The sequence below is a fragment of the Gadus morhua genome, chromosome 3 (genome assembly GCF_902167405.1).
Source record: "Gadus morhua chromosome 3, gadMor3.0, whole genome shotgun sequence".
NCBI lineage: Eukaryota > Metazoa > Chordata > Actinopteri > Gadiformes > Gadidae > Gadus > Gadus morhua.
The window spans coordinates 4,963,424-5,107,602 of record NC_044050.1 but is presented as its reverse complement, the minus strand read 5'-3'; the positions used below and the strand labels follow the sequence as shown (position 1 = coordinate 5,107,602).

The window sequence follows — 144,179 nt, the reverse complement described above, 5'->3', positions numbered from 1 at the left end:
TCCCCGTTGCCATGGGAACGTTATGAAGTGACGTATTACGCGACGTGAACGTCATCGAAAAGCCGCATTTTTCGCAATTTCCCACCTTTTTTCGCAAGTTCCCGCAATTTCTGCAAGTTCCCGCAATTTCATCGCATAAAATTGCATAAATATATAGCATTTTTTAAGAAAACGTGCCGCATTTGGCTGCAACAATCACAAAAAAACGCAGCATTTTTCTGGAGGGACTGCTTAATATGTCCATGGTTTCATCGAGGATGCATCGGCAGTGTGGAAAAAAAATAAAGATAGGCCCCCCGATCGGCATAGGCCCTGGGGCTTCAGCCCAGGCAAGCCCGTGCATTAAGGCGGCCTTGTGCATCGGAAGTGACTTGTGTGTAGGCCTACTTGGGGTCGTTAAATATTCCAGGATGCATTTCGCATTTCTGTTTTAAAATATGTTGTATGTTACAAATTTCTCCTACGGGGGATTAATAAAGTTGTATCTTATCTTATCTTATGTTGTATGTTAGCTTAAAATAGGCTATATAGGGACATTTTAAAAGTATAACAAAGATGGAGGCCTATTCATTCAAAATATTGACATACTATTATTTTAAAATGAAAGAGGGTTTTTTTTTTATGTAATGTCGCTGATAGAGGAAACCCATCGCAACGGCAACGGAAATCCCGGTCGGATCCATCTGATCGTTTGTGTGTGTGTGTTTCTATTCTATTCTCGTTCGTTCGTAATTCTCATATCAATAGCCTACCCTCCAATAATATAATAATAGGCTATATAGAAACATTGAGAAACGGCAATCTCATGCAATCTTTTTCAAGCCACTGATTGTTTAAATGCAGGGTACAGCTGGCTTTCCGTGTGAATACGCATAACTTTTCATTTATATTCATTAAAAATATGAACATACTATTTTGAAACTAAAGAGGCTGGTGTTTTGTTTTATATAATTTGTTCATATTGTTCAGTAGTTATATGCCCACATGAGGCCGTAGCACAGTTAACAGATGAGCTGAGGTGGTGACGTCATCGAGTCCACTGATGCTGTTCCAATTGCAGGTTGTACTCCCGTCCTCGGAAGTGTGTACTTGCCAAGTGCGAACTTCGAAAACTTAAACAAATGTAGTACATGGCATAAAGATAATTATGAGCCTTTGATTTATATCCAGTCATTTTTTGTGGAGACACATTCCTGTACGGTTCCGTGTAGAGCCGTAAAGCAATTCGGTGCTTCGCGAGACACGCGACTCCCGCGAGAGTGGGCGGCGGGTCGCCAGCAGAAACTTGCATATTTCCTTTTCCGCCAAGATGCGCTAGGGGGAGTCGAAACAATGACCAATCGACCCATAAAGTGTTATAGAACCATCACAATGACTCCTCCTAACCTGTTATGTTAATGTAAATTAAGCCAAAAAAGTTGCATAGTTCCCCTTTAAAGAAAGGCCTGAGTAAGGCCTAGAGAGTAAGGAAGAGCTCTTTGCTTCCTATGAATTAGCTCTCCTGAATATTGCTCTGCAATACAAATGAACAGTCAATATTCACATTGACTTTCAAATTATACTGGCTATAAATTATTTACTTATTCGGCATACTTTGAACTACAGTGGAACAGTAGGTCAAGCCAAGTGTTTTGAAGTAAATTTGAGTTCAATATATAACTTACTAAGGCACTTACTTATTTTGCACGAATAGATTTTGATAAATAAAGCACTTAGCTAAACTTTGATGTAACACAAATATGTCAGAAGCTGAGCATGCAAACTAACTGGTTATGAGTGTAATCATCCTTCTCAAGGAAACTGTTTAAGAACCAATTTCGTCTACTATATTTTTATTTTCCTTTATTTATGTGTACTTGTTATTTATGACTCGCTCGAGTCCAGGTGGGGGCGATAATGCACCATGCTGCTGGTCATGCAGGCAGCTGATCAGCGAGCAGAGGAAGAAAGCTTTCGCACAGGCTTCCGCGTTACACTTCCGGGTACCACAGATAGATCTTTCAACGGCCACAAGCCGGAGTACAAAGCAATTGTTTTTATTTCCCCGAGTTTTTTTTGTACTCGCCCTTTTTACAGAATGAATACTGCTTTGTCGAGGGCCAATTCCCTGTTCGCCTTCTCCCTGAGCGTGATGGCTGCGCTCACCTTCGGCTGCTTCATCACAACAGCCTTCAAAGACAGGCGGGTTCCCGTGAACGTCCACGTCTCCAGAGTTATGCTGTAAGAACCCTTTAAAACCCCAGTATTGTAAATCAAACCATCTCAAAAGGCATGTGGGTTCTTCATTTAGAGATGTGTTTTAAACCTGATACCGTAGTGCATTTCTTTCGTTTCAAAATGTGCGTGATTACGTTTAAAAAATCCTTCTTCAAAGACTGACTGGCCTTTCGTATTCAACACAAACCCGATCAGTATACTATACTACTGTACTATTATATTACTGGGTCTCATAGTGATCTCATTGGAAACATTGAGGCAGAATAGAAGGCATTGTTTATATTTGCACCCTGGTCCCCTGTAGTGACGGGTCATTGAAGATATGCACACTGCCTGTCGTTATCTCACCAGACCGTTATAACACCAGATGTTCCCCCTGCACTATGCTACATTAAATTAGCATGTGCTTACAAAGTCCGAAGTAACATCACTGAGAAATTATAAGTGGCTAGCTCACATGCTTTTCTAAACATCAGCCTAATTTCGTTGTTAAGCGAATTAAAACCTGACATAGGAAGTACCATCGATGCCTAGCTCCTAGTAACACGTTGGTGTCATTAGATCCTACTTTGGTGTGCAGTGCAATACATCAGGCCTGCCATGTTTGAGTGGCTGGTGGTAAGTGATTGACAGGCCCTCTGTCCTGTCTTTTAAACGAATTATTTTAAGATTTGATTATGCAAAACTTATGTTCCACCATAGAACAAGGGCTAACACAAGCACCTAAACTAAAGGTTTGGCTTATGTGTTGGTGATAACCAACACATAAGCCATAATAATAACTGCCATCAATGGAATATTTGAATATTTGTATTCTTATTCTTCTAACATCACAAGTGTGAGTGTCCAGGCATATGTGTGCTTGATAGATCAGTCTACCATTGGTTTTTCCACTCTACTATACAGCCCAGCACGGCTGGGATTTGCATTTCCATCACTGCCGGGTATCGTGCTTGAAGGTGTGTCTTTAACTTATGACGCGCTTGTCTAGAGTCTACGCCACAACACTCACACTTGTATTGCCTATTTATTTAGTTTTATTTAATATCCTACCATAATTTGGCCGATACCGATATCCGATGTTCATTTTGCTGTTATGGCTGATAACCGATATTTACCGCTATCGATATATGTTTTTAAAAGAAAAATTTTGTACAGACTGAAAATCATCCTCATCCTCATCTTCATCCGCTTATCCGGGGTCGGGTCGCGGGGGGAGCAGCTCAAGCAGGGGGCCCCAGACTTCCCTTTCCCGGGCCACATTGACCAGCTCTGACGGGGGGATCCCGAGGCGTTCCCAGGCCAGTGTTGAGATATAATCTCTCCACCTAGTCCTGGGTCTTCCCCGAGGTCTCCTCCCCACTGGACGTGCCTGAAACACCTCCCAAGGAAGGCGCCCAGTGGGCATTCTTACCAGATGCCCCTGACAGGGGTTTTTGCATGACTGAAAATCATGCAAACTGAATTTTTGATTGTCTTCCTTTATTTTCAGAACGTATTTAACTTCCAAATAAGAAGGTTACAGAGCTACCATAAAACATAAGTAACCAACCTTTACCAACCAACCTATACTCCAGGGTCTATAGCATATAATCGCGTTGTCTGATTACAGTTTAATTCATTTGACACAAATTTACCTGCTCTCGTTTCGAAGAATAATCACCGCGCCATTCGTTTCAATGGGAATCGCGACGGTCTATAATTTCAACATAAAATGTACATATTTATAATTCGAAATTCGTCCCAGCCTTTATACTACAAATAATATAGGGTCTATAGCATATAACCACGTTTTCTGATTACAATTTAATGTAACAGTTAGGACAACATCGCTTATTACCACCGCAACTGCAAATTAACCAGACGGAGATAACCATGACAATCGATCAAACAAATTTTCTTTTTGCGATCATTCTGTGTGCGCATCCGCCGTGTTGATAAACAAAAATAATCCCCCTGTACACGTAATCAAATCCCCCTCCCCCTCCACCTGCACAATGTTTCAAAGACATTTCCTATAGTGCCTTGATATTGGAAAGAAATTGATGAATATCAATATCAGCGATCTAATAGTTTGAAATATTGTCCAATGTCCAGTCTTTACAACAAGACTAATCTTAACGAAATCTGTCCTATTTCAACAATCAACCTAAACTACAATCACAATGTAATATAATATATTTGATCAGACTTATACCTTTTTAATCTTCCTAGCTCATTGTGACAAGCGAGGCCCGATTGATAGATTATCTATCAATACTATACTTACTTGGCATTTAAGCATAGCCAATGAAAGTGACAAAGCCATTAATTCTCAAGGGAAAAAGCAAGACTGAGCAATTAGGGAGACAGCATCAACAACATGAAAACAATTGAAAAGTACATTTACCACTCAGAAATGGCGAAAATGTCACGCCAACCTGGGGTATTTTTCAAAAAAAAATTACATTGCGTGCTCAATGTCATTTCATCACTTTTTTAACATATAAATATTTTTATTAGAAAATGGTTCACAAATGGTTCTTGTCATTGTTCTTATCTATGAAGAATAACATTCAGGTACTGCAGCATTAAGTCATTTTTGCATGGAATATAATTTTTTGTCTTGTGAACCATTCGCATGCATCACACATACATTTCCTGCAGTATGTAATAAAGCAGGGTGATTTCATAAAATACATCTTAGAAATTCATTTATAACATAATGCTCTATGATTAAGATGTTGTTTTAACTTTCTGTCTGTTTTTCTACCTTAATGACCTCCTTTTAACAGTAAGAATGTTGATGACTTCACCGGTCCCAGAGAGCGTAGTGACCTAGGTTTCATCAACTTCGACCTCTCTGCAAATATCCTTTTGACTAGTTATTTTTAGCCATGCCATCACATTTTGTTGTTTGTCTTAAACTTGTATCTAACTATTTAGTTTCACATATTTTGTTTTCTAAATATTGGTTGGATGTTGCTGTAAGACACTTGAGATCTGTTAAATGCCCCTTAACCATTCATACATTTGCAGCCAATTTTCGATTGGAATGTCAAGCAGCTCTTTCTTTATCTTTCTGCAGAGTACGCTACCAAGAGTAATGTAAGTTATGGTTCCCATTCAAACCTGTACCCCTGTCTGCACACAGCACTTATGTTTGCATGGAAGCAAAAAATTCAGTGTGTAGATTTGAATGGCATCGTGCGGATCAGACTTGGCAAAAATGTAATATAATATTCTTAAGTATGTTTTAATTGTGTATAATCCCATGAAAATAAGAGAAGGCATGTTACCATTACCTTAGTTGGAGTTTATATCATTCCTTTATATGTTTCGGGGTAAGAGTTGTAGTAGGGAGAAGTGCATGCTATCCCCATGGCTACGACACATTTGTGATTAAAAAAAAACAAAAACCTCACAATTGGGGGCATCCCGGTGGTTCACCGGGTAGAGGGCGAACCATTAAAGGGCAACTTCACCCATTTCACATAAGCTTTGTATTTTTAGAACCCCCCGCATATTTTTGAATGGTCTAGCATCATTTCCTTATTTTCTGGAGAGACTGGAGAGATCCGTATCGATCTCCAACACTTCCTGTTTTTTATGACGCAATATGACGATTTTTGCGTACAAGAAAATAGGAAGTGTAAGAGGGGATGATTCTCGTACGACTACAACCACTAGTCCCACTGACGCTACAGACCTATTAGAGCAGTGCCAGTGGGTGGGACTTCACCAGCAGAAACTAACATCCACAGCGTCTGAAGCTAAGATAACAGAGGCTGTTGATAAAACTGAAGTAGGCCTACATTGGCGGAGGGTACTCGATCTGACATAGAAGATGGCTCCATGCAAAAGTTCACCATTTCGAAAGAAATAGACGAGGGCTGCCGTATTTTCCGCACTATACGGCACACCGGATTATCAAGCGCACCTTCAATGAATGGCCTATTTTAGAACTGTTTTCATGTATAGGGCGCACCGGATTATAAGGCGCATAGAATAGAAGATACTGCAGTCAAACGTTTGACTGGGGTTGCGTTATGCATCGACCAGACCGAGCTGTGCTAAAGGGAATGTCAACAAAACAGTCAGATAAAGTCAAACTTTATTAAGCGTTCTGACAACTCCGGTCACTCTCATGGTAACGATGTTCAAACGTTAATGTGCATATTAACAATATCTCATCAATATCAATATCTATCAACAATAAGCTCACTTTTTCAGTTCATTCCCCGTCTACGAATCCCTCGAATTCTTGTGTGTCCGAATTAAACAGTTGGGCGAATACGGCATCCAACATGCCCGGATCCCTCTCGTCATTATCCGAGTCAGTGTCGCTGCTGTTGCCTGGCAGTTCAGTGATTATTCCTGCCTTCGTGAAAGCTTAGACCACAGTTGAGACTGTTATATCAGCCCAGGCATCCACGATCCATTGGCAGATAGTGGCGTAAGTCGCCTGGCGCTGTCTCCCCGTCTTGGTGACGTGTGTTCGCCTTCTTGGCCCCGTCCACACGAAGCCGATTTTTTGGGTGAAACCGCATAAAAAGACGCTTTTGGTGGACACGGGCTACGGCCACACCAAACGCGTGTAACGTGCTTAACTTGAAGCTTGATCATTGTGTGTCACAAAAATGGTTCAACGCGCCAACGCGCCTGTGGCTGCGCTGGATTTAGGAGTCCGAGGTAGGAAACCCAAATGCCGCCGTGTTTGGGTGCATGATAGAGTTTAGATCGGGTTAGATTAAATAATGTCGGATATAAATAACAATAATCGGGTTAAATAACTTCACATGGTGTGTCTGGTGTGTTTCCAGCATTCGTAGTGTTGATCAGCAGATAGTCCGCCAAGACGTTGAGGTTGCTTAGCAACCAGAGACGCTGTCCATGCAAGTGAATGGAGCGTTCCCTCTTCGTCATAACTATCAAACCAAACATCCTTCACATTCAACGAGCGAACATTATGAAATTAAAATGCACATTTCTCGCTAAAAATGTTTACATAAACGCATTTAATTGCGTAACTATGTTACTATTTCCACCCAGAATAAAGGAAGATGTCGGCCGTATGCTTCTGTGCAAGCGTCACTACTCTAGTGACGTCGGTTCAAGCTCCACGCTGATTTGTTCCATTAGTAGATGGAACAAGGAGGTGTCCGATAGGCGGAGATGATCAGCGGGAGTGGCCGCCAGCGAAGCTGTGCATGGTGGGAGTTGTTGTCTTCAATCCACAAGCGCCAAAAAGTCACTTTCTGCCTTTTCTCGGTCAAGACTGCACCAAAGTAGAATTTTATTTTATTATTCGACTACATATAGGACCCAATTGCAATACATATTCATGCCTCCACCGGTGAAATGCTCCTTTAAGGCCCAGTCCTGATCACAACGGGTTCGATCCCTGCCCGTGATCCTTGCTGCATGTCTTCTGCTCTATCTCCCATACCTTCCGTTCTATCGAGATGAATGATCAATGCATTTAACAGATAATTATAAGTCTATGAATGTAGTTTACCATTATGGATGTAGTAAGAAGACTTTCAGACACTTCAAATAGGCTTTTACTTCCACCATATCCGACTAAGGGTGAGATTCTGCATCCAACATCCGACATATGGCTAAATATGCATTCATAAAATAAGACATAACATTTTCATCAAATGTACACTAAATGGCCTGTACATTATTTTATTTATTTTTACCATGTGGTGAGCCTGTGGAATTTGAATACAATGATACAGAATAAAACCCTCCTTCTGTTAAAAAATTCTAACCTATATGTGCACAATATTAAGCCTGTAGTTTTTAATGTAGCATTGCACTGAAATCTAAAACCATTGTCATCCTACATCTGTATTTTACTATTGAAGCATGTCCTCTCGGTAAAGACGGTGTGTGTGTCTGTGTGTGTTTGTGTTGCAGTCTCTCAACCAGGTAGTGCTGTGGGACAAGATTGTCCTTCGAGGTGAAAACTCCAATTTGGTCCTCCGAGACATGAAGTCCAAATACTTCTTCTTCGATGATGGTAATGGACTAAGGTAAGCTGCACAACTCTCCTTATTTGCTAGGTAAGGGAGGACAAATATTTCCATTGAAGTGTAGGAACCCGATAATGGACAACTTTTGCATTTCCAAACTAGACTATCGTACAATGTGATATGAAATATGAAAAGCCTTTTTATATAAAAATATGGACAATTAGCTAAAGTGGAGGAAGTCACAATATTCTATTTCTTGATCCTAGTAATAACATTGTAAAGCAGAATCCCTTTTCTTTCATATGCCTTCTTTTTAAATAACCTGGTGAATTCACTTTAACCTTCCAAAGAAGGAGGCCTCACCTGCCTAGTCCAAATTACATAGTGTAGACCTTTTTAAAAAATCTTGACTAAGTCTGCTTTTTTGCAACTGTTCTCTTCAATGTTCTTTGCTGCTGGTATACTGTGTTAGCTAATCCATATGTGTATACTTTTTAGGGCTAACAAGAACATCACTCTGACCTTGTCTTGGAATGTAGTTCCCAACGCTGGAATACTCCCATTGGTATCTGGGACTGGCTTTGTCAGTCTCCCCTTCCCAGAAACCTATGAGACCACCAAGAGTTACTAATTGAGACCCTTAAAATGCGGGACGCAAACGCTGCCTTAATGCAGCTTGTTTGGAATGTCAGCCGTACCCATCTGCAGTTGTAAATGGTTTTCTTTTTTGTGAAAAAATAAAATCTGAATTGTGTTTCTGGATATTTTATTTTTACAGTCTAACTTGAGAATACAAATAGTATATATGGCTGGAAGTGAATTACAAGAGTTGGTTTGGACACAAATGTTATCTCTAATAATATTCTCAACCAAACATACTAAACGGTTTTGCCCTATGGCCAACTGTAGTATTGAAGCAGAATGCTTTTCCCCAAACACATAACATACAACATACATAACTAGTGGGTGCACTGTACTGTCTCCGCACACTCTGTCTGAAGCCGTTCTCTCGCTCTCTCTGTCTCCCTTCTTTGCTTCCTCTCACGTTTTGTTTAATCCAGCACGAAAATAGTCGGAGAAACACTCCCATTCAAAATGCATTGTTTTACATTTTGTTCTGTATTGTACGTAAAAGTCGATATTTCGTCGTAAGGGACGTGGTTAGTTTCAGTTTTTGAGGAGGTCTGCTGCAAAAATCGGAGTGTCCATTATACACGGCGCATACCCTTTGTTATATTTGAGGTTTTGACCTATACATAATTAGAGGGTGCACTGCACTATCTGCGCAAACCTACGCGGTTTGAAAGTTGTTCTGTGTAGCAAGAAAAAGTCGGAGAAACGCTCCAAATCCAAATGCATAGGTTCACATTTCATTCTGTTTAGCACGAAAAAGTCGGACAATCGTGCTCTGGGACACGATTCAATAGGTTAATTTTCTTGAGCATTAGCACGAAATTGCCGTTGATACCAGGTTGGGCCATAAATTAACCCACTTGTTTATTGGATTTGTGTCCAAGATGATATGGACGGTTAATTTTACTGTCATTTGAAAATTTGTCTCATTGAATTACTATTACTCGACCCGGTGAAATTATAGCCGGCTGACCAATCACAGAGCTGCATCGCATTTTCTTCCCAACCACGGCAGACTCGGCAGCATTCTGATTTAATGTAGGGTTTATTTCCTCAGAAACCGTATTTTTAGAAGTTGATTGTAAAAGAATGAATTAAGAAAATAAAATCAGAATATCTTCGGCCCTAGAGGGCCCTGACGGTTTCCCTCTGTTTTTGAAGGAGGATATACAAAAAATACTTGTATGCATGTATTCTTTGGCAAGACAGAGACAAGTCAAGTGTAAATCCCAACGAGTCCAAGAGGAGTCATAGACAATATATAAATGTCCCGAGTCCTACAGCCCTTTTGTGTTACCATTCATGAATATACCCAGGGTCAAGAACTGTTGGCAATTAATTGGAGAAAGCCACTGGCAACTAGGCCAGCTTAGCTGCATATTTATTTTACTTTTATATTGCACCACAATATAAAAAAAGGACAAGATATTTAAAACAACCTTAATTGAATGCATAAAAAATATTCACAATATATTTCTAACAGTTAGAGAATTCCGAGATGGGACCATTTAAATTGTCTGTAGGTAAGTTTTAAGGGCTATAATTTTAATTAGAAATGGAATAACCAGCCGTCAGCTATTATTGACTAAAGGGCGCTGTGAGTATATCCATCTTGAGTTGACTGTGCCTGGTGCCTTACAACGCTAATTTCTGACCAATCAGGGGATTTCTTCCGTGGCTCATTCGGGGAATCCATCTTACCTGTCCATCACCGGTGTGTGAAATGCAGCGCTTCTTATATGCGGGGAAACGCAAGGGGAGGGGATGCCTTTCAGTTTAATTTCAAAATCCTCCATTCTCTTTTCTGCTGTTTCTCACAAATCTCACCTAATGCACCTCGAATGATACGGCAAAAATTATACTCACAATCATCATCAAAATTTGCTTTCCTAATATTATCAGCTGTATACACACCAAATGTATCATTACCTACAGATCTTCACAGGTTTAAATAGTGTTGTGTGCCCATGCAACATTGACAGCTGTTTAATGAATACATATGTAACAAAGGTTCAAAAGGGTTTGGGGTAAAATAAGTTATGTACCTCAACATACTTTAACTTGTTTTGCATTTTTGTCATATGTGTACATTCTGGTGACTCGAACAACAATGATGTCTTATTTTCTGCATAATTATAGGGAGTATATAGTATATATCTTTCATTTAAATATTAGTTCATGCCTGCCTTGATAAAAAAGCTTTCCCATTTAGATAAAAGCATTCATCTTAATCATGAACTATTATGTTTGGCAGGTAGAATTATCATAATATATGTACAAATATAATTTTAAAACTGTCTATGGAACATATTATTTTCTTGAATAGCCAAAGGAGATGTTCCTTCATTAATAGAACAAGCAGAACAATATATCCTCCTTCTAAAGATAGACGGACCAGTAAACAACATTAAAAAACAGAAATGAAAAGGGGAAGAGAGCTCGTGCATAAAGATCAACCCGTTTTGCTGCGGCTGGAATCACAGGCTTGGGTGGGGGGGGTTTCTTGTTGGCTTTGCTTTTTGATTTACCAAGGGCTCCCAGCACCTCCACAGGTTTACCATAGCAGTCAAAGTTGGAAAGCTCAAAGTCTCGGGGCAAAGATCCCACAATACTGAAGTCGTTGGCGCGTAGGTCAGACTTGGAGGTGCAAACTTTCTTCCGAGTTTCTACCACCTGCCAGAAGCAAGGGAAAGAAAGATATGAGAAAAGCAAAGGAAAATATGAAATATATGGAATTGTGTTCCACAACATACATTTTGAACTAATATATTTCAATGGGGTTCACATTTAACTGATTTGTCTGGGAACCAGAGCCTTTCCCAGCTTATGTTTTATTTACTCTGGCGGGGTCTGGCTCCCCTCCTGTTCAGGCAGATTTCCAGCAGACCAGGCCGTAATAAGACTGATCACACATTTATTTAATATTGGGCCGGTTTGATATGATGACCCAGAAGACCATGACAACCTAGATGGCTGCTGCCGATGTACCACGTTTCAATGCTCTGATTGGTTCTAGGTCTACCCAATTGCATCCAGAAGCATTGTGGTCTAAACTTGTCGCAAATTGGTCAGGTGATGTCAGGATGCATTTAAGAAGTTATATTAAAGGAATCGGTTGGCTCTGGCTGATTTGGTTTTGAAATCAAGCAGAACCTTAATTCTGATGTTGAGGGAATATCATTATTTCTACATGGAGAACTACTTTATTTCACAGACCACAAAAGAAAAACTCCACCACCAAAAATAGTGATAATAATAATAATTGAGACAACAGCAAATAAAACGCTAATTACTCTCTTCAATGTGACCAGGGTTTCGGCCAACATCCGTTATATGTTCGAGTAGCCTGTTGAAATTATCCGTGGCCACATTACATGTTTTAATTTACAAAATCTTTAAGCTATCAAAACTATCAACATGTGAAAATATGTTTATTTTTTCGATGTCCTATACCCATATTTGTCTCTACATTTGTTTTCAATGTAATGACCGAAATCTCAGTTTTATTGTATCCTTCTCTGTGCAAAATTTGTATCACCAAGGGAAATAGTAGGCTTTTGACGGAAGTAAAAGTACCATCATGAACAATTAGAAAAATGCAGATGTTTCACATCATATGGTTTTTCAGCCCAATTGCAAAAATGTGTCAAGCTCCTCCCCTAAAATGGGAGGTTACGTTTTGGAATGTATATCTTTACGTCAGTATACACATATCCATATTAACCAATAGGAATATTCATGCCTGGGGCGAAGCTGTTGGTTAAAAGGTAAACAAACTCAACGAAAAAAGTAAGTAAACATTGGCCCCGAAATGCATCCAGATTGTAGAAAGAAACGATAAAGAAAATAATTTTGTTGAAAGTGTTTTTTTACCATATCTTCTGTATGTATTGAGGTAAATGTTAACATCTAGGTTATCTTTTTATTCTTTTTTATTATCCAGCTAAACTGACAAACTGACGTTTTATTTTGCCTTGATAGATCAGACCTGTTGGTATGTGTGCTAATCTCAAACCTCTCATCTCGCCTGTTACTAAATTAATAGAGGAAGTAGGCAGTTTGCGATTGACATCTTCATAGAACAGTAATCCAATATAAAATATAAAATACCGGATGGTGCACGGCCATAGTGCGCAGCCATATTTGGAATTCAATTTCTGCCCAGTCTACGACAGATTGCCCAGCCTGGGATAGATGCAAATTGTACTTTCTTGTTTATTGAAATACTTGAAATGTACCTGAAGTGTGCTGACATGTATAGGTGTGCCACCAGTGCCATTGATTGTATTCTTAGCTTTAAGGGCCATCTTTCCTTCTTTCTCAATCAAAGCTTTTTCCTTTGTTGCCATTTTTGCTTTCTCCTCCTCAATCAATTTTGGACTGTTTAACATCACCTGGGGATAGATAATTATAGACAGGAAATAGATTTTACAAGACTTACAAGGAATAATTTTGTATTTTGGTATACGTACTGAATGACCATTGTCCTGAAATGTAATACCAACACAAACTTTTGTTGCTAGTATTGATAAAGTTCAACTATAATAAACAATAATATGTTCAAGTGAAATTGTACCTGAACCACAGCGTATTCCACAAGTGAAGAAAATCCAAACAGCAGACATGTGATGAGCCAGATATCGATGGCTTTTACATAGGAAACCTTTGGGAGCTCTGATGCCAATAGCATGCTTTCACTGGACAGAGAAAGCACTGATAAAATACCTAAAAACAGAGTTGATCGATTATTTTTTTGTACAGTGTAAATTATAATTGTCCTTACATAACAAAACACAGGAAATTGATAAAAATATGTATTGGAATGAATGGAAGAAGAAGTACCCGAAGCCATAGGAGAGCATGAATGAATAATATTATCTTTGTACGGCTGAGTCTTTTATGTAGCAAGGCTCAGCAATGGTTTCACAGTTACCTTGTCCATGGTTTGATGAACTCACCATCAGAATGGATGAGTTGGATAAGCACAGTGGATGGAAGGGTAGTGGATGGCTGGATGCATGGATGGATAGATATAGATAGATAATCCCAAAGAGCCAAATAATGTTCTTTTCTCATTTTACATTCATTTAAATACCACATATGTTTTAATTTGTACATTTATGTTCCATATCTATTGCTTTCACAACCAAACCCTTTGTTCCTGAGAACCTATTGGGCATATGCAAAAGATTATGGTCCATCAAAAGATGATCACAAGCATGTTATTTAAACATGCTTATTCCATGGCCAGTGGAAATGTAGTGCTGACTGTAAGATGACTAGTAATTCATTAGACACTAGCATTTAACAATATAGCAAATATAAAGAATTCTGCTTCAATCTGAGTTATATGTGAAGCGGTCCTTAAAAGTAAAGTAACTATTGTCGGGCATTGGTTTTCTCACATTGGGGAACTCACACGATGCTGCTAGTTGAAAAGGCCTTTGAAATATGCAGACGTAGTTAATAAATATTTTGATCTGATTCAGCAAACGGAACCAAAACTTGGTGACAAAAACATTTAGCCTATATAGCATTGTATGTTTTTATTATGTTTGAGAACGCTCAATTAGTCTGCATAACAGGTCTCAAATGGGAGTATGTTTACACTGCTTTTCCATTGCCAGGTATTTACTAAGATGTTCTCCATTTACTGGAGTAGTAAGGCAATGTTTTTATTCTGTATGAATCTCATGTTAATTTGGGGCTTGATTAGCCGGACCCATATATCTCTGGTTAAGGTTAGACCTAAGAAATACTGCAAGCGACCTGTTTTTATTTGGAGACAGAATCAAAAATACGAAATATCCCCCATACATGATAATGATTTACAAGAGGCTGTGGTATAAATAGGATATCTCCCCCTAGATTTGCTACAAGAATTAATGCAATAGGGGGGGAGCCCCGCAAATGGCCTTTATTTAGATCACAGCCCACCTAGTCGTGGATTATCTCTTACTTGTGATCCTCTGTGATCATCTGTTGTATATTGGTATTTTGTGGTATTAATGATATGCATCCTTTTTTTAATTTTCTAAGAAAGTCACGACATTCCTCAGATTTTAACAAAGTTCAGGCATAAATCCATTCAAAATGTATGGTCAAACAATGCATTTTAACTTAATTAATGTATGGGGAAAATAACATGTGATGGGTATATTCTATTTTGTAATACATTTTTTATTCTGGGATCTATTTCATTGCATTGTATTCAATTACATGGCTGCTTATCTTTGATTAATTTCTTACCTAATGGGACCCTAGCGGCTGAGGCGTCAGGATTGATCCAGAATGACAACCAGGACAACACGACAATTAACAAAGTGGGAGCATAGACACCCATCAAATAAAAGCCAACTTGCCGACGCAATGTGAAGATCACCTCAACACAGGTGTAGTATCCTGTGAATATAGAGATTTGCTTTAGTAAAACATGAACATTGTGGAAACATGACGGTCCAACAGAAGATTGTAATTTTACAAATAAACAGTAAAATATTTATTTATGGTGGTCTCTTCACTCAGAATCGTGGTAAGTTAACCCTTGGGTAACCCAACATAAGAGCACTTCTACAAACAGCTCTCATTCACTATATTTGAGAGTCATTTAATATTTTGCCCAAGCCAAGGAGACATTGCTGCACCAGCCTCATGTGCAAGCAGGCCAGGAATAAAGGCTGAACCGTGGAAGTCCTTAGCCCTATTAGGCATAGACACAACCCCCAGTTGATTTTTGCCTTAGGTCTCTTCTGTGTTAATAGCTACTTAAAGCAATGGCTATGGGCATGGCATAAATCAGGTCATTAAGCTGTTTAACTTAACCCTTGTTTAAAACTTTGGTAGCTTAATTTACATAATCCATAACCATACACAGAGCAGTCATTGCAGTCCCTAATATTAAGTAGGCAGACCTGGCATCCACTGTTAGTACTTGTTAGGCTATGGGACTTGGCTCTTCCTCCATCAAAGAGGTGAACCGAAAGAAAATGGCCATGGATGTGCTTTTGATTGTTTTAAGAATAACAATGCACCAAAGTAGCAATGCTTACAATGATCACCTATATCTCCGACCCAAGTCTGACTGCCAAGGGGCAAAAATACCAATGAGAGTCTGTCACAAACATATTGTATATTTTGATAAATTTTCTCTATTTAAGGCAAACATTTTATCACAATGTTATGTATTTAAGGCATACTAAAATATAATTACTTACCTGTTCCTTTATAGAATTTTGTGCAGTTTCCATATCTAATATCTTCTTGTTTGATGTCAAACTGTGGCAATGCAATTTCATCCATCTGAACAGGATCTGACTGCCACTTGAAAACTAGATCACTTGTCGTATAACCAACTAGAAAAAGAAAACACATCATAAAATTAACCGTAGCATTTTTATTAAAATTTCCCATGAGGTTAAAGCAACAAAAACAATCAACAAAATCATTGGTTTTGTTTTAAACTTGGTATGTCTTAAAGTTTTGTCAACATGGTAGACTATTCCAGTTTGTCTCTGTTACAAACAAGTTTGTGAATGTTCCACTCTGCTCCTAATTCCTGTAGCATTCTTTTTAGAATGCTCTTCAACCTCAGAACAGAAAGAGGGACACCATAATGTAGTATACGACAGTGTGTGGGCCGTTTTAATACATCGCTCATACATGACGGTAAAAAGAAAAAGAAGAATCAAAATGGATATGATAATCAAAACCATGCGGATAAGAACTCTTAGCCCAAAAACAATGACTTTTTTTTATCGCATAGTGTTCAAAATTAAGCTGTTACAGTTAATTTAAACTTCAATCATAAATTTTGTCAGTGTGTACATTGTGTGTATTCAATTAACAGGCCCCAACTTCAACATGAGGTGTTGATGAGCCATTGTGAGCCATTTCAAAATAAAAGTTTGGGACACAATGTAGTAGTGTCTTCAGCCGTTAACCTTTTATCTATATCTGAGCGAACAAGTAGATGAATTTTGCTTGTTATGGCTCATCAATATTGAACCTGGTGGGACCCCTTGACAAAATGCTATAAACGTGGTCTCTGTTTACTCCGTCTAACATTAAGTGTTCAAGTTCAATCTATCCTAACACGGTTAATCAATACTGTCTATGAATGTAGTTTACCTGCCAAACACGGCAAATATGATAATAAAAACAAGCGGAATACTACTCAAAAACACTGCTTATGATAAATAAAAAAATATTACAACGTTCTCGGACTCATCTTCTGACGGCCAATAAAAACGGCTCATTATTCTATTATGTTTTCTTTATACCTTGCCTTGTTCTCATGATGTACAATGAGCACTTTTTGTCCTAATGCACAATCCATCAGCGAGTCCAGAATCCTGGTGAGAGAGCTGAAACATTTATCAGACCACCGTAGGAGCTGCCCAAAAACGGTGGTTTTGTACTGACCGAAAATATTAGAACATCAGCGCAGACTCATAGAGGACATTCGAAATAAGGAGCTCTCAAAAAGGCTAAAGCTCACAAAAGACCTCACTCTAGACATGGCTGGATCGAGGGTGAGAGAAGCTGAAGAGGGCGCCAGGTGGGTGGCACAGTTGCAAAGTGACCTGACAGCAATTAGGTCCTGGATTCAATCCAGAGGGGTGGACCTATCTGTGTGGACTTTGCAGATTCTACCTGTGTTAACATTGGTTTCCTCCGGGGGACCTTGTTTCCATCCACACCAGAAAAAACATGGATGTGAACACGCCTGCCCTGACCCTTATCCAGGCGAGGGTACTTCATTTGGAGATGTTTTCCTGGCGCTACCCTTGGCAGCCCACTAATCCTAGCTGGGAAGGTTAAAAGCAGATGATGAATTTCCCAAAGGAATCAATCAGTATATCATATCATGTCAGCCATCTGCAGGAAGAGAGCGTGAGCAGCGTGCAGCAGATCAGCCACCACAGAGCAGACATGGAGGGGGAAAGGGCGAGGCTAATGGCCAACACGGGTTGGACTGACCAGTTTATGAGCAAGGATCAGGGTCCTTGTGAACTTGACAGGGTAAAAGGCTGGGGGAACACTTCCACAGTGCTACACCACGGTTGTATGTGAACGTAACCATAACAGGAACGGTTTGATACTTATGAAGGGTGAGGTTTTAATGGCTAGATTAAACTTGTTGACCAACAGACATTCGTAGAGATAGATGAAAAGCTATTCCAGTTCTATAAAGTCAAATGGAGTGAGAGAGAAACTAATAGAAAAAGACCCATCTAATCATATAATTTGCTGAAAATGTTGTGTTGGGTGGAACAAAAGCTGTTCTACCAATGTATGACAGTAATTAACAGTTCATTAATGGTCTAGTTATCATTTACTAATGGTGCTCATGTGAACTATGTTAATTGTTAATCCTAATTTCTGCCCTAACTAATGTTGATTAATTAATTATTGTACCCTTATTGCAAAATGTAAGTGTAAACTGTAAGAATATACCAAATGTACACACATTTTTGGCTAGAAAAATACTTTTTAACCGTGTAGAGAGACCCCACAAACCCCAAGACATCACAGACCTATTTAATTAGCTCAGAGTTTGGCATAACCTCCAAAGATTGTTGAAATACTACTGGCCATGGCTATAGGATATACTAACAAATGCCCTTAAAAGCATTTATACAGGCATTTATCCAATCTAGTTAAGAAAGAGGGGAGCCAGCATTACGCTAAACTGTCTATTGACTAGCGTTAATGGATGATAAATATTAAGACACCATATCCCACACACCCTCAACCCTTTAAAATTCTGCATCCAAAAATAATTAAACAAAGTCTGCATCAAAATATAAACAAGATTGTGTGTAAACGGGGAAGCATTTGAGGTTTACCAAACAGGAAAGAGGAAACTAGGACAGACATGAGAGGAGATTCATGCTTTCCTAATTTGGACTTCAGCTGAGAGACTTATAGCAGCAACCCCTGGAGAGCTTGGCATACAGTGTGAACAGGCACCACTCCAAGAGCCCGATAGGATTCAGACAAGCCCTAGACAGGACTGTCCCAACCACACCCCCTACAATGTTCAACAAGAACAGAATGAATGGAGTGGAGAAGCTGTCCAACCCCGTCATCCTGAGATGACCCGTAGATTTCATAAGGGATTTAAACATTGAGCAATCTGAAAGTGGTACAGATTTTTTGAATTGAGGCCAAGAGAAGAGTTACTCAGCAAGAAGGAAAAAAAGAGACAGCACCAACTAAATGGAATCCATGGTACAACAGTGGCCATCAGTGGTGCTGCCACTCTGGATCAACCAACCGTTCCATCTCAACCCAAAACACCAGGAACATGCAATCGTGTCATTCCAATATATTGCCTTGTTCCCTTTTTAGCCTGTTGTTGATGTGTTACAACTGGGTTATCATCAAGTTGAAAAAAGACAAACAAAAATAGAGAGAAAAAGTGAGAGAGAGGGAGCTGCACCCAGCAGCCCAGCTCATAAACTCTTCAGTCCTGCAGCGTAGCGGGATGAACCGTCCACTGTGGCTGCTCCTCTGACCTGGCAGGATGATGACGAGGAGAGGACTGACATTGCCCAGGATGGCCTGCACCGCACACCACCACATTCATCTCTCCACCACATTTCCCAGTGAGTCCAACTTCCTTTTTCACCAGCTTGTCCAGCCGCAGTGTCCTTGTCTTTCATGCTGCCTCCCGAGCAGACCGCAGAATAAGAGAGGATGCTGGCCCCCACCGACTTGTAAAATATGGGCAGCATTTTACTGCACACGTCCTACAGACCTAAGCCAGCTCCTAGGAAAAAGTAGCTGGCTCTGTCCCTTTCGGTAGAGCGCATCTCTGTTCATGGACCAGTCCAGCTTGTGATCCAGATGCGCACCCAAATATGTCTTTGTATTTGGTTGGTCAGAGTAGCATACTGCGGTTAAATCCCTTTGCTTCGATAATGCTCCCATTTAGCTGGAACCGGTTAGTGTGTAAAATTGATCGGCAGGGGAGGGGGCCCAGGTCTGGGGGGCCTTGCAGCTGCAGTGATGCTGGTGCACATGCGTGTTGGAGAAGGAGTAGGGGTGCTGCAGCTGAAATGATGGGAGGGTGAAGGGCTGAGGCTAGGGCAGGGCAGACATTGGCCACCGTGTAAAGCCTGTTGTAAAACTCATTGGCCTTGTCCACATCACCTGCTGCTGTGATGCTGTGATGGTCCTCATTACCCTCAACACCACTCTGGTGTTGTGGTACTGCAGCAACCTCTCTACTTTTTATGCTTCAATGCTGCTTTAATGACCCCTTCAGCTCATGTTGCACGCAATTGAGCTTCTCTCCGCCTCCATCCCTGAAGGCCTCAATTTTCTGGTTGAGGAGTGTCTTGATGTAAGACGTAATCCAGGGTTTGTTATTGGGAGTCGGTTTAGCTCAGGAAGTAGTGGGGTGACCTGTAGCCATTGCTAGTACAGTCCTTGCTGGTAAAACCCTAGTCAACTAGTGTCCAGAGTCAACCATTCTGTCTATGTCAGTGTCCATACTGTTACCATGTGACCCTCGCAGAAAGTTCCAATCTGTGCATCCAAATAGTCCATAAACCTCTCGCTGGAGACCACCTTCTGAATGAGCAGGTCGTCGCAGACATTCGATAAACACAGGGTTTATAGCAAGACTGAATTAAGACCAGATCTGATCTGCCAAGTGGGGGTAGAGCTAAAGCACTGTGAGCCTCCTTGATATTGGTCTACATCTGCAGAATGGCTTCTTCAACTCAGCCGGGACGGGGTGTTGAAGTCCAGATCTGTTACACACTTTTTTACCCACAATTGTATTCATAACAGTGTAAAACAACCTTAATTGGCTACAAACACACAGTTTGCGTTTGTGGAGCTACAAGGACATGCTACCACTCAATGCGGTGTATCCCTACCTCAAAGTACCCAGAAATATGCTTTCTGCCTTACTACTGTAACCCTGACATGGTCACTTGCATAGGAATAATCAAATGTTGCTTCTGCGGTTTAAATTGTTGAGCTAAATTAAGATTTTAAATGTGTGTGTGTGTGTGTGTGGGGAGAGAGAGAGAGAGAGAGAGAGAGAGAGAGAGAGAGAGAGAGAGAGAGAGAGAGAGAGAGAGAGAGAGAGAGAGAGAGAGAGAGAGAGAGAGAGAGAGAAAATATACATGAATATATACTCACAACTCTCCAACTGCATTTTGCATTTCTGTGTATCCATTGGGAACAGCATTAGATCCAGAGGACAAGAGAGTGTTACAGACAACCTAGAAACACACACATTCGATTGCATCAGCATTTTCTTTAATATAGATTATATCCCCACTTTATAGACAGGATTTTAATTGATGATGCCTCGGATGTAAGTGTGCCTTAACTGCAGTGTATTCCAATGATATTTCAGTCCCTCCAGAAAAACGGGATTATGCGATCGCATAATTCAATGCATAATCAGCCAATGTCTGCATATTCATGCGGGGGCCGCATTCTTTCAAATATGCTGTACTTTCACCTCATAAATTGCCGATTTTCGAACAAAATATGCAGGGCTTTCATGATTTCATAATCCCCGCATTTTTGTTGCAAAAAAATCACATATATCTTATCAGAAAGTTTAAAAAAATTGCGTTTACATCACAAGAGCAGCACGTTATGAAGTGACGTAATTGCGCGACGTCAACGTCAGCGAAAAGCTGCATTTTTCGCAAGGTCCCGCATTTTCCCGCAAGTTCCTGCAATTTTTGGAAGTTCCCGCAATTTCATTGCATAAAATTGCATAAATATGCCGCATATTTCATCGCATTTTTTAGAAAACGTGCTGCATAATCAAGGATTTTTGGCCGTAACAACCACAAAAAAACGCCGCATTTTTCTGGAGTGACGGATATTTACTGTTTTTGTGAGTGTCTGTGTATGTTTGCTTCTGTTTTTAAGTAAATATTAACTGCACTTCCATAAATAGTTTTCTGTGTGACTTCATACCTCATACTAATCAAAACGTCTCCATTTCTGAATATGAATAGAAGTATGTTGTCCTGAGTCACATCATGGAAGTTGGCATTTTTCTCGTTGGCAAAGAAAAGATCAGGCTTCCACAAACACTGAAACATCTTGGGATCAACAGTTAAGGAGTCACTCTTGAAGTCAGTTGGAAGACGCAACCGGGGATCATTCCACCTCTGACGGAGAAATATATTCACTCTATAGTCCTAGAAATTGGAACAGACGGAGGCAAAGTTTAATAAGACAAACATTTGTGACTGATTCTGTTTGAGTGTGTGTGCAAGAAGAGAGGCTGAGATATTACCATGGTGGCTTCCTGAATTGAGCCAAAGCTGTTTATAAAGATGTTCACTCCGGATTCCACTGGGATGCCTAACAGAAATACATGAACAAACTGATGCATTCTCCTTGAACAATATAGGTTACTTTTAGTATGGAACAATATATATGGTTGGATATGAAGTTGAAAAGCCTAAAGTAGGAAGGAGTTTTAGGTGCAAGGTTTTCATTTATAAAGTTGCCTGACGGACCTTTGGAGAAAACAAAAGTAATCTGCACAGTTTGCAAGGCCGAATTTAATTACCACATAACTAATTTGTATTTGAAATATCAGCTCAAAGCCAAACACCCTATGGAAACTACTGGGCTTCACGATCACTAAATCACTGAAGTGTGGTGCTCGGCAAAACAAAACATGTAAGTGAAAAGGTAAAGTATGCTTTGGCTAACTGGAAAGCTACAAATTGCTGCATATTTAGCATAGTAGAAGACAATGGAGTGAGAGAAATCAGAGGGCAGAGGGCACTGAGGATGAACATGCTTGAGAAAGCCTAGCACGTCGCTCTCACAGTATTTTAATTTATATACTTCCTTTGTGATGATTCTAGATTAATCATCATTTTACATTTAAATATCCATTAACGGTATTAAAGCTTCAATCTTAAAAAGAAAATAAGTGATTAATCCTGATCAATCACAGCAATTGCGATTTATTAGTAAAAATGTATTCAATTGACAGTGATAATATATATATATATGTATATATATATATATATATGCATATGATTTTTTTTATCATTATTTATTGTTGCCTGTTCATTGGGCTGTAGTGGTTATTGATAACATGGTCATGTTATTCATATTACTGGGAATGCGCTATTATTTGCCAATACACAATTAATGGCTGTAATTTGACCTTTGTAGAGCACTGAGGTTACACAACATACAGCTCCCGGCAGTGGTAATCCTTAGAATAAAGTAAACAAACATTTTGCATCAAATACAAATTTCTTATTTTAAAGGTTAGGAGATTAATTGGAGACCAGCACTTAAAAATATAACGAGGTCACTGCCCTGTTAGACAAGCAGCCCACTGTTTCCAACTCCTAGCAAAGGTTTTGATAAATGCAAAGAATGAATTTCCACATAGGGATTAATTACCTTTGAAATTAGGCCTGATTCTTGGGTCGTAACTGACCATTAGGCGATTGAGGATGTTTGATGTAGAATTTGCAGGAACTCCGGCCAACTCTTCTGCGGACAGCTGTCTAAAAATCCATTAATGTGTCATTAATAATAGAAATGCCATTTAAATCACTTTACATCCTTTACCAAAAATATTGCTACACATTACCCATTACAGAGGGATGTATCCAGTACAGAACTACCAAATAAATTGTCAATCAAATTGTTTGTCCAAAAGTACTTCATATCTTCACATACATCTCTCAAAGTAAGGTCATAAACTTTTGGACTTTTAAACTGTCGTGTCCTGCTTGCTTGTCTCTTTTGTGCTCCTGTCCTGTCTTGTGCTCCTGTCTCGTGCTGTGCATGTTAGTGTCTAAATTAATGTGTTGGTGCTGTGTCTATGCTTTATGCTGCTGTATATGTTTGTGCTGCATGTCTGTGCTTTATGCTGTTAAATAAAATATGTAATCTAGCATCTTAGGCTAACTCTGGCTCACTTACAATTTGACTGTTGATTAGTGTGCAATGTCCCTGAAACAAAAAAATAAATTGGAAAGAGAGTAGGTGCATGGTCTGAATTTTCAACTGCCTTTGTATTGGATTATGATCAATTACATTCTGATTAAGAAGTAATTGCATACGTGCATGCTTCTTGTGTGTGGAGACATTTGTATATTACTCATGTGAATACTTACGCTGGGCACACAACCTGCTTCCCCTTTTTCCCTTTCTTTCCCGGTCTTGCAATGGCAAGACTCCAGCAGCACATCAGCAACCACAGCCAGAAAACAGGTCTGACCACCTGAGCCATGGTTCCTACAACACAGAGGGACACATTTCTTTAGAGCAATTTTGCATGCACATATATTAATTTTTTAACCGATGATTGTTTGACTGCAAGAATTTGAGTGTACTCTGAATGATGATAAGACTATTACAATTTGAGGGTACTGCCCATCGCCACTGCTTGACACTGCTGAAGCATTTCCCCACTCCACTATACTTTTTTCTTGTGGGAAACCTTGTGCAGACTGGCTTTAAATATGTGAACTTTAAGGTATGCAAACATGGACCGCTGGCTTAATCGTATATCTCACTTCCACCTCTACACCTGAATTGGAACCTTCTCAGTCAGAAACACTGCAACCCAAAAGGACTAACGTAAAGGCAAAACGGCAGTGGCAGTGATGTCAACGTTAACAACGTTAACAACGTTAACCCTCAGGCTCCTCATGTAACGGTAATGTTACTAAGCAGTCGAAAGGCAGGTTTCAGGTTAATTAGCACAGAAAATATCCGGGGCTCGAAATGGTGAAAATAGCTGCTCGATTAAAAAATGTTACGCTAGTAGTATCAAAAAACTGCCAGAGCAAACTCTTTGGCAGTTTCAAACAAAACAACATCTCCTAACAATGACAAATAATTACAAATAATTACTAACCGATGACCAAAACACAATTAATACCAATAATATTCCTATGCTCCTATACTGCCAAAACGGAGGCAGTAATTGCAAAGTGACGTCACAATGTACAATCCCTGTAGAAGTTTTTGGATTCAACACAAAAACTAAATAAGATCGGGCCTGTAAACTCATAATACACATCTGTCTGTATAGTCACTAATAATTATGTAGATCATGAAGATTAGAATATGTAACTATGCATTCCACATTATGATTGCAGACATGCCTTCATTCTTAGTGGCATGGGACCCTTAGTGTACACATGTATGAACAACCTTACACACACACACGCACGCACGCTCGCACGCAAACACACACACACTTTTTCTTCACTCAGCATCTATTCAATAGTAGTTTCAGATGAAAGAAAAAATAAGCAGTTATTAGGTCACATGCATACGATCCTATGCAAAGACGATGTCATGTTACCATCCATATATATATATATATATATATATATATATATATATATATAAACATTACATTAAATATATAAAAAGTACATTCATGAAATTAATGTACTGATAGTCGTTTTTTAGTACTTCTGCGCCAGATAGAGTCGTAATGTTCCTGCCAGTGTTGTTAGCGAAGAGAGCAACAGTGCCACTACCCTTCCGGGTTGGTGATAGACCAAGTGATAGAACCTAAGCCGACCCCGACTGTGATGATAGTGAAGCTGTTGAAGTCAGTGAAGCCGCTGACGCCTCTCTCCAATTGGGGAAACTAACTAGCGAGAAAAGAATGCTGCCCTTCAGAAGGTTTTAGGATGTTTTGGTGACCCACGAATTGGAGCAGGTTCAGAAGCAGGTGGCAGAGATGGAAGTGGTGGCCACATTGTCAAGGAAAGTACCAAGAAAGTAGAAAACCACCAGGTGAGATGGCTGAAGAGTCACATGGACACAGTCACTGAGACACATGGACGCAGTCACTAAGAGCACCATCGTACATTAGGCAGACCTTGGTCTTCTGGACCGCAGAGACTTCCCAGGTGGATTCCAGTTCTCTACCCAAGTCAGCCCTTTAAGAGCTCAGCAAATGCTTGATGAAATTTGATGGCAGAGCTGCAGTTTAGAAGCTGCAGGGTGAGCGTAAGAATCTGGAAGGACAGTGGGAGAGGCTGAAAAGATCAGGTGGACCTGATGGAGGTAGAGTGGCGATGATAAGTAAAAGCTGTTTATCCTTTAAAGACTTGTTTGTTGTGAACAGATACTACTGAGGTAAAACATGTTTACAGATGCGTACCAGATCATAGGTGACCGATCACTTTAATTCAATAAACACAGACAAGAAGAGAATTAAATGAGGCTAGGTTTACTGAAAGTTCAACATAGTACAATCAACTAAGCTTGTTCATGGAGCAACTCAAAAATTAAATCAAAGCACTCTCGTTTTTACTCTTCTTCTGACCCCTCCTTTGGCGGAGTTTACGCTCTTGCTCCACCTTGTGGTCCTGCGTCTGTTAAACAGCTAAATTATGACATAATTCATAAAACTCTAGCTCCATCTTATGGCCATACAACTGTTATACCACATATTTCTATCTTACATGGACATGTAAGATATCTTTCGTTCACATTCCATCTTTGTAATCTTTTCTTAGTTATCAATGAATTAAAATAGTAGCGAAATATTCTAGCTTCTTACTACGAGATTTTTTCCTACGCCGCATCATTCTTTTTTGTATTATTTCTTAGATTATACAAGCTATGATATAAATAAATGGCCAATTTTTTTTTTAATTAGTGGTTACAATCATATAGTTATTCTCATGCCCGTAGCCAGCTATGAGGCAATGAGTACCGGGCCTCTAGTTTTTTAGAGCTCAAAATAAAATTGGAAACCATAATCCGTATACAGTATCTGCGGTAGAGAACTTCCCGAGATGCGTGCATGCTTACCCAAACCCTGATAGGTGGGCATGAACCCAATCAGTTTTTGATGTGTTTGCCGCATCTTAAAAGCAGGGAAGATGATAACAAAGTAAATGAGAATTATCAGTTGAACATGGATAGTACATACTTTAAAGATCTAAAGATTTGTTTTTCAAGAGACAGAGATTATACCTCTTCAACTAAACTCTGAAATTAAAGCGCATGATCTAGCTGCCCATTTAATGTTGTCCTCATTGGGACACTGACACTCCCCCAACACCTCCTGAGAGTCTCAGGCATAGGGACCTGAAGAGTTCAAGAGAATGAGCCAAACAAGGAAGAGGAGGGATATTTGGACTCACTTTGAAGAAATCGCAGCTTCAAAGGCAAAATGCTAAATATGCAAGAGTTATTGATCTTATCTAGGAGGAAGTACATCAAATATGAGGAGACACCTTAACCTTAATCATCCAACTGTGCTATTAGCACAAATTAGAAAAACAAAGGGTGATGATGACACTTAAATAGCTCCTGCCTCAGATTTCAAGCCCTTCTCTATTGTCGAGGACAGGGTCTTTAGGAATTATTCAAAGGCATTGGACCCATCATACAATTTGTTACGTAGAAAGACACTTTCAGAAATTCTGATACCCAGGTTGTATGGTCAGCTCCGGAGTGAGCTGACCGGAGGAAGTGTGCTTCTGCTCTCTGTCTGACCAGACTGCTGGTCTGACCACAGACTGCTGGTCTGATCACAGACTGCTAGTCTGTCAACAGACTGCTGGTCTGACCACAGACTGCTGGTCTGTCAACAGATTTCTGTCATTTCATTGAGGACCTTCAACTGACCTTCCTCCCAGATTGTTTTGTTTAACAGACAGACACCCTGCTGCTTACCTTGCCAGGGAACTGACCCGGGTTACCACTGAATGGGATGTGCATTACAAAGTGGTCGTCTGCGTTACAGACAATGCCAGTAACATTGTGACGGGCCTGAGAGACCACCTCCACTGGGGCCCCATACCATGCTTTACACGTGTGCTTAATGTGATTGTGAGAGCTGCCTTCAAGGAGGTAAAACATACAAAGCAAAAGATATAAGCTGTTGTGCAATATGTCCACAGAAGCTCAGTTGCAACAGCTAAGCTAAGCAACAGATGGGGCAGGGCCAATTATGCTTAAAGCAGGATATGGCTACTAGATGGAATTCAACATTCCATATGTTGAAGAGATTTAAAGAAGTCAAAGATCCAATCATGGCTACCATGGCACTTCCACTCTCAGCACTGTCCACCGATGAATGGGAAATTTGGGGGCAACATGTGATGTTTTGAAGCCGTTCAAGGAGGTCCCCAGAGAAGTGAGTGCTGAGAGGTATGTTATTGCAAAACTTAATTGTCCTACATTTGGAAAACAGTCTATTCTATTATATTGTTATTATTTAAAAATAACAGTTTCTTTGTTATATTGCACTCTTGTAACTGTTACATGAAGCAACATTTGAATAATTGTCAAATTTCACGGGTTTTTGACTGCCTCTAAAGTCATATTGATGGCAAAGGGACTTGTTGCCCAGAAGCAAAGGAAACCATTCCAACATGAACCAGTTTGAAAACTAGTGGACAACCTGTTGGCTGAGAGAACCGAGTGAATTAGCAGGGTAGAGCAAATAGAAAAACCTGCAGATTGCTACCTGCTTGGACCAGACGTTCAAGAGGCACGCCTCTGTGAATGGCAAGGCTGCAGATGAGGAGGGGATGAGGATCACTGCAGTCGCAGCAGGAGTTCCCCCCATGCAGGCAGAGAGAGGAGGCATGGGATACTGCTGTTGCTGCAGGAGCAGGGGCCATGTTTTTGGAGGCTCTTGACCATAGGGTTGGCAAGCATGAAGCCGATCTCCCCCAGTACACAGAGTACCACATCAGAGGCCATGATTGAAACGAGGGCCTTCCTTGGGCCTACTCTCACCACATTCAGCGACACTGCGGAATGTTGTAAGAGGTCTACACCATTCTACAAAGGCCTCTCAGATGAAGTTCAGACTCTGCATTGTGGCCACATCTTGTGGTTACTAAGCACGGAGACCTCTTAAGAATAATTTGCATCTTTACCGTGGCCTGAGCACACCTCTCTGAAGTGTACTCAGGCCACGGAATTTAACTGTAATTGAGTACGGATGGTGTGCTCACACTAGCCAAACGCTCTAGACTTTAGGGGGCAAACATACTTTACGATACAGATGGCCTAGTGTGAGTGCGCCCTTAGTCTCTCCTGGTCCCAGGGCTGAGTGGCCTAAATCATTATTTGTCTGGAGGCAGTTAGTCTCTTCTGGTTAACATGTATGGGAATTGGGAACACAACAATTATCTTGTTCTTCCACCTTCTTATCACTTTCTTGCTTCTTGCTTCTTATCACTCTGTGATAAGAAGCTAAAACACTAACTTGCTTTTGAAACAGAAGGCTAGCCTTGCAGGTACAATGGTGTGTTCCTGAATCCTCGGACACCAGCATTCCGAGTTGCACGTTTCACGTCACTTCCGGTCTCGGAGCATTCATAGCGTTCCTGTTCGTCTTTGTGATTGTGCCATGAAATTGGCTAGAAAAAAATAAATCTCTTCACGGGCGCAGCCATTTTGCTGATAGCGTCATCACTGCTATCGGTCTACTCTCAGATTTTCGAAAGATGAAGACAAAAAGGGGGCGTGCCTTCGAGAAATGCCCCAATAAAGCTGTGAGATCTTCGACTTTTCGACTCGGAAGTCTGGCGAGGATTCAGGAACCCACCACCACCACCTCTGTTCTACCCATGGATAGTATATAAAATGGATGTAGCATCCGGGCAGACCTCAGTTATTCCAACTGCATCCAATTCTCTTGGTTTATGCGCATCGCCATCTTACACCGGGATTCCACCGGACGCGTACGCGCCGCAGAACGGCTGCGCCGCGGAACGGCTGCGTCCTCTGCCCTGCGTCCATTCCTACCGGGCGCGTAAGGCCCCGTGCCCACTACCTCCGCTGGTTGACTGATCCCCATTGACTTTGAATGGGGACGGACGCGCAATGCATTGTGGATCCGTCTGTTCCGTTGGAGCCTTCGGCTCCGTCAGAAAGGTGAAAAATGTTCAACTTTTTCGGCAGCGACGGATCCGTCATCCAATCAGATCGCGTATGCAAATTTAAGCACTGTGACGCGACTCGGGCTCCGACGATACTGGAAAGCGGGAAATCGGGTAATCTTGCCTCGCAACAAGCAGGAAGAAGCGGGAAGAACCCGGCAAAGCGATTTGATTGGCTGACGGATGCCTCTGCAAAGACTACTCCCCCATCAGTCAGCCACGCCTTCCCACGTCCGTTGACTGACGGTGCAGTGGGCATGTAGGGTAACGCCCCGTGCCCACTACCTCCGTCCGTTGACTGATCCCCATTGACTTTGAATGGGGACGGACGCGTAATGCATTGTGGATCCGTCCGTTCCGTTGGAGCCTTCGGCTCCGTCAAGAAGTTGAAAAATGTTCAACTTTTTCGGCAGCGACGGATCCGTCATCCAATCAGATCACGTATGCAAATTTAAGCACTGTGACGCGACTCGGGCTCCGACGATACTGGAAAGCGGGAAATCGGGTAATCCTGCCTCGCAACAAGCAGGAAGAAGCGGGAAGAACCCGGCGAAGCGATTTGATTGGCTGGATGTCGCCCTCTTTCGTTTGTGAGAAACAATTACGAGAATGGACGATGAGAGACTGGTCTTCGAGGTGGAAAAATATGTCGAATTGTATGACCAAAGTACCCGTCATTACAAAGACAACTCCAAAAAGGTCATTGCCTGGCGAGCCATAGCTCTGGAGATTGGATCTTCAGGTGAGAAATCAGCAATGGTGGACTAAGTACCCAAACCATTAACCATAATGGGAAATAGACGAAATCAAGTCACATATAATCACACCATGTAGGTAGAAACCAGATTACTTGTGATATATATTTTTTTATTTAAGGCAAGGCAACTTCATTCACATAGCACTTTTAATGCATGAAGCAGACTCAAAGTGCTTCACATAGAAACATTCTCATACAATAAAATAGATAAGTAAAAGAAAACACAGGCAAAGCTCAAAAATGCATGTATTAACTGTCTCTCTGGTATCAGATCATGTATTACGTAACTGTCTCTCTGGATTTAAGGAAAAATAACATTAAGTGTCTCGAGCACTCAAATAAAATACACTGGCTACTGAATCCAGCACAGCAATAACATCACTGTATTTATCCCGAGGGATAAAAAAAAAGTATATATATATATATGCAAAAGAGTATACCAGAGAGGGATAATAACTAGATTATAGGTCATCATATAGGCTGCACCATATGGTTCTGCCATTGCACACTTAGTCGCGAGTTGAAATATTGGCGTGCCTCTCAGGATCTGCACGGAGCTCCTGGACCAGATTGTGGCATACCCCCTGTTCTTGCCTCTGTTCATTGATGGGGTGCACCCAAACCCTTCGTCTTCTCCTTGCCTGCCTACAGCGCAGGAGAAGAAGGGCAGCCCCCCTCTGTCTGGCAACAGTTATTTATTCTGTTGAAATAAAAAAAACTCAATAAAATGTAAAAGAGCTTGCTCAATTAAAATGGATAACTACTGGCTGCATACATGTAAATGTGTGGCTATGTTAAGGCTATATAGATGGATAGATAGATAGATAGATAGATACTGTATTGGTCCCAATGGGGATCAATAAAGCCATCCAGGAGCTCAATACAATAAATACACACAATAACAATTGGCCTTAAAAGGTGACTGCACTATATACTAAAAAGGCTTAATAGAAGGTCCTGCAGTTATTGAGATTGTTGATGCAGTAGATGAATAATGGCAAAATATAAAATAAATAAGAAATGACAGTAAATAAAACGATAAAGTGCCCTTCAAACTAAGTTGATCTGATGCTTGAAAACATACTTTCACTTCGCAGATTATAAATTTTTCAAATTATTCAGCCAAAAATATGGAAAATAAATAAACTAGGCTACAATAGGCTACTCACCCATTGCGTTTCGTCTCTTTGCTGCGGTTGATTGACAGGTGACTTCCTGATTTTATACTGCATCGCGGCCGTCGCGCCGCCTCCTGTTGGTGCTAGGGGCGTGCTTTTGACGCGCGTAAAATGCGCGCCGCGCCGCTGCGGCGCCGGTGTGTGGAGGCCTTTAAGGTGCTTGCACACCGCCACGCGGCAACCGCCCTTATTACAGCCTCGCTGCCGGAGTGTTCAGCGCGGCGGTGTGAAGGGCCAGGCGTTTTCAAAAGCGGCTGCTGCTGCCGCCGCCAGTCGGCTAACACAGATGGTTTGTAAGACTAGACTTCATAACAACAAGTATGGATGCCTGCAGGGACCTCTTTGCGCTTCTTTGCTGAATCAGAAGAATCAGTTAGTAGAACTGCTTGCGATGGTTGAACATGAGCGAAATATTTGATTTTATATTAGAGGATGTTAATGGGAAAGTACAGGCAGAGAAGTTACCACGGATTCATTCAGTGAGACAATGGGTGAACAAGATTCTTACAGGGATACGTTTGAATTGTGGGTAATGAATACATAGGTAACAAAGGTGAGTATGAGTGACCATCATGGAAAGTTTAGAATTTGTGGGAGAGGCCAAGTTCAACACTATGGGGCAAGTGGACATGTCTACAAGTCTGCAAGCAAGGCTGCAACACAGTTAAAGGAATCTACACAACAAAGTCAGTCAATTGGCTTGGCCTGAGTCTTCGTGGCTCGACTGGCAATGCAAATGCCAATGATCATGGCAATGCAAATAAAAATGATCTTAATTGCTCTCAGTCAGAGAGAGGAAGGGAGGTATCTCTAGGTACAGGGAGAATGTATACAATTCCTTTAATGTGAATAGTAAATATATAAACAAGGTTGACATATTTTTAATTGCGCTCATGTTTTAAGTAAATCCCACATGTTGTATTATGGAATAATAGTGTAAGGAATGCCTTTATTTTGTAGTAACCGGATGGATGTCGGTACCGGAGGCGGGGTTAGCTGGAGTCCCGTGCATGCACACTAGTCTACTACTAATGTACAGAGTTGATAATAAAGACAGACTCTGATTACGTCGTTGTACGAGCCTCATTATAATAATAACTCAACATGGGGTCAGAACTGGGCAACTTGTAAGCGGAGAGATTAAAAAGACGAAGAAGAGGAAAGTGTATCGTTTTGGCAGATGAATGGGAGACGAGCCGGCAGCTTTGACGCAACCTACACCAACTGCTACATTCACAATACAACCTCCAGAGCCATTAGTTTATATCAAGCCCCAAGATTGGGAGCGTTGGATTAGGATATTCGACCGCTTTCGGCTTGCAAGCAACTTAAACGCGACGTTGGAAGAAAAACAGGTGAACACGTTAGTGTACTGCATAGGCGATGAAGCTGAAGATGTGCTAGAGGGGGTAATGCTAACTGAGGATGAGAGGAAGATGTACACAGATGTCAAGGCGGGCTTTGATGCATTTTTTGTGCCTAAAAAGTATGTAATCTATGAAGAGCCAAGTTCAATCAGCGTGTGCAACTGCCAGGAGAAACGGTGGATTCCTTCATCAATGCTCTATACGGATTAGCTGAACAATGCAAATATGGACAGTTACAGAATGAGCTGATCCGCGACAGGTAAGTGGTCGGGCTTAGAAACGTCTCATTGTCAGAGAAGCTACAGTGAGACAGAGACCTAACCCTGGAAACTGCTATAACGAAGACAAGGCAGTCTGAAGAAGTAAGACGACAGCAGTCTGACTTATGAGGTGAAAATGGCGGTGCTAGCAAGTGCTCTAAGTTGATACTGTGCATGCTAAAAGCTACAGAAAACTCAAATTTCCATCAAAGCCTCAGCCACAAGCACAAACACAAACATCAGGCAAAAATAAACCTAATGCATGGCCACATTCAGGCTCAAAGGCCTGTAATAGATGTGGGAAAATGCCCTCGCCTTGGAATATTGGAATACCCTGCTAAAGATGCTGTGTGTCAGAACTGTGGAATAAATGGACATCATGGCAAGGTGTGCAGAAACAGTGCAAAATCTCTGAATGCTGTTACTACAGACGAAGAGGAGAGCTTTTTCCTGGGGGCCGTGGATGCTGTAAAAGACCCGTGGACGGTGCAGCAACAAGTGAGACAAAAACAAGTGTTCTTTAAAATAGACACTGGTGCTGATGTCACCGCCATGCCAGCCGAGGTGTACCATGACATTACAGGGGGGCATGATGTGAAGCGCCTGGCAGTGTCGACACGGCCATTGTTTGGGCCAGGTGGCAATGTATTCTCTGTCATAGGTGTAGCCAGAGAAACGCTGCGCCGAGGGAAAAAGACGACCATAGAGGACATTTATGTCGTACGGCATCGCCATGGAATCGTTTAAACAACAGTATCCGAAGCTGTGTAGCGGCTTGGGTCTTGTTCAGATACTCAATTAAATTAAAGCCAGAGGCTGTGCCCTTCTCTCTCCACACACCACGCAGAGTACCTCTACCGCTTATGGGAAAAGTGAAGGAGGAGAATGGTCGTAATCACCAAGATTGAGGAGCCGACTGATTGGTGTGCCGGGATGGTGGTGGTGTCGAAAAAAGCAGGTGATGTTCGCATTTGTGTGGATTTCACAAAAATGAATGAATCAGTATGCAGAGAAAAGTTTATCCTGCCTTCTGTCAAACACACTCTGGGCATGTTAGCTGGTGCAACAGCATTCAGCAAATTAGATGCCAACATGGGTGCTAGAGAAGGCACAAAAGGCTGGCTTTATGCTCAACATGGACAATTGCGAGCTCACACAACACATGGTCAGATTCATGGGTCATGTGATTTCAGCAGATGGAGTGAAGCCAGATCCAGAGAAGACGAGAGCAGTACAAGAAATGGATGCACCCAAAAATGTCAGCGAACTCAGGAGTTTTCTGGGCATGGTCAATCAGCTGGGCCGCTTCATGCCTAACCTGGCTGAAAAAGACAAATTGCTACGACAGTGCTCACACTATACAACCCAAACAGTGCACTAAAAATCTCTGAGGATGCCTCTTCCTTGGGCCTGGGGGCAGTCCTGCTGCAGAAGAGCAATGCCATGTGGTCACCTGTGGCATATGCGTCCAGGTCAATGTCACCAACAGAGCAGCGCTATGCTCAAGTGGAGAAGAAGGCATTGGCTGCGACGTGGGCATGTGAAAGGTTCAGCTGTTTAATCCTGGGAAGACCATTCGAGCTGGAAACTGACCATAAGCCGTTTGTGAGTCTGCTGGGAGGGAAAGCTTTGGATGACCTCCCACCAAGAATCTAAAGGTTTAGGATGAGACTCATGAGGTACAACTATACAGTCAATCATGTCCCTGGCAAAAGCCTGTGGACAGCCGACACCTTATCTCATGCTCCTCTGAGAGCCGCAAGAGCACACACGGATACAAGCCTACTACAGGACAGAAACATCTATGTAGACTCTGTCATCAGCAACATTTCTGTCAGTGGAGATTATCTTTGCAGCCTACGTGAGCACCTGAAGGCAGCACATGCTCTGCACTGATGGAGTACTGCACAGACGACTGGCCTGACAAAAGTCAACTGCAGGGAGTGCTGAGACATTACTGGGCTTATAGAGCAGTGCTGACTGTTTAAGATGGACTGCTGCTGCGGGGCAAGAGGTTCGTCATCCCATCGGCCTTACAAGCTGATGTGCTGCAGAGGCTACATGAGGGACACCTGGGGGTGACAAAGCACAGGGGCCGGGCCAAACAGACGGTATGGTGGCCAGGACTCAGTAGTCAGCTGAATGACATGGTGCTGAAATGTAGGACCTGCAATCAAGAGAAAAGGAACGTCAAAGAGCCGCTGATGCCAACAGAGATGCCAAACAGGCCTTGGCAAACCTTGGGAGCTGACCTTTTCACGCTGCAAGGCAAGACCGATCTACTGGTAGATTACTTCTCAAGGTATGTGGAAGTTGCACTGCTGTCACCCACAAGCTCTTAGCATCCTACGAGTACCCCTGGGCCCCGTTTCCTGAAAGCATCATTGGCCTAAGTGGATCGTGAAGTGCGTCGTACGAGCATCGTACAGTTTTCACACCGTTTCCCAAAAGCATCGTTGTTAACGAACGCCATGAAAATGCTCGTAGCTAACGAGGACTCCAGGGGTACTCGTAGGATTCTAAGAGCATCGTTAGCCTACTATAGTCTCAGTGGCGTCATCAGCGGACATTCCGTGCATTGGATGCGTTTTATTAAAGCACATCCAATACCATGGAATGCCCAGCTGGCGCAATTTTGCAACCATAAACAGTGGTTACTATCGATATATTACTCATAGACTACTGTGAGATTTAAACAGCAAAGATAGAGACATGTTAGAAGTCAACAACACATAATTTATGGCAGCAATTTAAAATTCAAAAAATACACCGAAATGTACCGATCAAACGCCACGTCACAAGGAAGGCATACATTAAATCAAATGATTCCATTGCTCTTCTGTGGGAGGTCGCTTTCGAACTTCACTTGCTGTCTCTCTCTGATTTTTTATTTAACCATATTGGTTCAAATGTCCTCATATTGATCAATGGCAGAAGTCATAGGCTACTGTAGATATGAATCATGCTGAGACCAGCGGGTGTCGGAGAATTTCTGCAGGCGTTTTGCGTTGCGATTGTTTGCATTAAGCACTGTGGGTGCTTCGGTGAGGCTGTGATGAAGTTCACTATTGTACCGTGTCTAGACAGTAACGAACATCCCTGACCATAGTTAATCGCGTTTGTGGTCTACACTCAGACGTGAACCCATTATTGCATGCAATGTCTTCATTTATAAAAAAATTAAATCATTCGGGAGCATGCAATAATACAAATTATTCTAAAGAGGTCAGAGACTCCGTGCGCAGCCCCGCCTTCCCAAGTGAACCAAGAAAGCCTGCGCCGTGACGAACGGGGGATTTGACCCCCGCGGTTTTAAACAGGAAACTTGAGATAAGAAGACGAAATCGCCAGGCGTGCGAAGCTTCTATAACAAACCGGCTCGGCAGTGTAAAAATACCTATAGCCTACTTCATCCTGCCCAAAAATATGGGCAGGATAGACCAACTTCTCCTAATCGGGTCAGCAATAGCCGTGTGTCAATGCCTAGCCTATGCGTTTGAATGATAATGAATGAATGGAACGTTGCATTTTTATGTCTAAATAATCTAGACTAGAGAGTGCGCGCCAATCAATGAAACCCTATGCGGAATCAGATAAAGTTGGCTCTCTTTGCTGCGCAAAGTATGTTTCAGAAATCAGCACTTTAAGATAAATGTAGTTGTCACACAGGCTATTTTGGATTTTTGTAATATGGAATTATTTCAGGGGGGGGAGCTGCCGTGAAAAAATGTATGCACAGTGCGTTCAGGAATAGGACTGATATAGCATATGTCGGCCTAGGCCTAATAAATTGTGTTTTAATATCTTTAGCATTCATATTATTGCAGTCTATTCTTTTTCGTAGGCTACTCTGCTGTTTGCCTTGATGGGGAGATATTTTAACCCTTTTTAACCCCATTTTCCTGCAACTGTGTCAGTGGACAGTTACAATCCTGCGAACGTCGTGAGTGCAGTGAACGCCCGTTCATGTTAAGAGGAGTTTCGGGAATCGCTCCAAAGAAATTCACGATGGTTTGCATGATCCATCGTCAGAATGATCGTACGAGCAAAGATCCATCGTTATCGGGAAACGAGGCCCTGGAGTCCTCGTTAGCTACGGTCGCCAACGATGCTTTCGGGAAACGGTGTGAAAACTGTACAATGCTCGTACAACGCATTATACGATCCACTTAGGCTAACGATGCTTTCGGGAAACTTGGCCCAGAACTTGAAAGCCCTAATTTGAAGTTCTCTCATTTAAAAACCTTTGTTTTTGTAACTTTTACAGTATAGAGGGACCAGACCAGGGCCTCGTTTCCCGATGGATCTTTGCTCGTACGATCATTCTCACAATGGATCTTGCGAACCATCATGAATTTCTTTGGGGCGGTCCCGAAACTCCGCTTTCAAAACGCTGCGCGGCAACTCGCCTCCATTCAATTCAATGAGGGAAGGGTGGCAGAGGGGGGACGCGAAAGCGCCTGTAAACCAGGAAGCGGTTGCCGCCCACGTGAACCCGCAGATTTTGCCCTACCGCTCAGCTTTCCCCGTTTTGAAACTTTCAGGTGCTTGCACACCGCCGTGCGGCAACCACCCATAACAATCTTGCTGCCGGAGGGTTCAGCGCGGCGGTGTGAAGGGCCAGACTTTTTCAAAAGCGGCTGCTGCTGCTGCCGCCGAAAGTTTCAACACGGGGAAAGCTGAGCGGCAGGGCAAAATCTGTGCACGTTCACGTGGGCGGCAACCGCTTCCTGGTTTTCAGCCGCTTTTGTAACCGCCTCCCCTCTGCCGCCCTTCCCTCATTGAAATGAATGGAGGCGGCGAGTTGCTGCGCGGCGGTGTGAAAGCAGCTTTCGGCGGCAGCAGTGGCAGCAGCAGCAGCCGCTTTTGAAAACGACTGGCCTTCGCACCGCCGCGCTGAACCCTCCGGCAGCAGGGCGGTTATAAGGGCGGTTGCCGTGCGGCGGTGTTCAAGCACCAAAACGTGCGTTCACTGCACTCACGACGTTCGTAGGATTGTACCTGTCCACCGACACGGTGCTGAAATGGGCTCCGTTCTGAGGGGGACGCAGGAATGTCGCAGGGAAATGGGGTTAAAAAGCGTTAAAATATCTCCTCATCAAGGCCAACAGCAGAGTAGCCTACGAAAATAATAGACTGCAATAATTTGAATGCTAAAGATATTAATACACAATTGTTTAGGCCTATAGGCCGCACAATTGATTATGCCTAGGCCTAATCAATTGTGGCCAGGGCCTAATCACTGATTAGGCCTAGGCGTCCTGTTCGCCCTGTCGGGGCTTATTTTCCCGATAATGACCGGCATTCTATACATTATCCCTTACTTATCACATGGCTCTTCTCAATGCTGTAGACTACATTCGTATTCGGTTGCTAAGCGACGTCAAAGACTTTGGCGAATTATTTCTCTGCTGATCATCGCTACGAATGATAACAAATACATTGGAAAATTTTGATTCGATTTGGCAAGTAGCCATTACTAATAATACCAATACTCTTTGGCTGGGATGATGAGGCATCAGACAATCAAGTCATTTTAGCCTGAATACATCTGAAGCACCAGAGCAGGTTGCTAGTACCATGGACAGTATCAGAACGATAACCTGTTGAACTAAATGGATGTGGTAGGCTACACCACAGGATGCATCTGCAGACCACTGCCACATAAATAAAGGTAAGACGCAATATTTATTGCTTAAGATTTGCTGGTGCTGTGGCGAGGTCTTTTGTGTTTTTTGCACTCAAGTGGTCGGCTGTTTTAACTTGCAAAAGATAGTCGGTGGAGTCAGTCTCTAGTTGACACCAAATCTCTTTTGGTGTGCATGCGTTTTGGTCAGAATGCCTGATGTAGGCTAGTTTTGATGGAATGCGTGTTGTGAATGGAGAACAGCCAGCTCCTGATGTGATACAGCGTTCAGCTGTGCAACAAATACTTTTTTTTTTTTTCAATCTTGACGACTTTTGTAGTGTTGTGTGTAGCCACACCTTTGGCCCTTCTGAACTTAAACATGCAGTTAAATTCCTTTCCTAGCTCCTCTTGTTTATGTTGTTAGCTTAACCATATCATGTCACGTTGTCAACATTGGATACATGGAGCAGAACATAGTGGGTCATATTTCCGATGCTTTTTTAAAACGTTTTCTTCATAAAACGTGCCAGACAGATTTTGTATACATTTTCTTCCTTAGTAATTAGCTACATGGTTATGTCTTCTTTCAGAACATTTCATTACCGGCACTAAAGAGAGAAAAAAGAGTGCATCCTCATTGTACCCAGCACTTCTAAAAATGCACTTCCGAATGCGTCTCTGTCCCCAGCACATTTCAAAACAAACTGACACCCATGACACCGACGCGCAGCGAGGGTAATTGCTTCCCACTGAAGGGGCTTAAATACGACCGGCGACGTTCTATACATTACCCCGCTTATTACACGGCTACGTGCTAAAATGAAAAAATGAGCTCACATGGTGTGGCTTGTTACAATTTATTTGTTACCAGCATTCGAAGTGTTGATCAGCAGAGAAATAATCCGCTAAAGACGTAGACGTCGCTTAGCAACCGAAAACGCTGGAATTGAAAAGTTACTGGACTACTTGAGGAGTGATACGAAAGACGTCATTATAGGCAAAAAGTCCTTTGTTTTCCTTGACAGCGGTCAATTTATATCTAGCATTCACCGCGAAGTTGTGAAGAGCCCATGCAAGTGAACGGAGCGTTCCACGGCGTTGAGAAGACCCGTGTAATAATCCATAATAATTCAACTCGATTCTTTTTATTATATATATATTTTTTTAAAAGTGGTGGGTACAAAATTATTCTTGACAAAATCTGATGGGGACGCATCCCCGGCGTCCCCGGCGTAATCGACGCCTATGCTTCTGTCATTGATCAATATGAGGACATTTTAACCACGATGGTTGAATTAAAATCAGAGGAAGACAGCAAGTGCAGCTCGAAAGCGACCTCGCACACAAGAGCAATGGAATCATTTGATTTTATTATATGCCTTGGGATTTGACCCCTTTTTCTTTCTAAATCTCAATGTTATTTTAGTAACATTGATAAAATGTCATGGATTATTATGTTTATGATCATATAAGACATTACCATGTAAAGAACATGGTGCTGGGTTCACTCTGTCTTTAGAACTAATAAACATTTTTAACTAATATATATGGGTTGTTAAAATAATGCGGGTCTCAGACACGGCTGTCAATATCAGCCACTGGCCATTAGGAGCTCCACACATCGACGCAGACCCAGCCTCCTCTGTGCCACTTTGTCGTGACGTCGAAGTGCCTCGGAAAACGCACTATTAGACCACACAGTATTAAAGCTAACCTTATTACTGTATTGGACCTGAAACAGTATTAGAGCTAACACCAGTTTCTAGTCACAATACAACACGATGGTTGAATTAAAATCAGAGGAAGACAGCAAGTGCAGCTCGAAAGCGACCTCGCACACATGAGCAATGGAATCATTTGATTTTATTATATGCCTTGTGACGTGGCGTTTGATCGGTTCATTTCGGCATGCTCATGTATTTTTGGAATTATAAATTGCTGCAATAAATTATGTTGTTGACTTCTAAAATGTCTCAATCTTTGCTGCACCGCCGATATTTACGCCACTGCCACTGAGGCTAGAGTAGGCTAACGATGCTCTTAGCATCCTACGAGTACCCCTGAAGTCCTCGTTAGCTACAAGCGTTTTAATGACGTTCGTTACCAACGATGCTTTCGGGAAACGGTATGAAAACTGTACGATGCTCGTACGAGACACTTCACGATCCACTTAGGCTAACAATGCTTTCGGGAAACTGGGCCCAGACCTTATCAGATCAAATTTGTTTCTTGAAGGAGATTATGGTGTTTTCCAAACAAGTAAACATAGTTCCAGAAAACATGTTTTTGAAGCTGTTTGCTGGAAATAGCTTTTAGGAAAAATAATCTTGCCTATCGCTATTCCCCTCTGTTTCAGTCCCTTCAATATGTGCTGTTTCTTGTGCCTGTAGCTTTAATGCAAATGAGCTGCTGCTCATTGACCAAATCTGCTGTAAGAGTGAACCACAGCATGATTGTTGCCGTTTATGGACTCCCGGAGCTCTATATCTATAGGCTATAATATAATAATAATAATAATAATAATAATAATATAATATATAGGTATCTATATAATATAATATCTAATATCACGGTCAAAAGCTATGTGTGCCTCGGATGATATTATGAATCATAAAGACTGAGTCTGACGTCTCTGGTACTTCCACAACAAGTAAAGACTCGTAGCGGGGGTTATGGTCGGCCATGGTTGAGAAGAATTGGGTGAAAGGAACTTTGGCCTTGACTCTCTGAAGTCCATATTGAACCGCGACATGGAGGAGAATGCAGGGTTTTACTCCCGGAGCCTAGCTGCCGGACTGCCGCCGAGCTCCTCCCCGCCGGAGCTGCCGGACGGTTGCCAGAGCTTCGGCGTTAGTCCGGCAGCTCCGGCGGGGGAGCTTCGTGGCATTTTTGAAAAGCAGACTGCCACCGAAGCTCTGGCGGCAGTCCGGCAGCTCCGCCAGGCTGCCCGCTGGAGCTAGACATCTATTTTTGTATGGGAGCTCCCTGCTTCTGTAATGCGCAAACATCTCCGCCCAGCACTCATCCGCTGGTCCACAAAGTTGTATCTATGCTCTGATTGGAGGGGGGGTGGGGAAGTGGGTGGTAATATTAAAATGTGCCCCCTTCCTAAATAGGAGGAAGCGCCGAAACTGACTCGCTCGTTTGGTAACTGTAGGCGGGGTACTTTCAGAAATGCATATCTCACTCAAAAAGTCATAGACTTATTTCAAAGTTTGCACGCGTGTGGAAGCACCAGAGACCCAAACCAACACCTTAAATCCCAGGAAAAGTGTTGTTTTCATAATATGTCCCCTTTAATTAGCAATTAAGAAACTACTTTGTCTTCATATCGCATACCTTGAGTGCCTTAAGTCACCTTACATTACCACAGGTGAAAATTCTTGAGCACGACAGCCCTTGTGTCAACCGTGCAAGAGAAGTTCCTTGGGAAGAGCTGCATACTCCTGCAGGACCTTCTTAATTAACCGTGTTCAGGGTTCCCTATCTTTTTAGCTCATCACTTTCGAGGACATTTTCCATGATCTTTCTGTGCTCACATTAATTAATATATGTTTAATGTATGAACTGTCAGTAGCGGCCACCCTAACATTAATTGAATGAGTAGCAAAGTCTCACTTTTTATTTCATCATAAGAACTGAATCAACTTCAGTGAGGTGTAATGTAACCTTGAGGTACAAGCAGTCAACATCAAGAATATCTGAGATTGCCTACAGTTTTTTCAAATCGCCTAATCGTCCAAAGTGAAAGAGTCTTTAAAGAGCCAGTGAACCCAATTCAGCTGGAATTAGAACACCGAAAAAATAAACAGACGTTATGGTCATAGAGCTCTCTCATTCGTGAGAAAGAGGGGGGAGGGAATTCATTAAGACTGAGATGTTATCACCATGGTAACTTTGTGAACTCGTCGTTGAGCAATATCTTATCAGCAGTATCATAATGAGCAATGTCACAGGGTACGACACAGAGTCTTGGCACTCTGTTTCTAGAGAGGAATCTTTTGAGATGGAGGATTACTCTCCCCCGCAATCTCCTTCCCCTCATCACCAAAAAAACACCCCCTGCTTTAGCATCAGAGTGAAACGTTAGCAGGTTTTGGGTATCGTTAAACATGGGATCTGACCCCTTTTTCTTTCTAAATCTCAATGTTATTTTAGTAACATTGATAAAATGTCATGGATTATTATGTTTATGATCATATAAGACATAACCATATAAAGAACATGGTGCTGGGTTCACTCTGTCTTTAGAACTAATAATCATTTTTAACTAATATATATTGGTTATTAAAATAATGCGGCTCTCAGACACGGCTGTCAATATCAACCGCTGGCCATTAGGAGCTCCACACATCCACGCAGACCCAGCCTCCGCTGTGCCACTTTGTCGTGACGTCGAAGTGCCTCGGAAAACGCACTATTAGACCACACAGTATTAAAGCTAACCTTATTACTGTATTGAACCTGAAACAGTATTAAAGCTAACACCAGTTTCTAGTCACAATTCAACACCATATACGGTTAGACTCAACTCACCTGACCGTTAAACTGTCTCTTTTTAGTTTCTTAGATAAATCAGACCCCATAGGCGTCTTTAACATGCAATCCTTACCAATACATACTATAGAATTTCCTTTGTCCCACAGATGCTTCATCCAGAGCAGCTCCATAGTACTATATGTTTACCTTATATCTTTGAATAAACAAAACTGTGTTGAACCTTTACCACAAGCCCCGACACCAGAGGCCACCATCGAGACCACCGTCCATCATTGGCGGGGAACTGGCAAAAACATTTGACTTGTTTTTCTCTAAATGATCAGGATGTCCCGATCCATTGGTATCGGGAAGACACTGGCCCGGAAGGCTGGATCTTGTCATTGTGTAAGAGCGTTCAGGCTCCGATATACTTTCCACGTTGCGGTGGCCAGAGATGTACCGGTCAAGCGGGATGTGCACATGGTCCCATTCATACTATGGTTGAGGGTCTGCGTCCGCCTGGCTTCCTCTAATACAGGTTTTCCTTGGAGAAGCTCCATAAGAGCCGGCGGGGTAAGCTAGCTAGCCAGCCGGCCACTAACGCTCACTAACCTCTTTCGCCCCACAGCCCACCGCAACCAACGGACCAGACCACCGGAGACAATGGGGAGGAGAAGCAGGCCAACTGTATGACATAAAATAAACAATAGAAGCAGTATGAAACGGGACTGGCGTTCTATATTATTATAAATATCACTACATTGTTCGACTACATTTGTGGAATAGTCAACTGAGGTTTCATTCTTTTGGGTGATTATGCCTGGCTTTTTCTTTGGAGGACTGCTGTGCTGTGGGTATTGCAATTTTTTTTTATGTTTTAAACAAATATTCATACATGTTACAGCTTTTAGCTAAAGTCTGGTTTTATACATATTATAACATGACATGACATGTTATTCCTTGCATGCTAAATGTAATTGAGGTAGCATAAATCAATGTATATCACTAACCGCGATGCTAATGCCAGAAATGATCAAAACTGGACCCCTATCACTGTCAAATGTTTACTTTTGGATTCCTGTGATTACCTTGCAATCAGAACTGTTGCCCACGGCATGAAGAACCCTTTTGGTTAACTGATGGTATCTGAATACGGCTGTTACAAAATCTGGTGTGGCCCACATCCTTGGCTGCAAAGATATCATCCTAAACTCCCTCCTAGTAATTGATGAGACCAGGGGGGACACAACACTCAGGCCTTGCAAGGCACTTATCAGCTTCTTTGCAACGTGGGGCCTGATGTCTTTCGGGCTGAATTTGAGTCCCTGAATACATTAAAATGAACCTCGCTAGTTACCGCTGATGAACTTGAAATCAATTCAATCTAATTTAAATGTGTGATATAGTTTGTAGCATTAAGGACATCAATTGTAGCATAAACAATTCATGGTAAATATTCTGGCATCAATATAGTTCCGTAAAACACCATACTATAAGACAGAGGCAGCATTGAAAAAGCCAGTAATAAGAGGAATACTGGGGAGGGACATTAAACACAAAAGCAAAGAGATAGAGGCTCAAAGCAGGATGGGATGGCAAGAGAGAGAGTGACTGCAGCAATAGAGCAGTGTTAGAGCTGCAATGACACAGCTCATCAAAACCAAGGTTAAAGCCCTGCTAGGCAAAAACAATTCAATGTAACACCAGCATACAAGTAAGAAGACAATATAACATAATTATACATATGTGCTGCCCGTATAGAGATTCTATAACTGCATAAGATATGCAAAGAATGATGGCTTCCTACCTTCAGCTGGATCAGCAGTTTTGCTAGGTAATGGGTTTTTTTGTTTGTCACGCAGTGCTCTGTATGCGGCTCCGTGAACCGGCTGGAGAAGTGTGTGTCTCACTCCTTTTCTGTTCCTCCTCTGCTGTCTGCCTCACAACACTCGGTGAGCTCCCTGTGCTCTCCTACAACGTCCTATCACAAGTTGTACTAAACCTACCCTCCTGCACCACTCTATATTACTGTACATGTGAGAGAGGAAATCATGGTGTGTGTGTGTGTGTGTGTGTGTGCAAGAGAGAGAGAGAGAGAGAGAGAGAGAGAGAGAGAGAGAGAGAGAGAGAGAGAGAGAGAGAGAGAGAGAGAGAGAGAGAGAGAGAGAGAGAGAGAGAGAGAGAGAGAGAGAGGGGGGGACGCAGAAGGCAGAGAGAGAGATTTACTACCAGGGGCACTGCTGTCGACAGGACTCAGCAGCAGTGCTCCTAGCAAGCATTGCAGTAAAAACCTCCACTGTGATTTATGTGTCCCCGGGCTAGCATATGTGTCTCTGGTGTGTAAAAACTGTTAATTCTAGAGCCTTAATTCATTGCACATTCAGTTTTCTTATTAGGCTAGAGCCTTTTTGTATTTCGTTTTGTATTTCATCCATTTGTAAACCTGCTTTTCACTTTAGTGCCCATAAAGAACCGCTTGAATTTTTCCAATTTTTTACAGAAATATTCCGCTTCCACGTTGAAAACATGATTATGTTTTCAAGCATGGAACCCAAGAACATGTTTTACCTAAATCTAAGTTCCTTCCTTGGATATTTTTCACAAAATAAGACAAAAATTGTCCTGATCTTTGGAATGGTCTTGAAGGAATGAAGTGATGGTCTTTTCTATGGGCATGTCTTTGGTTTCTGTGATGTGTTCACATCACTATATTTAAACTTCATGCATGATGCCTATCTGTTCTGTAGCAGATAATGACGATGTCATCAGAATACAGACAAGTGGACAGGACACACTCCATAGGGAAACACAACAACAGTAAGAGTCCTGAATGATTGATTTACACCGTAAAAAAGGTCATGTGTAAACCAACAGGTGATGTCATGGGCACCATATACTTGTTTGCTAGAGTATATGGCTCGCACAAGTAATTACAACTACTGCATTTCTCATATTGATCAATGACGCCTGCTATCCCCCTACTATTGGTATACACAAAAATGTTGACGTCCTTAGTTTGAGCCCAGCATGTGGGACAGCAGGCGCCCGTTCAGCGTCCCACACCCGTCTGTTGGTCTCCTGGATGATGGCATATCCACCTCTATCCTCATTGCTTTCTTGTTTACCTCCATGGCAGCATAGATGGGCTCTGTGTGCGGCTGACTCACACTGTTCAAATTCACTGAACACCTCTCCTTGAGGCTGTTTTAAATGGTGAGGGGGGCTTCCCACGATGGATGCCACAGACTAACCTGTCATCTAATACATTCCTGGACTCACAATAGTCTGAAATCGAATGTAATGGAGCCATAAAATTGGTGCCTATTATGAAATCCCCCTCCCCCCGATTTCCATGGCTCAGTTAGGTCCTTGTCCCAAACAAACCTTTGAGTGCTGCCTTAACCTTAACATCAATTCTATTTTGCAATGTTGGAAACTCTACTTCCAACCTTTCCCCATACTCAGTGTAGTCCTCACTGCCGCCTCCAAACAGAGGACTACCAGGGATTGTTGCCCATGGTTAGCTCCTGGGAGGAAGGGCTCCTACGTCAGCATCCCAGGCTCCTGCTCACCATCAGTCAAGATATTCTGCCAGCAAACCGACAAGGCCAGCAGCAGGGTTCAGTGCCTGTCAGTGGGTCCCTTGGGCCCCCAGTATGTCTCACCCAGTCCAGGAGAGTGAGACTGCACCACCCAGGTGGTGCAGTGTCCCTCTCCTGGACTGGGTATATATACCGTGAACATTCAACAACAAAATAAATGCTTTGGATAAGCTTGACATGTAGGCTTCGAAACACAAACGTAAATAAATCAATACATAATGCAACAGGTTTTACTTATATTGACTGAATCGTTGATAATTGTATTTATTTTAATAAAGCCTTTAGACATTATCTATTAGTTATAATTTATAATTAGTTGGCATACTAGGCATAATTAGTAGGCAATATAAAAAAAAAATAGATAAGCATAAATTAGGGCTAATCGTGTCTTTCAAAATTAATGAATAAAAGTTAAGTGGGCCTATTAGGATATTTTTATATTTTGATGTGGGCGTCGACTCCATACAGAATGAGCGTGTTATTATGTTATTATCATGTTCCCTCCAAAAAACTATTGAGAAAGGGCTTCTATGTCAGGTCACACAAAGAAATTATGAAATAATGTAGCGAGTTAAACGTAGGTTTGGTGGGTTAACGTCGACTAGGTTATACCGTAATTACCTCTATAATGGCGCGATGTAATAAAAAGGGTCGCTCAAAAGATTGCAGCGAACGGTGGCTCAATGGACACCCTTGATAGATTGAAGCAGACCAAATCAGTGATGAGACACATATTTTATTGACAAACGCTGCAAACGTTTAATTAGGTTGGCCGTTTCGAGACTATGGGGCGTATTGCGAGTACCTCTACGATGCACAACTGTCGGCAAATCCCGGTCTTGTGTCGTGCTTCTTCGTCTGCAAGTGGCTCATTAGTATTCCTGTAGCGTCCTTGAGACCCACCCCCAGCACCACTGTCAAACAGCGGCAGGGTGCGCACGGTGGAGGAGAGAAGTGATCCAGGTATCTGCAGGGCTCCACTTAGATCTTGTCACGGGACCAAAACCCTCGGCTGTAACTGCTGTTTTTAAACGTGCCGGCCTGTGAAATGGAGGCGATTATTCCTTAAGAAGAGCCAACCTGACGAGGAGGATGAAGCCGCTGCTCTTGTTGATGCTCTTGTGGCGCGGTGGGTTCTGCGGCTCCCCCAGCGTCCAGATCGGTATGTTCTCTTCACCCATCTACTTGACAGCTCACGCTGCTCTTCTTAGCGCTAAACCATTTGACAGTGAAAAATCCTTTCTTTCATTTATTTTCTCACCGTCTGCTGTGTGAAATCGTCTTTGGTTTTGCGCCAAAAAATGACCGAGCGTATGTTGGAGGCTTGTGGCTGCCGAGCAGGCGGCTCGATGATGGTTTATTCAAAACCATATCTAAAAATATTCCTTTTCCTTTTGGGCAATAGTTGGATATACATTCTACATGTGCCTTAAAACGAGAGCGAAACCGGGTGTAGGGAGACAATTATATTTGAACTAAGTAGGCCACTACGGTTATGGGGATGACACATTTTCTCTCTCTCTCTCTCTCTCTCTCTCTCTCTCTCTCTCTCTCTCTCTCTCTCTCTCTCTCTCTCTCTCTCTCTCTCTCTCTCTCTCTCTCTCTCTCTCTCTCTCTCTCTCTCTCTCTATATATTATTTATTTCCTTTTGTATTATTATTTATTTATTTATTTCATTATATATATTTCAACAAGGTCTTTTATAAGACGAATTTTAAAGTTGTAAACATTTTCGAAGTCAGACATGGGTATAGATTTATAATTTTCATATGGCATGACCTCTTAGTCTACGAGGTCTCTTTTTGACCCTTGTCAAAAGCAACTATGAGTATGGGTTAACATTATAACAGCATCTCGTTTTATGGATGAGACTAAATGACACAAACCACGATAATAAACCTAAAGCATACGCTAACAATTGGGTCTAATTCAAATATTATGGCCCTGACAGGCAGCTAGTTATGTGTTTGCCGTCTAGAGATTCTGCTGGAGTTCTGCTACTGCAGTTCGCATTGCGATTATGGGCTTCAGCCATTTTAGCTCCACAACCCATCTTTATGGTTTCGGCTGCACTACTGCTTATTATTTTGTTAGGCATCGATTGCATATGTAGTTAGAATTTGGTTAAATGTAATATGGTTTTAGTAGTCACAAACGATCAGATTAAACATGAAATCATCACCAATGCATTTTATTGTAGTGCATTTGTAACAGATAAAACAATGCATCTCCATACATAAATATAGTAAGGTAGTTTCCCACTACCAGATTTAACATGATCTTGGAACCCAAAAGTACTGAAGTCAGATTCTTGAGACTAGGGTTTAATATATTCGGATGTTCCACTAGTAGACTATTTTTTTTTACTCCGGATGCTGATCTGCTTTAGGACCAAATATAGGTTAGTTCCGTATGAATTGTTACTAAACGACCCCTTAATTGTCCTCATTGAAAATCGACTTAATATTTAACATTACTGCTTATCATTAGCCTATGTTTGGGTTCAGGATATTTGCAGTTGGATATGTTGTATTTATAAAATAAAGAAGAAGGTATAAAGCCTCCTGTCACATTAGTGTAAAGACTAGATTCATGCAATGGACATACATTTAAAATCCACACATTTATATAATTACGTCAGAGACATTGTTTTCCAAAAGAGTATCACACCAAGCAATAAGTGTGACTACCCCAGAGCTATCAATCAACAGATTGTGGTTTAAGATATTGATGAACTATTTACGGATTATTGCTTGTCATCCGAAACAGCTATTGTATTTAGGTAAAAAAGAGTATTGGGAAGTATTTTCTGAATGACTTCTGCTCGATTGTCGCATTATTAGAGATTAAATGGGACAGAATTGAGGTTGCATTCATGCAGACCGTGTCAGTTCAATGGTTATGAAATATTGTCAAATATACGTTGTGTTTGTATAACCTTAAAAATAAATAACACATGAGCAAATAAGGTTCTCCCTGATTTTGTCTGAAGCTGCATACTGAATAGCATAAATAATACATCACTCGGTTGGTAAGTAGAGTGCCGTCATTAATTTTACAAGCTGCCAGCTTGTAAAATGGCAAACCCTGCAACACGTAATATGCCTTCAAAAAAGCATACTTTCTACAGCAGAAAGCAGTACACATATGTACGTAGTACTCCTTTTTGGATGCAGCCGTAGAGACACAGGTTGCATCTGGGCTAAATAAGGCTGGTGGCTCTATACTGCCTGCGCCCACAGCCGTGACATAGTTAACTGCTAGATAAATGTGCCCTGACAAGTTGAGCATGATACTGCAGTGTTATGACAGGTTTTATTCCAGTCATCACTAAGGTTATCAAATACTGATATCTTTGTTAATCTGTTAGTGGTTTTGCCTATTTTATTGACCAAAGAATGCTTGCAGTGATATTTTGAAACCTCAGCATTGAAACCATACCTTCTTTGATACTCTTGTTGTCCCTGCAACTCATTTACTTTCATGAAGCTAAATATTAGTTTAAATTCAAACTAAGCTGACAGGCCAAATTGAGTCCTGTATTAGTTGGTGTGCTATCTCAAAGCCCTCTCAGTAACTACCTCATACATACTACCCCAACTATCTACTACTCTAGACTCAGGGCTATAGCAAGCAATTATAATGCATACATTTTAATAGTTATTTTAACTGAGAAACTGTGAAATCCAAAACTGGAAAGTATGCAGGCTTCTATCACACCTACCAACAGGTTTGGCTATCTTTCTGTCTGACCTTACGAAAATGAATGAAAATAAAATAATTATCATGGTTGTAATGAATGATAGTTGCTAGATCTTGAGTTACATTCCGAGTATCTGGTGACCTTTTGGCAGGTAAACAAGAGAAGGCACTTCATTAGCATGAGTTACTAACCTGCTAATAGAAATTTACCGGACATATTATCAACATTTGAGGTTTCAGTGGGCCGCATATTACGGCAGTTTGGATTTCTAAACAAACAGGGATTTGAAAAAAGCTTGTCCCTCTGTGCACTCCCCATCCTATATTTTTCACCATTGAGATGATGGCGTGTGAGAGCGACGTGTGAGATATGTGATTGATAAGAAGGTGGAATTCCATGACCCGATCAGGCAAGAGATGCAGTGATTTGTCAAAAAATTTGCAGTTTGTAACGACAGGTGCCAGCAGGAATACAACAGATAGGACCCAATCACAGATGGGGAAAGTAAATAAGGAATTAATAAAGGCAACACTATAAAGTTCCACCAACTGGCAAGGAAAATACGAACTACTACAGAACTAGAGATACAAGCAATGACAAAAGCCCAAGACAACATCAACCATCTGACACGGGAACAAAGATTGTGAACTGGTTTATATGTGGAGAGGCTGATGACGGCAGTAGGTGCAGGTGGGGAGATCAATGAGTAAGCTCAGGTGAGGGAAACTAAGTCATGGCAGATATTGTAAGGCAGATTTGGAAAGAAAGGATTCGGCAAGAACTATTGCATTTCTAACAGATTTCCCTCAAACTAGAAAAAGTACAACTTCATATTTTTTTTTGGTGTGCAGCTTGCTCAAAATAAAGGTTTAAGTTGACCTGGTGTATTGGAAATGTTCGTAAGCGGGACATGAAATAGTGCTGTAGATTCATGATGGCTGCTAAGATGTTCTATGTTGCTACTTGAGTGCTTTTGGTGGTTGCTAGGGTGTTATGAACAGTTCCTAGTGTTCCAGATGGTTGATAGGATGTTGATGATAGGACGTTGATGATAGGACGTTGGTGTTAGGACGTAGATGATAGTTCGTTGATGATAGGACGTTGATGATAGGACGTTGGTGATAAGACTTGATGATAGGATGTATGTGGTAGGCTACGTTGATAGTCTGTTGATGATAGGACGTTGGTGATAGGGTGTGGTGATAGGACGTTGATGATAGGACGTTGATGATAGGACGTTGGTGATAAGACTTGATGATAGGATGTATGTGGTAGGCTACGTTGATAGTCTGTTGATGATAGGACGTTGGTGATAGGGTGTGGTGATAGGACGTTGATGATAGGACGTTGATGATAGGACGTTGATGATAGGACGTTGGTGATAAGACTTGATGATAGGATGTATGTGGTAGGCTACGTTGATAGTCTGTTGATGAAAGGACGTTGGTGATAGGGTGTGGTGATAGGACGTTGATGATAGGACGTTGGTGATAGGACGTTAATGATAGGACATTGGTGATAGGACATATTTTTGATTCTTGAATCTGTGTTCGCAAGGGTTAATCATTATATTATATGAATATGACGTAACATGAACCCGATGTCTGTTGCATGTGGATGTGTGGAGCTCCATCGGACCAGTGGTAGATGTTAAAGCAATATTTGACCTATTTGGCATGTTGCATTAATTCTCTGCAAAAAGGGAGACATTCTGTCAGCCATTTGGACCCCTTTATTTGCATTGAGTTTGCCAGGATATGTTCTTTAAGCACAACGTTAGGTGTATCTAATGAGGTCCTTGTAGAGTATTTTGTCGTCTGTCAGTTACATGTTTATCATAACTTTTTAGGATTATTTGACTTTGCAGAATCTTTGTCATTGTGGCAGTTGACCGTAGGGCTGGGCGATATGACCAAAATATCATATCCCGATATAGGTCATTCATATCCCGATAACGATATATATCACGATATAGCACATTTTCTGTAAATTCAATGAATAAATAGTTTACATAAAATGACCACATGGAAAGGCCTGCATGCAACAAAATATAAAATATGAATGTATAAATATAAAAAAGTAAATAGAAAACACTTTTTTGGTTGGTTTTCAAAAATATTAAAGCCAACCATACCAATAGTCTTTAACAGTAGAACTTTGTATTGTAGCGGCAAACAAAAATGAATACAGGCCTAACATAAATATTGGTACATAAAATACGAAATGTAAACATGGAACACTTTCAAGTTAACTCTCTCTGTACTGTTTGTCGTGATTCATTGGTAGGTGGTAAAATAGGTTTGTGGTGTTTGAGTCTGGGGAGGGGAACGGTTTGCGGCATACTTTACAAAGTACGTTTTTCTGGTCCGTGTCCGACTTTTCAAACCCAAACCATGTCCATGCGATAGAAGTAGCCCCTCTTTTAGGTACGAGCTCTCTTTGTCTTGGCTGGTCGTCGGAGTTCTTCTCCTGTTCAGAATTGTCACGTTCACTCTCCTCCATGTTTGTTTGTTTGTTTGATAAAAACGATCGAGCATAATATGAAACGATAGACATTTTTATATCATCACACGATATATATCGTCATATCGCCCAGCCCTAGTTGACCCTGCTGTTATCTCTGAGCTCTACACAAGGCAATGGTTTAGGTTGTACAGACCAGTTTATTCGAGCATTTCGCAAACGCTTGCAGGTAGAACAGACGTTACATTCTGGCGTCAGAGCTCCATGTGTCTGGTGATATCGGGTTATCCTGTATGCCCGCCTTGATTGCCATATGCACCAGAGGTGTGAAGCCTCACCCGTCCCAGACTCTAATGAGTCTGACTCAGGCCCTTTGAGGCAGCTTAAACCAGCCGTCAACAAGCCCTGGATATATTCTGTGCCAGTTAGCCTGAAACCTGCCTTTTGAGTTCTTAGTAACATTACCATTAACTGAGGAGCCTGAGGGTTAACGTAGTTAATGTTGACATCACTGCCACTGCCGTTTGCCTTTACGTTAGTCCTTTCGGGTTCCAGTGTTTCTTTCCGATCAGGTTCCGCTTAAAGGGACACTGTGTAGAGTTTTAAGTAATGTATTTGCTAAAATCAGTGTCTTCGTTCAGAAATATGTCCTCATTGGTGCAAAATTACCTCTGCCAATAATCTGATTTATCCTCCTGAGCGAAGAATTTCTTTTGTATTTACATTGAACGGGTAAGTCCTAAGGAGGACCCTAACCCTAACCCTTCCGGCTCTATGAAAAACTATAACGGCTGAGAGGGACATAAAGCACTACGCGGTACTAACTAAGGCTAAACGAGTTTTCGCTCAGAGCCAGCGTGACTGTAACTTAGATGGAGCAAGCAGGTTGCAACGCACATTTGAAGAAGCGAGGCGCTGGAGAGAACTGTTTGAATGCAAAATACAATTTTACCAAGAGATGGGAGAAATTCCTACAAAGTGATCCTTTAAAGTGATGAAAGGTTAGATTTACGATTTAGCGAGCGGTTCATGTTTGCATGCCTTCAAGTTCGAATAAAGGTCCGCACAGGGTTAACAACAAAAAAAAAGCTTTGTAGAGTAGGGGAATGCTTCTAAGAATCTTCTGCTTCTGTCTGATCAGTCAACTAGCAACAGATGTTACATTTCAAACCCTAATACTGGAAATTGCCATTTCTTGGCATATTTGATTCAAATTATAGCGCTTAGATCCTATAGTTAGGCAATAGATCTAGCCTATGTCACATTTTAACAGGCCTCAACAATTGCATTAGCGTTTTATAGGCCGCTTTATTATATGTTGGATCTAATGAGAGATCTTTGCCCGCAAATGTAAAAAAATGAAAAAGAAAATCTCCAAAACTATGTGCATGTGTATTCTATTCACACTGAGCACCAATGTGATCTTAAGCCGGGAACAAATCGGTCTACATGCTTCGAGTCTAGCGGTGTTAACTGAAATTGAAACACCGAAACAATGACATTAAAGCGGGCAAAAAGTGAAATTATGCCGTTGGGTTTCACCAGTTAACACGTTAGACCCACAGTGACTTGGACCGATGAGTAAGACTTTCGCTCCCCGCTTTCGATCGCTTTATTACACTTCATGGGCTTTGAGGACATAAAAAAACACAAATCCAAACGGCAGGTATTTGAGATCTTCTGCTAAATTGAATGGTTCCACATTTGTTCTATACGCTGAAACGCATCATTAAAATATATAAAAAAGATTTAATCATTCAAACACTTCTACATTGTCCATTTCTATGACTTTTGTCAATGGTCGGTTGTGAGACTGGGCACCCTCTAAATTCATAGATGTATGAAGTCTACCATTATTAGACATTGATCTTAATGTAAACTTATTTATCTTTTCTTTTTTTTTGATTTTATTCGACTATCAATCTTACTTGTTACTCTTTAGTGAAATAAATAGACTCCTTGTGTGTTATCTTCCTCTTCCTTCACATTTAACCCAAAATGTATTTTGCAGATTTTTTAACAAATATATTTGTATTCCTCTTCCCCAGGTGGATTATTCCCAAGGGGGGCCGATCAGGAGTACAGTGCATTCAGAGTCGCTATGGTCCAATTTGGAACAACAGACTTCAGACTTACGCCACACATCGACAATTTGGAGGTGGCCAATAGTTTTGCTGTCACTAACTGCTGTAAGTATTTGAAATTTGGTTGAATAATTACTTGATTAAGTGTCTCTGCAGAGGGACAAATATCTCTGACTGATCACACTCAACCCAATCTACCGTGAAGATCTTGTTCTGGTGATAACATTATTATGACCAATGCACGCACAGATTACTGTCCTGTTGTTAATTGTCAGTGGATCTGAATACGTTTATGAACGTTTGACCATACATGTTGAAAAGATCTACCATGTTTATATATTTTACTTATATTCTTCATTTGCGACTATGAAGGGATTTTCTTCTTTGCAGCGTCAATATATACATTGGTTATGTATTGGTTATTGTATGTGTTTGGAGCTTCGGAGGCTGTTTCTATCCTACACTATACTCAGATCTCTGAGAGTAGAGTTTTAGGTCATTTTTAAGTCATTTATCAATTGTGCATAAGAGGTTCAAAGACTATAGATCGGAGACGGTTATGTTAGTTTATTAACATACATTTTTGTCACGCTAGTTCAGTGAACTGAGCTGAGAACTGAGCAAGACCTGAGCAAGCTGCGTTGCCAAGTGTTTTTGTAGAGGTCAGGCAGAACTTACCTTCATTTGGAGATGTAAGCATTCAACCTTCAACAACCGGTGTTGATTTCCAGAGTATTTCAGTTACTATAACGTTAACTGTCCGATCTGCTCCAAGGGAGTCGAGTACTTCCTGAGAGTGTTTAATTCATCTGGCTGCTGGCTTGTTCGGATCTTGAAATGTTTCCAGGGGTATATTGGCTCGCACATCTACTTGAAACATAATATTAGAACCTATGCACATACTTTCCTGGAAGTGTACCAAACATTCTTAATTGGCACCAAAAATGCTTTAATTTGTAAATTAAATTCCTTAGACATCTCTGTTGATCAGACACTATCCCAACTTCAGAAATACAACACAGACTCACAAAATAAAAGTTTTATCAAAAACCAACATGGAAACTTGCTTTACAGCAACGTTGCAGAAAATCTTTTGCTGTAAAGTCAAATATTACGTTGTGTTCTCCTTAAAGGACAATACACTGCTCTGGGTGATCAAACCATCATAACCTTCTCTCTTGGCTTCACTAAAACATCCCTTGCCAGGATAAACTCCCATAAAGACGTTTCTCCTGAAGAGGATAAAGGGCACTCTTACCAATACCTATACCGGTATTGTACTTTAGAGGGTAGGTGATCCCCGTGTTGTAGCTCAAAGCCAATTACTATACATTTAAAAATTCTCAGGGGGGTTGCGAGTTTCATGGGGGGGTGTCATAAGACTGAGTTGCTATCCCTTTTTTTATGGCTGATGCAAACTTTGTGATCTTTTCCTTATCTAGAAAGGCAAGGCATCGTTGAATATATTTATTTTCTTTTTTATTCAGCTCATAGCACAATCAATTTCTCTAATTACCGTTTCCTACAATACCCATAAGCCACTATGCGTTTCAGCCCGAAACAGTTGAAATCGGTTAGCAGCTAGTTGCTAGCGCTATCAAAGATGACTGTCTATTCTGATTCTGAGAATGATGGCATCACAACATTTTGGCCTATTCAACAGTAAATAATAATGATACATTTTGAATATTATATCATTAGGGTGAATTATTTTTCAAGTAACCTTAGTCTTTTGATGTAATTCTTTAAGTCTATTATGAGTTCAGTCACCAGGCTACATAGCCGAGCCATTGGCTAATTACAATTACTCTATGGTAAACCTCACTCCCTGACCCTTAAGAGCGCTATCATTTGCTGACCCAAATCAGGTTGGCTATTGTAAATGTGTATTGTTATTAATACCATTGTCAAGATTGCTTAAAAATCCAAGTCTTTAGTTATACCACTATCGATACTTTTCTATAATTTAGTTGAAAGAAGAACTGTATAGAACTGTATAGTCTGTGACTGTTCGATTTCTGATCAGAATTAAATCCAATATGTAATAATATAAAATAAACACTGCTGATGCTGGGCATTGCCTTGTAATGGGGTTCTGGCCGGTGAGCAGGCTGGTAACCATCAGGGGTGTCCAGGCATCCAGTCACACAGTCACCGCAACGTACAAAAACAGACTGAATTATGGTAAACTGGGGCAGGGTGGACAGAAAACATGGAGGCAACCTCTAATCTAGTGCCTAGCAGCAAACCCGGCTCACCCAGTCGCAACAGCAGCTGAGGGCACCCCTAGGCGCCAGACTGGCTTTGTATATCTCAGCAGAAGCAGCCTCCCTGATTACAGATGGCAGACTATTCTATAGATAGTGCGCTCAATAGGGGAAGGCTCTGTTTCCTTCTGATTGCTTCTTAACCTTTAGTATTGAAAGAAGGCCAGCTCCCGAAGACCGGAGGGGCCAAGAAGGACTATAAGGAAGGATAAGGTCCTTCTGGTAGGATGGTGCTAATCTGTGCAAGGCCTATAGGTTTAGGTAAGCAGTAGCACCTTAAAATCCGAAGCTGCAGTTATTGGGATCCAGTGGAGAGAAGCAAGAATAAGTGGAATTTTATGCTCAAATGTTATCTTTCTAGTTAATAGTCTTTTCAGCTTTTTGTGGTAACAATGTTTACAGTAGTCATCAAGTTCTTGGGATGATGACCCCAGGACTTGTCTGGCCATGCAAGAGGATAGACTTGAAGTTTATTCTAACATCATTATATATCTCTGAGTCTAAGGCTCAATCTAAATGAATGTGTAAGGGCTGGCCAAGACATCTATATGCATAACCCAGTATGAAAATACTTGGCTTGTGGAGGGCTGCTTGCTTTCGCAAATGGAATATTTAGTACTGGTAAAAATATGTGAGTTTTGTCCTAAACTCTATTAACATGTTTAAAATTGGTGTTTCCAACTGCACCTCACTGTACAACTTGCTTCCATTATGAGTTCACAACTTCTGCTTTATGACAATAATGTTGCAGCAAGTCAACTTAACTCTAGAATGGACCAGCCTTTTCTGTCTTGACCAATCAGTCTCCCCGAATAGATGAAGTAAGTCTTTCTTTCAAATAGTTAAATGTTGTATGACAGTGACTTACAGGACTCTAGGCTGAGCGGGTTCTGATGAGCCCACAGCCAGAGCTCGACCGCAGCTCTGTGAAGGGAACAGGATGGAACAGGACGGACCCCCCCCCCCCTTGTCTTTTTAGATATACCGCGGCTGACATGCTGTCTGTTCCGATCAGAACATGGCAGCTGCACAGATGAGAGAAATATAACAACCCTTTCCTCATGGTGGAAAGTTCAGACACATGGATGTGAGCAGTAGGGGGTACCAGCCCCTCGCCTCAGACCAAGTGGGAGTGGCACATCCCCCCGCAAACCGTCACGGAGGAATCAGTAAAGACCTCCAGGTCTGACATCGCCTCCCCAAGGGAAGCCCCCAACATCTAGGTCCACTGACGTTGAGCGGGATACCGTGAGAACCTTGAGTTGTAATGCCTGCGATCCAACCTCTGGCGAGCTAACCACCGCTGTAGTTGGTGCACAAAAAGCAGTCCAGAGTCAACATCAGGTGGCCATCGGCCCCCGAAGGGTCATGATAGAATGTGGTGTCACTTTTCCGCAAACGTCAACAGGACAGCACTTTGCCGCGGGGGGGAGAGTTTCTCTGAACTAGTTGCTGAGTCGAGGTTAAGTGAGTGTGTGTGGATGACGTCTAGTTTAAGCAGCCTCACCTGACTGAGTCGGATTCGACTCGGTGAGACTTCACACCTGTCGCACATTGAGTAATCAGTGTGCACACTGGAAACCAGCCATCTCCACACACACTCAGGGAGAATTCTCCTACATGGTAACATGGAGCACCATTGTCATGCATCAATGTCTGCAACCTTACAATAAACCGGTCCAACAACCCGTGTCCTCGTCTGGAGGAGCCCAGCAAAAGTCACCTTGGTGGAGTTTAGCAAAGAACAATGTCAGAGTAATATATCACCGCAATAGTATCTGTTCTCGCCGCTCCTCCTAATGGTTCTAATCTCCCCTGACCTCTTGGGAACTAGGAGTCAAACCCTTGGCTTGCATGGCTCAAAATTACCATTTCTCTATGGATTTATTTATTTTTTGTCCCTAAAACCAGTGACATTCTTAGATTGGATAGAGTAATAGTTGTTGGTTATTTCCATATTCATGTTTATTGTACATTCAGTGTTCACTGTTTTTGATTTTGTTAATATATCAAGTCAGGTACATAGGCTACTTTGGGTCTTATGGTGTTGATATTGATAGTATCTACCCTGAGGAGCTTTTTGTTTAGTTACCATAATGCATTTTATTAGGTGTTGTTTTGAACGCAGGCCCCTGCCTTTAAAAACGAGAGATAAACCAGCTCAAGGATGAGAAGTTCTTAGTAGTGTTTTATTGAAGCCTGGTGTTGTTGTGTTACAATGTGGATGTTTGCTTTAACGTGCATTGATGTGTAGCTTTGGAAAGTGTGGCTCGTCGTAATTAGGTGAGTGCTGCATGCAGCGCTCAACTATTGTTCTTCTCAGGTTTCTTTCTTTCTTTCTTTCTTTCTTTCTTTCTTTCTTTCTTTCTTTCTCTCTCTCTCTCTCTCTCTCTCTCTCTCTCTCTCTCTCTCTCTCTCTCTTTCTTTCTATTATTGGGTGTCAAGCAACTATGTTGCGAGACAACCTATTGTTTACTTACAAATTCTTATTATTATACTGCCATTGGAGTCAATGGCAGCCCATAGAACCGCTTGGTGAAAAGTTGTGAAATTTGGCACACTGGTTCAGGACAGCCCCATTAGCCCATTAACTCAATCTCAGGTCTCTAGCCCAACAGCTCTAGCGCCACCAACAGGTCAAAGTTGGACATGCATTCATGTTCATAACTTTCGACCCATTCGACCAATATTCACAAACCAGGTATCATTGGATTCCTTGAACCAAGCCCAGTTCAACAAACCCTATGACTAGGCCTGTCACGATAACAAATTTTTCTGGGCGATTAATTGCCCCAGGAATTATTGCGATAAGCGATAATATTGCCGTTTTTCAACTAATATAATGATAAAGTACACCCTTTCGAAGATCAATAAACCTTTATTTTTAAAGAACACTGGAACTGGACTGCTGGAAGACATTTAAAATATCCTGAATAAATTAACAAAACAACCAAAAACAATCTATTATTAACAAAAAATGCTCTTGAATAAAAACCAAACACCACCAAAAACAATAAATAAAATTGAAACACTAAATAAAAAGGATGTAAACACGATTGCGCCACGACTCCGCCTCCCACACAGACAATGCAACAAGTTAGTAGCCGCGTTTACATGGCATATCTGATCCGCATAGATTTCTATGCGGCATAGATCTGTTCCTAAAATGTGTTCCGAATGTACTGTATACATGGCAGTAACAAAAGTGTCCGTTCTGTCTCTCGCGCACGCCTGACACATCTCTGGACCGGCGGCGACATAATGGATGTCTTCTCACTATCGGGGATTTTAAATTAGATTTTAATGAAAGCACAGCAGGAGAGAGCTTTTCTCTCCCTGCTCCTTCAATTAAGAAGGAGGAGGACAGCGCAGTAACGTCAATTTCTCGTCAGATCTTTATATTTACCTTAAAGTGGAAATGAAGCACTGAGAACTGTGTCAATTTTTTGTTTGTTTTTTCATTTTTGGAAACACATGGATTTTCATCAATACTGAAATTCAAGTAGTTTCACCGTAAAATGACATGTTTATAACGACTTTCGCCTCTAGGGCGCAGCCATGTTTTAAAAACGCAGGCGCTACGTCATCAGAATGGTTGGCTCTTTAAAATAAACATGTCGGATATTGGAAGAAGAACAGGGGGGTCCTTTTGTATTGCCCCTGGCTGTTCAAACGAATTTTATCGGTTAAAGGAGAGCGGTAGAATAGTTCATTTCCATGTAATTCCCGTCAAGAAGCCTGAAGTGCTCCGAAGATGGTTAGCTGCATTGAAACGCCTCAGCCCCCCAATGGGACCAGGGCAGAGAGTATGTAGCGACCACTTTATAGAGGCTGATTACATCGAAGAGGGAGCTTTTTCTGAAGATGGGAGATTTGTTCGCCGTCCCACCAATCGCCTGAAGCCAGATGCTGTGCCAACTATTTTTAATTTTAGTGGATATAGTGCTGGAGACACGGACATACCCGTCAGATCGGACCCGGGCGCTGCTCTTATGCGCAGCGAAAGAGCGCAGAAACGTGCTTGCCAGGCAGAGGAACGAGAGGTACACTTAGCTTCTACTACTAGAGAAACAGATAAATTAGTACAAGTAGACTCACTGTTTGAAGATTGTCTTGTTTGCAGACTAGCTCGCTCCATGCTCTTGATAATTTCTAATCCATCGCCAAAATAATCCATTGTTATCGGAAATAATCCATTTGCAAACACCGTCGGTTGCACTATTTTCGCATATTCACGTGCACACCCAAATGGCACGACAATTACTTGTATCATGAAATTAACGAACTGTAAGGCAGCGTGGAGCCCAGCTGCTGCACCCGTGTACTTTACTTTTCTTATCTTATTATATTATAATAATTATTATATATATATATATATAAAAAATATAATAATGTAATAATATATAATGTGCAATATATATACATATCTTACACTGCATTACTACAGGTTCATTTCATGGCAGCAGACACTCTCCATGTCAGTGGACATAGGGACACAAACCCCACACAAGCACCACCGATTGTTTCCTGTGCGCTCAGATACATCTCTCTCTCCTTCATCTATTTCTCCTCCATAGTCAGGCTCTGTTGGGGGCACTAAAACTCCGACTTCTCTTACTGGCTCAAAAGCATAGGCAATTGGATGCCTGCCCTCATTGGTGGGTCTATCCAATTCGTCCATATCCATTTTGTTGAGGCAGTAAGCTACCTGTGAGGCTATGAGCCGCTATGTAAACAACATAGAATGTTAATACCAACCATTCTCGTGACGTCATCGTATTCTGAAAACAGAGATGGCGGCGCACAGGCTGAAAACATTGTAATTAATGCAACGTGTTTGTGCTTCATTCTGAATAACGGGACATATTTCCGACTTTATTTGTATTTATGGTATATTTAAATATTTAACTAGTGCTATAGACATGTTTTATTTGATTGCTTCCTTTCCACTTTAAGCTCCACCGCAAACAAGAGGAATTTGGATGCGAGTCTGCAGCCAAGACTGGTGGGAGAGAGTGGTCTTACAAGAATTTAGTGACCAGGAATCCTCGAAGGTCCATTTGTGAACTACATCAGCTGCCATCTCTCTAAGTTAAGAAGTATTTTAACGTTCAGCCTGCAAAAGTACTACTAGTAGCCTACTCATTTACAGTTACCTCGGACGCGCGCGGACACTACGATACGCGAACACGTCATTATTAAACACCCATGTCCCGTCGCTTAGCAACCGGACACGCTTACCGGACTACTTTTACGGAGTGGTAACAAAGACGTGAATCAGGCAATAAATCCACTTTCCTTGACAGCGGTGAAGTTCGGTGTGCTTAAAGGAGCATTTCACCGGTGGAGGCATGAATATGTATTGAAATTGGATCCTATATGTAGTGGAATAATAAAATAAAATTCTAATTTGGTGCAGTCTTGACCAAGAAAAGGCAGAAAGTGACTTTTTGGCGCTTGTGGATTGAATACAACAACTCCCACCATGCACAGCTTCGCTGGCGGCCACTCCCGCTGATCATCTCCGCCTATCGGACCCCTACTTGTTCCATCTACTAATGGAACAAATCAGAGTGGAGCTTGACCCGACGTCACTGGCAGAGAGTAGTGACGCTTGCACAGAAGCATACGGCCGACATCTTTCTTTATTCTGGGTGGAAATAGTAACATAGTTACGCAATTAAATGCGTTTATTTAAACATTTTTAACGAGAAATGTGCATTTTAATTTCATAATGTTCGCTCATTGAATATGAAGGATCTTTGGTTTGATAGTTATGACGAAGAGGGAACGCTCCATTCACTTGCATGGACAGCGTCTCTGGTTGCTAAGCAACCTCAACGTCTTGGCGGACTATCTGCTGATCAACACTACGAATGCTGGAAACACACCAGACACACCATGTGAAGTTATTTAACCCGATTATTGTTATTTATTTAATCTATTTAATCTAACCCGATCTAAACTCTATCATGCACCCAAATACGGCGGCGTTTGGGTTTCCTACCTCGGACTCCTAAATCCAGCGCAGCCACAGGCGCGTTGGCGCGTTGGCGCGTTGAACCATTTTTGTGACACACAATGATCAAGCTTCAAGTTAGGCACGTTACACGCGTTTGGTGTGGCCGTAGCCCGTGTCCACCAAAAGCGTTTATTTATGCGGTTTCACCCAAAAAATCCGCTTCGTGTGGACGGGGCCAAGAAGGCGAACACACGTGACCAAGACGGGGAGACAGCGCCAGGCGACTTACGCCACTATCTGCCAATGGATCGTGGATGCCTGGGCTGATATAACAGTCTCAACTGTGGTCTAAGCTTTCACGAAGGCAGGAATAATCACTGAACTGCCAAGCAACAGCAGCGACACTGACTCGGATAATGACGAGAGGGATCCGGGCATGTTGCATGCCGTACTCGCCCAACTGTTCAATTCGGACACACAAGAATTCGAGGGATTCGTAGACGGGGAATGAACTGAAAAAGTGAGCTTATTGTTAAGAGATATTGATATTGATCAGATATTGATGAGATATTGTTAATATGCACATTAACGTTTGAACATCGTTACCATGGGAGTGACTGGAGTTGTCAGAACGCTTAATAAAGTTTGACTTTATCTGACTGTTTTGTGGACATTCCCTTTAGCACAGCTCGGTCTAGTCGATGCATAACGCAACCCCAGTCAAACGTTTGACTGCAGTATCTTCTATTCTATGCGCCTTTATAATCCGGTGCGCCCTATACATGAAAACAGTTCTAAAATAGGCCATTCATCAAAGGTGCGCCTTATAATCCGGTGTGCCTTATAGTGCGGAAAATACGGTAGTCCTCATTTGTATTTCTTTCGAAATGGTGAACTTCTATGTCAGATCCAGTACCCTCCGCCAATGTACTTCAGTTTTATCAACAGCCTCTGTTATCTTAGCTTCAGACGCTGTGGATGTTAGTTTCTGCTGGTGAAGTCCCACCCACTGGCACTGCTCTAATAGGTCTGTAGCGTCAGTGGGTCCCACCCCCTAGAGGGGGGTGGGACTAGTGGTTGTAGTCTTACGAGAATCATCCCCTCTTACACTTCCTGTTTTCTTGTACGCAAAAATCGTCATATTGCGTCATTAAAAACAGGAAGTGTTGGAGATCTATACGGATCTCTCCAGTCTCTCCAGAAAATAAGGGAATGATGCTAGACCATCCAAAAATATGCGGGGGGTTCTAAAAATACAAAGCTTATGTGAAATGGGTGAAGTTGCCCTTTAAAAGTACCGACGGAGCTCAGTGGACCAATTAGAACTACTGCGGCTGCCCTAAGTTAAACCCCAAACTATTCGGAATAAGTGCATACATGGCGATTAAAACGGACTACACCACCTCTTCTATTCGGCATAGAATCATGACCATTTTCTGTTCCGCATAGAAATCTATGCGGAACAGATGTGATCATGTCAACGCGGCTACTGACACTTGACGAGGGGGTTTACTCGTTGTGCCCTGTAATTATGAGCCGGAGCCCGATTTCAACCCGACATTTGTTACTTAGGTCTACCCTGCTAAATATATATAATATATATAGATATATATAATGCATAGAACGCCGGTAGGGCTGTCAAAATTGCTAAAAAATGACATTTGAATGTTCGTTTGGAAAAAAATCACGAATTCGAACTATTCGAATATCTGGTTGCCTATTTTACGCAGTTGCCGTCAATATGTCAATAATGCGACAAAACCATGGTTCAAATTAGTGGGATATATATATATCCTATAAACAGCCCAGTAACGTGGAGGCCTAATCATGAAAAGCCACAACTTTGTATCGCTTGCATTTCACCACCACACCTGCAAGCGCGCAAACTATAGTAATCTGAAGAAGACGCCCGCTTCTGAATGTTACAAAGTATGCTAGTGGTAACGTTCCTTGCTTTGCTTACCATTTATCGAGAAGGCCTATTAAAATCGATAAAGAAAAAAATGCATGTCGCCTACGTCTTCCACCATGCCAGCGAAAGGGCCAGCACTACGCACCGTTCGGATTCATGAAAAAAAAGCTGTCTCGGACTTTGCCGAGAACATTGCGTTATAGCAGCTTTCACCAGCCAGACTACTAGCTCCCTGAGCTCTGGCATAGCCGAGCTGGAATACCTATATCCAAGTACGGAAACCCCGAGGGGATAAAATACATTCGCTCTTCACAATACTAGTCTGTTACACTTGTACCGCGGGAGTGTTTTTTCACATTCGAATATTATGAGGGACATCGCGAACAGACAGAGGCTCATTCACAAAGCAGATAGAGGCGCTTGTACCGCGGGAGTGTTTTTTCACATTCGAATATTAACTTTCACGTTCGAATTCGCGTTTTTGGATACATTTCGAACGAATATTCGAACTTCGAATATTCGTTGACAGCCCTAAACGCCGGTCACTATCGGGAAAATAAGCCCCGACAGGGCGGACAGGCGACCGACGCGCAGCGGAGGTGAATTGCTTCACCCTGAAGGGGCTTATTTTAGATAATGACCGGCGACGTTCTATACATCATCCCGCTTATTACAAGGCTACTTGCCAAGACGAAAAAATAACTTCACATGGTGTGTCTTTTTACAATTTATTCGTTAGCAGCATTCGTAGTGTTGATCAGCAGAGAAATAGTCCTTCAAAGACGTTGACGTTGCTTGGCAAACGAAGACGCTGGGGTTGACAAGTTACCGGACTTTCTATGCAAGTGAACGGAGCGTTCCACGGCATTGAGAAGACCCGTGTAATAAAGGCCTATAATATTTCTGTTTATGGCATAGATTTCTCCTCAGATTAGGCCAATGAAGCAATGATTTAAAAAAATGAGTGCGAATGGAAATTATTGCGGCCGGCAAAAACATATCGCTCATTTTAATTAATCGCGCAATTAATTGATTTATTGCATATCGCGACAGGCCTACCTATGACGTCATTGCGCCATGACGTATAATTCCGCCATCTTGGTTTATGTCAAAAAACCTTCAAAATGCTACTTCTATCACAAATTTTGTCCAATCCTCCCGAAACTTGGCACATTTGATCTCCCGGCGATGCTTGATTCAAAACATCGGACAGACTTTTCAAATTCAAAACCATTAGCCCGCTAAAGCCAAACAAATTTGGCGGCGAAGCCGCCAAACCGGAAGTGAGCCTATATCTCAGCAGCCCTTTGACATATCATAACCAACCTTGGTACATAGACCCATGACCCCATCACGGTGACACTGAAGGAATTTAGTGACCTTTGACATCTAGGTGGCGCTGTTATTAATGTCGATGTGTTTTGACTCCTCTCTCTTCACATGAGTGCATTTAAAACTTATTTTCAATGTCTGGTGATACTATCAGACCTCCCCGTATAGCTAGTATGTTATTTCTGGGAGAAATATCCGCGACAGCCAATGATATTCGACCGCTAAGCCGCCAAACCGGAAACACGCCAGTATCTCAGCAGCCCTTTGACATATCATAACCATACTTGATATATAGACACATACCATCATCATGGGGACACTTAATGAATTTGGTGACCATTGACCTCTAGGGGGCGCTATAATTAATGAATAGGTGTTTTAACTCCTCTCTCTTCACATGAGTACATTTCAAACTTATTTTCAATGTCTGATGATACTGTTAGACCTCCCCATATAGCTTATATATTATTTCTCATGGCAACATCAGAACTTGGTCACCATGTTGAAAGTTGTCAAAATCAGTTGTAAATTTCCATAGGCCACAAATTATGGCCAATCTTCATGGAACTTGGCATATATGATCTTCAGACCAAGCTGAACAAATGTATCAAACAGCTTTCTCAAATTCAAAACCGTTTGGCCGTGAGAGCCAATCAAACTTGACGGCGCTCATTAATGGGTAGACACTGCACTCGTGTGGCGCTCATTAATGGGTAGACACTGCACTCGTGTGGCGACAAGCGGTACTTAATTTATAATGCAACAATGACTATATTTACCATTCCGCCCACTTACAATATAGACTGCAATTCCCACTGGATTAGATGCTTCAGGAACCACCTCCAGAACGGATAGTTGTTTACATTGTGTCTCTTTTAGGGATATTGTTCCGAATACCCCTATGTATTTGTGACATTTGTTCTGTCAGGCAGACTGTATTGCGCCCTTACCTCTAGGTGGGGTCATTTTCCCATTTACTCATCCCACCGGCTGTCGGTATTGCCGATTTCCGAGACGGTCGTCATGTAGCCCCCTGGCCGATTACGTCCATCCGGCAGAATTAGCCAACCGAGTCCCATTATGCTTGACACCCACATTGCTGCTCGCAGCTATATTTATTATTATTATTATTATTATTATTATTATTCTCTATAAATTTTGGGAGCTATCTCCTTCCTCAATTTTTCACCGAGAGACTCCATCCAAATTAAAAAATGTTCATATTTTATACTTTTTAAGATATTCTACTTTTAAAATACTAGCTTTTTTTTAACATGGGAGACAATGGGAGGACGCCGGAGCCGTCCTCTGGTATTTCAACAGTGTAAGACACTAAATCAAATTTCAACCGTTTATCTTCATTCAACCATTTAACATATCTACCCAGTTATATCTTCAATAATATCTAAAAAGAATTTCGATATCATTTAAACTTTCTTCAGAATCACAGTTTTAGTTTCATACCAGCTTAATTTTCAGCTGTTTTCATTGAAGACGTCTGCCCATTCTGACACTCCTAATTCTCAAGACATCGTAACTCAATCATTTTTCAACCGTTTACCTTCGTTCAAACCATTTAAGAAATCTACACACTTCTATCTTCAATAATATCCAAACGGAATTTCGATATCATTTCGAATCACAGTTTTAGTTTCATACCGGCTTCGTTTTCAGTTGGTCTCATTGATTTACGTTGACACTAGAGCGGGAGGATGTTCATCGGTGTTGCCAGAGTGGGCGGTTTTTCCCGCCGGATTGGGCTACTTTTGGAGGATGTTCAGGCAATGTTGCCAGATTGGGCGATTTTTCCCGCTCTATTGGGCTACTTTTAATCACATACCGGTTCGCTATTCTCTTGAACGCACACACACACACACACACACACACACACACACACACACACACACACACACACACACACACACACACACACACACACACACACACACACACACACACACACACACACACACATGCAGGGCAATATATTTAACCTTTCAGATTCTTCAGTTCAATTCATTTTACATTTCTGCATTTTTAGCAATGCTTTGCGTTCTTCATTCAGCTGTCACTTTATTTGTTTCCAACCATTTACATTTTCTTAAATGGTGTGCATTGTTTACATTGTTTACTCCATTTAGACTTTTGAACTTTTGTTTAAGTCCCTTCAAGATTGAGCATTTATGGAAAGCCACAAATCTCCAAATCCACATCTTCAGCTAAACGTTGGTTATCCACTTTGAACAATATGATTAACGAGGCTAGAGCTGATTATTTGGCTGACCTAAGTAATGGAATTCCTAAATCATTGTTTGGAATTATTAACAATATTGTTTCACCTGCTGTACCATATGTGATTTTATTCTCCATTGATGACTGTCATCACTTTCTCACTCACTTTGTTGACAAGGTTAGAAGTTAATGGCAAGCATAGGGCCCTCATCCAGGTTGTACTATGCATACATCATTCTGGACTCTTTCAGTATTCTTTCCCTAAATTATCTCACTGATCTAGTAGGTAAAGTGAATCCAAGTCCATTAGATATCTCACGACACCTGTCTTTAAATGCTTATGTCGATTGGGCTTTGTGTTCTTTCTTTAAGGTCCCATGGCATGAATAGCTGTTTTCATTCTAACAAAAGCATGGTATTTACTTTGTTTCTACTTCTAAATAGTACATGTAGTTCAAAAAGCTTTTTTATAATGTTTCATTTTCCAAATTCACATACGAAAAATCTTTGTAAACATTATTTGTTATTATTGGAATTAACCGTGTTAACCGGCTAATGTATTATTGAAGCATCCACCAATAATAGGGTTGAATCAGTTTTGGACAATTTGATTTCTGTAGCTCTTTGTCGCATAATGGCAAATGTTAAAGGTCCCATGGCATGATAATCTCACTTTATGAGGTTTTCTAACATTAATATGAGTTCCCCTAGCCTGCCTATGGTCCCCCAGAAGCTAGAAATGGCGTTAGGTGTAAAACGAGTGCTACGTATCCTGCTCTGCCTTTGAAAAAACAAAGCTCAGACGTGCCAATTTCGAATTTTCCCAGTTTGTCGTCATACGGGGACATGTTGCCTCCCCTGTCTCTGCTTTGCCCGTCCAGAGAATTTGGCCTGCGAATGACACAATGAGCTACTACCGTGCAAACGCCACATGTGTGTGTGTGTGTGTGAATACACACACTGTAACGCAAGTGTTGTACACTTCTTTGTTATTTGGATAACCGTTCTGCGCGTAACACATTGGTTTCTTTGACGTCTGAAGTGATTGGGGGAAAGGAACTTTGACTCCCTGAAATACATGAACCGCGACATGGAGGAGAAAGGGATTGTTTCCCGCGATTGTCTCACATCGGAAACCCGCTGCCCGCTGGGGCACCACCACCGTGAGGCACCACCGCCGCAAGACGGGCAGCGGGGCTCTGGCGGGAGACAATCCCGGTCAACAATCCCTTTCTCCTCCATGTTGCGGTTCAGTCTACTTCAGATTGATGTGGAAGTGGAAGAACCAGAGAAGAACCTGACGCAGTCGTTTGAGATTCATAATATCGTCTGGAGGCGCACACAGCTTTTGGCCATGATAATATATATTATATGATATAGATATCCAAGTATAATATGTAGGGATGCACCGATATGAAAATTTTGACCGATATCCGATATTAAAAGTGCTGTTACGGCACGATTTTTACCGATATCGATATTGGTATAAAAACAAGTTTCTATGATGATTTTGTATACTGAAGAACATGTAAACACTGTGAATATGAAAAAGTAATTTCTTTCTCTATTTTCCAAAACTTCGAAATACATTGTTTCTTCAACAAGTTACAGGGCATCCATAACAAACACAAGTTACTAACAGTGTTAGTTTTAGGCTACTTTTACAACTTGTATCTATGAAAAAGTTTGGATCATAAATCACAATAACGATCACAAATCAAAATATCTTGACAAGGTTTTATAACTTAAATCAAATTTGCCAATATTCATGGAAACCAGACACTTGAAACACACCAGTGTTTCAAGTTTAAGTCAATTTCAACTCAAATCTGTGAAATAGGCGAAATCAAAAATATCAAGGGAGGTTGGTTGTAGTCTTTTCACTCGGTTCTAACACTACTGTTGATCCGGAGAACCGAGCGAAAAGACTACAACCAAATATAAACACGTCCGGTTCCGGTTCCGGTTTCCGTTTCAATGGGAGAACGGAACGCCAAATAAAACACAACCGAAACTGTTCGCTACGATACTTGATGATGTTGTTAATACCGGAATTGTCCTTTAAACATGCGCTGATCACGTGAACGCACAACTTTTTTTTTATCAGCCGATCCGCGGATCACTTGCGTCCCGAACCGTGAGGGTTGATCAATACGGATCACGGGAAACCCGTGATCCGACACGGCATCCTCCGCGCATTACTTCGGCTTTGCAAGTACTGCATATTGCAATTCGAGTAACTTAATTTGAGACCGTGAAAAACATCCAAACCGCCGACATTGATTCTTTTCAGTTAAGGTGACAAACACTCCTGTACTGCCTCTCCGTGCGTCTCTGGCTGCGTCACTGACACTGTCACATGACCAAACAAGCTGCGCATGGGCAAAAAACACACACAACGGCAACTAGACGGAAATAAATATCGGCTGTTAAAGGCCCACTATGCAACTTCGGGCATTTCTTCGCTGTTTTCTTGGTTTTGGCACGCACATTTCTCTACACAGCGCCCCCTAAAGCTTCGTAGTAGATATTTCACAACACTGTCGTAACAACTCGTTGACGTCCCTTCCCCATGCTCTTCTACGCGAGCCATGTGCATTTGTTTTCAAAGAAGCCGGCGAATGCGCGGAGCCATGTCCGAAATAGATGTTCATAAAGTGTAGGCAAGGTTATACATTTTTAAAATGGTGTATTTGCATTGCAATAAACATAAATCCATCATTTTTTATAGTTGACGGGGAGAATTTATACCCTAGGTTATAATTATTTTATCTTAGGTTGAACAGAACAATCAGTGTAAGAGGTTTGGCCAACATAATAATCGAAATAAACAAGAACCTGGATTCGGGGATTCAGTCTGTATCTGGGGGACGAGACATACGAACAGTAAAACACCCATGGAAACAAAGGTGTTTATATGGTTGCAACCAAGCAAGCTAGAAACAAACAGGGCTCACAACAAAACGGTCGAGAAAACGATAGTTATGTTATTATAACTCTAGTTCTATGATTGTAGGCGTAGCCGTCTAGGCTTCGCCTTATGGGCTTGTCCCCTGAAAATTCAAACTATGCACCTATCAGCGTGGGCACCGCCCACATTTCCCACGGTATCGTGTCTATATAACGCGGTGTATACCGTCGCTCATCCTCCACGCTTTTCTTTCAGCATTTAGAGGGTACAGCAGGTGGGAAACTAGATGGCTACGCCTACAATCATAGAACTAGAGTTATAATAACATAACTATCGTTCTATTTCATGTAGGCTACGCCGTCTAGGCTTCGCCTTATGGGCTAAGGTGAAGCTGCGAGCGGAGCCCGATCAATGTACTCCTGCTGGACCCCAGTCAAAACGACCTAAGTCACCAGAGCACATTAAGACTCAAAAAGCCAAGGAAGTGTAAAACACAACAGCTTTATAAAAACTAATTCCTCCTAGATCAAGCAAGGCAATGATCAAGGGAGAAAAAAGTGAGTCTGTAAAGACTCCGGCTCTATTCCGTGCTTCATGGAACCCATGAAAAGGAAAAGAAAACCAGAGCAACACGGTTTCCATTAGGTCCGCTACCACCGGGGGCGGAGCTACGGAATTCGGCTCTTCAATAATGGGACTCTCTCGGCCGTTTCTTATTTGAAGAAAACGGCGGGAGTGCCTCACTGGTAAACAAAACCACCAGACAATTGGCGAGCCAATAGAAAACCCCCTAGCCTTGTTTTTCATTTGAAAAAAGGTGGGAGAGTAAGAGACTGGTAATCAAGACCAACTCGCCAGCCGGCGAGAGGAAATCCAACCACGCCGCTTTAAAGAACATGTCCATATTCTTAAGCCGTAAAAGGGGTCCCGGACTCTAGCACAGAGTTGCCGAGTGAGCCCCTGGACATGTCTAACATGTAAAAACGGACAAAGGGGCCGGGGGAAGACCAAGACGCAGCCGCGCAGATGTCTTCCACCGAAACGCCCTTGAGTAGAGCCGTTGAAGCGGCCACGCTCCGTGTGGAGTGAGCTTTAACGCCCAACGGTGGCGCCAAGCCCTGCCGAGAGTAGGCTAGGCAAACACCCTCACATACCCAGCGAGAAAACCGCTGCTTAGAGAGAGCGCGGCCCCTGCTAGCGTCGCTATAACACACAAACAACTGTTGTGTGGAGCGGAACGCTGCCGAGCGATTCACGTACATAGCCAACGCCCGAACCGGGCACAGGAGATGCAACTCCGCCTCCGCCTCACTAGAATGAGGCGGGGGGTGAAAAGCCTTAAGCACAATATCCCTCGACCGAAAAGAACTATTAATGTTCTTCGGGAGGAACGCAGGATTAGGTCTGAGCAACGCGAAGGAGCTGTCCTCGTTTAGCAACAAGCAACTCGGGCTGACAGACAGAGCGGTTAGCTCACCGGCCCGCTTGGCAGAAACCAAGGCCAACAAGAGCGCCGTCTTGAATGACAGGGCATCCAAAGGGGCCTGGGAGAGAGGCTCGAAAGGATCCCTGGACAATCCGCGCAACACGGTGGGGAGATCCCAGCGTGGTGTAAGCACGCGTGAAACAGGCCTAACCCGTCTAGCCCCACGCAAGAATCTCTTGACCAGTGGATGGCTGAAGATCGGTCCACCATCACAGCCTGCATGGCCAGCCGAAACGGCTGCCGCATAGACCTTGATAGTGGAGAAGGCCAAACCTTTTTCCAATAAGTTTTGCAGAAACGAAAGCACGCTTCCCACCTCGCATTGAGATGGGACAGCGTGGTTCGTCTCACACCAATTAGAGAAGGCGCACCACTTCGCCGCATAGAGGGAAGAAGTAGAAGGCGCACGAGCACTCTGAATAGTGTTGATAACCGTCTCAGGCAAACCTTTGCCCTGCAGGATCAACCTCTCAGGAGCCAAACCAACAGCCGTCCCGAGACATCGGGCGGGTGGTGCACCGTCCCGTGGGCCTGTGAAAGCGCATCCGGCCTGAATGGTACTGGCCAAGGCGCCGACCGCGAGAGCGCGGCAAGCTCTGGAAACCACAGAGCTGCACGGTTCTCCGGGGCCACTAATATCAGGGACAGTCTCTCCTGTCTGACCCGTTCCAGAAGAGGAAGGATCAGCTGGAGCGGGGGAAACGCATACAAGAGAGTCCGCGGCCAAGGTGTGTGTGCCAACGCATCTACCCCCAACGGGGGAAGATCCCGAGGGCTGAGGGAGAACCACCACCTGCAGTGCGTGTTCTCCCGGGACGCGAAGAGGTCCACCTGCGCTGTCCCGAACCTCTGCCAGATCAGTCTGACAATGTCGGGATGTAACCGCCACTCGTCTCGGCGGGGACCGCCTCGAGACATGAGGTCCGCCCCAAAGTTCTGGGCGCCCGCGATATGCAGGGCTCTCAGACTGCGGAGATACTGATGAGCCCAAAGCCAGAGCTCGACCGCCTTTCGGTGGAGAGCAGGGGAGCGGACTCCCCCCTGTCTGTTGATGTACGCCGCCGCCGACACGCTGTCTGTCCTGATCAGAACGTGGCGGCCGCGCACCAGGTGAAAGAAATGCAACAGCACTTTCCTCACAGCGTCGAGCTCCAACACATTTATGTGTGCTGTAGGGGGCGTGCGCCACTCGTCTCCGACCGAGTGAGAGAGGCACGTTCCTCCCCAACCCGTCAACGAGGCGTCCGTGAAGACCACTATGTAGGACGCCACCCTGCCCAGTGGAACACCCTTGAGAAGGGCGGAGGGTCCTTTCCAATATTCCAGGTCTGGCGACACCGAACGGGGGACGAGGAGCACCCTGAGCTTGTGTCGCCTGGGGTCCAACCGTTGGCGGTTGGATAAAAAGCAGACCCAGGGGGACCACGGGGTGGGCAGCTGCCATCAGCCCCAACAGGCGCATGGTGGACAGTGCGGTCACGTTTCTGCGAACGTGAAAACGGGAGAGCGCCGACAGGATGGCGTCTCGCCGAGGAGGCGAAAGCATCGCAGTCATGGTGGCTGAGTCTAGGCAAAGCCCCAAGTAGACTGTCTGCCGGCTGGGGAGCGGGGAGCTCTTCTCCCAGTTGATGGCAAAACCCAGGAAGGAGAGATGGTTTATCACCAACATGGTGTCCCTTCTCGCGGTCTCTTCTGAGTTGCTCAGAATAAGCAGATCGTCTAGGTAGAAGAGAATCCTCTTTCCCTGACGTCTGAGCGGTTCCAACGCCGTCTCCACACACTTCGAGAAGGTGCGCGGCGCCAGGGAATAGCCGAACGGCAGACACTGGTACTCGTACGCCATCCCCATAAAGGCAAAGCGGAGAAACTTCCTGTGCGCCTGCCGAACAGGGACGTGGAAGTAAGCATCCTTGAGATCCAGGGATGTGAACCAATCGTCCTCTCTCACACACCGGAACAATGCTCCGACCGTGAGCATTCTGAACTTCCTCGTGGCAACGAATCTGTTGAACACGCGAAGATCCAGAATAGGTCTCATTTCCCCTGACTTCTTGGAAACCAGGAAGTAGCGGGAATAAAAACCTAGGTGAGGGTGGGGGGGAACGACAGTGATGGCCCCCTTTACCAAGAGACGTGCCACCTCTGCTGCCAGAGCCGTGCTCGCAGCCGGGTCCCGTAGCGTGGTCTCCACCAACCCCATAAAGGGTGGGGGACGACGCTTGAACTGTATGGGATGGCCCCATCTCAACGTGGTGTCCAACCACGATGGCAGAACGCACCGCTCTTGCCAACACGCATAGCGGTTGGAGAGAGGGCGAGCCGACAGCTGAGGAAGACCGTCCAGGAATAACCCGTATTCCTCTGCCCCTACCGCCTTCACACTGCGTGTGGACCAAGGGGGGCTTCCCACGAAAGGGAGGAGGCTCAGCGAGCGTAGGAGACGTACCACAACTAGCAGTTGTAAAAACAACGAGCTGTCTAGACGTCGCGCTCGTGCCCGCTGAACAGGGAGCGAGCCGTCCGGCCGCAGCACCTGCGCGCATGCGCTGTCCGCAGGCTGTAGCCACAGCGCGCGGACCCATCTCCTCACCTATAATGTGGGGAACCAGGAGACCGTGCAACGAGTCTCTGATCCGTCCACGAGGCTCCAAGGGACGCCGCTTCTTAGAAGCAGGTGAACCAGAGGCCATGTGAACACGCCGTCCGACCGCCACCCTACAGCCACCGGGCTGAGAGGGGGAAAGAGGCAACATGGAGGAGCGCACCACAAGCGTAGGGCGCAGGTGGCCTGGGGAATATCGCTCTTTAGGTACCATGTACTGCCGTTCGGCCGAACGGTCTTTACTCTTTTCTTTAATAGGGAAAGAAAAAGTAGGAGCAAGCGTCCGGAACTTCCCGGTCCGTGGCGCTGCTGCTCTCCCCGTGCGCGGCGGCTGCGGCTGCTGCACCGGGGCTGGAGTCGGAGGCGGCCCCATGGAACGCTGGGACCGGCCTAGACCCCGCTTCCTCTCAGCCTGCTGGCGGGAGGAGCCCGTGAGAATCGTCCCGAACCGGGAACGATCCTCACGGACTGACTGCTGGTGCGCGAGCACCTCGGAGAACCTGGGACCAAATAGGCCATCCGGCGCTAGTGGACCCTGGACGAGGCTGGCCCGCTCTCGTTCCGGCACCGCAGTGTGGGAGAGCCATATGACCCTTTGAATCATGGTAGCCCACGCCATATGCTGGCCGGCCGAAACGGCTATCGGCTGGCATAACTGGAGGATGGCGCTGGAAAAGCGGGAAACCGCCAGCCATCTCGCGGCTTCCTCCGGGCCGTAGGCCTCCCTGTCAGCCGACAAGGAGACCATGGCAGAGGAGAGCAGGGCGATGTTGTTGACCGCCGCCGCGGATTGAGAGGCACAAACGAACACCCTGTCCGTTAGGCCGACAATCTGCTTCTGGAGGCGGTCGGGGGGCAGCGGCTTTTCGTTAAGGAGCCATCCGGCGCCCGGACAGAGAAGCGCTGCCAGGGGAGGCTCCAGACGAGGGATCCCCCTCGCCTGAGCATCGGCCCACCCCTCCACGTTGGTGAAATCCGTGTAGGATCTTACCGGAGCCTTCAGGGTCGAAGGGTCCTCACCGGCAGCAATAAACAAGTGCTGCAAAGGCGGGAACAAGGGGCACTGGGTAACCCGCCGGGAAAAAGATGGGGTGCGAAAGCACTCGCCCTGCATATCGTCAGATACGGGGGCGAGAGGCGGGGCCGGCATGGGAATCCCTTTGATGGCCGCCGCCTCACCCATGATCTCCCGGAAGAGATCGGTCATCCGGCGCGGACCCTCGTGTTGTATGACGGTGGCGGTTGTAACCCGAGAGCGGGAAAAACCGGACGCCGAGTCGCCGAAGACGTCGTCCAGGGAGGCGTCGATGATGCCATCGTCGACGTCAGGTCCGAATAGGTCGATGGCGTCAGCCATTTCCACCGCAGGGGAAAAGAAGAGATGCCTGGAGAGGATCCCCTCTTCAGGCAGCTCCCGGCAGGCGACACAGGAGACGGGGGCCGCCATAGCAGCCGCGGCGTGGTCGGCGCCGAGGCACCAAAAGCACGCCAAGTGCCCGTCACCCGGTGCCAGGGAGGCGGGACAGGAGGCGCATAGGAGTCCTGAAAAGGACCTAGCTCTAGGAGCGCTCTCAGGTGGCCCTGAAAAGGGCCGTTTGTCCGCGGCCTCGCCCGAGCCGCTGCCACCGGCTTGGGAGATCCGTGTTGAAGTTCTCATCTTCTTAATAGTAGTTCTCAATTTCTCGCTGATAAGCACAAGTGCTGAAAGAAAAGGGAGGATGAGCGACGGTATACACCGCGTTATATAGACACGATACCGTGGGAAATGTGGGCGGTGCCCACGCTGATAGGTGCATAGTTTGAATTTTCAGCGCGCGCAGGCGCGCGCACGGGACAAGCCCATAAGGCGAAGCCTAGACGGCGTAGCCTACATGAAATAGAACAATTTTTACAGGGCTCAAAAAAATGGTTGAGCAAACACATGTGTACAGAGACTATCAGAATCAAGAATATTACGCAGAAAAAGTTCACCCAAGGGTACTTTCAATTTCAAAAGCAACACGGCCGAGTCGGCGTCTGATTTGCAGTCTTCTTTTTCTTTCAGTTCACGCTATTCCTGAAAAGCTTGCCCAACGTTTACTCGTGTCTGGCCTCTCTGTCGGTCTGTCTCCCTTTTCTCTTCTTCTGTTCCTCCGACATTGGGTTTCTCTGTCTCTTTTTGGTCGGCTGATCTATGATGAATATAACAATCCATTAGTTACTTGTGTTTATATCGAGCCGGTTCCGTGTTTGTGGGTCTGTGCCGTAAAGCAATTCGTTACTGTAGTGACCATAGTAGTGACCCTTGCACAGAAGCATACGGCCGACATCCTTCTTTTTTCTTGGTGGAAATAGTAACATAGTTACGCCATTAAATGCGTTTATGGAAACATTTTTAGCGAGAAATGTGCATTTTACTTTCAGAATGTTAGCTCGGTGAATGTGAAGGATGTTTGGTTTGATAGTTATGACGAAGAGTGAACGCTCCGTTCACTTGCATGGACAGAGTCTCTGGCTGCTAAGCAACCTCAACGTCTTGGCGGACTATGTCTCTGCTGATCAACACTACGAATGCTGGAAACACACCAGACACACCATGTGAAGTTATTTAACCCGATTATCGTTATTTATGAGTCCTTATCCCAAGTGAAGGAGTTCAAGTACCTCGGGGTCTTGTTCGCGAGTGAGGGTACTATGGAGCGTGAGATTGGCCGGAGAATCAGAGCAGCGGGGGCGGTATTGCGTTCGCTTTACCGCACGAGCTGAGCCGCAAGGCAAAGCTCTCGATCTACCGGTCGATCTTCGTTCCTATCCTCACCTATGGTCATGAGGGTTGGGTGATGACCGAAAGGACGAGATCGCGGGTAAAAGCGGCCGAGATGAGTTTTCTCAGAAGGGTGGCTGGCGTCTCGGGATAGGGTGAGAAGCTCAGTAATCCGTGAGGAACTCGGATTAGAGCCGCTGCTCCTTTACTTAGAAAGGAGTCAGCTGAGGTGGTTCGGGCATCTGGCAAGGATGCCTACTGGGCGCCTCCCTTTGGAGGTGTTTCAGGCACGTCCATTGGGGAGGAGACCTCGGGGAAGACCCAGGACTAGGTGGAGAGATTATATCTCAACACTGGCCTGGGAACGCCTCGGGATCCCCCCGTCAGAGCTGGTCAATGCGGCCCGGGAAAGGGAAGTCTGGAGCCCCCTGCTTGAGCTGCTCCCCCCGCGACCCGACCCCGGATAAACGGATGACGATGAGATGAGATCGTTATTTATATCCGAGATTATTTAATCTAACCCGATCTAAACTCTATCATGCACCCAAACACGGCGGCGTTTGGGTTTCCTACCTCGGACAACAATTGCCTCGCAACTGGCTGTTTATATCTAGCCGGTGCCATGTTTGGGTGTGTGTCTGTGCCGTAAAGCATTTTCGAAACTACAATCTGACTACATTTTCGAGGATACTTCCGCTGCGTCACATCCGGATTGTGTCGGTCCGAACAGATCAAGTTGCATGTGCGCTTTTTCACTGGAGAGGCGACATGGGTAAATGACACACCCACCAATCAACCCAGAAATGGATGCAGAACCATCAGCATAACTCTCAACCTGCATACTTAATGTAATTTTGGCTAAAAAAGATGCATAGTGGGCCTTTAATATCGGACCAGTTTTACTTATCGGGCCGATGCCGATATGTTAAAAAATGCCGATAACGATATCACTGCCGATATATCGTGCATCCCTAATAATGTGATATAATTTAGATATAGAGCTCCAGGACTCCGGCCGGAGCACCCAGAGTGTTCTTGAATATTTACAGAACACGGCCAAAAGCTGTGTGCGCCTCGCCATTGCGATACATCCACTGTAAACATGAGCGTATGTTACCGTGGCCGCAAGCCAAATATATAAATAATAAATAACGGCACGTTTGTGGAAAGCTCATTGTGGGACTGGCTCGTAGTGGCTGTAATTCTGCACCAAGTCTGACACTCTTACTTATAAGATATATACATGCTTCCTCTAGGGCTGATTATAATTAGCTTATAGGACATCTCTTGCCACTCTTATGCTGACGATATATAATGTACACATCTTTTTATCCCAATAAGCCCGATCAATTGGCTATTTTTCATGAATGCATTAACTCTATCAATAAATGAATGGCTGATCATTGTATTTCCCTGAATGTGGATAAGACGGACGTTCTGTTCATTGCCATTGACAAATTTAGGATTACACCTTATTCTCTTCCTAGGTTTCATCTTTGATCAGTTTATGTGTTTAGATTATCATGTTGGCCCCTCACTAAGCATAGGTCTATTGTAACAACAATTTTAATGAAAATGTTCTATACATGATTTATTTCTACACGTTTAGATTTCTGTTTTTACCTGCCTCAGCATATCTGCGTTGGATCTAGGGCTGGGCGATATTGCAAAAATTATTATCACGATTATTTTTTCGATATTGATTGATATCGATAATAATCACGATATATGATTTGATACTGCTGAAGCCTGAAGAAACTAGAGTGTTCATTAGTTAAACCATACCTTTTTGTTTATTACCATATTTGTGAACATTTAATCACATTTAAATATAAACATTTAACTTCACAAACGTGTTTTATCTGCTTCCAACAGAACAATATAAGGTAGCTTGCCTTGTAACCTATTGAAAATAATGTAAGTAAAAATAAAAGCTCTGACTTCTTTCACATTAAACTCCTTTGGCAGGGCTTCAGAAAACATCTTAAATCTTGTAGAGGCGCAACCAATGCATGAAAAGTAAAAAAGTGGATGAACAAAGGCCCTGGCACATGAACTGAACTTTAATATATAAAATAGGAACTACGTATTGCTTACGTAAGTGCAAAATGAAAACATTGAAAAACCAGATATTATGCTACATAAAATAATGTGTTTAAAACTAAAAGATCTGTGAGTGACTATCACATCAAACTCCTTTGGCGGGGAGGCAACAATCTCAAATGTTTGTAGTGGTTTATTTCTGCTGTTAGAATTTTACTTTATTTTTTTTAGCTCTATTTTTTCTTTATTTTTAATATCGAGCATTTATGTCTAATGCTTATCGTCATAATCAACGTGAGTTTTATCGCGATTAATAATCGTAATCGAATTATTGCCCAGCCCTAGTTGGATCATTTACACATTTTTCAAAATGCTGCTGAAAAGCTTCTGACAAGGTCCTGCTGGAGACCTGATATTAGCCTGTCTCTCATTTTCCTACACTGGCTTCCCATACATTAAGAGTACATTAAACTCCTGGTCTGCACCCATAGAGCCCTGCATGGTCAAGACCGCTTTTACATTTGGACATACTGTAACACACTGATCCTTGCCTACTTCTCCTTCTGCCAAAACGTATATAATATTATGAATAAAATAACCGCATATAACGTGAGATATACTGAGCACCTGGTAGCATTCAGGCTGCCTTTCAGTGAAGATTTACATAGAGATCGGAACCTAGCAGCACAACTTACTGTAGTCATTGTCGTCGGAGAATGAAATAATCAGAGAAAATAACACAGCTTATATAAACTGCTTGAGACCTCCGAGCAACACCTACAAACGATTCCCCGTACCCGTTACAAATCTAGGGGTGATCATCATCGAGCTGTAGCTCATGGTCTGTGGACCGCGCTCCCTCTACATACTGTGGACACCGCAGATAACAGCTAGTTTTGGCTATCCCTATGCCGGCTGTTGCAAAGTGTTTGCCTGTGAATGGGGATATATCAATAAACTGGACTTTTATGAAAATGTTTAATGAAATGGAAAATACCCAAATTCTTCTATGTATTAAGACAATTAATTGTTATACTCTCTCTCTCTCTCTCTCTCTCTCTCTCTCTCTCTCTCTCTCTCTCTCTCTCTCTCTCTCTCTCTCTCATAGTTTGCTCCCAGTTCTCCCGAGGTGTCTATGCCATCTTTGGCTTCTACGACAAAAAGTCAGTGAACACCATCACCTCGTTCTGCGAGACGCTCCACGTGTCCTTCATCACTCCCTCGTTTCCTGTGGAAGGGATGAACCAGTTTGTCCTCCAGATGAGGCCGGAGATAAAGGGGCCGCTGGTGTCCTTAGTGGAGTACTATAAATGGGAGAAGTTTGCCTATCTCTATGACAGCGATAGAGGTAATGGTACTCCTTGTTATAACTCATTATGTAAATGTGCTACCACCAAGAAAATATTTATGCAACTATTTATATTCTGTCTGTGTGTAGGTTTGTCAACTCTTCAGGTGATTCTGGATACAGCAGCTGAGAAAAAATGGGTTGTCACAGCGATTAATGTTGGAAACCTGAAAGATGAGAGGAAAGATGAGGCCTACCGCTCACTATTTCAGGTATATACACACGCATACATTCACATTCCCCCAATCTCTGATATTTTTCCTCTCTAATACAGCCAATGATGTAGAAGGTTGTATATTGATTAGGCAGAAGTCAATTCTTTCAGGATGGATAAGAATGAGTATGTTTGAATATAATTACAATGTATGAAGTGGGGGTCTCCCTCAGCATATGTGGTTCAACATCTGTAAGTGTGGACTGCCAGAAGGATTTCTAGCCACTTATACAGTATGAGGGATCATTCGTCTCCCTATCATTATGGTTTATCACCTAGTGTAAATCAGAGTCCCCCACTGAGGTCAGCAGTCTTACGATTAGGATACAGTCCTCTTTGATGTCTGCCAGACACAGTGTCCAGTATCAATTTAAGCCTTTAAACACCCTTGTACTCTACATCAACCACATGCTCTGCCCAGGGGCCCCAGTCACCTGCATTCAGTCTCCATAAAGCCTTTGGGCATTGATCGATGGAGGTCGTAGAAGCGCTGCAATTCCCATATCCCATTAGAGACTAGTCTTTCACTACAGTTTCTGCACACTACATTTTATTAATTTCATTAAATTCTAGTTATCCCCTGATCGGATGTATATTATTGTTAACTGTTATTGTGCCATTCTGCAGCAACCATTGTGTTAGTACTATCTGTACTTGAATTTGTGTTTTAATCACGTAAAGCAATTTGTAGGAATTTGTGTAACATTCTCACTTGCTGTCCCAGGATCTGGAAATCCGTAAGGAACGGCGTATTATTCTGGACTGTGAACAAGACAAAGTTAAAGACATCATGGAACAGGTTGGATCTCTCTCTCTCTCTCTCTCTCGCTCTCTCTCTCTCTCTCTCTCTCTCTCGCTCTCTCTCTCTCTCGCTCTCTCTCGCTCTCTCTCTCTCTCTCTCTCTCTCTCTCTCTCTCTCTCTCTCGCTCTCTCTCTCTCTCTCTCTCGCTCTCTCTCTCTCTCTCGCTCTCTCTCTCTCTCTCTCTCTCTCTCTCCCTCCCACCCTCTCCATTGAATAAACGGCGTAATCCGAACGCAGCCCTGGCTCCACACCAATACTGCTAGTGAGGAGACCGGGTGGGTTAACAACGACATAAGCCAGTGGTTCGCAAACTTTTTATACCGCGTACCAACACAGAAAATATTTGTCTCCCCAAGTACCACAATTATGACAGCTGTTATATATGTTATAAAATACAACAACATACAGTAGCGTAGGCCTGCGGCCCTATTCAGCTACGCACATCTCATGCAGGAGGCAAAGTTATTCTTAAAAATAATATTATTTATTGTTAGCTGTTGTCAGCTGTACAAAGTGGTAGCCCTAGAACAGAGGCACGGAAACACATACACATACACACACAGCAAGTGAGAACATGATCTCATGGTAAATGTAATTCCATTCGTACAGTGGAGGCTGGTGGTTTTTAAAGTGAGGGAGGAAGGTCTGCGTGCTTGGTTGCCATTGGCCTGGTTGCACTGTTAGTGGCGTATGGTGGCATAATTATGTGGGACTCAAGTTGTTTCTGGGTGTTTTGGGGAACTACAAAATAGCAGGGAGGGACAATTATGTGAATTGGTACAAATCCACCAGTGGCAGCATTGTGCTTTGAATGCTGGTGGGCAGCATGTCTTGGACTACAAGGCAGAAGGAAAGGATGCAAAGCCGATTAGTCAAATCAGGCCTACTCTTGATTTGTAAAACTAAATAAAAAAATCTGGACAAGAACATTATTTCACAACTTTTTGTATTGGCTGTAGTATTTTGATAATACACGATTTTTTTTTTTCTAATTCCTCTGCGTACTACTTGATAGCGCATTGCGTACCACCAGTGGTACGCGTACAATAGTTTGAGAACCACTGGGATAAGCGATTATGATGGGTCATATTTCATGGTAGCCAATCGGAGCCAGTGTCTTTGTACAGATGTTCCACAGCCTTTGCAACCAAGCAAATTAAAATTGAGTTGGAAGTATATCAGGGCCTCGAATGGGCAGTTCAACCATTTAACACATTAAGGCCAAGTGAAAACTGCTCAGAAAAATCTAAATTCTTTGACATATAGCAACTTTTTTTTATATAGTAATGCAAATAGTTACTTTCCCTGGTAACTAGTTACTTTTATTATCGAGTAATTCAGTTCAACGTTCCCAACACTGCATTTGAATAATATATTCAGTATTACGTCAAATTAGGTCCTGCATATTCCTTTTTATTTAGCATTTATTAAATGTATGCCTTTTGGCATCATGTGAGTTCATTGCATAGTCTTTATTGTATCCCACTGTCTACATTATACAGTTTCTTAGTCTGTATGGATTAATTCTTTCTTAACAATGTTACCAAAATGCTCATCATTGGTTTGTTTCTTATGCTCTTTGTTGATTGGGTTGTTATGAATAATCACATAAGATGACCAAAAGGAGCATTGTTTGCTGCCTGAGGGCTTTTTATTACAAACAGCAATCTAGTCATTCCCGATATTTTTGTCCTCAAAGCCAATGTATTATTTAGTTTAACAGTATTACAAAATACCAAAATCTATAGTGTATGAGTTGCAAGCACAAAGATATTAATGGCAGATAGTCTTGAGTTTTGTATACTTGTTATTGTACAAGAGACTGAAGGATTAATGCCCTAGACAGTAAAAAGTGGTTGATGGGCTGTTCGCTGTGAAAGTTATTAGGTTGTTACAACTGCAATTATTATTACATTTAACATGTTAAATCAAACCAAACATTTTTACTTTCAAGAGGCATTAATCAGCGATAGGCTATGTCATCTTCACATTTTGAAACTATCTTGGCCAACACCTGTGATCACACCACTTTCTGAAGCTTTCAAGCTTTCAATAAAATGTATTTTCTAAAGAGTATATTACTAGAGATAACGTTTGGTTAGCGTTTTAAAAAGTATCATGTTTATGGTTACTAAGAACTGTAAAACCCTATACTTATTAGTTATTTAAGTTTAATTTTAGTAAAAATAGAAGGAATGCATTACACTTTCTTAATAATGTCCTTTGTCATCTTCTCACACACACACACACACACACACACACACACACACACACACACCCAGACACACACACACACACACACACACACACACATACAACCACAAACACACACGCGCAAGCATACACACGCGCAAGCATACACACGCACACACACACACACACACACACACACACACACACACACACACACACACACACACACACACACACACACACACACAAGGACACCTCGAAGGGCATTATCCCGCTTTAACCATGGTCACTTGCCAAAGAAAATACCATTAATAGGCTGAATAGACAATTTGCTGGAACTACTTAGCAGGGGTCCATGTATCAGGGATTAATGGACACCCTGCAGCCAATCAGAATCGATTATTCCCCCAGACCATGGTATAACGCAAAAGTAATATATACGGCACAGTTCTCGGGAGATGAACTACTTTAAACAGCAGTAACTTCGTTACCTTTTTTCAACACAGTTCAATGCTGCTTCATGAGCCCACTTATCTCTGGGCCTCAAAGTGTAGAAGGCACATACGGTTTATCACGGCAATAATGATATGATCTGACAGTAAAAGCTTGCAAATCAAACATTGTTTTAACCATTTATTATTATTTAGCAGTCTTAAAAGTGCCTCCCGAGTAGAACATGTATTGAGTCCTATAAATAACGTCAAAATCAGTCATTCTTGGGATTCAATTGATTCATATTTAGTCTATCAATTGAAAATAGCCATGCCACCCTGCCCTAAATCTGATCAGATTAGACTGATTACATTTTAATGTCTACTTTGATTCTACCAAATCAATGTTGAAATTTGAGAATGGTCACATTTTCTTTTTCCAACAGATCATCACCATTGGCAAGCATGTGAAAGGATACCACTACATTATCGCTAACTTGGTAGGTGGATTACTGTATCATACACTGATTAACTGTCATTATTACTATTCTATATACAAATCTCAAATTTCTTAATGCTTTAACTATATTTAAATGTTTTTTTATCTTTACGTTTCTACAAAAGAAACAAAGAAAATGTCTTTATAGTTGCATACAAATGCACTTAAGCAAAAGTTGTTAGGAAATTAAACTATATACAGTACAATCTACTCTTATATTTTGCTATATATATTTCAATTTAGAGTATTCATTACTATGACAAAGCTTTAATGTGTGCCTTCATGTTTTTCAGGGGTTCGTAGACGGGGATCTTTCTAAAATCCAATATGGAGGGGCCAATGTTTCAGGATTTCAGATTGTTGACTTTGACGATCCTGTGGTGGCGAAGTTTGACCAGCGCTGGGAAGGCCTGGAAGAGAAGGAGTATCCAGGGGCCGACACAAGGATCAGGGTATGAAGAACTTTTATTAGTAAATTAACTGTTAAATTCAGCTATCTAAAAGTGCCGGGCAAAAAGTTTGAAATCAGTTCAATCAATTCATTACTGTGATATTATAATTTTATGAATGTAACGGAAGGATAGCATCTACTGGTTTTGGGCTTTTATGTTATTGTTACAATATAAATATTTTTGTTTGAAATGTGCTCTAAAACACACTCTGTCATGTAGGGGCTCACTAACACTACAGATAGCCAGGTTAATTTCCCAATGGTAAGTTGTTTTAGCGAGCCTCACTTTTCTATGGTGGGCGTCGTTTTGAGAGAGAAGTGGGAGAGTGGGGTCAGGATTGGATTCCTTTTTCAAAATCTTGACTGGAGCTACCATCAAATCACATATCTTGTTAATTGAACCTCCAACGACGCAGTGTGTGCACCGGTGTGTAGAATTGAGTGGCGTCTAGCGGAATGAACTGGCTGGAATGGAATACAATATTCCTAATTACATTTGAAGTAGTGCATAATCCCATGGAATTAAGAAACGTTGTGTTTTTGTTACCTTTTCTTAATCTATATCAAAATTGCTATTTTACCTGTAAACAATGACATATTTTTGCAGACTAAATAACAATTTATAACTCGATCAACACATCCTGACACTTGGCTACTCGATGGTGTCGCAGACTATGACATCACTTTGGAATAATTGTGCTGCTTCAAACAGATTAGGCTGTGAAAGGATTTGAGCACCGATTTGTCCTCAGTAAAAGAGATGTTATCATACGTTGATTGAAGCCTACAATGGATCATAATGTGGCACTGTTCACTGAGGGTCCTACCTTTTATATCCAGTGGGTATTTGCAGCAGCACCAGCCTTGCCCTTGTTGATATCACTTAGCATTCATTGAAGGCTATCGTCTTTGGGCTGATTCTTTTTGAGTTACTTCTAGAATTAGGGCAGAACTGTGTTGGCTCACAGACATTTTTTGATCCTCATATCTTTTTCTGAAAGTAAAAAGAAGTTTTTAGTACTGATTTTGTTCCTATTCCTTCAACATTTCTTAAGTTCTTAACGAATTACCTCTCTCTGAGAGGTCTATTTAAGTTGTACGGTTGAGTTGCTTGTAAGCATATTGTGAGCCTGGTTTGGTTCCCTTGCTGGAGTACATCTGTTTTGAGCCGTGGATGTCCTTTTTTATGGCTGTTTAGATGACTTGCAAAAGTGTTGTTGTTTTTTTTTTATATCAAGCGCCTTCAGAAAGTATTAATATTATTATCATACTCTATGGTATCTCAATCTGGAATGGAATCCTCACTGTTCTTGGCGGGAACAGCTATGAAGGGATTGGGAGAAAAGGCCACCACCATCTGCAGGCTAGCCAACGTCCATGTGTCCTCCTACCCAGGGACCCCAATGTCGGCTACATCTGTGCCTACTTGACAACAATAATAACTGAGGTCAAGCCATAACAGGGTCTGTTCAATACTGCTGCTTTATAAATGTGGTATGCTGCCAAATGGTTGTGTACATTATAGGCAAGAATAGAAGGTGTGCCATAGACCGAGAGATTTATGTTATTTATTGTATTCATTGAATCATAGGAGTTGTGCATTTCCTTGCTTCTGTATTTGGTCAGATCACCCTTGCAAAATAGATCTCTCATCTCAAATTGGATGAATTCATGAATTGATTTGTGGGGATGTCATACAAATGCACTTTAGCAAAAGTTGTTAGGAAATGGAATGAAATGCAGTATATCTACTCTTATATTTTGCTATATATATTTCCATTTAGACTATTTATTACTATGACAAAGCATAATGTTTTGCTTGTTAAAGGCCCCCACCCCAATGAGGGCAGCATCAGGGGGTCTGTTTCGTTGTCCACTAGCATGTCATGTTAAAGAATCAAGTGAGACAACCAAAGCAACAAATCAAATGCATGGTGTAGCAGGAGCTGCCACAACCCGGGCTTAAACTTATGATTACAACTAATGCTGATGCTATAAATGACATGATAAATGATAAAAATGTAATTACAGAGATTTGTGATGTTGTTTGTCTCTGTTGCAGTACACTTCAGCGCTGACATATGACGCTGTCCAGGTGATGACTGAGGCGTTCCGGTTTCTCCACAAACAAAGAATAGATATGAGTCGCCGTGGAAACACAGGGGACTGTTTGGCAAATCCGGCCGTTCCGTGGGCCCAGGGGGTTGAGATCGAGCGTGCTCTAAAACAGGTTACGATCTAAACAAAGCATTCTGTGACTCATTCATGTTACATAACAAACAGAGAATTCCATGTTGTGATTAGCTTTTTTGGTGTGTTTGATGTTCCATTTGCACCAACATTGCTGAGTATTAGATATTGTTAGATAAAGGTGTATATTTACAGAGAATCATATATACAGTATATCTCGGATAAATACAGAACCTTATCTTCAACAATCAATGAAATTATGAATGTGCCAGCGGACTTCCTGATCTCCCTGAAGTCCGTTGGCAGTTTAAAGTGCCATGAAGCCTTCTCGGATTCTCCTAGTAATTACTTTGGATGTTTGTTACTTTGGATTTACTTTGGATGTGAACGGACATAGCATAAGCATCAGTCTTAACTCCTGGTGGAGGGTCGATCCACTTGTATGTTTTCACCGGGGCAGTTCTTAGAAAATTCTGTTTATGCACATTGTAATAAGGCAGCAAAGTCGGCTATGTTAATTTTATTTGTACCATATAACATATAAGTTACAACAAAATGGGTTACGTTATTATTTTTTAACATGTGTTTTTGAAGAAGCACATTTCATTACACATGTGCCTGTATTACGGATGGCTGTTTGACCATCTAATCGGCCGGTTGCCCGACCAAATACAATGGCTCGCCGAATCCCTGATCTGATAGCAGACAAGCTTCAATCTGGGGGAATGGGGCGTTTCACTTTCTTTCTCTTCATATATGTTTCGACCAATCATGTGGCCCGATCTGGGGATCTGTACGTGCCTAATTGGCTACTAGTGAACGCAAACTCGGCCAGCAATAGTAATGCTGTAATCCATTTGGATGGTACGCCGGTACGAACGACCAGCTTTAGCGAGAATGTGACGTATTTCCCTTGCTCCAGCCTTCCAGTTTGTCATTTGTGTTTCTGTCGAGCCACAAGGGGAAGTAGTAGCAGGCTAGTCATCATTAGCAACATAGCCTCTTTAGCAAGCCTTGAAAACACAACTTTACATTGAATTGCACACAAAGCAAGACTGTGCAATGCATAAATTGGTGACCGGATTAAAGCAGCAATGAAATCAAGTGTGTAAGAGGATTTAAAAACGACATTAAAACCACCAACGTGGTACAAATACAAAGAAAATACAACTCAAGCCCCATGAACTATGGGCGCAGCCATCTTCTTTGCGAGTTGTACAGCTCTGCTCGCTCTATTTTGAAAGCGACGAGATACTTCAACCAAAAGGGGTCCTGCCTCAGTGAAATGCAGCAAGAAAGCTGGGAGATTTGCAACTTACCACTTGCACGTACCGGCGTACCATCCAAATGGATAGCAGCATAACATTTCCCGGTGGGAAGACAAGTAAAAACATCCGGTCCGGACACCAAAATTCTTAAGTGTCCGCAAAGGTTTAAATCAGGCCCAGTTTAGACTGGCCCCTGTAGAAATACACGTATTAAATCCCCTTCTGATCAGAATACCTCCATAATGAAACAGGAAACCAGGTATAACTTTGCACCTCTCAGTTTTTCTCAGTTTTTAGGCCCAGGCTCTGTGCCGTCTCCGCTAAGAAGTTTGGCTACGACATAGAAGGACTCTGGATCTGAGATTACATCACTAATTACAAAGCTCATACTAAACAACGTGAACTAGCTTAAAAATAGTATTGCAAAGTTGCCGTGGGCCTTAACCATGGGGATTGTCGTCCAAAAACAATTGTGAATTGTTTTAAGTTTCACAGCTTTTAAATTCAGGGGTCTCACTTACCATTTAATTGTTTCATGCCACAGAATGATGCTATATAAATAGTTAAAAGTATATCAAATCAAATATAAACCTAATAGGGCTTGTACATCAGAATGTATCATTGGATTTTTTGGAGATACTTCCCCAGTACACTCCTAACTACCAGTAACACTAGCCGTGTTTACATGGCTAGACACTTCTGGACACACAAGAGTGGTAAGCGTAGGTTCGTATTTCTCTCGCGCACAGCCGTTATGTTGGTCTGGACTTATATGATATATGTAAGGGATGATGTTGTACAGAACACCGATCATTATCGGGAAAGTAAGCCCAGACAGGGCGAACCGGACCCAACGCGAAGCGGAGGTGTCTTGCTTCGCCCCGAAGGGTATTATTTTCGATAATGACCGCCGACGTTCTATAAATTATCCCGCTTATTACACACCTCCTTGCCAACACGAAACAATATTTTCACACAGTGTGTCTTTTTACAATTACCATTCGTAGTGTTGATCAGCAGAGAAATAGTCCGCCAAAGACGTCTCTTGGCAACCGGACGCGCCGGTTGATAAGTTACCGGACAACTTGCGGAGTGATAAGAAAGACATGACTCAGGCAAAAAAATTCAATTTACTTGACAACGTTCAAGTTCGGTGTGCATAGAAGTACGGACGGACCAATTGCGAACTAGCCTACTGCAGATGCTGATGCCATCTTTCTAAATCTTTAAAAAGTAGCTGCAACCACCCCAAACCAATCGGAATAAGTGTATACATGTCGGTTATAGCGGACTGCTTCACCTCTTCTATTCCGCATGGAATTCTATTTCGATCAGAGAATTGTATTCCGATTGGTGCGTATATATGATCATTTTTTATTTTGATTGAGCTGTTCTTCCACTTCTAATCGGATCAGAAGTGTCCATGTGAACGCGGCTCCTGCTCCTATGATTCTGAAATGGAGGCGGTCATTGCGATTTGTGGCGTCAGAATGTACAAGCACTAAAACCCCTTTTCAAAGAGGTGTTGCTTATAACATGAATTATGGGTCTGCTACTTGTATGTACCAGGGCACAATTAGGGGAGTCAACTAGTGAAGATAACTTATTATTTTACCCTTGCCCTGGTACATTAGACGAGCAGACCAATATTTGTGTTACGAGTGACAACTGTGTGTGTGTGCAACAAAGGCGCCTCTTTGGAAAGAGTCTGCGATGGGCGATGGCCACATCACTCCAATAGATGTTCTGTTGAAGTGATTTCTTTACTGTCTGTGATTCTGTTGCGTTTTATGTTTCTAGGTGCGTGTAGATGGTTTAACAGGGAATATTCAGTTCGACCAATATGGAAAAAGAGTCAACTACTCAGTCACCGTCATGGAGCTGAAAAACAACGGGCCCATCAAGGTTAGTTATGTATTGTTTGTGAGGGTCCAATTAATGAACCGCAAGCTGTTCATTCTCTCTAGCAATTAACCATCAGTAGAGGACAATATTTTATTCATTTATTTGTCCACTGTATGATTATTTGAGGATATAAAGAATACAAATATACATAATGAATCTGTGGATTTTAAATGTGAACTGTGTATTTGTATGTGTTTTAGATTGGCTACTGGAATGAGATGGATAAGATGGTGGTGACCAAGTCCGACCTTTACCCTAATGACACAAGTGGCATGGAAAACAAGACCGTTATTGTCACTACTATACTGGTAATGAAGAACACTTTCTGATATTTATCAAGGCCCATTTGTATTTGTACAAATGGATTTTTCTATTTAATATTTAATGTTGTCAATATTTTTTTCAATTCAATATTTGAACCTCACAATAATTGTGATGTTTTATTTCCTAATGTGCATATTTCAATAGTTTAAAAATATCCATTATCCAAGCAATCTCGTGCTTGGAACTGCCTAAGCAGTATTACTGAGACAAAAAAGGGTTCAGCCGTAGACAAAGTATAAAGGACGTTTCGCATAATCTGCTGAACCGAAGGTTGCCTATGTCAAAACATGGCAACTTTTGGATTCCTGCTGTAACCACTAAGAGAGTAAACAAAGGGAAACGTAGACACACTGCTAACCTCACAAATCTCATACATATTTCCTCCAAACCAAAAACAACCTTAAAGCCTATCAACAACACCATCAGGATGGGTCTACTTAATGTTAGGTCTCTTAATAACAAATCATTTTTAGTTAATGATTTTATTACCACCTCTAAACTGGATTTTATGTTTTTAACTGAAACATGGCTGGAACAAAATAACAGTGCAACCGTTCTGATAGAGACAGCTCCTCCCAACTATAACTTTTTTGATGCATGTAGATCTGGAAAAAGAGGTGGAGGGGTTGCTGTTATATTTAAAAATGTTTTTCAGGGGAAACAGATGTTATTTGGTGATTTTCCATCATTCGAATACCTTTGTGCTGTATTGAAATGCTCCCCCAGAGTTCTCCTATTAATTATTTACAGGCCACCCACATACTCTGCAAATTTTTTCGATGAATTCACAGAATTATTGTCTAGCATCTCCACAGACTTTGACTGTCTAGTTATAACTGGTGACTTCAATTTTCATACTGATGATTTGAATGACAAGTGTGCAAAAAAACTTTTTACCATTTTGGACACATTTGAACTGTCCCAACATGGGAAAGAGACTACTCATTGTAAGGGCCACACTCTAGACCTGGTTATCACAAAGGGCCTCAATGTTTCTGATCTCTCTGTGACTGATCCTTCCTTGTCTGACCACTTTTGTGTTTTCTTTAATATATCTTTTATTCCCGACATACAGACAAAATCAAATACTGTCAAAAAACGGTATATCAATGAAGAATCTTATGTACTTTTTAGAAAGGCCATCTCCTTACTACCACCTCTCAACCCATGTTCTATTGATGATCTTGTAGAAAACTTTAATTTGAAAATTTTGAACGATTTCTGGAAAGCAAAAGGCACCCTGGACAAAAGCTGCTTCTGTAACAGCACAGAAAAAAGAATGCAGGAAGGTGGAACGCATCTGGCGTAAAACAAAACTTCATATTCACCATGATATCTACAAAGAGAGCCTCCGTGCCTACAATTCAGAATTAAAAAGTGCTAGAGAAACATTTTTCTCCAATATCATTAAATCCAATAATAATAATGCAAAAACCCTATTTGCAACTGTTGACAGACTGACCAACCCCCCAACACAAATTCCACCTGATCTCAATTCCACGCAGAAATGCAATGAGTTTGCAGCTTTTTATACTGATAAAATTGAAGGCATCAGACGCGCCATCAATATCAAAATGTTGGACTACCACCCTGTTCAGGCAAAAGTAACGTGGCAGGGATGGCATGCTTTAATGTTATTGACTCTAAAACTCTTGTGGAAACTGTTACACAACTAAAGCCATCCACCTGTTGCCTTGATTCTTTACCTACCAACCTCTTTAAGAATGTTTTTGACTGCCTAGCAATAGGCATATTGCAGATAGTTAACAACTCTCTCCAGTCAGGCAACTTCCCAAAAGCCCTGAAAACTGCAGTTATTAAACCCCTTTTAAAAAAGCGGAGCCTAGATACCTCTATTATTAACAACTACAGACCAATATCAAATCTGCCCTTCATAAGTAAAATCATTGAGAAAGTTGTCCTCCAGCAACTTAATCACTTCCTGGCATCAACTGGTTGTTATGACACCTTCCAATCAGGATTTCGACCCCTGCACAGCACTGAGACCGCCCTCATTAAAGTTGTAAACGACATCCGTCTTAACACAGACTCTGGCAAAACCTCAATACTAATGCTACTAGACCTCAGTGCTGCATTCGACACTGTAGACCATACAATACTTTTGGACAGGTTAGAAAACTGGGTGGGGCTTTCAGGCACAGTCTTAAATTGGTTCAGATCCTACCTACAAAATAGGAACTACTTTGTTTCCATTGGCGACTTTGTATCAGAATCAACCAACATGATGTGTGGAGTCCCACAAGGTTCGATCTTAGGACCCTCTTTATTCAACATCTACATGCTCCCACTAGGGCAAATCATGCATAATAACAATTTTGACCATCATTTCTATGCTGATGACACGCAAATCTATGTATCGCTATCACCGAATGACTATCGGCCCATAGATCTGCTGTGCCAGTGCATTGAGCAAGTGAAAGACTGGATGTGCCGAAATTTCCTTCAGCTAAATGAGGATAAAACAGAAATAATTGTATTTGGTGCTAAAACGGAAAGGCTTAAAGTAACCCAACACCTTCACTCTCTGTCCCTGAAAACCTCAATCAAAGCCAGAAATCTAGGGGTTATCATGGATTCTGATTTACATTTCGAAAGTCACATCAAATCAGTTACAAAATCTGCATATTATCACCTTAAAAATTTAGCAAGACTTAGAGGGCTCATGTCCACCGAAGACTTACAAAAACTTGTACATGCCTTAATCACTAGTAAGCTTGATTACTGCAATGGTCTCCTTACAGGTCTCCCAAAACAAACTCTAAAGGTGCGAACACACCAAGCGCGTACCTCGCGTACCATGTACGCGTGTAACGCAGCTAAAATGTTGCTTGACCATTTTGTGTCAAAAATGGTCAGATACGCGCGTACGCATACGCGCGTAGATGAGACCGCCCAAAACTTCCCCCCCCCAGCCTGTGGCTGCGCTGGATTTAGGAGTCCGAGGAAGGAAACCCAAACGCCGCCGTGTTTGGGTGGATGATAGAGCTTGGATCGGGTTAGATTAAATAATCTCGGATATAAATAACAATAATCGGGTTAAATAACTTCACATGGTGTGTCTGGTGTGTTTCCAGCATTCGTAGTGTTGATCAGCAGAGAAATAGTCCGCCAAGACGTTGAGGTTGCTTAGCAATCAGAGACTCTGTCCATGCAAGTGAACGGAGCGTTCACTCTTCGTCATAACTATCAAACCAAACATCCTTCACATTCACCGAGCGAACATTATGAAAGTAAAATGCACATTTCTCGCTAGAAATGTTTCCATAAACGCATTTAATGGCGTAACTATGTTACTATTTCCACCCAGAATAAAGAAAAATGTCGGCCGTATGCTTCTGTGCAAGCGACACTACTCTCTGCCAGTGACGTCGGGACAAGCTCCACGCTGATTGGCTATTGCGGCTAAGTCTCACGCGTATGAGCGTAAAAAGTTCAATTTTTTGAACTCCTCGCGTACGCGCGTATATATACGCGCGTAAACCAATGGTTCCCTATGGAAAAATTGCCGATTTTATACGCGTCTATACGCGAGGTACGCGGTTGGTGTGTTCGCACCTTAAGGAAGCTTCAGCTTGTTCAGAATGCTGCTCCTAGAGTTTTAACAAAGACCAAAAATTTGAACATATTACACCAATTCTTAAATCGTTACATTGGCTTCCTGTAGGTCAGAGAATTGATTTTAAAATCATGTTGCTAACCTATAAATCCCTACATGGTTTAGGCCCAAAATATTTAACTGATATGCTTCCAATACGTAAGCCTTCTAGAACACTAAGATCTTCTGAGACCAATCTGTTAATTATCCCCAGAGTAAACACGAAACATGGGAAAGCAGGATTAATTACTATGCAACAAATAGCTGGAATAAACTCCCTGAGGATTTAAGACTTGCCCCAACTCTGAGCACCTTTAAAACAAGATTGAAGACTTTTATGTTTGCTTTAGCTTTCTGCTAAATCTTAAATACTTTACCTTTATTTTACTAAAATGCCTTTTTAACTTTCCCTTTATTTTCTATTTTTACCAGAAAAATACATGATCTGATACCAGAGAGGAATAAGGCCTTTGGTCTGGGCTAGAGTCCTAGAAGCTGGGTTAGAGTCCTAGAATATTGTCCTTTAGGTCGGGTTGTAGTCCCGACTTGGGTTCCAGAGAGACTGTTGATCTGATCTTAAATACATTGCACTTTCAATTTTACTTACTAAAAAGCCTTTTTAACTTTCAATTTAATTTTCTCTTAAATACATTGCACTTTCTTAAATACGTTGCACTTTACTTACTAAAAAGCCTTTTTAACTTTCAATTTAATTTTCTATTTTTACCAGAAAGATACATTATCTGATACCAGAGAGAAAGGATAAGGGTTACTAGAATCCGGGTTGGAGTCCCAGAGAAAGTACCATGTTCCTTTTAGGTCGGGTTGGAGTCCCAACGCGGATACCAGAGAGACGGTTGATCTGATCTTAAATACATTGCACTTTCTATTTTACTCATTTCTTTGCATATGTTTTCTTTTACTTATCTATTATTTTATTTTATTGTATAACAATGTTTATATGTGAAGCACTTTGAGTCTGCCTTGTGCATGAAAAGTGCTATATAAATAAAGTTGCCTTGCCTTGCCTTGCCTAAGCGGTCAGCGCTTAGGCAGTTCATACTTCCGGGAAGTCAAAGCCAAAGTTCCTTTCCCCCAATTCCTTTTAAACCACGGCTGAGATAACCCCAACTACAGTCTCGTTCTGGAAATACATGAGACGTCAAAGAACCGACGTGTTATGCGCCATAACACCAACAGCAAACACTTGCGTTACAGTGTGTGTAATGTAATCACACACACACACACATGTGGCGCTCGCACAGTCGTGTCTCATTGGCGGACCAAATTCACTAGGCGGGCAAGGCAGAGAAAGGGGAGGAGCTTAGATCCTTTATGACAACATATGGGACCACATTCCAAATCAGTGCGCTTGAGCCTCCGTTTTTTCAAAGGCGAGCAGAACACCTAGTGCTCGTTTTAGACCGAAATAAAGTTTTAGCCACTGGGGGACCATAGGCAGGCTAGGGGAACTCATATTTATGTTAGAAAACCTCATAAATCGAGATTATCATGCCATGGGACCTTTAACATTTGCCATTTTGCAACAAAGAGCTACAGAAATCAAATTGTCCAAAATTGATTCAACCCTATCATTGGTGGATGCTTCAATAATGCATTAGCCGGTTAACACGGTTAATTCCAATAATAACAAATAATGTTTACAAAGATTTTTTGTATGTGAATATGGAAAATGAAACATTATAAAAAAGCTTTTTGAACTACATGTATGGATACATGAATGAAAACAGCTATGAAATATTCTAACTCTTTTATCATATCATGCCTGTAGGAAGCCCCTTATGTGATGTTGAAGAAGAATTCAGAGCTTTTTCAGGACAATGACCGCTATGAAGGTTTGTTTTGTTTGTGTCCGTATGTGTGTACATGTCTTTAGTATGTATCTATAAAGATATAGAGTATATCTCTAGATATATCTCAATATATCTATAGGAAGAGTCAGGGATATGTATATCAGATTGGTTATCTCTGATTGGTTTAGAGATGCGGATCAGTTAACCCTTTGTCACCCCTTTCCCAACCAAACTAATGAATGCTTTTCAACCATACTTATTAATACAATATGTGGAAATAAACTTTGGCCCTCTTTTTCATGTTTTTACTCATTCAGTATTAATGTAGTTATTCTTTTCCTATTTTATTGCAAAGTATTCAATTTAAATTTAAAATAAAAAGCAACACATTTCTGAGTTGATGCCTATGGCTATCAATGCCCGCATAAGAGAGACTGAAGCTAAACTATTGCTCTGTAATGCGACATGTATGTAATGTGAAAGAACTCCCATTACAGTGACCTTGATGTAACTGATAGTGACTTTTGATGTTGTCCTAAGGCTACTGCGTTGACCTGGCTGCTGAAATAGCAAAACACTGTGGAATACGATACCAGCTGAGGATTGTGGGAGATGGAAAGTACGGCGCAAGAGATGCAGAGACTAAAATCTGGAATGGAATGGTTGGAGAGCTGGTATATGGGGTAAGATTAACATACATCCCAAAATACACGCAAACAGACACAATCACGCACACAACCACACACATATACAAACACACACAAAGAAACACGCACATACACAACCACTCACACACACACACACATACACACACACACACACACACACACAAACATATACATACACAACCACACACATACACAGACACAACCACGCACACAAACACACATATACAAACACACACACAGACACATATACACACATACACAACAACTCACACACACACACACATACACACACAAACATATACACATACATACACAACACAACCACACACACACACACACACACACACACACACACACACACACACACACACACACACACACTTTGTATATAAAGGAGATTAACACAATTCCAGATTCATGCGACACACCAGGAAATGTATGCCCCAAAAACGGTAGCAGCACTCGATTTACACCGCAGGCTTTAGAAAACTTGTGTTCAGAGGCAATAAAATAAGTTTAACAGTACGACTCTCATCCATGCAGATGATTCGTCATTTGCCCTCCCATTCTCCGCCACTGATTGTCGTCTCTTCTTCTTTCATAGAAAGCAGATATAGCAGTAGCTCCGTTGACCATCACTCTGGTTCGGGAAGAAGTGATTGATTTTTCCAAGCCATTCATGTCTTTGGGGATCTCCATCATGATCAAAAAACCTCAGAAGTCCAAACCGGGGGTCTTCTCCTTCTTAGACCCCCTGGCGTATGAGATCTGGATGTGCATTGTGTTTGCCTACATCGGAGTCAGTGTTGTACTCTTTTTGGTAAGTAGGTGTGGTGTGTGAATGTGTGAACGTGCTGGCTTCTCGTTATATCAAACGCTTTGTTGAAACTTATATGTTCATTAACGTAGTATTTCACTGTTTGTTTGTTTGTTTGTTTGTTTGTTTGTTTTTTGCGTAACTCATTCCAGGGAGGTTCCGGCATTATAAAACACAAATGAACGTTTTTATTTTTGGTTTTATTTGCATAGTTGTATCTCTTAATTGCTCATTCTTTTTCTAGAAGTGTGAATATGTGATGAATCCTTATTAACTATTCATTAGCAGATTGCTAAGCCACAAATACATGCAAAATTAAGTGAATGGGAATGGTGTTTTGGGTCACAGTACAATAATTGAGCAAGCGAGTGACTAATAGGCAAGACATCCGATAATACCAAGACTATTTGTTTAGTAGCATCACAGTTCAGTATCTAAGACTAACAATAAACAGGCTCACAGTATACAAACCTCTAACCCCAAGCCCTTTAAAGAAAACATAGAAGTTGGATATAGTCACAGCTTAAAAACATAATTTAAGCTTTTCAAGCTTTCATGTGAGATTGAATCAAGGACAAAAAAAGGATAGCCTAGTTGTTGAAGTACCATTGAAGTACTTGATCTGTCTCACATACTCAAGAGAAAAAAAATCTTAAAGGGTCAAGTCACACTTGTTGTTTATACTACTAGGGCTGTACCCAACGCAGAGTTTATTTCAGTTGAAGGGAGGATAAACCCTACAGTAACAATAGAGAACGACGAGAACCGATGTGAATAGAAGGAATGGTGGATATGGCACACTCATGGTCCAAGTCAATGTGGCTCTAGCGTGTAAGCGGCTTGAACCTGACCGGGGATCACATCTCTATACGACCTGCCTAAAGCCTTTGCTTTGGCTTTTCAGTTTTCATTTAACCAATATTTTTTCGCTGTACACCGAGCATGACGGTCCCAAATAGGTCTCTGATTAGATTGCGATTGATCAATCAAGCCAAGTTGGTTAATTAGGATGTATGGACCATACAACTTTATAGGGTGTTGTCTTGACTACTCTATGGGTAGAAGCAGAAACCGGTCAGTACTGGTGTAAGCACTACTAATGTGTGGAGGACCAATGAGATTATAATTTTAGCTTTAATATTGTATGGTCTAATGAGGTAATATAAGAAATTAATGCAGCACTCGAATTTCAAGTTTTCCTGAGGCAATTACTGGTGATAATTAGTTTCGCTTTCTCATGCTTAATATTGAAATGTAATTACTGTCACTTAAGCTTCTGTCTCATATTTTCTGTGGTTATAATTCACAGACAAAAAATATACACTATTGTCTGACAGAAAAACCACAATTAAGCGCTCTGAAAGACACTTTTGTGTTTAAGTTTTAACGTTTTAAGCTTTTATGGTTCAGCTTTAACAACTTAATACGGGTGTTGTGAACAATCTTGGTCTGCAAAATCAACTCTCTTCCTTCTAAAAATGTACAGAAAGTTTGACCATGGAAGTAATTTGTCCGGAATTTGCCACGATGTTGCAGACCCCAATTACAGTCCAAACAGGCATATGGAGCAATATTCTCAGTGTGTGACGGTTCCCCTCTTGAAAATTATTATGTTTAATATGAATATTATATGAATAATTGTATTTTATTATAGGTTTCTCGCTTCAGTCCATACGAATGGCAGCTTGAAGAGCCAGAGGATGGGGCGTTGCCATTGACAACGGAATCAACCAACGAGTTTGGGATCTTCAATTCTCTGTGGTTCTCCTTGGGTGCATTCATGCGTCAAGGCTGTGACATCTCACCAAGGTTTGCGTTGTAATACATACTCTAATAACGGGATACCTTCACTTTGCTGTCGGGCTTTAGATCTATCCATCTTCTTGCTCCCTTGCTAGGTCTCTGTCAGGCCGTATCGTGGGAGGTGTTTGGTGGTTTTTCACACTGATAATCATCTCATCCTACACTGCCAACCTCGCTGCCTTCCTCACTGTGGAGCGGATGGTTTCACCTATAGAAAGTGCCGAAGACCTGGCTAAACAAACCGAGATAGCATATGGGACCTTAGACTCTGGGTCCACCAAGGAGTTCTTTAGGGTAAGACGTGTGGGAAGTAAGAAGTGTTATTTTTGGGGGATTTGTGTTTGATATGGAAAGTGTTCCATCAATCTAGATCAGGGGTCTGCAACCTTTTTTCATGTTCCTTCGCCACTTTACAATCAAAAGATATCTGTCACAGACCCCCGTGCAAGTTAGAATATGCATTTGTTTATTTATTACATGCTGCTGCTCTTCTGACCCGTCTAGGGTGCCAATGCCAAAATATCTAATGATGACGGAATCCCCTCTGCTTCTCTACCATTCGGGGGGGGGGGGGGGGGGGGGGGTTCGTCGATTGTAACAGCAAATAGCTTCGTGATTTCAACCTCTAAGCTCAAAATGTTCAGTAAATATAGTCGCCCCATCCTCCACTTTAGTGGCACCATCGGCTTTAAACCAAAAAGACCCTCACGTATCACCGCATTGTCGCAGTATCTTGCAACCATCGTTATATTTAATATATAATTGATATCCTTCCTCTTGTTGAGTGCTGACGTTACACTGAACACTGACACGCCTTTCAAGCTGGTGCTTTAAGTTTTTTAGCGATATCAGAGTAATATGCCTTTCTACAGTTCTCGCAGAAATCTCTTTAATCTTGGAGAAGATTGTGTCCTATGTTTGGTAATCCTTCATATATAACCTCCAGACTGCTGACGAAAAACTCAAATTTACACACGTATACATTCTCATTCCGAGAACGGCTTCCCGTGTTCAGCAATGCAATGCGCGACTAGCTGCCTTCTGTAGCTTGATTTTTGACGACATATAGGGTTTTAAAAATCTCGTACTGATTATCCAAGTTTGTAGTTTGTCAATTAGATAAAAAGTGGCCATTTTAAATGGCCTGGCCTGCCCGGATTGGGACGCGGCCCGTAGGTTGCCGACCCCTGACCTAGATACTAGAACGACAATGTTACTTTTACCTCGAATACAAAAACAGAGGGAACCTTTGGGTATCATTTGATGTTCTATTTAACCATTTGGTTGCATGATTTTGTGCAGTGTATGATGGCAATCTCAGATTTGGTCATATAGTGTACGACGAGTCCTGATTATAGCATCCCTATCTTCACGATCTAGTCTGCGAGGTCCCAAATCTTTTCAAACATGTTTGATATTTTCGTCATAGCTCGCAAAGCAATTTGTAACACTGGCCAATGACAAGACAGCATCAGTAGCCATAAAGGTGTTTAGAAAGAATACCCTCTTCTGCCTGGGATGGTACGATTTATAACCTGTTTCCATAGCATAACCATTTAATTCTGCTAATGAATATTTAGCATATTGTAATGTGAATTACATTTGAATTAACACATTTTCACTAACAAATCTATTTCTGTCTCCTATCCAATGTCCAAACCGATCCAGCGCTCTAAGATCGCCCTCTTTGACAAGATGTGGCAGTATATGAAATCAGCAGAACCCTCAGTTTTTGTTAAGAAAACTCCAGAGGGGGTTTTGCGTGTCCGCAAGTCCAAAGGGAAGTATGCCTACCTGCTGGAATCGACCATGAATGAATACATTGAACAGAGGAAGCCATGTGATACCATGAAAGTGGGGGGAAACCTTGATTCCAAAGGCTATGGCATCGCCACCCCCAAAGGATCACCATTAAGGTGGGTGGATCAATATAACAATGCTGCCCAACCTAAAAGGCTGTGTCCCATTCAATTGACTAGCATACTGCCGAGCATACTGCCACACTCTGTTTGGCTAAAGCAGCTTTAAACCGTTTCAAAGTCAAGTAATTTGACAAAAAAATTAAAATACTGGATTTCAATCCACAGTGTCAAATCCCTGTTTGTATGCTTACATGAATTCTAAGATATTAGCTATACTCAACCAAAGCCACTTCCCAAATTTTGTTTGCAATATCAGCATGTATTGAATTTAGGAATAATTTGGAAATATTCAGGAAGAAAGTACTTACCTCAATAGCATGTGAGCTATGGGTAAGTCCAAAAACGCCTAAAACACAAATTTTAAAGTAGTGTTTTTAAATCCTGCTCGATTGCATAGAAATATTGCAAGCGACCTGGAATACATTGCAAATCAGTATGGGAGTGGGCAGAGAGATCCCAATTGTGACCAAATTGTCACAATTAAAATGTGGATTGTGTAGTATGGTAGTGTGGCGAATGGGTCATGGCAGTCAACTCGTTGTTATAATAATCCACCTACCCTGATGACATCGTCACAGTGGTTTGTATTAACCCATGGGTACCACCTCTGGTCAGTGGCTAGTGGTGGTTGCCATGACTAAATAGAGGTTATTTGTGAGTGTTTGTGTGTGTGTGTGTGTGTGTGTGTGTGTGTGTGTGTGTGTGTGTGTGTGTGTGTGTGTGTGTGTGTGTGTGTCTGGTGTGTGTGTGTGTGTGTGTGTGTGTGTGTGTGTGTATTTGTGTGTACGTGCGTGGGTATGTGTGCACATATGTGTGCACATGTGTGTGCGGTGGTGATGTCGGATATGGTAAGTGTTATGTTAACAGTTTTGGATAGCAGGATTTAAAGACACAATTTGGCCCCATGCTTCTATTATCTCAATTATTCTGGTGCCTATATATTTTTTCAGAATTCTTTATTTTCACTTCCATTTTATTTATCTATTTGAAACAAAACACACATTCAATTAATATCTTGTAATCCTATATCTTCGCGTGTATTGTCTTAATATACAGTAAATGGTGGATGGGGGGTATAAGAGGGATGAACCCTTCTAACGGATAATGATGTAGAACTATAAAGTATAATACTTTAAAGGTCCCAGAGGAAAATATTTGTTAAAGGAGCTTTGGCCTCTTTAACTTATGCTATCTGGAAATGGTTGATATTCAGTAAGTTAAGTTCAAACATTGACTGTTTTAACATTCAATGTTTTAACTTGATGAATGTGCCTCTTTCTGTGTGCATTTGTGTTGGAATATGCATGTGTGTGCATTGTTTGAAATGGAAAGGTTATATCTTGAATCAATTGGGTAGTCCTATCTGAAATGATTTGAATTGTACACTCTGGTAACTTTGATACCTTATTTGTCTTATAAGTAATACATCATAAGCAAAGTTTAGGCAACCATTTTTGGGAAACAATGCATCTTTTCGATTACAGACCATTTGCACATTATGCCCTAAACAGTACCCAACGCCTATGTGTTATGTGTAATATTTGATCAAATCTCATAGTATACATCAATAATAATGGCCTACCCATTTTTTGCTTCCTATTCTAGAATAAAGAAAGACTAAAAATAGGAATGACAGAAGTATCCATCACTCTGTAACCACATTCCCCACCAGTCAAAAGTCATGGCTATCTTTAATGGAATACAATACCGGAGTTGACTACGTTAACATCTATAGAACTAACATTTGCTAGTGAGAACATAATGGGGGTAGTGGCTAGGGACTCCAAGGAAAGACATACTGGATTCAAATAATATGCACCCCTAAACAACACAAGCAATCATTAACTGAAATGAAAGACTCTGGCCATGAAGATAATGCTCTGCGACTGTTTAGTTCCAACCCACTGTCTGTTTGAGTATTGTTAGAGAGGCTAACCTTGAAGCTTGGCCCCACCATGGGTTCTCTATTAGAGCAATGGGACAGTTCACCCTTAAGCTGCATGGATGAATGAACATGTCAGTGCTTAAATACTCTGTATCTAACAAGGGGAGATAACGTTAAAGGGTATTAGTACAACATCCCTAAGATATTACAATCCTGCAAAGATTTGTTTCAACTTGTCGTTATGCATCTAGGGAATCAGAGTTTACATAAGAGGGGGATTGTTTACACGTGGTTTGTCTCATTGTTTTAATTGTCTTAATCCTTCATGCTCTGTCTCTTTTCCATATGAAAGTGGATAGTTTAAAAGCAACTGATGTATTTTGATCACAGCTAAATCAGCATTCTTGAGAAATGATTTGGGTTATTTACACAACATGCTAGAAACAGAGATGCTAAATAACTAATTTAGTAATAACAAATGCCAAATTAAAATGAATCAAGCATTTCTTTTCCATTCTAAAAGCATTAACAGAATATTTTTTAAATGTTGCTGAATGGGAATTTAACCTCCATAATATTGGCCAAGTCTCTGCTCCTAGCATTATGTTGACTTGTGTATTCAGACCTTATGTTAATTGATATTGTGAATGTTACAATTGTATGAGCTGAATTGATTATGTGGAATGGGTTCAGTTTAGCAATTGGTTTTCATTAATCATCAAATTTGCCAATGGCAATCTATAACTGTGTTACCCATTCAAAATAATTGAACTAAGTCAAATAAATGAGTGATTAAGTTGCTCAAACAAACTGAACTGAGCCCAGGCCAAGCCTCTGATCTGAAATGGAGGAATACCAATAATCTATTATACACGACATTTTTCATGACACACATCTCATAATAATGATTTAATCTATTTAAATATATGAATTGAAGACAATTATCAAATAGGAATTGCACTAATTGGGGTCCATGTCAATTTATAATAATAGTAATTATATTTATAAAGTAATTGTAAAACATTTATTTTACAATTAAAACCATCTCCCCTTGAAGGTAAAATCAAACCTTCTACCTTGATATTAACTCAGAGTCAAGGCAAGTTTCCCAGTAGATTGTAAAACGTGTAATCCCTTGATTCACTTGAAGTTCTTATACATGTAATGTCAATGACATGTCATCCATTGATGGCTTCATACAAATAACCTTATGTGACAGAAGTTCAGAAGAGGTTCCGATAGGATTCCACTGTGAACATGGTGCTTTATCGGCCATGTTTACCTTCTAAAATGGATAATCACATAAAAACACATAACTAAATAATCCAGTCACTAAATATCCAGTCACTAAAAAGGATTTAAGATAATTTGCCAAAAATGTAAATAATACAAAATAAAGTATCAGATAAGTACAGAATAACTACCATTGTATTCAAATGTGGAATGTGGCTGTAAGAGAGAGCCAGGCTCTGAAACAAGAAGAACAGTAAAAGCGGTGCAGTGGGAGGAGAGTTGTACTTGTAGCCCACCCTCCTCTATACCATAACCTCTTACCTTGGCTAACCATTACAACGTGTGTGAAGGCGTAGGAACCTACAGTACCCTGCCCTATAGCCTTAACCACATCTCCAGCTTGCATCAAGTTTTTTTTTTTACTCAAACTGATTTTTTGCCTGCAAGGGGAAATGGTTAGATTATGCACTTAAGTATGTTGTGGCCACTATGTTTACACATACATAGTTTAATGAAAAACTGGAAATCTCAGCCAAGACGGTCTTGCAGGCAGGTTTTTGCTGTGTTTACTAGTGTTCCAAGCATGTGGTTTGGTATGATGCTAGCTGCTGTAAACCATCGTCTAGACCCTGAGCTAACTGCTAACAGCCACTGTGTTCATGTAGAAACGCGGTGAACCTGGCGGTGTTAAAGTTGAACGAACAGGGCCTTCTGGACAAACTGAAAAACAAGTGGTGGTATGACAAGGGAGAGTGCGGCAGCGGAGGAGGGGAGAGCAAGGTTAATGCACACATGCACACACAAACACACACACACTCATACTACCCACCGAGGTGATGTAGAACACTTGGTAAGACTTTAGGAGTTTAATCCATCGAAGCCAACACAGACAGCACTTCATATTTGCACACACGTGAAGAGTGCAAAGGTGAAAGATGCTTTGGTCTGTGGTGGAAGCTCTGAGGTCTGTGCTACCCCCCCCCCCCCCCCCCCCCCCCCCCTCCAAGCGATGCATTGCAGCCCATCTGGTTGAGGTCAGGGTCCAGGCAGCATCACAAACCAAGGTTAGGTTCATGGGACCTCAGACCACATGGCAGCCGCAGTGCTTATCGCCCTTTTACGGCCTGTGAAGGATCCATGGATTAAAAGAGTTTGATAGAGTCGACAAACTCTTTGTATCCATGTCTTCTGTCTGAAGTATCTCCGCTGCACAGTGAGCAGAGAAAGGCTTTTCATCTGCAGCATCTCTTAATCTCTTGTTCAGGGGCCGGCAGTAGCAGCAACACTGCACTACAACCAAATTGAAATCATTTACATCAATTAAAAATTATAAATCATAGATGATATAATGTATTCTTTACATTAAATATTATATTATTTTTGACCTAAAAATTGGATGTTATTAAGACGCTTCATGTTAATTAAACAGAATGTAGTCCAGCCATTGGTCCCCCAAACAAGAGTTTCAGAACTGCTGCCTCGCTAATAACATAAGATAACATTGATAATGATGTTATTTATGTTATTCTCATTGAAGAGTGCCAGTAAACCTTGCGGTTTTGAAACTGAATGAGCAAGGAACCCTAGACAAGATGAAAAACAAGTGGTGGTACGATAAAGGAGAATGTGGCTTCAAGGACTCCACAAGTAAGGTTAGTTCTGTGTGCCCAGAGTTCAAACCTATTAAAGCACAAAGTTAATCTCTCCTTGCATGAATATCCTGCAAGGTTGTTTGGCCCAGAGTGTTGGTATTTGTACACACATCAATCAGACTTAAAGGGCAGTGTCCTTTGTGTGCACTAAAGGATTTAATGGCATCTAGCGTTGAGGCATTGCAACCAACAGAATACCTGCCCACCCCTCCCCTACTAATGACGTATAGAAGCTATGCTGGCCTGTAAGGTGCCAGTAGCTACCTCAAATTCCTTTATAGATTTATACTTTTTTTTTTTGTTATTTAGTCTGTAAAACCAATAGCTTACAGGCAAGACAGTGATTATGTATACCAATTCTCTAGAACCGCCTGTCCGTTCGGGACTACTGTAAAAACATGGCAGTGCAATTTGGCGTGTTCCATGGATCAGGGCCCTGTGTGGATTTAAAGGGCTAATTCAGAGGTCATGAAAACACAGCCATTCCTACTTCATGGGATTTTCTCTAGTCATTATCTTATACTTATGTAATATTAATTAATATTCAATTTCTGTCCTTAGATGCCACTTAATTCCGCACACACTGCACCATTCCATTAAAGTGGCAATCCTCAAGATCGTCTGTTTTTTTTTAGTTTGCTAACTTTCAGTGACTTAGGGCTACCAAGAGTTTGCATAACAAGAAAATATGATTTTGTCTTTTTTCAGTAGATGGGTGAACTGAAACGTAAATAGGGCAAACCTTTGTTTCCTTGGACAAAAAAGAAATGGCCTTGAATGCCTTGATTCATTCAAAAAGGAAAATTGTTTTTCATTTGTGGTGTAGGCAAGTAAGAAAATGCTTATTGCCTTTGGGCAAAATCAGAATACATGTTTTTATATATATATAGCGGCCTCCTCCATATGCTTTTCCCATGTTGTGGTTGTCTCAGGCATGAGGATAGCTCTTCTATTATTTTACCAGGAGGGCTTGGCGCACTTCCTTCTTTCTTACCTTGTTGTAAGCTCTGCTGACACTGATGGTTACCAATGTTTCAAGAAGAAAATAATTGCTGACGAATCACTGATCAATGAGAGGACTGTGACCTACTTTACACTTTCGCACACTCCATCTGAGTGTACACCCATTCCCGTACTTCTTTTGCTTGTCCTTCTCGTGGTTCTAAGGATCCGTAGCAGCATCTCATGTTGGGTTTCTGCCCAGTCCTTGGATTCGTGCTTCTTCACATCCTGAATATCTCTTTGGTATCGTTGCCTTGGGTCACATGCCTTGGCTGGCTCTGCTGGTGTGATCACTGCTTCACACACACTTCTTAGCTTGTTCTTGGTCTCTTTGGTGTCCCTTATCATCCTTGCCTTCTTTATAAAGCTATGCTAAGCGATGGCCTTTCTGTTTCTAATACAGCAGCCCGAATGGGTTTGTGAACCAGCCTTTTGATCGTACTAACTGGTTTCCCTAGATCGATCGATGACAGTAACAAGATTGTTATCATGCATTCTCCTCAAGCACATTAAAGGGTCTGTAGGTACGTTTTAAGAGCCATTATTTGAGTGTTATTCATGAGAAATTAAAGAGCCACCATCAGCTAGTGAGTTAAATGTGCAGTGGAATATGTGTAGGGAGTTGACTGTGCCTGCTTCTTGTATTATCCAATTTAAAATATTTCTGATTTCAGATTATTTAATCTCTTCCCTGATTGGTTCGTAGAATCTTGCCTGGTAATCTTGCCTGTCAATCATAGGTGCCTGAATCAATTAACACAAATGAAAGGAAGAAGGAGGAGGTGCAATACCAGTAGTATTGGAGTATAAAGAGACTCTTATTCCTATATTAAGCCCTCCTGGTCCGAGGAAACTATTGAATTACTAGGTTTAATCTGAAGGGTTGCCACTTTAATGAAATTACAAACAAACATCTGTGTTGTCAAATGCAATGTCTGTCAGATGCCACTTGAAAACCAACAAAGCTAGGAACAGTCTGTAGTATATTATTCTGTATTGTCTATATAAGGCTGTGTGGCAAGTATTACATTATTGAAGTTTCCATAATAATCATTTCGAGCTCAGCAAACAGTCTATGGATTTGTAGATTTATTCTGTCAAGCCACTCTTTGTATTCCATTCTATACCTGTGCTTGTACATTATACTTTGTTTCCAGACATACAATGTTATTGTTTTTATTTTGTTACAATTTTGTCTCAATTTAATATATTTATGGCATCTTTCTAGAAAGCAGCTAGATGTATATGTATGCATATACAATAATGATGACACAATCTGTTTTGTAAGGATCTATCAGACTTAAGTGTGAAAGATCTACTTTATGTTAACAGTTAAAAATAAATCTAGGTCTCACATTCGTGTTATTAATTTCCTCAACTCCCTTCCAACAATGCAACAATTTGACTGGATTTATTTGTGTGTGTGTGCATCTGTGCATGTGTTTGTGTGTGTGTCTGAGTGCGTGCGTGTGCGTGCGTGCGTGCGTGTGTGTGTGTGTGTGTGCGTGTGTGCGTGTGCGCTTGTGTTTTCACCCAGGAAAAGACGAGTGCTCTGTCCCTCAGTAATGTTGCTGGAGTGTTCTACATCCTTGTGGGTGGCCTGGGTCTGGCCATGATGGTGGCCCTGGTGGAGTTCTGCTATAAGAGTCGCACGGAGGCCAAGAAGATGAAGGTATGGATTAACAAGTGGGAATATTCAATGTACTGACTGGAGAAAGGAACACAAAAACAGTATTAGTGAGTTGCCAGACATTGCAAGCAGAAGGTAAAAATACAATTATGGATCATCATATGAAATTCTAACAACAAACAGGCCATTTTTGGAACACACACTGCGCAACTTGCGAATCACAGGATATTTTCGTTTGAGGAAAACAATGACTAATAACGTTATGGTTCAAGGTTTTGCATGAAGCTGCAAATGGCCTTACAAGATATATTGTAAGGCCATAAGGGGGACATAAACACTCTTCTTAACCCTTTTATACTTTACATTTTTTCAAAGGTGGCAGCAACCACATTGTCCTCCCCTCAGCACACACAAAACTACACGCATACCCTTTCCTCCCCTCAACATCCCCCTAACTACAACCTGCAGTCTCCTGGTCACCAGCCAAACTACGCCACCTATAAGGAAGGCTACAACGTCTATGGCATCGAGAGCGTCAAGATCTAAGACGGGTAGGAGAGAGATGACTCCCGGCTAAAGTCTACTTCACCTTGCAGCCATTGATAGCTGGTCACACTAGGTTTTGCCTCCTAATTACTAATATTTAACTGTTACACATCTATTGTTCTGTACTTATCCATAGCACTTATAATTAAAAGGAAATGGCCTTTCCTTAAAGGTTGGGTATGGGATTTGCGAAACGCCAGCAGATTTTGAAAATACACAACTCAAATCGTCCTACCCCCTCTCCTTCAACGCTGACTATGACTCCACCCATTCCAAGTACATGGACGCGCAATCATGCACGAGCGAACACAGATGCGCGAGAGCGAGCCATTAGCTAGTTAGTTAGCTAGCTCCAGTAGCTACTGCAGGATAACAACAAACAGAAGCTTGCTCTGGGTCACGAGCTTTGAGTACGTGCACGAAGGGGTCGTGCGGGGGAGGGGGAGTGCAGTACGACCGTTTGATTGACGTACTTACTGTCCAATGCAACTCGGTGGCTCTGGAAATCATTGGCTGGAGTTTTTCGAGCCCTGCCCGTTCCACAGATGATTGACTTGTTTAATTTTCATGTCAGTACTTCTAACTCAGTGGCTCTAAGTGGGTTATGATAAGGATTTCAAGTAATTTTGCAAAAATGGCCAAAAAAGCGAATTCCATACCCAACCTTTAACACACAACGAAAGCCTTTTCTTGGCATTGTAAGAATTTGACATTTGTCTTTATTATTAATGTCACTATTTAGTTCCAGAGGCATCAGTGTGTTGGCCACAGACCACACTGGACAAAAGCTATCCTTGGCTGTGAATTTACCTGCTCAACCTTTTTTACTTTTCACCTCCTCAGTTGTGTTTGACTTGTTTGTCCGTATTATCCTGGTTGTCTTCTTACCTCACTGAGCTTCCCCACCTTCCTTGCACCTCCTTCCTGTCTTGTTACTTTAGTTACGTCCTAAATATAAACCTAATAGCAGAGCTACACTGAGTGTGTAAGATAGGACTCCATACTTATTCCATCTGTGTCAATGCACGGCATCTCCTACAGGCTAGCACAGTTGGGTTCTCATAATCAAATTGTTAGGGGGACAGCTTTGCTAATGTTAAAAAAAAATCTGAATTATATACATATAAAGTGCAATGCAGTTATATCCATCATCATTAATTATGTATTTTAATTTTGACCTTTAATTTGACCTGCATCGGCCAAATAGCTACCAGCCCCAGGGATATTATAAAGCCCAGAGCCATTGCTACCATATGTGTACTGCTTTCTGTAGCTGCAGAAACTGTAACCGATTAAACAACATATGTGACGGAGAGTACTGGTCAGGATGACCTTAACTATTTACTTAACTGTAAATAGATGTTTATAATGGTATAGGTATGGACGTATAAGCAGTATATATAGTATGTAAGTGTTTCACTTGCAGTATTGACTTAAATTTGCTCATAAATATTCTATCTATTGATAATATTTGATAATTAATGTAAAAGTTAAAACTTTAGCATACATTCTCGGTTGTTTATAATGCGTGACTATAACGATTTATTTCTAGCACTAGCTCTGAACAGACAAATGCAGATGAATGACAGAGATGGGTACGATTTGAACGTATAACAAAAGCAAATAATATACAAATGAAGAGACTGTTAATGTAACCAATCGCACTGGTGCATTGATTGTGTTGTTCTAATGAGGAGATGCAACAGAGATGGAATGAAGCCTTAAAACCAGTAACCTGTAACCCTGTTATTCTCGCCCACCCTCTTTTCCTGTTCTTTTTTTATTTCTCCACCTCTCTCTTTAGCCGATCATCCTCTCGTTAGACTAGCATTAGAAAGTCATTTCTCAGCTTTATATTGATTGAAAGTTTAGTTAAAAGAGAAGTATCCATGCCATCTCGTAACATTGTGTAGGAAATCCTTTGATACTTTACGATCACCTTTATACACCCCAGTCACACACACCTTTTAACTGCAAATGCTGTCTGTTGAAATTTTAAAATTCTATACAAAGGGTGAGTTCATGAAGTCTGTCTGAATTCAATATAAGTCAATTTTTATTAAAGCGTTTTCCAAATTACAAAATAATAATGAAATGAATGTGCATGTATCTTTAGTTTTAATATGAATTTGATGTGAATAAGTCTGCAGTAACGTTATTTGGGTTTAAATGCCCATCTAAATCATTGGGAGAGCACTCCATACGTAGGGAGAAGCAGAGCCAGGCCGAGTAATAGTTATTAAGTTATTTAGTAAGATGAGAAAAGTGAGAAAAATAGATATTCATAGCATTACCAGTTGAAATATAATGAACAATAATCCAATGTTTGTTGGCATACAACGTTTTAAACCATATCAATACATAGCTAGCCATTTTATAATTGCATATAAATATTTTATAGATATACAATATATATATAACAAATATCATAAAGCATATACGACAGTATTGTTAATAAATACGTATATATACAGATCAATATACTAAGGGAATTAGATAAACAACTAATAATTTTTGATGACAAATAGTATGTTCCAAAGATAACATACAAAGAAAACATTCCCATTGAACATGTCATTGCTTAATCATTCCACCATCTAAACTAGCGAAACAAAACAACTAACATGCTTGACTTGTAGAAGCTCAGCAATCTTTCATGTTAACTAACGTTTTCTGAGGTTGATGTTGAAGATGTACCAGATATATTTTTGCCATTAAGTGATGAGAGGGGGCTAGGGGTTTCTCCTATTGAATGTTTTATTAACATACATTATAACGATTGTAATATGTTTCCTATTTTTGTATTTTATTAAAGGTAACGTTGACTTGTTACAGAAATGACTATATGTAATTAATGTGGGCAATACGGTCAGTTACAGGTGATAAATGTTTGTGTTTTTGATTGTGTGCTTTGTATTTTTCTTCATATAGATGACATTTACAGAAGCGATGCGCTCAAAAGCTCGTCTGTCAATCACAGGACCGACCAGTGAGAACGGTTGTGTGCCATCGGCCTACCTCCACCCAGGATTACCCATGAGTCTTAGCATGACCGACCCGTCCTGACCACGTCCTGACCCAGTGCCTTACCGCCAAGCAACAAACTCTTTTTTTCATCAGACCCCTATTGAAGAACTGAAACGTGTATTATTTTCTCCATTAACTTATAATTAATTCCAGTGTTTGATAGTCTTACTCTTTACTCTTTTATCATCACCAAAAAGTCACACTTTCACTCAACTAATCCTCTTTTCCAAGGACTCATGTCTTCAACAGATTTGAGAGGTTGAAACGTATGACATCTTTTCCCTTTCCTGAAGCGTGTGTGGCAGGCTGCCTCCTAGGACTGCCCAAGATACACATTTAACAGAACAGCTGGCCTGGCCAAGGCCTCGTTTGTTTCCACCGTGGAGACAATAACGATAAAGCACAGCTGAAGGATTTTAAGCCAAACAAGCTCGACTGATTCCAGGATGTTTTGAATAAGCAGTGTGTTGGAAGACATTAGGAACTATGTGTTGACTTTTTCTGTACATATAACAAAAACTACTGTGGTGTCTAGTCATTTATGCTTTAATGCAAAGGCATAACAAACAAATTTGCTACCACCAACTACAAAAAACAAGTGCGAACTGAAAAGAGTTGAGAGAAATATGTAGAAAATATTGATATACTGAAAATGTAGTTCTGTAAGATGATGACAAATTGAATTAGGGAAAGTCTAAAAGCTAATAATTGTTTTTTACTTCAGAAATCCTATATTAGTAGAGAATTTAAAACCTGACAAATGCATGGACTGGCATATACTGTATTTACAAAGTATCACCCACAAATGCAAATGGTCAGTTCTGAATGAACTGGATGAGGTGCCAAACCAATGACTGTCTGTTCCATTTTCCTTGTGAGAATAACAGCAGTTTATAATTTAAACTGAGCCAATTGGAACTTTTAATGCTGTGAGGTACCCATATTTAAAACAATTTAAAAAACATCCTTTTTTATAAATACACTGCACTAATAAAGACAATGCTATTGATGAGCAGAATGATGATGAATTTAAAATAATGGTATTTGAGTGAAAAGATGATAGGGATGAAAATGGAAAAAAAAGAATTGCATGTTACTTGCCTAATTTAGCCTTTTGTTGAAGATTAACATATCAGCCATTAAGCTGTACGCTTGGCTGTATTTTACTGTTTAATAGTAAGTATATTAACAATGTTAATTACATGTTGACATGGAAGACAATGTTATTTATATAGTGTACGACTACCACTGTCATTTTGGATTGTGGACTTATATTTATCATAAACAGAAATTTGATGTTAATTTGTTTTCTTCTCAAATAGGTATTAAAACGAATTCTGAGATTAACTCATTGTTAACCATTGGGTATACCTCATAAGGACGGCTGTTTCATGTATTAACCATAATTTCACAAATACATGTAAAGGAAATACCACATTGAAAAAAGCTAGTTTCAAAGAAAACCGTTTCGTTTTTAGATGTTTTTTATTTAATATTATATTATTTCTGATCTAGCCATTAACTTTCATTGTTTTGTTTGTTTTGAAAGATGTCTTTGTATTTGAAACACATACATAGAACTCTGCGTGTCTCTGTGACATAAACTGATACATTTTCCTACAATAACTTTAACAAACAGACGTGTTCGCTTTTTTACCTTGGATTTAAAAAAAAACATTAAGACATTTATAGGCATCCATTCTCATGGATCATTTCAGAAGAAAATGTGCCAACGGAGAGATATCCTTTGTAATATAGTTCAGTTGAGTAAACATTTAAAAAATGTTCCGGTTATCATTACATAATACTAATGATAATAAGTGAAAACTGTACAACTTTGTCAATGTTAAATCCCAGGTTATTCTCATTATGTGAGATGGAAAAATGAATTAAATAAAGATTAGTCAGGTTAAGAAATAAGGTGAAAACTTAATTTTTTTAATCATTTAATGATTCAAAATGGTCAGGTTCCAAACAAAAGATACTGTTAAAAATCCACATGATCAAAACCCAAGAAGGTTAAAATAGAAATCTAAAAATGATCTTTTGGAATCTCAAAGAGGCACAGATTACATAATATCCCCATAAATCGAATGTGCTATGGAAAGATAGAATGTTTCTTCATATCCATAATCAACATTTAAAAGAAACGAAATACTAAAATCAAACCACATAACTCAATAGTAAGGTATTAGGACATATTTTTTTGTGATAGGATATCAATAACCAATTCATTTATTGTAGTTGTGGTCTTCAAATAACCTGAGATTCCTTAATTCTTAATGTTTGCAAATGTTTTACACTGTGCCATACATCTTTTTCTCAATGATGGCTTAGTGCAAAAAGCTTAAAGGCAAGCTTACCAACCTTTATTTAGATCATATTTTGAGATAATTAGTGCTGATCAGTCTACAAAGAACCCAGAAACAATGTAATTGATCTGAATATAAGAAATCAAATATGGGTAATCATATAATGTAAAGTCATCTGTCTAAATGCCAAACCGGGGACTATAATAACAAATTGATTAGTGGCATTATCAAATGATGATTATTTAATGATCAAGTATTAACTTTGTTGTTGATATTATAATATGCTAAATAATAACATCTTTCTGATCATTATGTCTTTAAAAGGGACATTTTATACAAAATTCTGTGTTATGTTTTCCCAGTTGCTCACCATTTCTTGGCTGTATGAATGCAGAAAAAAAACAGTATTACATAAAATGTAATCACATTGAGTCTATAATGCATGGATGCTTAATGTATTGCCTATATTTTAAGCCCAGCTATAGAAAAATAAAAACATTAATTTATAGATAGGCCTTTCTACTTTGATTCACTAAAGTTGCCATAGGTTAGAAATAATCAGGTTTATTAAAAGTTTTGTTTCATTGGAAACATTTGCATTGTTTTAATTCATTTGTATATTCAACCATAACATAACAACATCAACATAAATGTAATATTTGCAATTATTTAAAAGTTATATAGTTTGGAATGACTGCATATGTATGTGTGACTGACTGCTACGATTTTTAAGATGTTTTGCAAATAAAGTTCAAGTAGAACCCTCTACTTGTTCATTAGATATATAAAGGCATTGCAAGTATTTAAGTTATGTACAATCTTTTTTGAAAAATATTTGTTTTAAGTAAGCCTTCTTCTGTCATTTTCCCATTTATAATCGAATCCTTCAACATTCAAAAATACCTTTCTTTGTGACCTGGTCTAAATCCAATCAAGATTTTTTTCGTTCAAATTCAATAAAAATGTCTGCATTCTGGTCGTTTCATACATGTTGTGATGCACTTGGACACTATATGGAGGCTATTTATATATTCAGAATAAAATTGAGTTGCATATTGGTGAGTGGTTTAAGTTGTTTCTTTTAAGTTGTTTCTAGTTATCATGCCACGATTCAATGTCGAAGTAAAGATGAAAAGAGAAAAGGATCAATTGTATTCAAAAAAGGTTAGTCGCTTTTGAGTCTTGATGAATAAAGTTACAGTAGCCGCGTTTACATGGACACTTCTGATCCCATTAGAAGTGGAAGAACAGCTCAATCGGAATGAAAAGTGATCATATTTACGCCATGGCATCAGCTTCAGTAATTCGCAATTGGTCCGTTGGTCATTATTGAAAATAATAACCTTCAGGGCGAAGCAAGACATCTCCACTTCGCATCGGGGTACGGTTCGCCCTGAAGGGGCTTATTTTCCCGATAATGACCGGCGTTCTGTAGCCTACAACATTATCCCTTACGTATATCATATAAGTGCAGACCAACATAACGGTTGTGCGTGAGAGACAAATGAACGTAAGCATACCACCTTTGTAAATGGCATATATACACAGTCAGGGCCGTCGGACTGCGGGGACAAAGGGGACGGTTGTGGGGGGGCCCAAGGCAGAGGGGGGGCCCATGAAACAAAAAAATTATCTTACCTCTTCCCCCCCCCCCCCTCTGGCGCAGGGGGTCCATCAGAACCTATAGTATAGGGGCCCAGGATTTGGTGCTACGGCCCTGTACACAGTGCATTCGGATTGCATGATAGGAATAGATATATTCCGATTAGAAATCCAATTGGATCAGAAGTGTCCATGTAAACGTGAATGATGATTCACTGTCGAGGTCCTGTAAATTACGTACAATTATAAGCCACAGTTGGGGAACAAAGAAAATATCGGCATAAGCCTGTATCATAAAACACGTATCAAGAAATTACCTCAGGTAAAGGGATGTCAATGACAGCATGTAATTTGCTAGCGGGTGTTAGGCACGCTATCATAAATCGCTAGCTTTATGCTGTAATGTTTCTAACACCCCTATAAGATAAGAATGGAACAACCCATTGTCTGTGACAGACCATCTGCGTCACAAAATTAGCCATGGAACGCCATACGCACAGGTAACGGCTTAGAAACACAACCGAATGTGTGGGTAGAACATAATATTTGGATGTGTTAACGCAACAAAAAGAGAAAATCCCATTAATATTCTGCATAGAGGTTTTGATTATACGCCATTATGTCGTAACCATCCATGGTATACTTACCACCAAGTCATTGTGAAACAATGGTATATGCTCCTGTAAAAGTTAAAATTTAAAATTAAGTTATCAGAAAAACATGTTTTATTCAGTGTAATTTAAAAGCACTACACTACCCACAATCCTAAAGTGTAACACAACGTCTGATTGGTGGAGCTCGCTGTTACCATGGAAACGTTGACCACACCCACGAAAGGCCAACGATTACCACAGAGCAACCATGATTTACCTTTCTGACATGAGGCGTTTTTTTCAGGCCAGGTACTGTCATGTTTGTGAGGGCCAGCTTGTGGTTTCTGCTGGGCCAGTATTAAGGAGAAGACAGTTGTCAGGAGTTTTATAGGCTGGCTAGTTAGGTAGCTGATATGAGTTGTACTAAACATTTTTTCACAATGCAGTGAATATTAAAATAATAAATACAACTAGACTATGTGTGGTTGTACCAACAATATTTCTGACATGCTTATGCCACCAAGAATAATGAGCGAGCCCGGCAAGTTTAAAGGCCCTGGGTCGCTCTGAAATGGACTTTCGATTGACCGATAATAGGGCCGATTGTTTTTGTTTGATCCTGAGTTATGGCACGCCCTGTTGCCGAAGAGGTCCTCTACTCTTTAAAGACCTCATTAATTGCAGTATCTATATATGTACCAACTTTGAAGTATTTGCCAAAAAACTGGTTTACTGGAGGTAAATGAATCAAAATCAATCATATATCTAAGGTAAACAGTTCCAAAATCCACCACCACCACTATCAACTCCCTTCTATAAAGCCACTGACCCAACACCAGTGTGAAGCGACTGTGATGCTAATTGCGAGTGCAAGTGACGCCAATACCCTGAATATGGTCAACGATACATGGATGGTGCTGTTATGTCATTTTTAGAGCCAACTGCCCATCAAATTTCAAGTAGCCTGGCCACCCTTTGTATTTACCCAATTCCAGCAGGGGAAAAGAAAAACGATAACAAAATATACAAATTATTTAAAAGTTGTAGAAAATGGGGACTTTCTCAAAGATTTTGAGAATTAATTAAGCATCACTTCTGGGTCAACAATGCAGGGGCTGTGGCCTAAAACAGGCTCAGTGTTTCCACTTGATACCATGTCAAATATGAACCCTTTTTGTGTGCAATCCTGGGATCCCAGCAAATTTACGAGCAAATTTGTGTATGGTCGTAGATTCGTCTTATTTGCCAAGTTATATTTGCTCTGGGCTGGCATATGCAGATGGCCCCGCTTCCGATCAGACCAATCACAACTGCATCTACGTAACATGGTGCAGGTTTGATACGATGACCTTACAGTGGAGCCCCTGGCGTGCCATTGAGGCATTTTCAACAACCAAGATGTGTCAAACATTGTGTTGCTCTGATTGTTGTAGGTATATCCAATTGCGTCCTAAGGCCTTTTTGACTTCGGTAGTTGATGATGCCCCTTTGAAATCGATAAAAAATTAACTGAAATGTTCAAGAATAATTGTCTAATTGGTCTGGCAATATCAGGCTAGTCTAGCAATTTGTACCAATTCAGTAGAATCATGCATTAACAGTTGAACAATGCATTTGAACAATTGGTTGTGCTAGGAAGAACTAGAAACTTTCAATAAACTTTGCATAATAATAATGGGCAGATGCAAAAATGTTGTCTTTAACAGCTTTACAGTAATTTGATACTTCAAAATATCTGGCATGCGTACACAAAGAGACATTTACTTAAAATGCATTAAAGTGCAGACACTCACACTAGGTAACAATACAGTATTGTACTCAAAATGAAGGACAGCAACATAGACCGGTATAGACCTCCATATTTAATCTTTAGGACACAAAATATTATCTTTTTATCATCTCTAAGTCAAATATTCTGATCAGGAGTACATTTTAATTACTTATTGAGCGGGCTTTCTTGTAAAACAAATGCAGTCAGATGTTGGGCTTGCAAGAGTTTAAATTCAAATAATAATATATAGTATAACGCTTAATTCTTAATCTTACCCACACCTTTTAGCATATAGAATCATACAATTGGATTTTAATTAAATGTTGATTATCCTACACTAAATATTTAAAAAGGTAACTGATATTGCTAACAGCTAGCTGTGTCATGCTAAAGTGATTATTTGTCATTCCTCATTCTACTAAAAACAATTGTTGGCATAGTTGTTTCGTTTCCTCTGGGCAAGACACTTCATGTCCGATTGTACGCTGGTCTGAGTAGATCTCGTAGTCATTGCCACCCTGAACCATAAACCAAAAACAAACAGGTTATTCAGATTAAACATGAGCAGAACCAGTCGCTTGACAGGCCCATTTGAGACACCCATTATTCACTGTTGTTTGCAAAGTGTATAGCAATACATATTTGTTGTAGATTGTCTGAGTGTTTTGTTCTTGTCTGATATTTAATGTCTTCATCCAAAACAATAAGTACATATGTCTTGTGGGATGTAACCATACGGAATATAGGGCTACTAAATCCTTTATTATTTATTATTATAGATGCAATTGCATGAGTTCTCCAGTAGGGAGGTTATTCCTAGGGTGATTTGGCAATGTTTGTAAGGGAGAATTATGATGAATCAGTGGAGGAGAGAGGGAGCTGAAGTGTTCACTGACCAATCACCAGTTTCCCTTTAAAGAGCCCTAGTACTGTTCCAACTCAAGTTTGCATCAAGCAAAGACCACTGAAATGTCCTTGTGTTCTTGCCATGCCCTCAGTGCCAAGTATGCTTCGATTAGTAACTTGGGTGAAATTGCGAATAGGGATATCCCATGATCCATTTCAGGCTTAGGACGGTCAAGAAATGGTTGACGCAGCATATATCAATAGGTGTTAATAATTCTGTAAAACGTTGTTAGTAAAGTTTTCTGGTAACATGTTAGGTCTTAAAGTGGCAGTTTAGGTAAACTTTAATGCATACAGGCAAGAATGTTCTCTAAACATTCATAATAATTGTACTTAACTTTTTTGTTACAGCTCAGGGGCAAATTTTACAGAAATATGGAGAACCATATTGAGAGTGCACTGTTTTGCAAATTTGATTATCATAAGGGCAGTTTCAGACCAATCAGGCGTTGCAGCAATTCGTGCAAACGGCGGTCACTTCACAGCCTGCTTATGTGACGTCATGTTGTGAACTTAAATCACTCCCTAATTGCAGGGTTGTACAGCGCTCGGTAGAACCATACAACGACGATAAATCTCTCTTCTATCTTGATCACCAGCCTACTTGATTGGCCATCACAACGTCACGTCAGGTTGCGTTTCTCCAAACGTTGATTCTTTTTCAACTATTGGCCGTAGGCCGCTGCATTTTTTTCCCGCAACCTCATGAAGTCCCCAACACCACAGCTTAAACACACTACCGCCATTAAAATGAATGGTTGAACTGGCATTTCCCCCGCAATGCCTCATTGGTCTGAATGAGCCCCAATACATGAATCAGAATTGTACGTTCTGTATGGATTTTTTTTTTTGGATTATTTGAATCATGCTTACAGGTTTAGTCTTGTCTCCAAAAAAGTGAATAGTATTATAGCTGTCCTTCTCCACGATGTCCAGACAATATCTTTTATCCCAGCCTTCGGGAAACACATCAAAACTAATCTGACCACCTGGAGAGAGAGGGAGAGGTTGTTTAGTTTAATAAAATCACACAGAAAGGAACCCAAAGTAGAGCGTAAGAGATTGAAATGTGTACTTTGTAAATAACCCCATCTGCTGTGCATAATGCAGATCATTTATCCTTGCATATAGACCCATTTTCTGAACGTAAACAATGCTGTTATTTTGTTGGCAGGGCTTAAGGTGAAGGCAGAAAAATCCCTTAACGCGGTTCAAACAGTGCTTAGTAATTGTTATTTTTCTGGCCAGCTGCACTTGCATGGCGGTATAAAGTACCTTAACCCATGGCTCATATTTTAAACTTTCAAGAATAAGAGTTGCAGTCCGCAACATTTTGACTATCTCGTAGCTTAAAATATGGTCTGGCAGCTTAAAAAAATCGTATATTTTTACCAATCTCTCGAAAACACGATGTGAACATTGCATCTAACTCACTTCCAAGGGGCACGCGGTGGCGCGGTGTGTGTGGACAGCGGTGGACTGCAGCGTCTGAGATAAAGTTTAGCTTCTTAGACACCTATAGCATAAAACCACTGTGTGTGTGGATGTTCGGATCTGTGGAGCTCGTTCGGGGAAGCCATAGTTTGATGTTCGCGTCCGAGAGAGGGTTAGGCTTCCCAGGCCCCTTTAGTATAACACAACGGTGTGTGTGGAAAGTAAATCTCCGGCTAAGCAGCGGTTTAATTAATGACCGTGTCCGAGTGAGGGTTGTTATCCCATGGTCCTAGGCACTCTACAAAGGAGTCTTTCAAGGTGGAAGATTTCTCTCCCCCACAATCTCCTTTATCCGTCCCTGAAACATAGGATAGATAAGGTCCACAACCATACCTCTTTGAGCCTCTGCCCATGGGGCAGAGGATACGGACAGAGGCGTAAAATTTAACGACTGATATTCAGAATGTATTTTAGATCAAGACTATTGTAAATATGCAATCAGTATCTTTCATGTATTCCTTTGACAAATATTTGTATATCAAGGATTGACAAGGCGAGATACACAATTACAATTATACGTCTCAGCTGATTCCTCCTACACCCCACTGATTACATCATAGATCAATCACCCCTTCTGACAGGGGCACATGTATGCTTTTCTCCAAATAAAAATAAATACTGCAATGTGATGTCAAAGGAATATTATAGAGTCCCACCTAGTACTAAACTATCAACACTAAAATCATGCTTTCTGCAGGATTAGCCTTCTCCGTATAGAAAAATTGCTGAATGACCTTCAAGGTCCGATCAGGTGACATTATTTTTGTGATGTCTGAGACGTCACGAAAAAAACACCACCAGCAAGGGGATCATTCACAATGCTTTTGGGGAGGATGGAAAAATAAAGGATACAACTATGGAAGAAATTAACATATGCACACCTGTACATCATCTATCTGTTTGCATAGAGGTTAATATATGTTCAAAGATACAGTATGACCTAAAAATACATGTTATGTAAATCAATATTTTATGTAAAGTCAAACTTTGTATTATGTAATGATTGGGTATATAAGGAGCAGGACGAGAATCATTCTGGAGTGTCTTTGCAAACCTCACTCGGCTTTGTTGTTTCTCGTTTGCGGGTTATAATAAATTCTCCATCAATACTTGATCCGGACTCTCCGATTCCTCATGCGTTTAGCTAGTTGAAGTGATAGATCATTCGTTTATAGATTCTACAACACAACCTATTTTTTTTTTATCACATTGTTATTTTAGTAATAGTGTTAAAATGGCATAGATTACTAGTTTGATGATCATATAAGACATTACCACGTATGAGAGCAAAAAAATGGTTTTGGGATCACTGGCTCTTTAGGTATACTTGCATTATTATGCCATTATATTCTCATTATATCAGTGGCATAAAAGTGTCTTAAAATTACAATATTGATTATCACAATCATTTCTGGGACAATATATCTTCCAACAAAGTAGTTGTGGTGACAGGCGAATGCAGCAGCAGCAGCAGCAGCAGCAGCCATGCATCTGTACATTAGTGTGAACATGACTCACCAATAGAAAAGGCCAATCCTCTGCCTTTGAACTCTTCCTTCAGCGCAGACACAAACTTCTCCCTGATTTGCTCTTTCTGGGAAAAAAGGAGGTTACGATATTGGAATCAAAAATGACAACTAACACCAAAATGTATCAGATTGAGCCCGTCCCAGTTAGAAGGTGGGAGACCTTGATAATAAATAAACTCTAACCATTTTCTGCCCATTTTAAAATTGTGCAACTGTGTGACACAAATTAGCATAACTCAACTGAAGGTTTTTTATTCATTGATCTAAATGAGAAACGCAGTGAGGCAGTTGCCTCCTTACAGGTCGATTAGCTATACCATCCTTTACTGTTCTTGAAAAATACCATATTATTGTTATTAATACAACAATTGTATAAATCATTGTGATAAGCAGTATTTAGAAATCCCATTTAGAAAGTCCCCAATCCTAGTGTCACGAAGCCTTAAAGTAAGCAAGTGAGTGAGTGTTACCTTGTCTAACTCGTAAAACTCAATTCTCTCCTCTTGTGAGCAACTTCGTCCGATAGGTGAGATGTTCAGCATGCCATTTCTGAATTCAATAAACGTCCCCCTACAAAAAACCAGAAAATGTACATCAACATCATTACAAAATCCCCCCCCCCCCCCCCCAAAAAAATTGTCCTTTCAGAATGGTCCTTTCTCACAACATGACCCATTTAATTTGATACATCAACTAACCAAACAGCATTGAAAGAGGTTAACATTTTTTGCATTCATCACTGGCATCTAAATGCTTATTTCTTTGAGGTAAAGTCACGACCCTTCAGCAAAAATTTAGGAAAACATTGCATTAAGACGTTGTCGTATTAAATGATTCTTTAGAGATCCTAGCTCTAGTTGGCCATCATCAGGGATGGACTGGCCCAAAAATTTGGCCCGGGACATTGGGATGGAGAGGCCTTTTATGAGACCGCGGGAATAGCGCACGTAGAATTTTGCCACGGTGTAAAATAATAAAAACTAGTCCTTATCCGTGGATATGTGCATTGCAACGGCATGTCAATGTTGGGATGTGCATGTGTTTAGAATATTGTGAAGATCAGTGGGAAATATTTTATAAGCAATCTTGTCCATGTACAAAATATTAGAAATTGCATGTGCCTAGAAAGGTAAATCAAGGCTGAAAATGATCTAAATAGTGCAAGATACAATTATTTTAGTGGAAAAAAATTGTCATACACATACACAGGGTTTGGGAGATGGGGGCGGGCCGGGGTTTGTTGTGCGTTGCTGTGGTTACCGGTGTTGAAGTGTTCCAATGGTTTATTAGCGGTGGTATCTAATAAATCGCTCTCTAATCAATACTTCATTCACTGCCTCTTCCGTGGGCATTACAATATTATGAATTGTTCTCCGACGTCTCTGGTACTTCCATAATTAGTTTAAGTCATTATTATATTGCCAAACATGCTCGCTAGTGCACCTGTCATAGCTATGCTGCTGTGTCCTGTTCCCGCCTAACCATTGGTCTCGCTGACAGTGGCGTCGCCGTCAACCTTGGCTTTTCCACGGAAAAGGTCGGTTAATTTAGCACATTTGGCTGCGTCTTGCTCTAACATTTTTTTCCTTTTCAACCTTAACTTCTGAGCGCCACCCAATTCTTTGCCTCTCCACCACCTTTTTTCCTTTTTGACATTTTCGTATTTCTGTGTAACTTCAGTGAGATCAACGAGAAGTACCGGGTAAGTGACCCGGCCGTGTGTCAGGCTGAGCCAATCAGAAATGACAGACCGCGGAGCAGTCCAAGTTGGGAGGGGCCGTTTGGCCGCTCGCTTTGGCCGCTCGCTTTGCCCCCATACACTGTGGGGGTGCTCCCCCCTCTAAATTGACAGTAATACATCGGCCCCGTTTCACCGTCAGGCAAGAGCTCCGTTTCGCGCTGTCAGTAAATATCCGGCAGCAGGCCACCCCAAATCACGAGAATTACGGCCGGCCGGCTCGGCCTGAAATCGTCCGGCCGTTCGGGAAATCTCCCGAACCTCCCGATGGCCAGTCCGCCCCTGGCCATCATGAAGTGCTTTCTATTTAGTTGCGACATATGTCTGACATACACTCTACAAGACGATAGGATCACCTGAATTTCCTCCTTCAATAGCCCATTTAAATCAACAGCATATAAAATCATATGCAGTTTTGAATATAATTGTGTCATCAGAAATATTTTATACATTTATGACTTATTTGCTAAAATCATAAAAAGGTGCCCTTATCACAAGGCAGGCCTGTTAAGACCACTAAGCAACACTGCTCCACGCATAGCCTCAAATTCTCTTCTCTCCTTCAACGTTCTTTTCTAATTTAAGTGATGAGCCTCTGCCTTATTCTCTCACTCATTATGAAAATATTTAAATCAAATTCAGAATTAAAAAATTTCTATCAATTAGTCACGATTTGCTCACACAATTATTAATAATAGATACTCATAAAGTATGAAAATAATATATAGCATCATAGAGCATCTTCAAACGCCACCAGGCAACACCATGTGAGGCTAACTTTGAACCTGATGTGCATGCTTGTTACTACTCTGCTATTGAAAACTGATGCAAGAATAAAAGTATATATAGCCAACATAGTGTTTAAATTGTATGTATTTCAAATCTCATGACTAAACGTGGCTACAGCTCTATGTGGGATGTTAAGTATGTTCAGTTTAGATATTACCAACCTCAACCACTAACCTTACCATACTGTAGTTACATGCTTTGCCATGGCATTATTACATATAAAGTGTTATTACATATAAAGTACATGCTGTTACTTGGTACATTGCTTACTAACCTTTGTAATTACTCTATAACAGGACACTAATGCAGTGTAGCGGTTACGTGCATTGATTTATGCCTGCACTTGTATTCTATACTATGTGTGTCCCTTTAAATACCGCAACAGAATCCAGGAGAGGCAGGATATTTCCGGATGCCACCCACATGATAGGCCCAATTGAGGGAGACTAACTTACGCAGATACAAATGTTTGGATTTCCTTTATGTTTTGGGGCCTTTACATGTGCAGAGGACACATAGGTTTCTCTGTTAAAGACATTAAGTTAGTGGTGTGTGCCAGGGTAGGAAGGTTTGTTTTCATTAATTCCTAGTTACCTCTACTTTTAGGAAGTCCTATTGTTTTATATTAAAATGAGACATATTATGGTGTTTTCCCAACAAGTAAACATAGTATTTGAGTTCCAGAAAACATGTTTTTGAAGCTGTTCGCTGGAAATAGCTTTTAGGAAAAAAATCTGTTTCAGTCCAGTCAGAATGCGCTGTTTCTGGAGTCTGTAGTTTTAATGCAAATGGGCTGCTGTCCATTGACCAATGAGCAGTCAGACAGAACCACAGCATGGAGGAGAAGGGATTGTTGCCGTTTGCGGACTCCTGGGCCTCGTTTCCCGATAACGATGGATCCACGCTCGTACGATCATTCTCACGATGGATCTTGCGAACCATCGTAATTTTCTTTGGAGCGGTTCCCGAAACTCCTCTTAACATGAACGCGCGTGCCCTGCACTAATGACGTTCGTAGGATTGCAACAGTCTACTGACACGGTGCTGAAATGGGCTCCGTAGGAGGGGGAGACGCAGGAATGTCGCATGAAAATGGGTTTAAAAGGGTTAAAATATCTCCCCTTCAATGCCAACAGCAGAGTAACCAACGAAACGAATAGACTGCAATAATATGAATGCTAAAGATATTAAAACACAATTTATTAGGCCTAGGCCGACATATGCTATAATCCTGAATGTACTGTGTGTGCGTAAATTTTTTCACTGCATTTTCCCCCCTGAAATAATTCCATATTACAAAAATCTAAAATAGCTTGGGTGACAACTACATTTATCTTAATGGGCTGATTTCTGAAACATACTTTTCGCAGCAAAGAGTATCTGATTCCGCATAAGGTTTCATTGATTGGAGCCGACTCTCTAGTCTAGAATGTCTCTGGGGGTCGGCTTAGCTCAGGAGGTAGAGCAGTTGTCTTGTAACCGGCAGCTCAGCTCCGGGAGTACAAAGGTTGCTAGTTCGATCCCCAGCTCCTCCTAGCTGAGTGTTGATGTGTCCCTGAGCAAGACACTTAACCCTAACTGCTCCTGACAAGCTGGCTGTCTTCTTGCATGGTTGACTCTGCCGTCGGTGTGTCAATGTGTTTATTAACTGCTGTAAATCGCTTTGTATAAAAACGTCTGCTAAAAGCCCTAAATCGTAATTGTAGAATCTTTGTAGAAAACATAAATAATGCAACATTGACACACGGCTATCGCTGACCCAATTAGGAGAGCTTGGTCTAGATCCTGCCCATATTCAGGGTTCGAGTTATGATTCCATCTCTGTGGGGGTCTCTTAAAGTTGTGGACGGGGTAGGGGGGTAGAAGACCGTGCCGGTGTCACGTTAAAATTGTACCGAGGGCGAAAATTGTACCGGCCTACGTCATCAGTTGTTTACATCTTGACAACCTGCCTGGCAACAGACGAAGCGATCGTCTGTTGCCGGGCAGGTTGCAAAAAACATTCGGCTCATTGGGACCCCAAAAGACGAAATAACATAATACAGATAACGTATCGCTAGATAACACTTGTTTTTACTTTATATTTGCATTGTATTTAATTGTTTAATCGAATAGCAACAGACGACGCGATCGTCTGTTGCCGGGAAACGGGCGATCGCGTCAAATGACGTAGGATGCGAATGTTCAAGAACCTTCCTACGTCATTTGACGCGATCGCCCGTTTCCCGGCAACAGACGATCGCGTCGTCTGTTGCTATTCGATTAAACAATTAAATACAATACAAATATGAAGTAAAAACAAGTGTTATCTAGCGATCCGTTATCTGTATTATGTTATTTCGTCTTTTGGAAACATGAGCCGAATGTTTTTTGCAACCTGCCCGGCAACAGACGATCGCGTCGTCTGTTGCCAGGCAGGTTGTCAAGATGTTAACAACTGATGAAGTAGGCCGGTACAATTTTCGCCCCCGGTACAATTTTAACGTGACACCGGCCTTGCGCTCAGTTGTTGACGGGATGGAAGACCGTACCAGACTTGTGCCGAGTTGTTGACGGGGAGGGGGGGAAATATAGGACGTAAATATGGGCTATTATGACACGGCTCTTCTCAATGCTGTGGAATGCTCCGTTCACTTGCATGGGCCCTTCACAACAACGCCAGCGTCTTTGGCTAACTATTTCTCTACTGATCAACACTACGAATGGTAACAAATAAATTGCAAAACACCTCGGGCAGTGTAAATGCGCGGACCGTGCCGCGAAAAAGACGTGCATACGACGGCATATTTTGCAGTGTAAAAACGCCTTATGATGGTGCTGGTAATGTAAGCGGGAAAGCGTGCGGCATTCAGGCACGCATCGCAGCACAGTTTCCCGCAGCAGTCTACGTTCACTGCAGAAACCACTCTCTCAACTTGGCGATTGTGCACTGTCAGGGACGTTTGTAACAGTCTAGACAGACACGGTCAAATAAATAATGAACTTCATCACAGGATCACCGAAGCGCCTACAGTACTTTATGGCAAACAATCGCAACAAAAAACGCCTGCAGAAATTCTCCGACACCCGCTGGTCCCAGCATGATTCGTGTACAGTATGTCTTCTGTCATTGATCCATATGAATTGAATTATAATCAGAGGGGAGACAGCCTCCAACACAGGAGCAATGGAATCATTTGATTTTATTATATGCCTTGTGAGAGGGTTGCCCTGTGACGTGGCGTTTGATCCGTACATTTCGGCTGCGTATTTTTTATTTAAATTTAAAATTGCTGCAATAAATTATGTTGTTGTTGACTTCTAACATGTCTCTGTCTTTATTATTTAAATTTAACAGTAGGCCATGAGTAGGCTAATATAATCGGCGGTAACCACTGTTTTGGGGGTATTGCGAAATTGCGCCGGCTGGACATTTCGTGGTATTGGATGTGTTTTAATAAAGGCAGTGGCTATTCGTACGGCGACCGAGCTTGTCACGTGACCGCACTTGACCTATCAGTCTTCTCGGCGCTAACCCTAACCCTAACCGGGCCGACCGTAATTATAGTAATTAATTAGGGGTCCAAGCCAACAGGTTGGATCCCTATTGTTTTTGTAAGGATTTTTCTTCCTATTATTTTTAGGGGTCCAAGCCAACAGGTTGGATCCCTATTGTTTTTGTAAGGATTTTTTTTATTATTTTTATACTTCCCGCCATAGAAGTGGTACCACAGCCCAAACCGTAAATGGTGCACACGCGCCAATTGCATCACTAGATCCAGGTACGGCACCGCTACTCAGATAACCAAATCCAGACATGCCGGCCACTAGGTGGCGCTATACCAAGGAATACACGTTTGGGGCTATAACTCCCACACCGAACCTTCCACAGTCAAAAACTTGTACCCACATATTCACTGGAGTCTGCTGCATCTTTTGACATAGGCCACGCCCATTTGCGTCTATAATTTTTTTTCGCAAAATCGCGAAAACCGCAAAACCGTTTTTTCCCTACTCCTCCCACATTTCTTGACCAATCGACACCAAACTTTGCACACGACATCGTCAGACGAACACAAAAAAAAAAACTCAAACACTTTTTGATCCGACCTTCGACTACGAAACGGTAGCGTTTTGAATATTTGTTTATTAGCTACGTTTTACGTCGATACGCAAATATTCAGAAAATACCAAAATTAGACATCGGATCAAGTCCAAATTTTAGACACATGTCGGTGCTACCCGTAATGGCGTTCAGTAAAGAATTCGGAATATTTCGCCATTAGGGGGCGCAATAAACGAGGAAATTGTATATCTTCTAATTGGCCAAAGGAATGTTCTTCAAACTCAAGGGAAACCATCAAGGGGCAAACCCAAATCTATATAGAAAATATGGCCAAGAATTATTAATGTGGACGGGAGTTTTTGGCAAAGGAAAATTGTCTTGGGAAAATTTCGCCAACAGGGCGGCGCCAAAAAACGACGACATTGTCTATCTCCTATTTGGCCAATGGAATGTTCTGAAAACGCGTTTTAGGCTATAACTCCCACACCGAAGCTCCCACAGTCAAAACCTTTATGTCCACATGTTGTTCACGGTAGCGTTTTGAATACTTGCTTCGCGTTGTGCCGGCGAAATGCACATTTCTTGTCGCGTTGTGCCGGCGAAATGCACACTTCTTGGACCCCTGCATAACTGCTTGCAGTTCTAGTTATACTTACCCCCCTAAAAGTGGTACCACAGCCCAAACCGTAAATGGTGCACACACGCCAATTACATGACCAGATCCAAATCTCTTCGGACTACGCAGACGACCAAATCCAGACATGCCGGCCACTAGGTGGCGCTATACCAAGGAATACGCGTTTGGGGCTATAACTCCCACACCGAACCTTCCACAGTCAAAAACTTGTACCCACATATTCACTGGAGTCTGCTGCATCTTTTGACATAGGCCACGCCCATTTGCGTCTATAATTTTTTTTCGCAAAATCGCGAAAACCACAAAACTGTTTTTCCCTACTCCTCCCACATTTCTTGACCAATCGACACCAAACTTTGCACACGACATCGTCAGACGAACACGAAAAGAAAAACTCAAACACTTTTTGATCCGACCTTCGACTACGAAACGGTAGCGTTTTGAATATTTGTTTATTAGCTACGTTTTACGTCGATACGCAAAAATTCAGAAAATACCAAAATTAGACATCGGATCAAGTCCAAATTTTAGACACATGTCGGTGCTACCCTTAATGGCGTTCAATAAAGAATTCGGAATATTTCGCCATTAGGGGGCGCAATAAACGAGGAAATTGTATATCTTCTAATTGGCCAAAGGAATGTTCTTCAAACTCAAGGGAAACCATCAAGGGGCAAACCCGAATCTATATAGAAAATATGGCCAAGAATTATTAATGTGGGCGGGAGTTATTTGGCAAAGGAAAATTGTCTTTGGAAAATTAAAAATTTCGCCACAGGGCGGCGCCAAAAAACAACGACATTGTCTATCTCCTATTTGGCCAATGGAATGTTCTGAAAACGCGTTTTGGGCTATAACTCCCACACCGAAGCTCCCACAGTCAAAACCTTTGTATCCACATGTTGTTCACGGTAGCGTTTTGAATACTTGCTTCGCGTTGTGCCGGCGAAATGCACATTTCTTGTCGCGTTGTGCCGGCAAAATGCACACTTCTTGGACCCCTGCATAACTGCTTGCAGTTCTAGTTATAGTAATAACCCTAACCCTAACCTTTACCCTAACCATAACCATAACCTGCCGTGAAAATAGACTAATGCAGTATTTTTACGGCGCGCCGTACGAATAGCCACTACCTTTAATAAAAGGCATCAAATACATGGAATGTCCGCTGGTGACGCTGTCCCGTTAAAATTGTACCGGGGGCGAAAATTGTACCGGCCTACGTCATCGTTTGTTTACATCCTGACAACCTGACAACCTGCCCGGCAACAGACGACGCGATGCAGAAAACATGTTTCCAAACGACGAAATAACATAATACAGATAGCGGATCGCTATCTGTATTATAATAGATAGCGATAACACTTGTTTTTACTTTATATTTGTATTGTATTTAATTGTTTAATCGAAACAATAAAAAAAATTGCCCGCGGAACGGGCGATCGCGTCAAATGACGCGTCAAATCACGTAGGAAGGTTCTTGAACATTCTAGACTATGAAACCTGCTTAAAACACTCAGTTTACTAGCTAAATTCGATTAAACAATTCAATACAATACAAATATAAAGTAAAAACAAGTGTTATCTAGCGATCCGTTATCTGTATTATGTTTCAAGAACCCTCCTACGTCATTTGACGCGATCGCCCGTTTCGCGGGCAAAACATTTGTCATTTGACGCGATCGCCCGTTTCACGGGCACATTTTTTTATTGTTTCGATTAAACAATTAAATACAATACAAATATAAAGTAAAAACAAGTGTTATCGCTATCTATCATAATACAGATAGCGATCCGCTATCTGTATTATGTTATTTCGTCGTTTGGAAACATGTTTTCTGCATCGCGTCGTCTGTTGCCGGGCAGGTTGTCAGGATGTAAACAAACGATGACGTAGGCCGGTACAATTTTCGCCCCCGGTACAATTTTAACGTGACAACGCCACTGAGGCTATAGTAGGCTAACATCTTAGCAACCTACGAGTACCCTGGAGTCCTCGTTAGCTACGAGTGTTTTCACGACGTTCTTTACCAACGATGCTTTCAGGAAGCGGTGTGAAAACTGTACAATGCTCGTACGACGCACTTCACGAACCACTTAGGCTAACGATGCTTTCGGGAAACGGGGTCCGTGAGCACTATATCTATATAATATAAGATAATAATAATATTATGTATGGCATATTTACTGTATATAATATTATATTTAATATCACGGCCAAAAGCTGTGTGCTTCGATGATATTATGAATCATAAAGACCGCGTCTGACGTCTCTGGTACTTCCAGAGTTAAAGTTAAGTTAAGACTCGTAGTGGGGGATATCTCGGCCATGGTTGGAAGAATTGGGGGAAAAGGAATTTTGGCCATGACTCTCTGAAGTCCATGAACCACGGCAGACTGCCGCCGAGCTCCCTGCACTGGAAAGCTTCGGCGGCTTCAGCTTCAGCTCCCAGAGTACACCCCCGGAGCTGCTGCACTGCCGGCCGGACGGCTTCGACGGCGGGGATCGCTCGGCGGCAGTGCGGAAGCTCAGCCCCGGGAGTACAATCCCTTTCGCCTCATGTCTCCTCCTCTGGACTGCTGCCGAGGCTTCGGCGGCAGTCCGGCATCTCCGGCGGGGGGAGCTCGGGGGCAGTCCGGCAGAAAAAGAGATTGTACTCCCGGAGCTGAGCTGCAGAGCTGCCGTCGAGTTTCCCCCGCTGGAGCTGCTCGTCCACTGGACCACAAAATCTTAGCTATGCTCTGATTGGAGGGGAGTGGGGAAGTGGGAGGTAATAATCAAGTGTACCCCCTTCCTACGTAGGAGGGGGCGCTGAAACTGACTCGCTCGGTTGGTAACTGTAGGCTTCAGAAATCTGTACTTTCAGAAATCCATATCTCACTCAAAAAAATCATGTACAGACTTTTTTACAAGTTTGCATGCCTGTGGGAGCACCAGAGACACAAAACAACCCAAATCCCAGGATTATTTTTTTTTCATAATATGTCACCTTCAGTTCTTTCCATCCACCACGCCCCCCTGCCCTTTGTCTATAAATAGTCACTGTGCACCAAATTAAACTGCCATGACTCACCACAACATTGTACTTGGTTCTGTTAATCTAGACAGCCTTAAGGGTCGTAACAGTAGCCCAATTATACCAAACCATGAGGTTTTAAACCCCATTCATATTATGATCTAATGTTGATGAAAATGGTATATACCTCTTCTTAGGCAGTTTAATTGTAGCCAGGTAATTGAGACAGAAGTTGATGAACTCTTGTAGTAGCTCTTCTCCCATGTGGGCCTGGATAGACTGTAGTAATGAAGTGAAGTTGTCAATGGATTTTATAGAACATTATGTGGCATTAGTGGTACATTTAAATCACAAACAAAATGACTGTCTACAAGGTATTTTGATTTCTTACCTGAATTGAGAGTAATTGTCCATCTTTATAGGCCACCAGACCATTCTCAGCAAACAGATAGTCTACTCTCTGGATCACTACACATGCACCAAAAAAGGTCAAAATATTAGCATGTTTTGCTTGCATCCCATTAAACCAACAGAATATAAGGAAGGAGAGAGAGCGACAGACCGGACAGACAGGACAAACAGGACAGACAGGACAGACAGAGAGAGACAGAGAGCATGCACAGCCATGAAATATGTGAAATACATTTTGAATGTTTTCTTTTAAATATATTAGCAAACTTTTTGTGTTAAAATAGTCCAATGTTTTCGCTTTTACATTGAAATTATTACATAAAATAAATAACATTAATGACTGCAGTTGTACCGCTGGTTTTTAATCATGTGACGCTATGCTGCGAACAGGAAATGGTGCGTGGTGTGGGGTGGTAGACGCTGTATTTTAATCAGCTTTAATAAACGGACACAGCAAAACAGCGCCCTCTGGTGACATAGTAAAGTTAGGGTGCCATGACATTAGGCTAGGCAAATTCAAGTAAATCTGCTGAATAATCAGACTACTCATTTAGATTTCTTATAATACTGCTGATTCTTTTTAAGTTTGCTAACTTTGACTTAACATGGGCCAAAAAACGTTCTATATTACTCGATCAAAATGTTGAATAAAAACATAAAACTGATTTACCTTTTTAAATTAACCACAAATATTCACAGCTTTCACACAGACGCTGTTCAGAAGCAAAGTAGGAAAGGGTGAAAGGAAAATATTGACTGCCGTCGGTTGTGACAGTACCGTTGGATGAAAGGTGTTAAACCTTTTTAACAGAATATGCTAACATATGTTTATGTTTTTGGGGGGTCCCAATTATTTTTAATTTTCCCTTTAATAGACAGCTATTACAATGTATCACATCACAACTTTACAATAATAATTCAAACTCACGGTGAGACTCGCATTATGCAGTTATTTTCCACCAATAGTGAGCAACGAATTAACTCAGGCGCTTATAGTCCGTCTCACCGTCTTCTCCAAGTTGTTCTTTGATCTTGTTGAGGTCGGAGCCGCCCACTACTCCGACTCGAATCCTCGCTCTCAACTTCTGGAGGAACTGCTCCATGTCTGAGCTGACATGCTTAGAACACAACAGCAGGGACATTAACGCCCAGGAAATAACAGGACAACATGAAACATCTTGCCATATATTTCAATCAATAGAAAAGAAAATACATGTAGTTGTTACAATAAACAATGAGTTCAACTGAACTTCAACATATTTACTACATACTATCATTTCTATTATTATAACATATGTTCAAAAATAGAACAATCTGTTTCTGTTTTAGTTTAGCCAAATGTTAATTATATAATTTGTTCCCCTTATTATTCTGACTGATAACTGCTACTATAACTGATGGCGACTGAATCAAAGATTCACACTTTGCTGCAAGCGCTGGAGTTGTTTAACAGGGTATTTCCTGTATGGGCTTTATATGGGCCTCTGTAAAGTACATTTGTGATGTGGCTGAAGATACAGTCAGGTCCATAAATATTGGGACATCAACACATTTCTGATCTGGCTCTATACACCACAATGGATTTGAAATGAAACGAACAAGATGTGCTTTAACTGCAGACTTTCAGCTTTAATTTGAGGATATTTATATCCAAATCAGGTGAACGGTGTAGGAATTAAAACAGTTATGTGCCTCCCACTTTTTAAGGGACCAAAAGTAATGGGACAATTGGCTGCTCAGCTGTTCCATGGCTTGGTGTGTGTTATTCCCTCATTATCCCATTTACAAGGAGCAGATAAAAAGGTCTAGAGTTCATTTCAAGTGTACTATTTGCATTTGGAATCTGTTGCTGTCAACTCTCAATATGAGATCCGAAGAGCTGTCACTATCAGTGAAGCAAGCCATCATTAGGCTTTAAAATCGAAACAAACCCATCAGAGAGATAGCAAAAACATTAGGTGTGCCCAAATTGACTGTCGATGTCCCAATATTTATGGACCTGACTGTATGTTCATATTTATTCCTATTTGTATTACTAAGAATGTATACAGGGCAATGATAATTATGAGAAGTGTTACGATTGGTAAAATAAGAATATCTTAGTTTGTGGCCAAAATATTTATTTAATGTAACATGCTAATAGTTGTTAAAATGTAAAATATAGTCAATCAAATGTTAACTGTAGAAGTCTAATAGTGGCATGAGGATAAGGATAAGATGATAATGGTAAGTATTTGATTTTTCTTTTTGCTATATGCAATTAGCTATTCATTTTTGATGACATAAGTTACATAAATTGAGGTGTAAGGAAAATAATAGTTATTGACTCATGCATTTATTTTTACATTTCTTGTACCTTTTCCACTTCCAGTTTTACTTGAGCCAGCTTTAAAATATAATTTTATTTCATTGGCTTTAGCCAGTGAATCTGTAACGCTCACCAACTGTGGGCTCAGGACCTTCGACAGTCTCTTAATTCATAGAAGTCTATGGTGCATGCATGCATCTCTTCATATGGTGTCGTGGTTTCATTGTTAGTTTGCAGACAGCTTCTCTGCAACAAAAGGCCTCATCCTACTAATGAATGCTCCATGGATATATCAGTAGATCCTAAGAGGAAGAATTCAACATGTTCTCTGACCAGGTCATCTGACAATTACATTGTAAACGCTGTTCCACTTGTCAGCTCCACTGTCTCAGTGTCCCATTATTCATTTATCCAAAATGACTTGTGATACATGTATTAGGCATCTTGCTCAAGGATGTATGTAGGTAGCCTGGACGTTTGGGTCGAGGTCATTAGACACAAGTCAGACATTAGAATACAGATAGTTGTTTAATTAAAGCTATGAACAATGTTTGAACCATTTGTAGTTTTTGAGTTTGGTAGTAAAAACCAGTCACAATGAATTGCCCTGTTTTGTCCTCGGGCCTCCTACCTGTCTGGCGGCCGTCAGGGTCCCGTCCACATCGAAGAGACAGAGTACCTTCGGGTCCAAAGGAGTCTCAGCCATCGTGAGTCTGGCTCCTGGTCTATCAACACATTCAGAACTGATCACAAATTATTCGGTCTGTGGTCTGAGTCGCTGTAACTCGAACAGTCAGGAAATATAAACAGACATGTGAAGCGTCATCAATCTGTGATTGGTCGATGCTCACGGAAGACTCAAGCGTGTGAGGGTGTCAGAGAGGTGGGACGCATGCGCGGGTCTCTGGTCTCCTTACGTTATGAAGCAAGCATAATGATTTTCTACTTATAAGCCGTTTTCACAAATTTTTGCCGCATTTGAATATCACGAGATACGACCCTGAGGGTGATTCACACTTGATGCTTTAAATGCGATTATCGATGTCGTTTAGACATCAGTAGTATCAACGGGGGGTTCAGGGGGGGTTGGCTTGCTGGATATGACGTAGGGTCTAAGTTCGCAAGACTCGGGAAAAGTGTGGCCGCTGTCACTGTAGTTTGTTTTGATTTGACCATAGACAAAATGAAGGCAGAACGGGCAGAACTCAGCGCGATCATCGGAACTGAACTGAAATTTGAAGTTTAGTTGATATAACAGATGTATTGTCTGCCTTCTCATTGAAACAAAAACTAAAAAGGGCTGAACTTGCTCAAGGGGATTAAATTGTACGGTGAAAGGGGTGAAAGTGTTACAGGGCGCCGCCATGTTGGATTTCAACAATCAGCTACGTCACTGGCATGGTAACCTACTCCTACTCTGTGGCTCTAGCAGCCATAGCAGGTAATGAGTCAGGCTCTGAGGCTCGCTGCAATGGCTACGGAAAAGCAAACAACCAGGTATACAGGAGGATCATCTTATTGTCATTAGGGGTCCAAGCCAACAGGTTGGATCCCTATTGTTTTTGTAAGGATTTTTCTTATTATTCCAGCAGCTAAAAGTGGTACTACAGCCCAAACCGTAAATGGTGCACGCACGCCAATTACATGACTAGATCCAGGTCCGTGAGGTGACGGCAGACGACAAAAACCAGACACGCCGGCCACTAGGTGGCGCTATACCAAGGAATACGCGTTTGGGGCTATAACTCCCACACCGAAACTCCCACATTCAAAAACTTGTACACACAGATGCACTGGAGTCTGCTGCATCTTTTGGCCTAGGCCACGCCCATTTGCGTCTAGAATTTTTTTTCGCAAAATCGCGAAAACCGTAAAACTGTTTTTTCGCTACTCCTCCCACATTTCTCGCCCGATCAACACCAAACTTTGCACACAACATCGTCAGACGCACACGCAAAGAATGCACGAAACACTTTTTTGATCCGTCCTTCGACGACGAAACGGTAGCGTTTTGAATATTGGTTTATTAGCTAAATTAGACGTGGAATATCAAAAATCCAAAGAAATCCAAAATTAGACATCGGATCGAGTCCACATTTTACACACATGTTGGTGCTAACCTTAATGTCGTTCGATAAAAATTTCGGAAAATTTCGCCATTAGGGGGCGCAATAAACGAGGAAATTGTATATCTTCTACTAAATTTCGCCGCGAAAACGCCACACTGACTTCTCGCTACTCCTACCACAGTCAAATCCTTTGTATCCACAGGTTCAGGGTAGCGTTTTGAACACATGCTTCGCTTTGTGCCGGCGAAACGCACATTTCTTGTCGCGTTGTGCCGGCGAAATGCACACTTCTTGGACCCCTGCATAACTGCTTGCAGTTCTAGTTTCAAATGTCTTTTTTAGTATAGACACATATTATTTCGTACACTCGTACACAATTATATTAGCTAAGTCAAATAAACCAAAGACAGAAGCGGGAGAACGTATTTCCGTCTGGTCCATGATACTGCGCGGAATTTTCCTTAAATGTGGGCTGGCTTAAACGTTTAAGCCCGCCCACATTTAGCTCCTCCGCTCGAAAGCGGGAGAACGTATGATACTGCGCGGAATTTTCCTTAAATGTGGGCGGGCTTAAACGTTTAAGCCCGCCCACATTTAGCTCCTCCTCGATCTGCGAGCTGCAGTCAGGGGTTACTCACGTCACTGGCAGAGAGCAGTGAGCTTGGACAGAAGCATACGGCCGACATCTTTCTTTATTCTGTGTGGAAATAGTAACATAGTTACGCCATTAAAGGTTGGGTATGGAATTCGCTTTTTTGGCCATTTTTGCAAAATTACTTGAAATCTTTATCATAACCCGCTTACAGCCACTGAGTTAGAAGTACTGACATGAAAATTAAACAAGTCAATCATCTGTGGAACGGGCAGGGCTCGAAAAACTCCAGCCAATCATTTCCATTGCCACCGAGTTGCATTGGACAGTAAGTACGTCAATCAAACGGTCGTACTGCACTCCCCCTCCCCCGCGCCCCGCGCGCGACCCCTTCGTGCAGTACTCGTGACCCAGAGCTCGTGACCCAGAGCAAGCTCCTGTTTGTTGTTATCCTGCGGTAGCTACTGGAACTAGTTAATCCACATTTGGACCTAGCAGTAGAAGACAATTTCCATGGCAGACAAGACGCCACCATCCCCACCACCGACACCACCACCAGCAAAGAGAAGGAGAACTCTTTTTCAGAGAGTAATTGATAATAAAAACGCTGAAAGAGAAAAACTGAAATCAAGAATAATCCTAGGCGCTGCTTTCGAACGTTGGTGGCAACTGACGGACGAGAAGGGTCTAAAAACCGATGCTTGTGTGGCGGTTGACCTAGTTTCAAAGTTTATACCGTTTATACTCGGTAATACCGGTGTTGAGACGAGTGTATTAATCGGTGTGAAAATGTCCACACCGCGGCAACCCTAGTGAAAACCAGGACTTCCAATACAATTATATGAAACAAACATACATTTTCTAAAAATAGTAATGATTTATGTGACCGTTTAAAGGCCCACTATGCAACTTCGGGAATATCTTCGCTGTTTTCTTGGTTTTGGCACGCACATTTCTCTACACAGCGCCCCCTTCAGCTTCGTAGTAGATATTTCACAACACTGTCGTAACAACTCGTTGACGTCCCTTCCCCATGCACTTCTACGCGAGCCATGTGCATTTGTTTTCAAAGAAGCCGGCGAATGCGTGGAGCCATGTCCGAAGTAGATGTTCATAAAGTGTAGGCAAGGTTATACATTTTTAAAAGGGTGTATTTGCATTGCAATAAACATAAATCCATCCTTTTTTATAGTTCACCGGGAGAATTGATACCCTAGGTTATAATTGTTTTATCTTAGGTTGAACAGAACAATCAGTGTAAGAGGTTTGGCCAACATAATAATCGAAATAAACAAGAACCTGGATTCGGGGATTCAGTCTGTATCTGGGGGACAGACGAACAGCAAAACACCCATGGAAACAAAGGTGTTTATATGGTTGCAAGCAAGCTAGAAACATACAGGGCTCACAACAAAACGGTCGAGAAAACAATTTTTACAGGGCTCACAACTAAATGGTTGAGCAAACACATTTGTAGAGAGACTATCAGAATCAAGAATACCACGAAGACAAAGTTCACCCAAGGGTACTTTCAATTTCAAAAGCAACACGGCCGAGTCGGCGTCTGATTTGCAGTCTTCTTTTTCTTTCAGTTCACGCTATTCCTGAAAAGCTTGCCCAACGTTTACTCGTGTCTGGCCTCTCTGTCGGTCAGTCTCCCTTTTCTCTTCTTCTGTTCCTCCGACATTGGGTTTCTGTCTCTTTTTAGTCGGCTGATCTATGATGAATATAACAATCCCTTAGTTACTTGTGTTTATATCGAGCCGGTTCTGTGTTTGGGGGTCTGTGCCGTAAAGCAATTCGTTACTGTAGTGACCCTTGCACAGAAGCATACGGCCGACATCTTTCTTTATTCTGGGTGGAAATAGTAACATAGTGACGCCATTAAATGCGTTTATGGAAACATTTTTAGCGAGAAATGTGCATTTTACTTTCATAATGTTCGCTCGGTGAATGTGAAGGATGTTCGGTTTGATATGACGAAGAGTGAACGCTCCGTTCACTTGCATGGACAGAGTCTCTGGTTGCTAAGCAACCTCAACGTCTTGGCGGACTATTTCTCTCCTGATCAACACTACGAATGCTGGAAACACACCAGACACACCATGTGAAGTTATTTAACCCGATTATCGTTATTTATGAGTCCTTAGCCCAAGTGAAGGAGTTCAAGTACCTCGGGGTCTTGTTCGCGAGTGAGGGTACTATGGAGCGTGAGATTGGCCGGAGAATCAGAGCAGCGGGGGCGGTATTGCGTTCGCTTTACCGCACCGTTGTTACGAAAAGAGAGCTGAGCCGCAAGGCAAAGCTCTCGATCTACCGGTCGATCTTCGTTCCTATCCTCACCTATGGTCATGAGGGTTGGGTGATGACCGAAAGGACGAGATCGCGGGTAAAAGCGGCCGAGATGAGTTTTCTCAGAAGGGTGGCTGGCGTCGCGGGATAGGGTGAGAAGCTCAGTCATCCGTGAGGAACTCGGATTAGAGCCGCTGCTCCTTTACTTAGAAAGGAGTCAGCTGAGGTGGTTCGGGCATCTGGCAAGGATGCCCACTGGGCGCCTCCCTTTGGAGGTGTTTCAGGCACGTCCATTGGGGAGGAGACCTCGGGGAAGACCCAGGACTAGGTGGAGAGATTATATCTCAACACTGGCCTGGGAACGCCTCGGGATCCCCCCGTCAGAGTTGGTCAATGTGGCCCGGGAAAGGGAAGTATGGGGCCCCCTGCTTGAGCTGCTCTCTGGTATGATATTGTTATAATAAACGGATATATTAATGTATAATACGGCTGCCGTTCAATGTAGTTTTCATCACCACCACCGGATTGTTTCATTTATTTCATTACAGCACGTCCCCTAAACGTTACAACATAATCGACACGAATGAGCACAGCATCGAGCAGTGGACACGTGGGTTTATTTACTCTGAAGTTCGTATTTTTAATTGTTGAAATGAAATCAGCGGTGACGAGCTAGTTGTTTTGGTAGCGGCTAAATTAGCATGTTGCGATACTTTGTACAGGGGATCACGTCTGCCCGAGTAGATGCGCAGAGGGTTGAAACAGCGCTTGTCCGGTCTGCTCACAAGAAGGTTTCTTTGGCCAGTTACTGTGATTAAACACGAGTTGTTTAATGTTCACAATGTATCGTTTTTCATGGGGAAAATGAGATGCGTCCCCGGGACGCATGGATAGTGAGTTTAGTGCGTCCTTTCAGATTTTAATGCGTCAGGGACGCAGGACGCGTACCTAGCAACATCACTGTATTGTGCAGCCCTATGAGATATGCAGACTTTCTACTCCTCATTCACATATAAGATAATTTACATTTCCTACAGAGAAAATACTACCTCAGGGGTAGTATTATTCGGGAGATTTTCAGGGTACAAATCTCAGGATATGTTATTCACACATACGGCCCATCAGGAGAATAGCAGGAGAATATCAGGACTTACACATGTGTCTGAAAGCGGCTAGTGTGTGAGCATTTGATTACATTATAATTGATGGGTTACAGGGGAAATTCTTCAATGGAAATTGTAGCATGCTATGCATGAAAATCAATTATTCAAAAGCTTTTGCTGTATATTTAAAAAATGCATGTCAACTACTATTGGTTAGTTGAAAATAATAATAATAATAATAATAATAAACAGCTGAAAATTGTGTTCATTTACAGAAGCATGTTAGTGAAATACACTTGGTGTAACAACAGCTAAGGCAGCAACCTACCTAACTATAGTGGAAAAAAAGCACATGCAGGCTTGTTTGGGGGAGAGGGAGAAGGTTGAGGGCAAGACTGCGGATTGTACATTGGCTACCTGACGTGAGAGTTTAAGATGTTAATTTTATTTTTATTTTTTTAGCAGAAGAATACGTAAATAGAGATTAAACAACTCTTCAAGTGACCTGGGGGGTATACCACGAACCTCGCTGAACATACCCAGGCTTTCTTGGGAAAACCTGGCTCGACAGAGACGCAACTCGCAATCAGAGTTAAATGGTACCACGACGCTCACTTTTGATTCAATTAGTTGAACCAGGTTTTCCGCTTTATGTTCAATGCGCGTTCACATAAAAGGGGCGTTTATCGCGTCATTTGACTCACCCTTATGCAAAATGAATCGAGCGAGAGCGGTGTATTTCACCCAAGGCGAGCAGTTTATTATTATGAACTCCTACGAGGAATTCAAAGTTCAAATCACAGCCAAGGGAACACCGTTGCCCATAATATGGCTAGGGTGGCAAAAAATGACAAAAAATAGCCGACCGTGTAAATTCGGAAGTGAAAAGATTCTGCATATTGTCTAAAAAATATCATGTGTCATCATGCGTTTTACCCCCATTTTTAGTTGAAGTGTGTTAATTTGGAGGAGCCTCCGACAATCAATCTTCAATCAGTGTTATATAACT

General features: G+C 41.6%; 4 protein-coding genes across 9 annotated transcripts; 2 read left to right on the top strand and 2 right to left on the bottom strand.

Annotated features, from left to right (window-relative positions):
* Positions 1-1,925: 1,925 nt before the first annotated feature.
* spcs3 (signal peptidase complex subunit 3) lies at positions 1,926-8,931 on the top strand. Its single transcript, XM_030352017.1, has 5 exons — positions 1,926-2,220; positions 4,992-5,065; positions 5,228-5,304; positions 8,122-8,237; positions 8,676-8,931. Exons 1-5 carry the CDS (start codon positions 2,078-2,080, stop codon positions 8,806-8,808), a joined length of 543 nt encoding a protein of 180 aa, XP_030207877.1. The 5' UTR covers positions 1,926-2,077; the 3' UTR covers positions 8,809-8,931.
* A 31-nt stretch (positions 8,932-8,962) lies between these two features.
* Positions 8,963-45,459, bottom strand: LOC115540586 (glycine receptor subunit beta). Of its 2 annotated transcripts, XM_030352014.1 has the most exons (12): positions 45,188-45,459; positions 43,993-44,065; positions 23,951-24,071; positions 23,229-23,335; positions 22,093-22,160; positions 21,768-21,994; positions 20,970-21,052; positions 16,025-16,162; positions 15,060-15,212; positions 13,387-13,535; positions 13,049-13,204; positions 8,963-11,483 (listed from the first exon to the last, which is right to left on the bottom strand). In XM_030352014.1, exons 3-12 carry the CDS (start codon positions 24,064-24,066, stop codon positions 11,190-11,192), a joined length of 1,491 nt encoding a protein of 496 aa, XP_030207874.1. In that variant the 5' UTR covers positions 24,067-24,071; positions 43,993-44,065; positions 45,188-45,459; the 3' UTR covers positions 8,963-11,189. The 2 variants fall into 2 exon arrangements, with proteins under 2 accessions (XP_030207874.1, XP_030207875.1); XM_030352015.1 differs by lacking the exon at positions 43,993-44,065.
* Positions 45,460-47,757: 2,298 nt separating this feature from the next.
* On the top strand, positions 47,758-117,332 carry LOC115540764 (glutamate receptor 2). Of its 5 annotated transcripts, none has more exons than XM_030352328.1 (20): positions 47,764-48,144; positions 55,197-55,337; positions 81,831-82,070; positions 82,161-82,282; positions 83,009-83,083; positions 86,157-86,210; positions 86,503-86,661; positions 88,723-88,890; positions 91,919-92,023; positions 92,224-92,331; positions 97,756-97,819; positions 98,318-98,460; positions 99,050-99,265; positions 100,917-101,071; positions 101,161-101,359; positions 102,734-102,981; positions 107,643-107,757; positions 110,297-110,431; positions 110,765-110,940; positions 113,867-117,332. In XM_030352328.1, the coding sequence occupies exons 1-19, from the start codon at positions 48,075-48,077 to the stop codon at positions 110,933-110,935; spliced, it is 2,688 nt and encodes an 895-aa protein (XP_030208188.1). In that variant the 5' UTR covers positions 47,764-48,074; the 3' UTR covers positions 110,936-110,940; positions 113,867-117,332. The 5 variants fall into 5 exon arrangements, with proteins under 5 accessions (XP_030208191.1, XP_030208190.1, XP_030208188.1 ...); XM_030352329.1 differs by lacking the exon at positions 107,643-107,757 and adding an exon at positions 106,771-106,885 and having other exon boundaries at positions 47,768-48,144; positions 110,303-110,431; XM_030352327.1 differs by lacking the exon at positions 107,643-107,757 and adding an exon at positions 106,771-106,885 and having other exon boundaries at positions 47,768-48,144.
* A 2,976-nt stretch (positions 117,333-120,308) lies between these two features.
* On the bottom strand, positions 120,309-137,979 carry pmm2 (phosphomannomutase 2). Its single transcript, XM_030352210.1, has 8 exons — positions 137,746-137,979; positions 135,813-135,924; positions 134,787-134,863; positions 134,583-134,674; positions 124,640-124,739; positions 124,159-124,234; positions 122,020-122,135; positions 120,309-120,758 (listed from the first exon to the last, which is right to left on the bottom strand). The coding sequence occupies exons 1-8, from the start codon at positions 137,818-137,820 to the stop codon at positions 120,651-120,653; spliced, it is 756 nt and encodes a 251-aa protein (XP_030208070.1). The 5' UTR covers positions 137,821-137,979; the 3' UTR covers positions 120,309-120,650.
* Positions 137,980-144,179: the final 6,200 nt, after the last annotated feature.

Coding starts and splice junctions, on each gene's coding strand:
- spcs3 (XM_030352017.1), top strand. CDS start 2,078: ATGAATACTGCTTTGTCGAGGGCCAATTCCCTGTTCGCCTTCTCCCTG. Junction 2,221..4,991: donor CACGTCTCCAGAGTTATGCT/GTAAGAACCCTT, acceptor TCCTTTTAACAG/TAAGAATGTTGATGACTTCA. Junction 5,066..5,227: donor CAACTTCGACCTCTCTGCAA/ATATCCTTTTGA, acceptor AACCATTCATAC/ATTTGCAGCCAATTTTCGAT.
- LOC115540586 (XM_030352014.1), bottom strand. CDS start 24,066: ATGGCTCAGGTGGTCAGACCTGTTTTCTGGCTGTGGTTGCTGATGTGC. Junction 22,161..23,228: donor AATCAGGCCTAATTTCAAAG/GTAATTAATCCC, acceptor TATTTCTGTTAG/GCATCCCAGTGGAATCCGGA. Junction 21,995..22,092: donor CAATTCAGGAAGCCACCATG/GTAATATCTCAG, acceptor TCCAATTTCTAG/GACTATAGAGTGAATATATT.
- LOC115540764 (XM_030352328.1), top strand. CDS start 48,075: ATGAAGCCGCTGCTCTTGTTGATGCTCTTGTGGCGCGGTGGGTTCTGC. Junction 97,820..98,317: donor GGACAATGACCGCTATGAAG/GTTTGTTTTGTT, acceptor TGTTGTCCTAAG/GCTACTGCGTTGACCTGGCT. Junction 99,266..100,916: donor TCAGTGTTGTACTCTTTTTG/GTAAGTAGGTGT, acceptor ATTTTATTATAG/GTTTCTCGCTTCAGTCCATA.
- pmm2 (XM_030352210.1), bottom strand. CDS start 137,820: ATGGCTGAGACTCCTTTGGACCCGAAGGTACTCTGTCTCTTCGATGTG. Junction 124,740..134,582: donor ATTAAACTGCCTAAGAAGAG/GTATATACCATT, acceptor GGTTTTTTGTAG/GGGGACGTTTATTGAATTCA. Junction 122,136..124,158: donor AGGATTGGCCTTTTCTATTG/GTGAGTCATGTT, acceptor CTCTCTCTCCAG/GTGGTCAGATTAGTTTTGAT.